The 124423-nt window shown below is 48.9% G+C and overlaps 1 long non-coding RNA gene across 4 annotated transcripts; it reads left to right on the top strand.

Annotated features, from left to right (window-relative positions):
- Nucleotides 1-55212: 55212 nt before the first annotated feature.
- LOC140390058 (uncharacterized) lies at nt 55213-123448 on the top strand. 4 transcript variants are annotated; one of them, XR_011934545.1, is made up of 5 exons: nt 55213-55377; nt 92276-92478; nt 96213-96301; nt 112155-112275; nt 123019-123448. It is a non-coding gene; the product is annotated as an uncharacterized lncRNA (long non-coding RNA). The 4 variants fall into 4 exon arrangements; XR_011934546.1 differs by lacking the exon at nt 55213-55377 and adding an exon at nt 86725-86940; XR_011934548.1 differs by lacking the exon at nt 55213-55377 and adding an exon at nt 87096-87234.
- The last annotated feature ends 975 nt before the right edge of the window (nt 123449-124423 follow it).

Raw genomic sequence — 124423 nt, 5'->3', positions numbered from 1 at the left:
CAGACATTAGAGTTCTCACCCCCTCCGAGGCAGGGGTCCTGGAGGTCGCAGGGTTGGCCAAGGACAGATTTGTCACCAACGTGGAGGTTGGCTTACTGCTCAGAGGTGAGGTTACACCCACCCAGATGACCCAGTACCCGGTGGACCATGATGAGGCGTTACGGAGCATGTCCCTGTCTCAGGTGGATATTGCCGAGGCACTCCGGATCATGTCCCGGTCGTTGGGGAAGGTGTCCCAGTCTCAGGTGGGCATTGCCGGGCTGCTCCAGAGAATGCCTCAGTCACTGAGGAGCATCGCCAAGGACATCGACACTGTGTTGCAGACATTTGGGAGCCACCAGTGCTGGCAGAGCCAGCTGACCTGAATATCATGACATCCACTCCTTGGGAAGTGTGCACACACGTACATGATCTTCATGTGGTGGTCGCACTCAAGCTGAATTTTCAGAGGGTGGGACCCCTTCCTGTGGATGAAGGGCATTCCCCGGCGGCTTTGTGAGCATCAGGCGACATGCATGCCAGCTGCTACCCCCTGGACCTGGAGCATCCCGGCGATGGTGGAGATTCCTGCTGCCCAGACATTCTTTGGGCCTGATCCATGTCAAAGATTATACAGTTCGCTGCCCGGGAAAACAGGGCATCCGTGACCTCACTTGTGGGCTGTAGCTTGTGAGATGCCACACAAGGCCCCGCTCGAGCCCTGGAATAATCCTGAGGTGTAGATATTCAGGGCTGCGGTTACTTTTATTGGCCACCGGGAGCAGGTATCCTCCTCCTCCACGTGACGCCAAGTCCGCATGGACATGACACAAGGGTCCCACCGTCTCCTTGTTGAGGCGGAGCCTCCTGCGGCACATGTTGTCCGTCATCTGTTCAACGATGCCTATACACCATGGGCCGTCACGGGCCTCCCCCTCTGGGTCCCTCCCTGGCCTGTTGGGCGGGTGGGTCCTCAGAGTGTGGGGCGGGGCATTGCACATGGGCCACTGCCTCGAGCCTCTGTCGACACCTCCTCCGGTGTCTGGCCATCTGGCCTGCCAGCAACACCACAAGAGCAGCTACCGCGGGGTCCAAGATATCATCCATTCTGTAAGGATCTGGACAGGGCGTGAGATAGACAACCAGTGTTGTCTTCCTCAACAGGACCCCACAGTTCCCGATTGCTCCCCCCCTCTGACATCCCCCACCCTCCCACCCCCCACATCCCCTGCCATCCAACCTGCCCTGCCCAAGCACCCTCGGCTGCAGTCCAGACCCCACACCCGATAGCCCAGACACCCACGTGTAATGTTACCTGGTCTGGGCGTTTGTCCCCTCCCCGGTGCACACACAAACACTCTGGTTGCCGATGTGTCCCCGGTGCTGAGGCCCAGCCTCTGTGTGTTCGGATGTTGACTGCTGTGTCCATGGTAATGCCTCCCGCAGTGTTCAGGCGCTGTGTCCAGGCATCACAGTCTGATTGGGATGTTAGGCAATAACTCCCACATGCGACATGGCGCGCTTACCCACAGGAATCCATTTGGGATGTGTGAAGTGCTCATTTAACTACGTTTGCCAATTCCCAATTAGCAATAGCCTTCAGCTGCATGGCCAGAGACCTCTGTGGTCAGTGAGAGCTATGGGTGGTCGGTGGGGCTGTCGGAAGGGGAATACACAATCCAAGGGTTGGCTTGGTGGACCCGCGGGCCCTGAGATACCCATCTCCCATTCCCCCTCCTCCACTCCATGGGCAGCCACGCCCTGCCCCACAACCGCCCACCCCCCAAAACGCTGGTGGGCCACCCCAATGCAGATTGGCCCCCCCGGAGGCTTCCCCCACCCACTTCCAAACACCAGGCAGCAATCCCAGTGCCCCGGGCTCATTGCCTGGGAGTGAAGATGGCTGCTCACCTCCTCGGGGTCCCTGCAGCAGCCATTCTGCCAGCTTCATGTCTTTTAAATGGTGTACTCAGAGCCCGGGTGACCATTTACTGTGGAGTGGGTTAGATCACGGGAGGCCGTTAGATAGGGGGTCGCTCCCGTTAATTGTATGGAGATTGGCCTTCAGTGGTTATTATTGGTATCTCAGCATGCTACAGCGGGGTCCTGATTTCGTCAACCGGAGCGGGCCGGTTAGATTGCAAACAAATCAGCACCTGGCACGGTTCTCATTTTTGGCCTCCCGCAAGACCGAACAGCCTCGTTGCACTCTCGCCTAAGTGCAATGCAGCCATTAAATCGTGCCCACAATGTTTTGGCTCAACTATTTCCTGTGGTAGCGAATTCCACAGGCTCACCACTCTCTGGGTGAAGAAATATAAGAACATAAGAACTAGGAGCAGGAGTAAGCCATCTGGCCCCTCGAGCCTGCTCCACCATTCAATGAGATCATGGTTGATCTTTTGAGGACTGAGCTCCACTTTCCGACCCGAACACCATAACCCTTAATCCCTTTATTCTTCAAAAAACTATCTATATTTATCTTAAAACATTTAATGAAAGAGCCTCTACTGTTCACTGGGCAAGGAATTCCAGAGATTCACAACCCTTTGGGTGAAGAAGTTCCTCCTAAACTCAGTCCTAAATCTACTTCCTCTTATTTTGAGGCTATGCCCCCTAGTTCTGCTTTCACCCGCCAGTGGAAACAACCTGCCCGCATCTATCCTGTCTATTCCCTTCATAATCTTATATGTTTCTATAAGATCCCCCCTCATCCTTCTAAATTCCAACGAGTACAGTCCCAGTCTACTCAACCTCTCCTCGTAATCCAACCCCTTCAGCTCTGGGATTAACCTAGTGAATCTCCTCTGCACACCCTCCAGTGCCAGTACGTCCTTTCTCAAGTAAGGAGACCAAAACTGAACACAATACTCCAGGTGTGGCCTCACTAACACCTTATACAATTGCAGCAGAACCTCCCTAGTCTTAAACTCCATCCCTCTAGCAATGAAGGACAAAATTCCATTTGCCTTCTTAATCACCTGTTGCACCTGTAAACCAACTTTTTGCGACTCATGCACTAGCACACCCAGGTCTCTCTGCACAGCAGCATGTTTTAATATTTTATCATTTAAATAATAATCCCTTTTGCTGTTATTCCTACCAAAATGGATAACCTCACATTTGTCAACATTGTATTCCATCTGCCAGACCCTAGCCCATTCACTTAGCCTATCCAAATCCCTCTGCAGACTTCCAGTATCCTCTGCACTTTTTGCTTTACCACTTATCTTAGTGTCGTCTGCAAACTTGGACACATTGTCCTTGGTCCCCAACTCCAAATTATCTATGTAAATTGTGAACAGTTGTGGGCCCAACACTGATCCCTGAGGGACACCACTAGCTACTGATTGCCAACCAGAGAAACGCCCATTAATCCCCACTCTTTGCTTTCTATTAATTAACCAATCCTCTATCCATGCTATTACTTTCCCCGTAATGCCATGCATCTTTATCTTATGCAGCAACCTTTTGTGTGGCAACTTGTCAAAGGCTTTCTGGAAATCCAGATATACCACATCCATTGGCTTCCCGTTATCTACCGCATTGTTAATGTCCTCAAAAAATTCCACTAAATTAGTTAGGCATGACCTGCCCTTTATGAACCCATGCTGCGTCTGCCCAATGGGACAATTTCCATCCAGATGCCTCGCTATTTCTTCCTTGATGATAGATTCCAGCATCTTCCCTACTACCGAAGTTAAGCTCACTGGCCTATAATTACCCGCTTTCTGCCTACCTCCTTTTTTAAACAGTGGTGTCACATTTGCTAATTTCCAATCCGCCGGGACCACCCCAGAGTCTAGTGAATTTTGGTAAATTATCACTAGTGCATTTGCAATTTCCCTAGCCATCTCTTTTAACACGCTGGGATGCATTCCATCAGGTCCAGGAGACTTGTCTACCTTTAGCCCCATTAGCTTGCCCATCACTACCTCCTTGGTGATAACAATCCTCTCAAGGTCCTCACCTGTCATAGCCTCATTTCCATCAGTCACTGGCATGTTATTTGTGTCTTCCACTGTGAAGACCGACCTAAAAAACCTGTTCAGTTCCTCAGCCATTTCCTCATCTCCCATTATTAAATCTCCCTTCTCATCCTCTAAAGGACCAATATTTACCTTAGCCACTCTTTTTTGTTTTATGTATTTGTAGAAACTTTTACTATCTGTTTTTATATTCTGAGCAAGTTTACTCTCATAATCTATCTTTTTCTTCTTTACAGCTTTTTCAGTAGCTTTCTGTTGCCCCCTAAAGATTTCCCAATCCTCTAGTCTCCCACTGATCTTTGCTACTTTGTATGTTTTTTCCTTCAATTTTATACTCTCCCTTATTTCCTTAGATATCCGCGGTCGATTTTCCCTCTTTTTACCGTCCTTCCTTTTTGTTGGTATAAACCTTTGCTAAGCACTGTGAAAAATCACTTGGAAAGTTCTCCACTGTTCCTCAACTGTTTCACCATAAAGTCTTTGCTCCCAGTCTACCTTAGCTAGTTCTTCTCTCATCCCATTGTAATCTCCTTTGTTTAAGCACAAAACACTAGTGCTTGATTTTACCTTCTCACCCTCCATCTGTATTTTAAATTCCACCATATTGTGATCGCTCCTTCCGAGAGGATCCCTAACTATGAGATCCTGAATCCATCCTGTCTCATTACACAGGACCAGATCTAGGACCGCTTGTTCCCTTGTAGGTTCCATTACATACTGTTCTAGGAAACTATCGCGGATACATTCTATAAACTCCTCCTCAAGGCTGCCTTGACCGACCTGGTTAAACCAATCGACATGTAGATTAAAATCCCCCATGATAACTGCTGTACCATTTCTACATGCATCAGTTATTTATTTGTTTATTGCCTGCCCCACCATAATGTTACTATTTGGTGGCCTCTCGATTACTCCTATCAGTGACTTTTCCGCCTTACTATTCCTGATTTCCACCCAAATGGATTCAACCTTATCATCCATAGCACCGATGTCATCCCTTACTGTTGCCCGGATGTCATCCTTAAATAACAGAGCTACACCACCTCCCTTACCATCCACTCTGTCCTTCCGAAAAGTTTGATACCCTCGGATATTTAACTCCCAGTCATGACCATCCTTTAACCTTGGTTCAGTAATGGCCACTAAATCATAGTCATTCACGATGATTTGCGCCATCAACGCATTTATCTTATTCCGAATACTACGAGCATTCAGGTAAAGTACACTTATGTTGGCTTTTATACCTCTGTTCTGAATCTTAACACCTCGATCAGTAACCTCTCCTAAGTTATATTTCCTCTTTACCTTTCTCCTAATTTTCCTTGTCGTTGAACCCATATCTTCATGTAGCAACCTGCTGCGTCGCTGACCATTAATGTTTTCACTTCCCGTTTTATTTCTTTTAGTATTCCTGGTCCTATTCACTGAGCTCCCCTCAGTCACTGTACTTTGTACTGTCGCCCTTTTTGATTTTTGACTATGGCTTCTCTGCCTTACACTTTCCCCCTTACTGCCTTTTATTTCTGTCCCTGTTTTACTACCTTCTAACTTCCTGCATCGGTTCCCATCCCCCTGCTACATTAGTTTAAACTCTCCCCAACAGCTCTAGCAAACACCCCCCCCAGAACATCGGTTCCAGTCCTGCCCAGGTGCAGACCGACCGGTTTGTACTGGTCCCACCTCCCCCAGAACCGGTTCCACTGTCCCAGGAATTTGAATCCCTCCCTCTTGCACCATCTCTCGAGCCACGCATTCATCCTCTCTATCCTGCCATTCCTACTCTGACTAGCCCGTGGCACTGGTAGCAATCCTGAGATTACTACCTTTGAGGTCCGACTTTTTATTTTAACTCCTAGCTCCTTAAATTCAGCTTGTAGGCCCTCGTCCCGTTTTTTACCTATATCGTTGGTGCCTATGTGCACCACGACAGCTGGCTGTTCACCCTCACCCCCCAGAATGTCCTGCAGCCGCTCCGAGACATCCTTGACCCTTGCACCAGGGAGGCATCATACCATCCTGGAGACTTGATTGCGCCCGCAGAACCGCCTGTCTATTCCCCTTACAATTGAGTCCCCTATCACTATAGCCCTGCCATTCTTCTTCCTGCCCAGCTGCGCAGCAGAGCCAGCCACGGTGCCATGAACCTGGCTGCTGCTGCCTTCCCCTGGTGAGCCATCTCACTCAACAGTATCCAAAGCGGTATATCTGTTTTGCAGGGAGATGACCGCAGAGGACAGCTGCACTGCCTTCCTACTCTTGCTCTGTCTTTTGGTCACCCATTTTCTTTCTCCCTCAGTACCTTTCACCTGCGGTGTGACCAACTCGCTAAACGTGCTATCCACGACGTCCTCAGCATCGCGGATGCTCCAAAGTGAGTCCATCCGCAGCTCCAGAGCCGTCAAGTGGTCTAACAGGAGCTGCAACTGGACACACTACTTGCACGTGAAGGAGCCAGGGACAGTGGACGTGTCCCTGAGCTCCCACATCGCACACGAGGAGCATGACACGGGTCTGAGATCTCCTGCCATGTCTTAAACCTTCGGTTAACTTCAACAACTACAATTTCAACAAAAAAAACAACAAAGAAAAAATAAATAAATATACCAATAAAAAGAAACAGAAAAACAGGAACACTGCTTACCAGTCACTTACCAGGGATAAAAAGCACTTCCTCCCCACCCAGCTTCGAATTCCCACCTAGATTCAAATTCCCAAACTCTCTCTTAGCTGTGTCTCACTCCTGGCTCTGTCTTCTCTGGCTCACTGGGAGAATATTTCCTCATCACTGTCCTAAATGGTCTACCCCGTTTCCTCAGACAGTGACCCCTGGTTCTGGACGCATCCACTGTCGGGAACATCCTTCCTGCATCTACCCTGTCCAGTCCTGTTTGAATTTTATAGGTTTCTATGAGATTCCCCCCTCATTCTTCTGAACTCCAGTGAATTCAATCCTAACTGATTCAATCTCTCCTCGTAAGTCAGTCCCGTCGTCCCAGGAATCAGTCTGTTAAACCTTCGCTGCACTCCCTCTAGAGCAAGAACATCCTTCCTCAGATAAGGAGACCAAAACGGCACACAATATTCAAGGTGTGGCCTCATTGCAGCAAGACATCCCTGCTTCTGTACTCGAATCCTCTTGCAATGAAGGCTAGCATACAATTTGCCTTCTTTACCGCCTGTTGTATCTGCTTGCCTACCTTCAGTGACTGGTGTACAAGGACACCCAGGTCTTGTTGCACATTCCCCTCTCCTAATTTATGGCCATTCAGATAATATTCTGTGTTCTCATTTTTGCAACCAAAGAGAATTTATCAAAATTATACTGAATCTGCCATTCATTTGCCGAGTCACTCAACTTGTCCAAATCACACTGAAGGATATCTGCATCCTCCTCACAGCTCACTCTCCCACCCAACTTGGTGTCATTTTCAAATTTGGAGATATTCCATTTTGTTCTCTCATCCACATCATTAATATATATTGTGAATAGCTGGGGGTCACAGCAACGATCCCAGAGGTACCCCACGAGTCACTGCCTGCCATTTTGAAAAAGACCCATTAATTCCTACTCTTTGTTTTCTGTCTGGTAACCAGTTTTCTATCCATCTCAATACACTACACTTAACCCATACCCTTTAATCTTACACACTAATCCCTTATGTGGGACTTTGTCGAAAGCCTTCTGAAAGTCCAGATATACTACATTCACTCGTCAACTCTACTAGATTTGTCATGCATGATTTTCCCTTCATAAATCAATGCTGACCATGTCCAATCCTGCCACTGTTTTCTAAATGCTCAGGAATAAAATCTAGATGGATTCTAGAATTTTCCTCACCACTGACGTCAGGCTTACTGGTTTATTATTCCCTGTTTTCTCTCTATCTCCCTTTTTAAATATTGGAGTGACATTAGGTACCCTCCAATCTGCAGGAACTGTACCAGAGTCTATAGAATCCCGGAAGGTGACCACCACTGCATCCACTATTTCTAGAGCCACTTCCTTAAGTACTCTGGGATGTCGATTATCAGGCCCTGGGGATTTATCAGCCTTCAGTCCCATCAATTTCCTCAACACCATTTCTCTACTAATATTGATCTCCTTTAGTTCCTCCCTGTCACTAAACCCTGCATTCCCCAGCATTTCTGGTATTGTATTTGTATCCACATATGTGAAAACAGAACCAAAGTATGTGTTTGGTTGCTCAGCCATTTCTTTATCCCCTATTCTACATTCCCCTGTTTCCGAGTGTAAGGGACCTACATTTGGCTTCGCCAATCTTTTTCTCTTCATGTACCTATAGCCACTTTTACAGTCAATTTTTATGCTCCCTGCAAGCTTACTCCCGTATTCTATTTTCCCCTTCTTAATCAATCCTTTGGTCCTTCTTTGCTAAATTCTAAACTGCTCCCAATCGTCAGGTCTGTTGTTTTCCTTTGCCAATTTGCATGCTTCTTCTTTGGATCGAATACTATCTCTAATTTCCCTTAGAAGCCATGGATTGGTCGGATATCCCAATTGTTGCAGTTCCCCTATGCGTTCCGTGAATGTTTGCCATTACCTATCCACTGTCACCCCTTTAAGTAACATTCCCCAATCGATCAAAGCCAACTCAAGTCTCATATTATTGTAGCTTCCTTTATTAAGATGGAGTACCTTCCACCCACCTGCCCCAACCCTCCACCCACCTGCCCCAACCTGCCTCCCATCTGCCCCAAACCTGCACCAACCTGTCCCAAACTGCCACCCACCTGCTCCAACCTGCCACCCACCTGCTCCAACCTGCTTCGCACTTGCCTCAACGTGCCAACCTATGCCCCAACCTGCCACCCACCTGAATCAACCTGCCACCCACTGCCCCAACCTGCCATCCACCTGCTCCAACCTGCCAGCCACCTGCCCCAACCTGCCACCCACCTGAATCAACCTGCCACCCATTGCCCCAACCTGCCACCCACCTGTTCCAACCTGCCACCCATCTGCCCCAACCTGCCATCCACCTGCTGCAACCTGCCAGCCACCTGCCCCAACCTGCCACCCACCTGAATCAACCTGCCACCCACTGCCCCAACCTGCCACCCACCTGTTCAAACCTGCCACCCATCTGCCTCAGCCTGTCACCCACCTGCCTCAATCTGCCACCCCTGCTCCATCCTGCCACCCCTATAAGTCTCGACATGTGCAGGCCACGTTGGCCTGGTTATGTTTTGGTCCGGCACAAATTCCCACTAGCGGGGCGGATGTTTGGATGATGGTAGGGGAACATTCCAATTTGAATCCCTCTAATGATTTGGTAAAGGGTTTCGTGAGGGCCTGCCAGTCTCCCACCATGACGGTCAGGATCACAAGTTCTTGCCGTCATTTCCTGCTGTCGGGAAACAGATTTTTTTCATTTGTGCCATATTCTCCGCTTACATCCACACGGAACCCCGCCAATGATAGACGGAGAGAGGGGATGATTTGCTGACGTCCTTGGGGTGGGACCTGAGCGTTTGACTCAGAGGTCACATTGGGTCTGAGTCACAGCTGGAGCACAATGGGAATAGAAAGTCATGAATAGTGAGGAGGATAGCCGCAGATTTCATGAGGGCACACACAGACTGGTAATTTGGGGAGAAACGTGCAGATGCCGATAGGTTTGATGTGATGCGTCTTGGGGGAAACAATGCAGAGAGGCAATATAATTCAATGGTTCCTAAACAGTCCTTCCAGGTGAAGCGATGATTTAATTCTACTTTTGTTAATTTAGCCAATTGTATTCGCTGCTCACAATGCATTCTCCTCTCCACTGGGGAGACCAAACACAGCCTGGGTGAGCACTTTGCAGAACACCTCCATTCACTCGCCATTTCAATTCACCATCTTGCTCTCATGCTCACCTTTCTGTCCTCGGCCTGCTACAATGTTCCAGTGAAGCCCAATGCAAGCGGGAGGAACAGCAGCTCAACTTCTGATTTGACACAATACAGCACTCAGGATCAACGTCGAGTTCAACAACTTCAGGTGATGAACTCTGTCTGCCATTTTGTGTTTTCTTTTCCCCTAGTGCCAGTCTAGATCTTGTTCTCATGTTTTGCTTTCAGACAGCACTGACCTTTATTCTGCTATTAACATCTACTTTGGACCAATGTTTTGTTCCTTTCATATTGCCATTTCTACTCACTTTGCATTGTGTTCTTTGATATCTTTGTCATTTAATCTCCCCTCACCTCTAACCTATCCCTGATTTTTCCTTTTGTTTGGTCTGACCCTCCCCTTTGTTATAACATCATAAAAGAAAGGCTGGATAGGCTTGGACTTTTTTCCCTGGAGCATAGGAGGCTCAGGGGTGATCTTATAGAGGTCTATAAAATAATGAGGAGCATAGATAAAGTAGACATCTTTTCCCAAAGTTAGAGGAGTCTAGAACTTAAGGTAAGAGGGGAGAGATACAAAAGAAACCAGAGGGGGAATTTCTTCACACAGTGGTTGGTGAGCATCTGGACCGGGCTGCCAGAGGTAGGGATAGAGGCAAGTACGATTTTGTCTTTAAAAAGCAGTTAGACAGGTTGGGTTTGGAGGGATATGGACCAAATGCAGGCAAATGGGACTAGCTTAGTGATAGAAACTGGATGGCATGGACATGCTGGGCCTGTTTCTGTGCTGTTAACATCTATGACCCTATGACTACAAAACCCATCATGTTTCTGCTATAATAAGATCAAAACTGAGTTTTTCCAGCACTTTCCATTTTTATCTTAGCCCTTCATCATCTGCGGTATTTTGCTTAAATTATAATCAAGATGGTACTATTCCGGGGTGGGTTCATTTTCAGGGAAACCTGGGGTGCCTATTCGCAAATCTTTGACGTGAAAGAGCAAGTTGATAAGGCAATTATGAAAGCGTGAGAGACATTTGGCTTTATAAATGAAATACTGGGGCGAAATTCTCCGTTATCGGTGGAAAGTCCGCCGATCGGCGCAAAAAACGGCGCAAATCCGACTTGCGTCACGTCGGAAAAATGGGTCGATAGTCTCCGGCCCGAAATGGGCTAGCAGCGACGTAACGGGATCCGCGCTTGCGCAGTGGTTCACGCCATGCAGCGTCATACGCGCTGCACGGCGTGACGGCTCATAAGGCCGCGCTGCTCCCCCCCCACCCGACCAGAACACCCGACCGCAACACCCGACTGGATGGCTGGCCGTCGCTCAGCCCCGAGGTTCGAGTCACGCGATGTGGAGGCGCTCCTGGACGCGGTGGAGCAGAGGAGGGATGCCCTGTATCCCGGGCACGGCCGCAGAGTTGCCCCACGCCACAGCCGGCGTCTGTGGAGGGAAGTGGCAGAGGCCGTCACCGCTGTGGCCCTGACACCATGGACAGGCACCCAGTGCCACAAGAAGGTGAACAACCTCGTCAGAGCAGGCAGGGTGAGCCTCCCCCATATCCCCCCTCCCCAATATCCCCCCTCCCCCATATCCCCCATCCCCCATATCCCCCTCCCCATATCCCCCCTCCCCCATATCCCCCCTCCCCCATATCCCCCATGTCCGCCCCCCCCATATCCCCCCAACCCCATATCCCCCCCTCCCCCATATCCCCCCTCCCCCATATCCCCCATATCCCCCTCCCCCATATCCCTCCTCCCCCATATCCCCCCTCCCCCATATCCCCCCTCCCCCATATCCCCCTCCCCATATCCCCCCTCCCCCATATCCCCCCACCCCATATCCCCCCTCCCCCTCTCCCCCATATCCCCCCTCCCCCATATCCCCCCTCCCCATATCCCCCCTCCCCCATATCCCCCATATCCCCCATATCCCCCCTCCCCCATATCCCCCCTCCCCCATATCCCCCCTCCCACATATCCCCCATATCCCCCCTCCCCCATATCCCCCCTCCCCATATCCCCCCTCCCCCATATCCCCCCTCCCCCATATCCCCCATATCCCCCCTCCCCCATATCCCCCTCCCCATATCCCCCATCCCCCACATCCCGCCTCCCCCATATCCCCCCTCCCCCATATCCCCCCTCCCCCATATCCCCCCTCCCCCATATCCCCCCTCCCCCATATCCCCCATCCCCAATATACCCCCTCCCCCATATCCCCCTCCCCCATATCCCCCCTCCCCCATATTCCCCCTCCCCCATATCCCCCCTCCCCCATATCCCCCCTCCCCATATCCCCCCTCCCCCATATCCCCCCTCCCCCATATCCCCCATATCCCACCTACCCCATATCCCCCCTCCCCCATATCCCCCCTCCCCCATATCCCCCATATCCCCCCTCCCCCATATCCCCCCCCATATCTCCTCTCCCCCATATCCCCCCTCCCCCATATCCCCCCTCCCCCATATCCCCCATATCCTCCCTCCCCCATAACCCCCCTCCCCCATATCCCCAAGTGAATCCAGCCCTAACCTTAACCTCTGCAATGCACGCGCAACCGATGGCGTGCATTCATATACCTGCCTAACACTGTTGCCTTTTACCCCTGCCCCCCCCCCCACAGGAGAAGCGCGCACACAACAATAGGGAGCATGTGAGGACTGGAGGAGGGCCCGCTGATGAGAGGCCACTGACCGTACACGAGGAAAGGGCCCTGGAACATGGCTGGCGGACCTGAGGACCGGGAGGTTGCTGATGCAGAGGTCGGGGGCGTACTAGCGAGTGAGCCACCGACAGCCCGTCCCCATATCCCCCCTCCCCTATATCCCCCTCCCCCGTATCACCTGATCACTGCCTGATGTCTAACCATGCATGCTTCATTGTGTATCGCAGGACCAAACGTCCAGGCACCCATCCCCGCAGATGCAGACCGCCCGCAGGATGGTACACTCACTGGTGCGCACAACACAGCCGTCCCGGTACAGCAGGTGGAGGTAGGAGTAGCAGAGGGACCGGGCGGTCGGAGGAGCCCAGCCCAAGCGAACATCTGCTGCACAGATGGATCCCGGGTTCCTGCAGTTACCACACCCACACATAGATCCGATGCAACCACCGACCCGGAGACGAGCGAAGAGGGTGACGGGCGGCTTGCGGCGGCTGCGGTCGCAGGTGGAGGAGTCCACCCGCGTCCAGGAGCTGGGAGTGGTCCCGGTCATGCGTGCCACCCAGGCCGACACCGCACGGGTGGCGTCCGCGGTGGAGGCAATGGGTGCGACGGTGTCAGACATGGGGAACGGTTTGCGAGGCCTGGGGCCTTCCGTGCAGACGGCGTCTGTGGCCCAGGAAATGGCTGCCCTCTCACAGGAGGCCATGAGCCAGTGCCAGCGCCAGATGGCAGAGGCGCTCAACGCCATAGCCCAGTCTCAGCAGGCCATGGCCCAGTCTCTGCAGGCCATGGCCCAGTCTCTGAAGGCCATCGCTGAGGGCATCGGCGCCAGTGGCCATGTGCGAGCCGGCGTCACACTGTCACAGACAGGGTTTGCCAACCCCCTGGGCTCCATGGCTGCAAACCTGCAGACCCCTGTCGATACCAGCACGGGCCTCCAGGACTGGCAGCGCCAGATGTCGGGGTGGCGTCGGATGGCCAGTCCGTTCGCATCCCCCACCCATGTAGAGGCCTGGGGGCCATCGGGCACCCCGAGGGAGGAGGAGGTGGTGTGGTCCGTCCCGGCTCCCTCTGTAGGGGAGGTCTCGGTACACCGCGACACCTCGGACTCCCCCCCTTCCGTCCCAGGTGCATCGGGTGGGCAACGGGCAGGACAGGCTGGCAGCTCGCCATCCCAGTCGCCCGGGCCGCAGCCTGGCCCATCTAGGCCAGGACGCCCCAGGAAACGGCCGCCAAAGGGATCCAGTGTCAGAGGGCAGGAATCACAGGAGTCCACCTCCAGTTCTGCTGTACCATCTGGGGAACCACGTAGACGTAGTCAAAGGGCCCATAAGGCCAAACAATTAGATACTGAGTAAGTTGGCATGGGTGCAGGGCACAGATGAGTTTTAGGGGCTAAGGCACGTGCATGAACTCCTTTGGTTATTAAAGTCAATGTTACACCTACCGAAGCTGCCTTTGTGCCCTGTCCAAAGTGTGCGGAGGTGTCATGTACGTTGAGCGCAAGTGTGTGTGTGAGGGGTGGTCTTACCTCAGCCCCAGGTGAGTCTGCCCCCTTCCCCCTGGGCCGCCATCAACATCCCCCGGGCAGAGGACGGGACCGTGCGCTGCAGTGTCACAGCCGCATGCAGGGATGGTCCGGGTGGATGGTGGTACTGTGGCCATGGGTCAGACATAGTCCAACGATGTAGAGCCAGGAGCTCATCGCAGGGCGGGTTGTCATCATCCTCCATGGCCTGCGATAGACATGCGTCCACCCGCAACTGTGTGAGCCCGGCCCGTTGTGCCGCAGGTGGGTCGGCAATGGGGGGGGGGGTGGTGTGCATGCGGGTGGGGTGGGTGGGGTTGGGGAGGGGGGTGAGGGTGCTGGGTGGGTGGATGGGTGGGGGATGTGGGTGGTCGGCTGTTGCCATGGTGTGCGGTCTGTGGCCATACTACCCGATTCCCACGCCCATCTAGTCAGTGAAGCGGGCGTCTATCAGTCTGTCCCGTGCCCGCTGGGCCAGCCGGTAACGGTGGACAGCCACCCGCCTGTGTCTACCCCGTCTGCCCTGACCATTGCCCCCATCCCCCTCATCTGGGGAGGACTGGGCCTCTTCCTGCTGCTCCTCCACTCCGCCCTCCTCTGCCTGCGGCACATCGCCCCTCTGCTGGGCTATGTTGTGCAGGACGCAGCACACCACAATGATGCGGCCGACCCTATCTGACCGATACTGGAGGGCGCCCCCAGAGAGGTCCAGGCACCTGAAACGCATCTTCAGCACGCCAAAGCACCTCTCGATCACTCCCCTTGTTGCTACATGGGCATCATTGTAGCGGTTCTCCGCCTCATTGCGTGGCCTCCGTATAGGCGTCATCAGCCACGATCGCAATGGGTAGCCCCTGTCGCCCAGCAACCAGCCCCTCAGCCGGGGATGGCGTCCCTCGTACATGCCGAGGATGGATGACTGCGACAACACGAATGAGTCGTGTACACTGCCTGGGTGACGGGCGCAGACGTGCAGGATCATCATGCGGTGGTCGCAGACCACCTGTACGTTCATCGAATAGGTCCCCTTCCTATTAGTGAACACGGCCCTGTTATCTGCAGGTGGCCGCACGGCGACGTGCATCCCATCGATCGCGCCCTGGACCATGGGGAACCCGGCCACGGCAGAGAAGCCCACGGCCCGGGCATCTTGGCTGGCCCGGTCCACGGGGAAGCGGATGTAGCGGTGCGCCATGGCATATAGGGCATTTGTCACTGCCCGGATGCACCGGTGCACCGATGTCTGCGATATGCCGGACAGGTCCCCACTCGGTGCCTGGAATGACCCCGTTGCATAAAAGTTCAGGGCCACCGTAACCTTGACGGACACAGGGAGAGGGTGTCCCCGCCAGTGCCACGCGGTGACAGGTGTGCCAGCAGGTGGCAGATGTGTGCCACGGTTTCCCGGCTCATCCGGAGTCTCCTCCTGCATTCCCGGTCCGTGTGGTCCTGGTATGACTGCCGGGGCCGGTACACACGGGGCGCCCTCGGGTGCCTCCGTTGCCGTGGGGCCGCGACGTCCTCCTCCCCCTCCTCGTCCTGTCGGTCAGGTGTCCCTCCAGCCTGGGCGGCTACCGCCTGCCCCTCTGCGGCAGCCTGCGCCGCCTCTCTGGCACGCTCCTCCTCCTCCTCATCCAGGGCAATATGGACATGAGCGGCTGCCACCACGGCGGCCAACATCGCTGGATGATCTGAAAACATGACGGCCTGGTGGGGGGGAGGGGAACGACGACATGTCATCATTGACCATATCCCCTCCTCCCCCCAGCCAGGTGGCATGGACCGCATGGGTCCAACTGTTGGAGACTGGCACCTGGCCAGGTGGACCAACTCACTTGCCCTCCCATCCCCCTCCTCGGCACGGACCCCCCCCCAACCTCCACCCCGGCACGGCACGGACCCCCCACAACCTCCACCCCGGCACGGCACGGACCCCCCCCTAACCTCCACCCCGGCACGGCACGGACCCCCCCCCCCACAACCTCCACCCCGGCATGGACCCCCCCCCCAACCTCCACCCCAGCACAGACCCCCCCCAACCTCCACCCCGGCACGGACCCCCCCCAACCTCCAGCCCAGCACGGACCCCCCCCCAACCTCCACCACAGCACGGACCCCCCCCAACCTCCACCCCGGCACGGCACGGACCCCCCCAACCTCCACCCCGGCACGGCACGGACCCCCCCCAACCTCCACCCCAGCACGGACCCCCCCCCCCAACCTCCACCCCGGCACGGACCCCCCCCCAACCTCCACCCCGGCACGGACCCCCCCCCAACCTCCACCCCGGCACGGACCCCCTCCCGGCACTCCCCCGGAGCCCAGCCTACTCTAACCACCCTCCCCCCCCGCCGCACACACACACACACAACCCGAGACACACCTCTCCTCACGCATTCAGACTGCGGCCACGCCATTGCCTGCCCAGAGCCAACCCCCCAGGCCGTCACTCACCTCCACGCTGGTCGGCGTGAGCCTGGAGCACCGGGTCACGCCGATGAAAAGGAGGTTTAATTTACGTCTACGTGAACGGTCATCACGTCGACGGGACTTCGGCCCATCCGGAAGGGAGAATATCGGCAGGCCGAAAATCGGCTGCCTTGCGCAGACCCGTGACATTCTCCGCGGCAGCGGCGACATTAACGCCCCGCCGACTTTTCTCCCTTCGGAGACTTCGGCAACCGGCGGGGGCGGGATTCACGATGGCCAACGGCCATTCTCCGACCCTCTGGGGGGTCGGAGAATGACGCCCCTGATTTTTCCAATTCAGGGGCAATTTATCATGGCCAATCCCACCTACCTTCCACATCATAGAATTTACAGTGCAGAAGGAGGCCATTCGGCCCATCGAGTCTGCACCGGCTCTTGGAAAGAGCACAAGGTCCACACCTCCACCCTATCCCCATAACCCACCCAACACTAAGGGCAGTTTTGGACACTTAAGGGCAATTTAGCATGGCCAATCCACCATACCTGCACATCTTTGGACTGTGGGAGGAAACCGGAGCACCCGGAGGAAACCCACGCAGACACGAGAAGAACGTGCAGACTCCGCACAGACAGTGACCCAAGCCGGAATCGAACCTGGGACCCTGGAGCTGTGAAGCAATTGTACTATCCACAATGCTACCGTGCTGCCTATCTTTGGGTTGTGGGGGCGAAACCAATGCAGACATGGGAGAATGTGCAAATTCCACACGGACAGTGACCCAGAGTCGGGACTGAACCTGGGGCCATGAATTTGGCCCACAAAGCTCTTCATCGAAGAACACACGGTAACAAGAACACAGCACCAGGTTCCATTCAGCCTGGGGTGTGCCTGTGCAGAGTTTGCACGTACTCCCGTGTCTGCGTAGGCGTTCGTCTGGAGCTCCGGTTTCCTCCAACAGTCCAAAGCCGTGCAGGTTAGATTGATTGGCTGCGCTAAATTGCACCTCAGCTTGCCTGTGTGTGAGTGTTGCGATGCTTGATGTGGTGTAATGCCCCATCAGCTAAACATCCCTGGCAACCTGTTCCAGAAATAATTCTGGTGCTGTGAGGCAGCAGTGCTAACTACTGTGCCACAGTTCCACCCTATTAATGTCCTTTAGTGAAGGAAATCTGCCATCCTTACCTGGTCTGGCCTACATCTGACCCACAGCGATCACTGAATGCCGTGAGGCAGCTGTGCTAACCACTGCGCTACCATGCTGTCCTCATTCTGTACAGTTCTGAGCACCACACTTTATGAAGGCTGTTAACACCTTGGAAAATGTATAGATGAGGTTTCTAACAATGATACAAGGAATAAGGGACTTCAGCTTTGGAGAGAGATTGTAGAAGGTGGGATTGTTCTCCTTAGGGCAAAGAACGCTAAGGGAGACCTCATAGAAGTATTCAAAATTTGGGGGAATTTTGATAGGAAAGTAGGGAGAAATTTTTTTCTCTAGCATGGGGGCCAGTAACCAGAGGTCGTATACTCAGAATATTTGGCAAAAGCCAATTGGGAGAGACATTTTTACACTGAGGATTGATATGATGTAGAATGTACTACCTGATAGGGCGTTGGAAGCATGTTCCATTGGAACCTTTAAAAGACAATACGACATGGATTAGACAGTGGGTAATACTTTGGGGATATTGGTTCAAATCCCACCACGGCAGGTGGTGAAATTTAAATCCAATGGATAAATCTGGAATTGAAAGCTCGTCTCGGTAATGGTGGCATGTAGTGCATGAAACTATCATTGATTGTTGTTAAAGCCCATCTGGTTCTCGAATGTCCTTTCTCTCTCTCTCAAACATTCCGCATCCTGACTGTGCATAGGTCAGGTCTTTGTCTGTTCCTGTAGCGAACAGGTCGCCAGGGATGTTTAGCTGATGGGGCATTACACCACATCAAGCATCGCAACACTCACACACAGGCAAGCTGAGGTGCAATTTAGCGCAGCCAATCAATCTAACCTGCACGGCTTTGGACTGTTGGAGGAAACCGGAGCACCAGACGAAAGCCGACGCAGTCACGGGAGAACGTGCAAACTCTGCACAGGCAGGCCCCAGGCTGAATGGAACCAAGATCTCTGGTGCTGTGAGGCAGCAGTGCTAACTACTGTGCCACAGTTCCACCCTATTAATGTCCTTTAGTGAAGGAAATCTGCCATCCTTACCTGGTCTGGCCTACATCTGACCCACAGCGATATGGTTGACTATTAATTGAACTCTGAAATGGGCAATAATTCAAGGGCAATTAGGGATGGGCAATGGATGTTGGCCTTGCCCGTGACACCTGCGTCCCAAGGAAGAATAAAGAAAAAAAATCTGATTACTACTGTGAAGTATCCCGTGTGTTCTTCGATGAAGAGCTTTGTGGGCCAAATTCATGGCCCACACAGTTACGGGACACAAAATCAGAGAGGCAGGAAACCATGCGGATCGATCTCCATGCTCGCAATGTTGTTGACTGAAACACCGCACTGGTTAATCGTGAAATGTGCATCTGCATGATTAGCAGCAGCGGGTGAGTGAGAATGGGGAAGTTCCACATTCTCGGCGAGGGTTGGCACCTGCAAAGTGCAAACGCCGGAGCTTGCTACGACACTTACAGATTGCAAAGCATCTTGGCAGCTCTCCTTTTATTAGTGATAAAGCTGGAAACAGCCTGGGAAATGTCCAGATCCAACTGCGGCATCACAAATCACATTACAGTGAGACAGTAGAAACCTCCCCCCACCACCCCAGGAAAAGATAGCATTAAACTGACAGGAGGAGTAACAAACTGGCGGTGGAGGAAACCAGCTGAAAACGTTTACCACTGAGGAAGCAGCTGTACAAGGGAGGACACACAGAAAGACTCAGTTTCCCACTTTCTTTTCCCTGTGAGGAGCCCCACCCACTTGCAGCCTGTGTAGTCAGTAAACAACAACTAGACTGCGTGGGATCATGGATCACCAGGAGTATGCAGGCCAAATCATGTTTTACCGACATTGCATTCACGTTGTGCAATCACGGAGGTAAAAAATTAGGTAACCCCACCCAGAGGAGAGTGTGCTCTGAAAATTTTGCTGCTACATTGAAAAGTCAACGTGAGCTGTGGGCTGGGGTTGGGACAGCCTCCCAAGTCTCCCAATCGGAAGAGAAAACTGTTTCCAACTTTAAAAATACCTCAAGTGTTCAGGTCCCACTCTGTTACAGATTTGGCTCTGTGGGAAAATAAACAAATTGCATTGATAGAGAGCCTGTTACATCCTCAAGACATCCCCAAACACTTCACAGCTAAGACTTAATTGAAGAGGAGCAGCTTCACTACTGAATGTATATTGTCGCTCACCAACTAGTGGGGAGGAAATGGAATAACAAATTGGCGGCAAACTGCAGAAATGTGCAAAGATCACAGTGTCTTTATGACGCAGGACTGGAATTATCCGAGTGCAGATTGGATTAGTAGCGATGTACACAGCTAAGAGGAAGCAAAGAGGGCGGCACGGTAGCATAGTGGATAGCACAGTTGCTTTGCAGCTCGAGGGTCCCAGGTTCGATTCCCGGCTTGGGTCACTGTCTGTGTGGAGTTTGCACGTTCTCCCCGTGTCTGTGTGGGTTTCCTCCGGGTGCTCCGGTTTCCTCCCACAGGCCAAAGATGTGCAGGTTAGGTGGATTGGTCACGCTAAATTGCCCTTAGTGTCCAAAAAGGTTAGGTGGGGCTACAGGGTTACGGGGATAGAGTGCAGGTGTGGGCCACCTCCCAGGCAATCATCAATAACTGCGATTAGGTATGGTGCAGTGGTTAGCACTGCTGCCTCACTGCACCGAGAAGCCAGATTAGATTCCGGCCCCCAGTCACTGCTGTGAGGAGTTTGCACATTCTCCCTGTGTCTGCTTGTATCTCACCCCCACAACCCAAAGATGTGCAGGGTAGTTGAATTGGCCATGCCAAATTGCCCCTTTAAAAATAAGAAGTTGCGATTGTCATTTTGCACACTTGGCATGTCTGCAGTGCTCATTACAGACAACAGAACCACTTCCAGTAAGGAGTTGTCGGGGTTTTTTTTAATACAATAATCTTTATTGTTACAAGTAGGTTTACATTAACACTGCAAAGACATTACTGTGAAAAGCCCCTAGTTGCCATTTCATTAATGTGCAGTTGGTGTGTGACCATCAAAGGCATATCCTGAATGTTTGTTGATTGTTCCCCGGGAGTTGCCATGACTCCTACATCCTCAGTCACTCTCAGTTGCCTGGGATCTTCGAGAGGCACCTGCAGGGATGGTTGCTGGGGCATAAGGGTCACCACTCAAATGCTGCCTCGCGCCTACTGTCCGTCGACCTCAGACTCCAGCCAAGGAAAGTTGCAACATTGCTCACGCCGCCACACGCTCCCTCAAAGAGCAGACCGTAGGACTGCTGAATATATAATTCAGATGCCTGGACTGCTAAGGTAGCTGTCAGCATTGCGCACCGGAGATGGTTTGCCACAGGATCGCAGTTTGCTGTGCCCTTCACAATCTGACCATGTGAGGCCCTGTCAGAGAGTGAACTGGAGGACATGCCCTCCTCGGAAGATGAAGATAAGGAGGCACAGGTAGCCCAGGGGGATGCGGCGGAACAACATGAACGTGTGAATGTCATGGAGAAGGAGACACTTGAGAGCTGTGCCCCTAATAGCTGACCAGTTCCAAGAGAAGTAAATTGAATTCCAATCATCAGGAGACATCTCCTCTAGCCCTCCAAGCCACTAACTGACTTCTGAGGGAATTGCCAAACCATCATTGAGAGGACGGGTCACTTGGGCTTTAAGTGTTCAATACTCACTGGGGCTGGATCTTAGCTGTGGTCATCGATGACCTGGTAATGTGCTCACTCTGTCATCTTAAAGTTCACCAAGGAAGAATGGTGATGTGAATCGAGGTCAGACATTTCCCACGCCCTGTAGGATGCAAACACTGCTGTGAAGGAAATGCGGCCAGCATCGGGCTCCCATCATAAAGTGCAGGTCTTCATTTGGGACACTATCAGTTAGGATACACAGATGCGCACAGAGTCACATTGGTGATGAGCCATACTCAGCCATTGCTATTCCTTTGAGGACTAAGGACTGAGAACTCTCCCATCATACACTCCGAATAACGAATTACTCACCTCTCCCTGAGAACACAGACGGCACACTGAGGAAGACATCACCTGAATGTTAACATTAAAAAGGGACACTCTGAGTGTGAGAAAGGTCAGAATAAGAGGATTGCGAGGGCAGCATGGTGGCCCAGTGGTTAGCACTGCTGCCTCATGGCACCGAGGTCCCAGGTTCGATCCCAGCTCTGGGTCACTGTCTGTGTGGAGTTTGCACATTCTCCCTACATTTGCATGGGTCTCACTTCCACAACCAAAGGATGTGCAGGTTAGATGAATCGGCCACGCTAAATTGCCCCTTAATAGGAAAAAATTAATTGGGTTCTCTAAATGTATTTTAAAAAAGAATAATTATAGGAAGGATGTGAAAGCATTGGAAAGGGTGCAGAGGAGATTTACCAGAATGTTGCCTGGTATGGAGGGAAGATCTTATGAGGAAAGGCTGAGGGACTTGAGGCTGTTTTCATTAGAGAGAAGAGGGTTAAAAGGTGACTTAATTGAGGCATACAAGATGATCAGAGGAGTGGATAGGGTGGACAGTGAGAGCCTTTTTCCTTGGATGGTGGTGTCCAGCACGAGGGGACATAGCTTTAAATTGAGGGGAGATAGATATAGGACAGATGTCAGAGGTAGGTTCTTTACTCAGAGAGTAGTAAGGGCGTGGAATGCCCTGCCTGCAACATTAGTGGACTCACCAACATTAAGGGCATTTAAATGGTCATTGGATAGACATGTGGACGATAAGGGAATAGTGTAGATGGGCTTTAGAGTGGTTTCACAGGTCGGCACAACATCGAGGGCCGAAGGGCCTGTACTGCGCTGTAACGTTCTATGTTCTATGTTCTATGTAATAAGAGGATTGCAAAGATCCAAACCAAAATCTTTTCATCTGACCATTACATTCATATACCCATTGAAATGGTTTTCAAAAGGTGCAATTGCAAATTATTCCCAATGATATAGAGCACCCATCATGACCCTGAGGTGATAGCAAAAGTTTTTAATTTTCCTAATCCTGCCACTAGACCTTGGTACAACCCCAACATCTGCAGCAGTGGCAGAGGCGGCCTGCTGACTGCTACAACTTGATCCCTGTTGTCATAACCCACCCAAGTCTGACAAAGTGGTCGCCACCTTCAATTTCATGGACTCACTGCTGGTCAGCACTTTGTGTGTCCGCAACTGGACGCAGATGGACCCCATTCTTGCCAAGGTCTAATATCTAGTGTTATATGGGGGCCTTCCCCTCAAAGTTGTCTGAACTGAGTGTGGAAGTTGATGTTCTATTGTGGGGCACACGGATTGTTATCTCAGTGAAGGGTCAAGGGCTCGTCTTGTAAGACCTTCACAATGGGCACCCGGGGTGTCCAAACTGAAGATGTTGGCGTGGAGTTATGTCCAGTGACCGAGCCTAAATACCGACATTGAGAAGATGACTCAACAGTGTTCGATCTGTCAGGAGCACCAGAAGCTCGCTCCAGCTAAGCCCCTTCACCCTTGGGAGTAGCCAGGTCACCCTTGGACTCGAGTGCACGCCGACTTTGCTGGTACGTTCCTGGGCTCGATGTTTGTTCTTTTCATAGACGCTCATTCCAAGTAGTTTGAGGTCCACAAAATGAGGACCATCTCCTTCCGTGCAATCATTGAGCTGTTGCATAAATCTTTCTCAACTCACAGCATTCCTTAGGTCCTCGCCATAGACAATGGTTCTTCATTCACAAGTGAGGAGTTCTCAGCGTTCCTGAAGGCCAACAGGATTCGACATGTGCGTACTGCCCCATACCACCCGGCGTTGAACAGGTTGGCAGAGTGAGCCGTGCAGACATTTAAACGGGGGCTCTGGAAGCAGACTTTGGGTTCGATGGGTACAAGGCTGGCTTGTTTCCTATTCTCCTATTGGACTGTGCCACACACGGTGACAGGGGTAGACCCAGCTGAGATGTTCATGGGGCGACGTCCTAGTACCTGCCTTGGCTTGCTGTTTCCTTATATCGGCGTGAAGGTGCACCATAACCAGGCGCTGCAAGGGCATTGCCCTATTCAATATTGACCACCCCAGCATTTCACACCTGGTGACGTGACTTTCCTCCGCAACTTCGCAGATGGTGCTCACTGGCTCTCGGGGTTGTCTTCCGTTGGACAGGACCAGTCTCCTACCAAATTTGAGTTTGCAGCCAGCTGATGAAAAGGCTTCTGGCTCACCTTCGGTTGCAGAGACCGCTCCTTTGTAAGTAAGGTTCCTTATGTGCGACTTGTCCTGGATCGTCCTGACCCGAGACCGGACCAGCCCGAGGATGTCTCAATGCCGACATGTGGGATGTCGTCTCGTCGGATTCTGTGTGGAGATTGCACATTCTCCCCGTGTTTGTGTGGGTTTCGCCCCCACAACCCAAAGATGTGCAGTGTAGGTGGATTGGACATGCTAAATTGCCCCTTAATTGGAAAAATGAATTGGAATCCGCCTTCTGAACTCTCTGATGCTGATTCCACTGTGCAGCTGCCTCCAGCCGACCGGCCACCACGATATTCCTGTGGGAAAAGGCGTTACCCTTCGCAGCATACATCACCAGACCCGGCGCCCTGGATAAACGACACTCCACCTGCATCAAAGAGAGTCCGGCGTCCTCCTCCTTATCACCCTCGTCCACGGCCGTCGGATGTTCCTTCGGACTTGAGGGGGAAGGATGTCAAAACTCGTACGGGTCTTACAGGCTGGGAATGATTGTCTTCTCCGTGTCCCTTGCTGAGTATGATCTCCCTCATTAAGGGGACGGGAAATCTCAACCTATATTGTATATAAGGTCGGCCATTTCAGCACCGACCTGTTAAGACCCGGTCGGGGGGGTGCATCAAGGTGGCACAGTGGTTAGCACTGCTGTCTCACGGCACCAAGGTCCCAGGTTCAATCCCGGCTCTGGGTCACTGTCCGTGTGGAGTTTGCACATTCTCCCCGTGTTTGCGTGGGTTTCATCCCCACAACTCAAAGATGTGCAGTGTAGGTGGATTGGCCACGCTAAATTGCCCCTAAATTGGAAAAATGAATTGGGCACTCTAAATTTTATTTTTTTTAACAAGAGAAAAAAAAAGACCCAGTTGGGCTTTAACGGGAGCTGTGTATCATAGCCTTGTAAATAAACCTATCTTTCTTTGATACAATTCGGTGTGGACTCTCCGTGACATCCTAAAACCTGTGATGACCTTGTTGGACGCCCTCTGGTGGCCCGAGTCCTGGATGGATGCAGACTCATTAGGGTCTCCTGCTCAGGGGCAGAAGCATCCTCAGCGGCTTGCGCTGCTGTAGTTGGCGCAGGCAGAAGAGGCTCTGAGCGACTACACACCCTTGGAGTGTCCTGAATGGAAGGCCCTAGGGTGTCCTACTGACGCCCATTCTCCCTGTGGATGTCAGAATGCCCGGAATGACCCCTGTAGGAGATGGAGCACCTAAAGAGAGGTCAAGGTGCCTCATCTCCATGTGGCTCACATCTTGATGATGCCCACCAGAGTGTCTGGCCATGGAGTGCACGGCCAAGCACAAATCTGTGCTGTTGGACAGAGGTCTCCATGGTGGTCACCAGCCTTCCCATTCTGGCCCTGAGGTGCTTGCATGCCGGAGCCACGACTTCGGACAGAACACAGACGCACTCGTGCATAATTATCTCTGGTCTGCTGAGAGACTCTCGAATCTCTGCCCGATATTCCGATGCCTCCCTTTGCATCTCCACCAGTGAGCTGGCAGCTGCTTCCAGAGGCTCATCACCTGACTGGGACTGAGCGGGTGGCTAGTCTCCAGCAGCCCTCCGAGTGCCGGAGAGCTGTGCTGTCCCTGCCTCCATCTGCTGTGGGGACAGTCAGTGAGGTATTCTCAGAGGGTGACCCCGAGTCTGACCTCGAGCTATGGCCCATCGAGGTGTGTGACTCTGCGCTGGTGGAGGGTGCGACTGATTTTTCTACCGGAGCCCCCTCATCCTTAGACGGGCTCCAGGGGCTCGGAGCGCTGCTCAGCTGGCCAGCTAACTGCGTCCTGTTGATAAGGTACAAAAGGACAGTTTTTGTGGATGAGCTGAAGCTGATTCTGAGCGCATGGCACTCAGTGTGAATTGCAGGATTGGGTGAAGTGATGGAGCTGGGATCCGTACCAGTTTGCTGGGAGAGGGCAAGCTCTGCGTCACCACAGGAGCGATCCTAGTCCTCCCAGCGAGCTCTGTAGCAGCCTCCTCAAACTCACTGAGGGTGGTGATCTCTCCCTGGTCTGGGCTCACTCTCGCTTGTTGTGCGTGAGTTTGGCCTGTATGGAGACCAACCAAAGAGATGTGATCAGAGGGGATGGAGCAGAAGTTGATGTGAAATGCATGTCCCCTGTGTGTGGTGTGCCTTACCCAGAAGGGACAGAGACAGGAGTGTGAGCAACAAGACAGATGGGATGGTGATGTTGGCAAAGTCTTGTCAAGAGTAAGTGTTGATATGTGTCCCTCGGAAATGTGTGAGATCCGTGAAGAGAATAACCATTAGAGTACATGCTGAGAGTTTGATAGTGGAGGGAGCTGAGAGGGGTCTTACCCTAGTGGAGTGGATGAAATCAGTCATCCACTTCCTGCACTGTGGGCAGGTGTCAGCCATGCCGACGGCCTTCCAGGCCCGAGAGGTGAGGTTGATGTGCTTCTTTGAGCCATTGCTGGGGTACAGCACGTGCTGGTGGGCCCGCACTACCCGAATAAGGGCACTGGCACTGAAGGTTGGTCCTTTCCTTCTTCTTGAGGCTGCCAGCCTTCTCCCCTGGGCTACTGTGAAGACAGGTGGGCTAGAGAAAGTGATCTAAGTGTGCTTGACCGCTGTTTAAATATGGTGCTGGGACCTCTGAACCCGCCAGCTGATGGCAGGCGGATGAATCAATGGCCAGCCGGCCAGGAGGCTCAGAGGGGAACTCACCTGTGTATAATTAATAATATAATAATAATCGCTTATTGTCACAAGTAGGCTTCAATGAAGTTACTGTGAAAAGCACCTGAGGTTCCAAATGAGGTTCCAAACTGAATCTGGCTTGGGTTTCCGCCATTCTGGCCAATGGGACAGGTATCGTCGGAGCCACCTGCCACTGTACGTGGTCTCAAAATGGGAGAATCCCCCCTTAGTAACCAAAGGGCACAGATTTAAGATGATTGAAAAGAGGAGCAATGGTGACATGCAGAAATATTCTTTTACACAGCAAGTTGCCCCGATCTGCAATGCGTTGCGTGAAAGGGTTGTGGAAGCAGATGTGATAGTAACTTTCAGAAGAATATTGGATAGATAGATCATAGAATTTACAGTGCAGAGGGAGGTCATTCAGCCCATCGAGTCTGCACCGGCCCTTGGAAAGAGCACCCTACGCCCACACCTCCGCTCTAACCCTGTAACCCAGTAACCCCACCTAACCTTTTGGACACTAAGGGACAAGTTACATGGCCAATCCACCTAACCTGCACGCAGACACGGGGAGAATGTGCAAACTCCACACGGACAGTGACCCGGAGCCGGGATAGAACCCGAGTCCTCAGTGCCATGAGGCAGCAGTGCTAACCACTGTGCCACTGAATTTGTCAGCTATATTCAGGAGAAATCCCCAACACCGCAGCGACTTGCATTTATATAGTGTCTTTAACATAGTGTAAAATTGCAAGGCACTTCACATGAGCATAATCAAAGTTAGACACCGAGCAATGTGAGGACATATTAGGATGGATGGCTCACAATTTGGCCAAGGAAATTAGTTTTAAGATGTGTTTTGAAGGAGAGAAGAGAGATAAAGAGGCAGAAAGGATTAGGGACCAAATTCCAAAGCTTAGGGCTTTGAACAGCTGTTGGCACAGTCACCAATGGAACAAAGGAAATCAGGGTTCACAAGAGGGCAGAATTAGAGGAACGCAGTGTTCTCAGAGGGCTGGAGCAGTTACAGAAATAGAGAGGGGCGAGAAACCCAAGAATTTTACAGTGTCTTAAATTAAAATATACTGTAGTGTAAGCGTCTGGCCTATAAAGGGTTAATGTGGGACTGGGTACAGCATCTCCCACAGTGTGATGCAAAGGAATATATGACCCGAGCCTAAGGGGTAGTCTTGGACTAGACAAAGATGTGTGTAGAGGCAAGCATGGAGACAGCTCCTAGCTTAGACCTTATCCTGTATATTATATATATATATATATATATATAATCACTAGTAGTTACTTTTAAATTACATAAGGCTCAGAACCTCTTCATGAGACCCATCAAATTACGCAAAACATCTTACACATATACTACGAGTTATACTGGTATAGATATTTTCAGTGTATATGGTGGGTGCATTCTTTTTGTAGTTATGACAACAAAATTCCAATCATCTCTTCTTAAATTGATGGTTATTAGGAATGTTCCTGCTAAACTGCTCACATGCAAGACTATGTAACAGCCTGGAAGGTAGATGCAAGCAAAACTTTGAAGAACTTTAAAGATATCTTACACTGAAAAAGAAACTGGCTGCACAGAGCAACAAAATCCTCCAGAAAATGTTGGTAATTAAGTTCCAAAAATTGCAATAGTCCTGGCAGCTGGAGACAGAGGAACAGTGGTTGGCTATTTAACCCTTGGTCTGCCACTTATGGTTAATCTGTGACCTTACTCCACATACCTGTCTTATTTACCCATATCCCTTTATATTTTCGGATTACAAAAATCTATCAACGTGAGGTTTAAAATTAACAATTTATGTGGCATTAACTTTCATTTTACAGAGAAGATTTTCAAGTCTTGTGTGTAGAAGTGTTTCCTAACTTCAGTCCTGGCTCTAGGATTTTGGTTATGTCCACAGCCTGAGACCAACAATCTATCCTCTATGTATCTTAACAGCTGTCCATACTTTCTTGAAAACTTTAGAACATTTTAAATTCCAGAGAATCCAACCTTAGTTTGTGTAAGCTAACACTGAAAATCAACAATACGAAGCAAACTCTAATAGTTTCTGATAAAACTAGTATTGGCCTGCCTCTGATGTTGCAATAGAGAGGGTTACAAGTGTTCTTTTCATATTTTCACACTCTTCCCTTTGTGAACAATGTGAAGTAATGGAAGGATTTGCAGGCTGGTTAACAGTACAGGCCTCCCATCTTCATACTAGTCTATGGGTTGGTTCATCTGAAGCAGGGTCCAAGCGTCCTTTCTGACTCAGGAGCAGGAATCCCACCACAAAACCAATGACTCACTCTGGGTGCAAAGTAGTTATGTGTAAATGCCTGCGATGGTGCTGGCAGCTCTCCCTCAATGCATTAAGAAACCTCAATCTAGCGTGGCCCAGCCCAGGATGATAATTGCATCCTCATACAATACGCTCAGTGTAATTCTAAGATAACCCTTTTGGCGTATTCATCTGCTCCAAATAACCTCAGGATATTCATTTGGACTGTGTCTGCTATCCGGAACTATGTTGAGACAGCTGACAGCTGGTCAAATTTGGGCCCTGGAGCGATACCATCGGGTGTACAGGCAGAGCAATATTTGTGTGAGTATGGAGCACCAGCTGCCCAGGAACTGCAGGGGCAGACTGGCCCTCAATCGTGCAGCAAATAGCATGTGCTGCTTGACCATACAGCTTTACCCCTGTGCCTCAAAGATTTGAAGAACTACAGAGGGAACAGGTGCTGGAATGGAAAAGATGCTGCACATTTTCCACAAGATCTCAGTTGCAGGCGGTGAAGCTGGCCATCGAGCGGATTTTGGCAGTCCTTTCATTTTCACAAGCCTCGACCAATTTCACTCATCTGCTCTGGAGCAAAGGTAGGGTTCAGCCAGCAGTAATGTGGGGTGCTAAGGAGATACGAAGTGAAAAATATAATGTTTATGGCTCAAGTGGTACTATTTGTATTGATTTTTACATGTGGCAGCATGGTGGCACAGTGGTTAGCACTGTTGCCCCACAGCACCAGGGACCCGGGTTCATTCCGGCCTTTCTCCCCGTGTCTGCGTGGGTTTCCTCAGGGTGCTCCGGTTTCCTCCCACAGCCCAAACATGTGCAGGTTAGGTGCATTGGCCGTGCTAAGTTACCCTTTAGTGTCCAGTTTAGGTTTTGACTGATGGGAATAGGGCGGGGTCGATGGGGGAATGTAAATGGGTAGAGTGCTCATTTGAAGGTTCGGTACAGGCCCAATGTGCTGAATGGCCTCATTATGCACTGTAGGGATTCTATGATTCTATGTGGAAGTGACCTAGACTTGAGCTACGTCATATATACACATGACCTGGGCTTGATCCAATTCACACACGCAAATGGCTTGCTCAATCCGAGTCACATATACCTTTCATCTAGATTGATCCATGCAAAGCGTATTAATACATCATCGCAATTTTAGCCAGTTTATGGACATGACTCTGTGCAATGTTGCAATAGGATCAGGCCGACTAGGCAGCCACCTGAACAGTTTGTCTTTAATGTTCTTTTGTGGAATGTCGGCATAGCTGGCTATTTATTGGCCATCGCTTATTGCCCGTGAGAAGGTGGTGGTGAGCCGCCTTCATGAAGACCTGCATTCCATGTGGTGCAGGTACATCCACAGTGCTGTTAGGAAGGGTGTTCCAGCATTGTGATCCCGTGACAGTGAAGGAACAGCAACATATTTCCAAGTCAGGATGGTGAGTGATTTGGAGGGGAACTGGTGGTGTTCCCATGCAACAGCTGCCTTTGTCCTTCTAGGTGGTAGATGTCAGAGGCCCACACAACACATGGTTTCTGGATATTCAAGGAAGCCAATTCATCTATCTATTCCCTCTCCCCAGCACTGTCTTTAAGGTTGTTCCTGCTAAACTTTGTGCTGTGACTGCTGGGTTAAGGAGCTTGCAGAGATACTTAAGCTCAACAAGCAGTGAGCTTTCTCAGAAAGTTGTAGCGACCAATATGCTGTTGAGCAAAGTCCATCATCTCAACTAAGATCAAATCAGCATAGGCTGGGCGATGGCGTGTGGCATCCACTTGGGTTGGGCTCATTTTACCAACTCTTGGAATGAATTGGGGGTCCAATAAGATGGCGAGGGAAGATGGGGATGGGGAAGGTGGTGTGACTGATGTCTTTCATCGTGCAATGTTACCCACATTGGGGAAGGTGGATGATCGCCCTCCCACCCAGAGACCAATTGAGCCACTTAAGGCACCACTTGTGGGCCTCCTACTCCCACTGCTAGAATTTTACCTGCAGTGGATGAACCATCCACCCTTTGGGAAGACCGCCAGCTAACCCCTTGCAGCCTCCCAGGTGGCTTGGAGATGGGGGAAGGTGGGTGCTTTTATTGGGACATGCTTTGGCCCAGAGACCTCCATACCACACACTACCTGGCTGGGAGAGCAGCCCACTTTCTTGGCGTCCTCTTCTTCCGGGTGTAGTACCAGTATTGACCAGTGCTCCAGGTGGTGCTGCTGAGACTGTTAAGTTTCCAGCCCTCTGATTGGCCAGCAGCTCCTGGAGGCAGGCAGCCTTCCTCTAAAGGGCCCGACAGAAATAGTTAGTTGCCCAACCTGCAAAACAGCTGAAGCAGGGTCACCCGTGGCTTTCTGACCCATCACCGGCAATACCTGACACACTGATTCAGCCCTTTGTGAGGAAATTAGGAAGGGGGGGGGGGGGGGTTGTTAAAAAAACAAAGTTTAAAATTGATGTTACTTTATTGGGTTAGAACAATCAAATATGAAGTGCAACTGATAATCAAAATAAGTAGGTAACACAGAATAATTTGCAATGGTTGCATAGATTCACTGAATATAAGAGAATAAGCTGGTTAGACCAAGGTGGAGATCTCATCCTCTCCAACCAGCAAAATAAAGCAGAATCTCTGCAAAATTGCTGAGAAGTCAGACAAACAGGTTAGCTTAGATAATATTGCCTGACATGAATGAAATGTAATTCTATGACACTTTTCAAAGTGATTTATAGCCAGTGAGGTACTTCTTTGAAGTGTAGTTCAGAGCTGGACATGCAACTCCAATCCATGCAACAACCTTAGACTTATAATCAACACAAAGGAAACTGAAGTAATTTACCAGCCTGCGCCAGGAATGCCCTATCTACAGTCCCTTCCCAGAACCTGTCAGCAATGATAAGTTCACTTGTCTCAATGGCATGCTCTCTCAATCTGTCTATATCGATGAAGAAACATACGCAAAAGTTGCCAAAGCAACTGTACCCGTCGACAGGTTTGGGACAGCAGTCTGGAATCAAAGAACATTATGGCTGCGTACCAAACTGAAATCTACAGAGCAATTGTCCTGCCCACTGTGCATTACGCATGCAAGCATTGGACTGCATCATACCAAGAAAATAAAACACTTTCATTTGAGTTGCTTTTGGACGCTTCTGAAGATCAACATAAAATGAGGTGTTCACCTGAGCTGGCATGACAAGCATCCCGACCATTTTGAAACAGTTACAACCTAGTGGGTCCCCAACTATGTGGACAAGGCCCGTCCGCTGATTAAATCCACCATTTTTCCCCTGATGGCTGAGGCCTGACCGGCCTTCAATCGCATCAAGGCAGATATTGCCAAAGCCACGCTGTGGACGAGTCCATCCCATTCCAAGTGGAGAGTGATGTGTCGGACTTTGCTCTGGTCGCTACACTCAACCAGGCGGGCAGGCCCGGGGCTTTCTTCTCCCGTATCCTCCATGCCTCCGAAATTCAACACTCCTCCTTCGAAAAGGAAGCCCAAGCCATCGTAGAAGCTGTGAGACACTGGAGGCATTACCTGGCCGGCAGGCGATTCACTCTCCTCACTGACCAACGGTCCGTTGCCTTCATGTTCAATAACACACAGCGGGGTGTGGTAGTCACCACTGTTGTATTATATTGTACATATGGGTATTACGCTAAGGCCCCTGTACGACATGGAACGGGGTAGATCCCTGCCTGTTGGCTCCACCCAGGAGGCAGAGTATAAATGTGTGTGCTCTCCGAACAGCAGCCATTTCGTAAGCTGCTGTAGGAGGCCACACATCTCTGTGTAATAAAGCCTCGATTACATTCTACTCTCGTCTCATCGTAATTGATAGTGCATCAATTTATTACACAGAGATTTTTCAGAGATGGACCTCCGCATCAAGCCGGATCGCCTGCAGCCGCATCCTCAAGCAGACAACGGCAAAAAGGACTTCCAACATTGGCTAGCTTGCTTTGAAGCATTCATCGGATCTGCGCCAGACCCAATCTCAGAAGCACAGAAGCTCCAGATTCTGTATACACGGCTGAGCTCCAATGTTTTTCCCCTCGTCCAGGATGCACCTACCTACACAGAGGCCAGGGCGCTACTGAAGGAGAATTACGTTCAGCAGACCAACAAGATCTACGCCAGGCACCTCCTATCCATGTGGCACCAACTTCCCGGTGAGTCTGTGGAAGATTTCTGGCATGCCCTGCTCGCCCTGGTGAGAGACTGTGACTGCCAAGCCGTTTCGGCCACTGAATATTCGAACCTGCTAATGAGAGACGCGTTTGTTACGGGAATAGGGTCTGACTACATCCGCCAGCGCCTCTTAGAAAGGGCCACGCTTGACCTTGCGGTGACCAAGAAACTAGCGCTCTCGCTCACGGTCGCCTCACACAACGTACAGGCTTATGCCCCCGACCGCACGGCCCACCCCCCCTGTGCATTGTGGACCGCGCCAGCTCATCGTGGACCCAATCAGCGACCGCCCTCAGCCAACCCCATGCCTGCTGGCTCCGCCCAGGAGGCGGAGTATAAATGTATGTGCTCTCCGAACAGCAGCTATTTCGTAAGCTGCTGTAGGAGGCCACACATCTCTGTGTAATAAAGCCTCGATTACATTCTACTCTCGTCTCGTCATAATTGATAGTGCATCACGGGGCAAGATCAAGAATTACAAGATTCTGAGGTGGAGGATCAAGCTCTCCACCTACAGCTATGATATCTTGTATCGATCCAGGAAGCTCATTGAGCCCCCAGATGCCCTCTCCCACGGTACATGTGCCAGCGCACAGGTAGACCGACTCCGGGCCCTCCACAACGACCTCTGTCACCCAGAGCCACCCGTTTTTTCCACTTCATCAAGGCTCGCAAACTGCCTTACTCCATCGAGGAGGTCAGGTCCATGACCAGGGACTGCCAGGTCTGTGCGGAGTGCAAACCGCACTTCTATCGGCCAGACAGAGCACATCTGGTAAAGGCCTCCCGCCCCTTTGAGCGCCTCAGCATGGACTCCAAAGGGCCCCTCCCCTCCACTGACCGTAACGTGTACTTCCTCAACATCGTTGACGAGTGACTTCCGGTTGCGGCTATTCGGAGCTAAGCCGCACATTCGACGGCTCCCGCTAAAACGGACTTTTGGGCTCTCCAGAGGAGCCCCAACGGAACCTTTTCAATGACTTTCAGTATGGGAAGGTGATAGCAAGGTCCACCCCCTATAGTATATGGATTGGACCAGGAGCGGAGCGGTCAAAAAAGCGTTTTTGGAGCAGCGAAAAGTGCGAGGGAGAAAAAACAAGATGGCGGCGGGCGGAGATCAAGCGGCATGGGTGCAGGAGCAGCAGGAGTTTCTCAAGCGCTGCTTTGAGGAGCTGAAGAAAGAGGTGCTGGCGCCAATGCTGACGGCGATCGAGGGGTTAGTGGAGACCCAGAAGGCCCAAGGGGCGGCGATCCGGGAGGTGCGGGAAAAAACCACGGAGAACGAGGATGAGATCTTGGGCCTGGCGGTGAAGATGGAGACACACGAGGCGCTGCACAAGAGGTGGGCGGAAAGATTCGAGGACCTGGAGAACAGGTCGAGGAGGAAGAATCTTCGGATTCTGGGTCTCCCTGAAGGAGTGGAGGGGGCCGATGCCGGGGCATATGTGAGCCCGATGCTCAACTCGCTGATGGGTGCGGGGGCCTTTCCGAGTCCCCTGGAGCTAGAAGGGGCTCATCGGGTCCTGGCGAGGAGACCCAAGGCCAACGATCCGCCAAGGGCGGTAGTGGTGAGGTTTCACCGTGTCGTGGACAGAGAGTGTGTTTTGAGATGGGCCAAGAAAGAGCGGAGCAGCAGGTGGGAGAATACGGAGATCCGAATCTATCAGGACTGGAGTGCAGAGGTGGCAAAGAAGAGAGCGGGTTTTAATCGGGCCAAGGCGGTGCTCCATCGGAAGGGGGTGAGGTTCGGAATGCTGCAGCCAGCGCGATTGTGGGTCACGTTTCAGGATCGGCACCGCTACTTCGAAACGCCTGAGGAGGCTTGGACCTTTATACAAACGGAAAAGTTGGACTCAAACTGAGGGTTTGTGGTTGTGGGGGGGATGTCGGTTGTATACAGGGTTTTAACTATGCGTAGGGAATGTTCCACGAGTTGGGTGATGGATGGGGAAGGGGGAAGAGATCTGATGGGGAGACTGTGGGGAATGTGGGCGCCGGTGCTGGAGGGAGGGGCGGCCCTGGGATGGGGGAATTGAGATAAGGCCGCAACAGGGTGGGCCCGGGGTGGGGCCGACTCAGGAAAGCTCTGGCTTTTTCCCGCGCTAGGGAAGGATGGAGGGGGGAGGGTGGAGGAACGCACACTGATTAATGGGGAGGGGAGATTCCCACACCGGGGGGGGGGGGGGGTCAATGGGATGGCGGGGGAGTCCGGGGTCAGCAGGAGTCAGCTGACTTACGGGAGTGTTATGGGGGGAGCAAAAGAGCTAGATACAGATCTAGCGGGGGGCAGGGGGGGGGGGGAATAGGGTTGCTGCTGCATTGGCCGATGGGGAACTGGAAACAGAAGAGGTGGTCGGGGCGGGGGGCCCCCGTCTGGGGCACTGGAGAGTGCGGGAGGGGCGGGCACGGGACTGGCCTAGAAAAGGAGATGGCTAGTCGGCAGGCAGGGGGGTGGGAAGCCCCCGAATCCGGCTGATAACTTGGAATGTGAGGGGCCTGAATGGGCCGGTTAAGAGGGCCCGAGTGTTCGCGCACTTAAAGGGACTGAAAGCAGACCAGGTCAGGTTAAGAAAGGGATGTGTATGACAGGTATTCCATTCGGGGCTGGATGCGAAGAACAGAGGGGTGGCAATACTGGTGGGGAAGCGGGTGTCGTTTGAGGCCAAGAATCTTGTAGTGGACAATGGAGATCGATACGTGATGGTGAGCGGTAGGTTGCAGGGGGTGTGGGTGGTACTGGTAAACGTATACGCCCCGAACTGAGATGATGCTGGATTTATGAAGCGCATGTTGGGGCGGATTTCGGATCTGGAGGCAGGAAGCTTGATAATGGGGGGGGGACTTCAACACGGTGTTGGACCCAGCATTAGATCGCTCCAGATCTAGGACGGGGAAGAGGCCGGCTGCGGCCAAGGTGCTTAGGGGGTTTATGGACCAGATGGGGGGAGTAGATCTGTGGAGATTTGTTGGGCCCCTGGCCAGGGAATTTTCTTTTTTCTCTCACGTACACAGAGCCTACTCCCGGATAGATTTTTTTGTTTTGAGGGGCGCTGATCCCGAACGTGGAGGGAATGGAGTACTCGGCCATAGCTATCTCAGACCATGCCCCACACTGAGTGGAGCTGGAATTGGGAGAGGAGAGGGACCAGCGCCCGCTGTGGCGTCTGGATGTGGGATTACTGGTGGATGAGGAGGTGTGCGGGAGGGTGGGGGGGTGCATTGAATGGTATTTGGAGGCCAATGACAACGGAGAGGTGCAGGTGGGGGTAGTATGGGAGGCGCTGAAGGCGGTGGTCAGAGGAGAGTTCATCTCCATCAGGGCTCACGGGGAGAAGAGAGGGCAGGGAAAGGGGGAGATCCTAAGGATAGACAGGAGATATGCAGAGGCCCCCGAGGAGGGACTACTTAGGGAGCGGCGAAGTCTCCAGACGGAATTCGACCTGTTGACCACAGGGAAGGCAGAGGCACAGTGGAGGAAAGCACAGGGGGTGACGTACGAGGATGGGGAGAAGGTGAGCCGGATGCTGGCACATCAGCTCCGTAAGAGGATGGCAGCGAGGGAGATAGGTGGAGTTAAGGATAGCGGGGGAATACGGTGCGGAGTGCGGTGAGAGTAAATGAGGCATTTAAGGACTTTTATGAGGAGCTGTACAGATCTCAGCCCCCAGCGGGGGAAGAGGGGATGTGACGATTTCTAGATCAACTGAGGTTCCCGAGGGTGGAGGAGCAGGAGGTGGCTGGTTTGGGGGTGCCAATTGGGTTGGAGGAGCTGGTTAAAGGACTGGGGAGCATGCAGGCGGGGAAGGCCCCGGGGCCAGATGGGTTCCCGGTTGAGTTTTACAGGAAGTATACGGACCTGTTAGGCCCGTTGCTAGTGAGGACTTTCAATGAGGCAAGGGAGGGGGTGGGAGGGGGGGGGGGGGGCCTTGCCCCCGACAATGTCCGGGGTGCTGATCTCTCTTATCCTGAAGCGGGACAAGGACCCACTGCAATGTGGGTCGTATAGACTGATCTCGCTCCTCAATGTGGATGCTAAGTTGCTGGCAAAAGTACTGGCTACGAGAATTGAGGACTGTGTCCCGGGGGTGATTCATGTGGACCAGACGGGATTTGTAAAGGGCAGCCAGCTAAACACCAATGTGCGGAGGCTCCTCAATGTGATTATGATGCCCTCGGTGGAGGGAGAGGCGGAGATACTTGCAGCTATGGACGCAGAGAAGGCCTTTGACCGGGTGGAGTGGGAGTATCTCTGGGAAGTGTTGCGGAGGTTTGGGTTTGGGGAGGGGTTTATCAGGTGGGTTAAGCTCCTATATAGAGCTCCGGTGGCGGGTGTGGCTACGAATCGATGGAGGTCGGAGTATTTTCGGCTGTATCGAGGGACGAGACAGGGGTGCCCCCTGTCCCCCCTGTTGTTTGCATTAGCAATTGAGCCTTTGGCTATGGCATTAAGGGGGTCCAGGAAATGGAGGGGGGTGGTCCAAGGGGGAGAGGAGCATCGGGTGTCGCTGTATGCCGACGATCTGTTGCTGTATGTGGCAGATCCAGTGGAGGGGATGGTGGAGGCCATGCGGATCCTAAGGGAGTTTGGGGACTTCTTGGGCTATAAGCTCAATGTAGGGAAAAGTGAGCTCTTTGTGGTGCATCCAGGGGACCAGGGAAGAGGGATAGACGACCTACCGTTGAGGAGGGCGGAAAGGAGCTTTCGGTACTTGGGGATCCAGGTAGCTAGGAGCTGGGGGGCCCTGCACAAACTTAATTTGACGCGGCTGGTGGAGCAGATGGAGGAGGACTTTAAAAGATGGGATGTGTTGCCACTCTCGCTAGCGGGCAGGGTACAGTCGATTAAAATGATGGTCCTCCCGAGGTTTCTTTTTGTGTTCCAGTGCCTTCCTATTATGATTACCAAGGCCTTTTTTAAGCGGGTAGGTAGGAGCATCATGGGTTTTGTGTGGGCAAACAAGACCCCGAGGGTAAGGAGGGGGTTTCTGGAGCGTAGTAGGGACAGGGAGGGCTGGCGTTGCCGAATCTGGGTGGCTATTATTGGGCAGCCAATGTGGCGATGATCCGTAAGTGGGTAATAGAGGGAGAGGGGGAGGCATGGAAGAGGCTGGAGATGGCGTCCTGCAAAGGAACGAGCCTGAGGGCGCTGGTGACGGCACCGCTGCCGCTCTCGCCGACAAGGTACACCACGTGTCCGGTGGTGGCGGCAACGCAAAAGATTTGGGGGCAGTGGAGACGACACAGGGGTGAGATGGGAGCCTCGGTGTGGTCCCCGATCCAGGAGAACCATTGGTTCGTCCCAGGACGGATGGACGGGGGGTTTCGGAGCTGGCATTGGGCAGGGATCAGAAGAATGGGGGACCTGTTTATAGATGGGACGTTTGCGAGCCTAGGGGCGCTGGAGGAGAAGTTTGGGTTACCCCCGTGAAATGCGTTCAGGTATATGCAAGTGAGGGCATTTGTGAGGCGGCAGGTGAGGGGATTGCCGTTGCTCCCGGCACAAGGGATTCAGGACAGGGTGATTTCGGGTGTATGGGTCGGAGAAGGCAAGGTTTCGGCGATATATCAGGAGATGAAGGAAGAGGAGGAGGCTTCGGTAGAGGAGCTGAAGGGCAAGTGGGAGGAGGAGTTGGGGGAGGAGATCGAAGAAGGTCTGTGGGCTGATGCCCTGAGTAGGGTTAATTCCTTTTCCTCATGTGCCAGGCTCAGCCTGATACAGTTTAAGGTTATTCACAGAGCGCATATGACGGGGGCGAGGCTGAGTAGGTTCTTTGGGATGGAGGACAGATGCGGGAGGTGCTCGGGAAGCCCGGCGAATCACGCCCACATGTTCTGGTCGTGCCCGGCACTGGATGGGTTCTGGAGGGGTTTCGCGAAAACTATGTCCAAGGTGGTGAAAGTCCAGGTCAAGCCAAGTTGGGGGCTGGCATTATTTGGGGTGGCGGACGAGCCGGGAGTGCAGGAGGCGAAAGAGGCCGGCATTCTGGCCTTTGCGTCCCTGGTAGCCCGGCGGAGGATCTTGCTCATGTGGAAGGACATGAAGCACCCCAGTGTGGAAGCCTGGATAAATGACATGGCAGGGTTCATTAAGCTGGAGAGGATAAAGTTTGCCTTGAGAGGGTCTGCGCAGGAGTTCTTCAGGCGGTGGCAACCGTTCCTAGACTATCTCATGGAGCGTTAGAGGAAGGTCGGTCAGCAGCAGCAGCAACTCAGGAAGGGAGGGGGGGGGAGGGGACGGGAGCGGAGTGTCTCTTTCAGGGAGGGGGGTAGTTGGGTGGGCGGGGGAGGTTTTATTTCCCTAGGGGTACTTGTAAAAAGCATATGGGAGGGTTATTATGTGCGGGAGAAACCCATTGTATAAGTTCTGTAGTATGTTTGATTGATATGTTTATGTTTTGTTCTGTTCTTTTCTCTTTCTCTTTTCTGTTATGGGGGGGGGGGTTTAATGGGGTGAAAATTTTTGTTGGAAAAAATTTGAATAAACATATTTTTTTTTAAAAACATCGTTGATGAGTACTCAAGATTCCTCTACGCCATCCCCTGCTCTGACATGACCTCTGCCTCCGTTATCAAGGCCGTGCACAGTCTTTTCACCCTGTTCGGTTTCCACGCCTAAATCCACAGTGATCCTGGCTCCTCCTTTATGCGCAACGAGTTGCATCAGTTCCTGCTCAGCAAAGGCATCGCCTCCAGCAGGACGACCAGCTATAACCCCGGGGGAAATGGACAGGTGGAGAGGGGGAACGCGACGGTCTGGAAGGCCATCATTCTGGCCCTACAGTTGTAAAGTCTCCCAGTCTCCCGCTGGTAGGAGGTCCTCCCCGATGCGCTCCACTCCATCCGGTCGCTCATGTGTACAGCTGAAACAGGCGGCAGGATACGGTCTCCCTTCGGGATTTGGCACCTGGAGGTTCCCCGGCGACCATCACCACCACCCCCAACCCTACAGCGTCTTCCCCCACACCTGCCCACCTCCCTCATGGGTTGACACCCACAGGTCCACCGACAACAAGCACCACCACATCCGCCCATACACCGCCCCCCCCCCCCCCCAACCCCCCCCCCTCCTTCGCCGACTCAACATCTGGGTGAAGAAGAAGAAGACAGCACTGCTGCTCCTGGATGCGCAGGTCTCGACGCCGGCGCCCACACCATGGCCGGGATTGAGGCGATCACGGCGGAAGGTCAAGGCCCCTGACAGACTTGACCTTTAAGACCACTTCACTCCCACCGGACTCATTTTTTTAAACAGGGGGTGAATGTGGTAAACCACATTAATGCATTATATGTATTGTATTGTATTGTGCATGCTTGTGCATGCCTGGGCTTGTCCAGGCTGGCTCTGCCTGTGGCTCCTCCCCTCGGGCTTATGTATAAAGGTGGCAAGTCTCCACCTCCGACCCAGGTCGGGTCCAGAGGCAGGAGGCTTGCTGTTTAGTGTATTAAAGCCTCAATTACGTTCATCACTCGTCGTGTGTTATCGATGGTGAATCAATATATACATGACATAGATGAGAACGTGGTGGGTAAGATAAGTAAGTTTGCAGAGGACACCAAGATTGATAGGGTGGTTAACAGTGAAGATGTGGGCCGTAGGTTACAGGAAGATACAAATGGCTTGGTCAGCCGGGCAGAGCAGTGGCAGATGGTATTAACCCTGATAAGTGCAAGGTGATGTGGTTTGGAAGAGGAAACAGGACAAGGGAGTATGAAATGAATGGCAGGACACTAGGAAGCTCAGAGGAAGAGATAGATCTTGGGGTACTTGTTCACAGATCCCTGAAGGCGGCAGAGCAGGTGAATAAGGTAATTAAGAAGGGATATGGGATACTTGCCTTTATCAGTTGTAGCATAAAATAAAGAGCAAGGAGGTTATGTTGTAGCTGTACAGAACATTTGTTAGGACACAGCTGGAGAACTCTGTGCAGTTTTGGTCACCTCACTATAGGAAGGAGATGATTGCACTGGAGGGGGTACAGAGGAGATTCACCAGGATGTTGCCTGGGATGGAGCATCTGAGCTATAAGGAGAGACTGCATGGGCATGGATTGTTTTATTTGGAGCAGAGAAGGATGAGGGGGATATAATTTAGGTATTGAACCTTATGAGGGGTTTGGACAGGGTAATTAGGAAGCAGCTGTTCCCATTGTTTGAGGGGTCAATCACAAGGGGGCATAGTTTTCGGTTGAGGGGCAGGAGATTCCGAGGGATTTGAGAAAATCGTTTTTCACCCTGAGGGTGGTGAGAATCTGGAATGCACTTCCTGGGAAGGCAGTGGAGGCTGGAAACCTTATAACCTTTAAAAAGCACTTGGATGAACACTTGAAGCACATTCAAGGATATGATAAGTGGGATTAGCACAAGATATGGGGTGGTTATTGTCCATGCAGACTTGATGGGCTGAAGGGGCTTTTCTGTGATGAACAACTCTATGACTATGTCTCTAAGTTTGATTCGAATGTAATTAACAAGTTCTGGGCACCCTGTTGTAGGAAGTGCATTGAAGTACTCTAAACATTGAATTTGGTACTCTAAATTTATAAACATAAAAACACAGTTGAGCTCACTCTGGCTTGCTTCCTTTACTGTAGCATGATGTGTCTCTATTTTACCAATATTCTGTGTCCCCTCCCTCTGCCAAACTAGTTGAAACTCCTCCCAACAGTGTGAGAATCCTTCCTGTTTATTCCCTGTTTGTTCCCTTATTTCCCCTTTCTCTTATTTTGCTGTTATTATTTTGATCCATGGATGATTAATGGACATGTCACTTTAAGGCAAGCAACCTGCATCTTTAATTCAAGTAAGAGAATCCAGAAAGCTGTACTTGTTTACACTGGAGGTTGGCACCAGTGAGGGATGGGTTGGGACTCAGTTTGATTCATTTGGCTGGTGGTCAAAGAATTGGCCCAAAAGGATGTGGGCTGCCCGATGACATGTGATGAATGAATCTAATCCTACTGGGATACCTTTCATTATCCCAAGGTTTCAGTTTGACTGTGTTTCTAAACTGGCAGAGAGCCTGGATGAATCTATTTACAGGAGAACCATTACAGGCAGTGCAGACAAAGTCTAAGACTCTGTTAACTCTCTCCATGAAGTCTGATGTAAACCGACTATTTCGCTGTCCGAAAGACCTGTGAGTACTGCATTTACTAAACTTCAGAGAACCTAAATGAAAGAATTAATTTGCAGAGAAGACTATTCCAGTATATAAACAAATACTTTCATCTGCAAGCTTACTGTGAAGAAAGGTGTGCTAAAAACCATGATCTGAAACAAAGACTCTTTTCCCTTTCACTTATGGTTTTTACCCCTTTCCCCCTCCTCTGTGTTTGTCTGTCTTTTGTGTTTGAGTGGAGGGTGGGGAAAGTTAATGTGGTGTAGCCACTTAAAATGGCCAACTCACGATTCAAAATGGCGAACGGCAAAGGCTGATGGGAAAGTCAGCCAATAGGACAAAAACGAGGAGCTGCAGGTTGGCTGTATATTTACCTCTGGAAAGGCCAGACAAGATCGATACCAGCAACCATCAGCATAACAAAACAACAGCCATCTGCATACTAATGAGCAATCTCCGGGAACAATGAGCAACATTTAGTCACACAAAGCAAAACCAGACTCTTCGGCGCCAGCAGAAGCCTACACAAAAGGAGGTGAACGAGCACCTCAAGACCTCTCATCGAACAGGGAACCGCTCCAGCATTGGAGAAAATCGAACCAAGCGATTGGGACAAAGTCCAATCACTTGGGACCAGGTACAGGGGCCGCCCCGAAAGGGGAACAGGGAAGCTGGGAAGCCCCTGGGGACTATAAGAATTGAGCCCCAAGTTCAAATCGCTCTCTTCTCTTTCTCTCCACCTCTTCGAGCTTTTCGTCCTTCCCGGGTCACCCAGCAACAACGAACCAACATTGACCGTGACCGGTGCAGTGACTGCAGTGAAGATCGAACTCGTAAGTCTTAATTCAACGCTCGCTACGAGATAGGCGCTCCTAGCTACCAATCTGTACCAACTTCGAATCCCGCAGGCTCAGAACCCGAACGAAAGGCCATTTGTTTCCCTGACCTGGTGGGCCAGTTCCAAGTTAAGTATAGGCCTGTTAGTTGTAGAAGTAGCTTAAATGTAGAATTTGTGCATGAGTAGCGATTACTGTGTATAATAAATGTGCTTTCATTTAAACCTTACTAATCGGTGTATTGGATTATTGATCATTACTCGGACTTGAACCACATGGCGGTATCATAAAGATACCTGGCGACTCAAGAGCAAAGGTAATAAAACAGAGCAATTGAACTAAGGCAAAGTTAGCAACAGTGGGAATTATGTGTATATATATATTTTTTTTAAAAATAAAAAATAATCCTTATTGTCACAAGTAGGCTTACATTAACACTGCAATGAAGTTACTGTGAAACCGTCCCCAGAAACAATCCCAGAGATCCCAGAATCTAAAACCTCCCCGCTGCGTCAACTCTGGAGCCACGCATTCACCTGCCCTATTCTATTTCTGTACTCGCTAACATGTGGCACAGAGAGTAATCCAGAGATTGCAACCTTAGAGTTCCTGGGCTGGATTCTCCACACCCCGACCCCGAAATTGCGGCCATGCCAGGGCGGAGAATCCATTTCTCCGAATGGAACGGAACTGGCCCCGAAAAGCGGCGTACCGCCGCCTAGCACCTACCTGGGGCAATTGCTGGAGGCCCGCTCCACCATTCTCCGCCCCAGACCGGCCGAAGTCCCGACCGTGTGTATCTAATGTGGATATTAGCGTGGCGGCTGAGAACTCAGTCCATGGCCGCCCTGGTCCAGGGCGGGCCGATCGGAGGGCAGGGGGGGGGCCTTATACATGGCCGGGTAATGTTTGTGCGGGCTGTCAGGGTCGGGCGCGCAGCCAATCGGGGCGTTTATTTTCAGGGTACAGCCCCGCGGTCCGAGTCCGCCATGGAGCACGGCGCGGCCGCTGGAGACTGCCACCATGCGCATGCGTGGCCTTCGACCCAGAAGTGCGGGGGCCCGTATCTGCAGCAAAACCTCCTAGATTTACGCCGGGTCCCTGTTAGCCCCCTACAGGGCTGGAAATATGTGGCCCTTTCATGCCAGATTTTTTGGCGTGAAAGTCCACAGTTCTGAAGCATCGTGGGGATATAGTCCCAATAGCGGAGAATCCAGCCTCCTGCTTTTTAATCTGCCCAACTCCCTGAATTCTTGATGCAAGACCTCATCCTGCACTCTACCTGTATTGTTAGTACCAACATGCACCATGACCTCTGACTTTTCACCCTCCCCCTTTAGGGTGCACTGCAGACGTTCACTTGTGTTGATCATTACTTTCTTCCTCTTGTAACTTGTGTGTAAGTACTACTGCCTATATTTTAATGGTTTTCCTTGTTTGCAATCACATTTTCAAGGAAAATCATGTTTCCCTGACTTTTCTTCCATTATGTTCACTGGTCTGTAGGCTACAAAGTAGAAAAGAAGATCAGTGTTCTGCTTCTGATCACCGCCCCCTGACGCCTGCTGGGCACGGATAGCACAGTTTATGCTTGGCTATCGTGCCCTCGACAGCTTATAGATTCACCGGTGAATGCTGAGGGAATGTGTGGGATGTTGATGCCTGTGGAACCAGAACCAGTCCCGGAGTGAACCGGTGCCTTTATCTAACACCGGCATAAAAGTGAATTGCCACAAGGAGGCAATTCTGCGACCTGGCATTCTCAGCGGCAAGGTGGAGTTCTCCTATGACGGAGCAGGAGCCTGTGTTGCAAGACCACGCCTGTCGGCAAGTGGCCAAGTGTAAGCTAGATAAATGGGTGAGGAAGAACGGAATATGCTAATCGGGGCAGAAGCGGGGTGGGAGGCTTGTACAGGGCATAAACACTGATGTGGACCTCTTTCTTTGCTGCGAAATCCATGTAATATCTTCATTAACGCTATCTACTTGGAACTGAAAACTTCCTCTTTATTCTCCGGTGCTGCTGTCCCAGTGGCTTAGTCTGAAGGAGCGTCAGAGACCTTCATTGATCTCAAAAAGGGTCAGTTTCCCCACTCCAGGCTTGCAAGAGACTTCAGCCCAGGGCTCCGGTGCCGCATTGAGAAGCACAAATGGTGGCTGTTAAAGATGGTGACCCCTCTCCCTGACCCCGGAGCTCCTGAATCCTCAGTGTTTCTCAGGAACAAAGGGTCCTATTGTGGGTGCATAAGCAACAGATCACTGCACTTATGTCTTTGCTGCGGACATGCCCCCAAATAAATTCTAATTTATGCACTGATGTGAAGTAAATCCGTTCAGGGTCAGGAGGGCACCAGTATATCATTTAACTCCGTTCTGGCTGTATTGAGTTGTGCAAATCTTTTCCTAACTTTTGTGAGATTTTCGGTCTTTTGTCCTGCAAAGTGGAGGGACTCCCAATGCAAAGAATGCAATGTGATTTTTGCTTTCCAGCTCACTATCAGTTTCAGGAACTCTCAGTTATGCTAGAGGCCACACAGAAGCTCAACATTTCATCTGAATGTTCAATCCTTAGAAGCTGCTATGTATTTCCAGTTTGTTCTGTTCTCATTCTGAGTATCATGGGCAGCCTAGAAAAAGTCCTGTTCGACTGCCTGAGGGGATCATTGAGGAATTTTCCAGAGTTTCTTTTCCCTTGTTGACCTGGGTACATTCTCCATTTGCTTTTAGTTTCTCACAGGCGATTGATTACATGACTGGGTGGGCTATGGATGGGAGGGCGTGTTGAGCCTACGGCCATCTTGAGCACGACTGACCCACAGGGCCCTTCCTACCCATCAATATTGGATGCTCTTGCCATTCACACACTCCCAAGTCAAACAAGCCGCAGCTCAGACACAGGGTAACGCTCATCCAGCACTCTCAAATAAAAATGTAATTGCCTGAATTTTGGGTCGGTAATGGAGGCCGGGGATGGTGAATTGTGGGTGTCCCATACCTGTCAGCATGTCAGTTTCGGGACATCATTCCTGGTGTCAGCAATGTTTTTTCCAAATAAATTTAGAGAACCCATTTATTTTTTCCTAATTAAGGGGCAATTTACCGTGGCTAATTGACCTACCCTGCACATCTTTTAGGGTTGTTTAAACTGCTGCTTAAACACCCTCCAATTTTCATCTACATTACCGGTAAACCAAAGCTGTTGAGGTTGCTTGATACCTTCCATTCCAGGCTTCGAAGTTTTACCTACCACGCGTTGAGCATAAGATGCCAGTAGCTTGCAAGGTTAGTCGCAAAGATTTGTTTCCTTTCTTATCCTGCAGAGCTATATTCAGTGGTTCGAATTTTCTTGTACAGAATCTTCAAGTTCTGGTTACATCATCAATCCTGGTACTATGTCATGTTCTGTTGGCTGGCCGATGTGAATGATGAACTGCAGAACATGTAGTTTAAAATAATTGATTATAGAACAAACTACGTGGTAAGATAATCCGGATAAATAAACTAACAAACAATGAACACTAAACAATTCTTCTGGAACAACTGCAAATACATCTACCTCCCAGCACGACCAACTCCCAACTCCCAGATCACTCGGTGATGTGATGGGATTACAATGCCACCTAGTGGTCAGAAGTTGTGCATAATTTTATGTACAAACTTACATTTCGCATATCATCACAGGCTGAACAATGGTAACACTCACAATCCAGAGTCACAAAAAAATGGGAGTTGAAGAGGTGCTTGTGCCTCAAACCATGATTGAAATTGTACAATCTATCTTCAGGATCTGCAGTGCAGAGGACAGCTAGGAAATGATTTGAAGTCATTCTCCAGGGCAGAAAGGAAATGCCAGCCATCCAACTATTGCCATATCTCCTTATCGCCACATTCCCATCCCATTCCTGCGGCCCTTATTTCCTTCATAACCTCCAAATGGTTGGCCCAAGTCCTTTCTTTCAGGCTCGTGCCTCATTCTAATGTGTTAATTGGAGTCCAGTAGGCACACAGGATGCTGATGGGATGTTTAGGTACCGATAGGCAGAGTGTATATAGGTTGGCTCCATCCACTGGTATCGGGTGTCTAGCAGGCTTACAGAGACTGCTGTACATCGCACTGAAACAAGCTGCATTTTATTTGCTTAAATGCTATTCCTGACCCCGCTAAAATCTCCCATCCCATTGCCACCCCCACCAACTGACCCCAAACCACATGATACTCCCCGCCCTCACCCCACACCCTAAAATATGATTGCCTAATCTCCCTGGGGAGCATTTCCAGGTTCCCTGTTACGACTAACCATCGCACCCACCTCTGACCGCTAAGTTACCAACTGCACTCACAACTTTCTGGGATTAAGAAAGTGAAGCTCAGAACTCTCAGGGAGCTGGTGTTACGCGGACTTCAAGTCGACTGTAGAGAAGACTCGATACTGCGCAATCTCATTGACCATGTCAGATATGCAGAGGAGGGGGTACACATCGAGCTGCGTGTACCGGTTAAAGGTCTGGCTGTAATCGATGACCATCCGCTGCTTCTCCCCAGTCTTGACGGCCACCACTTGTTACTAGCCTCAATGATCCCCTCTCACAGGAGTCGCTGGACCTCTGACCTGATGAAGGCCCTGTCCCGGGCACTGTAGCATCTGCTTCTGGTAGCGACGGGCTTACAGTCCGGGGTGAGGTTTGCAAAGAGGGAGGGTAGGGCGACCTTAAGGGTCGCAAGGCTACAGACAGTGAGGGGGGGGGGGGGGGGGGGGCAGGGGTCCGTCGAACTTTAAGCTAAGGCTCTGGAGGTGGCACTGGAAGTCGAGCCCCAGTAATAGGGCAGCGCAGAGATGGGGGAGGACGTAGAGCCTAAAGTTAGTGTACTCTACGCCTTGTACAGTGAGGGTCGCGACACAGTACCCCCGGATTTCTACTGCGTGGGATCTGGAAGCCAGGGAGATTTTCTGGGTCGCGGGTAGAATGAGGAGGGAGCAGCGCCTTACCGTATCTGGGTGTATGAAGCTGTCCGTGCTCCCGGAGTCAAAAAGGCAGGCCGTCTCGTGCCCGTTGATCCGGACCGTCATTGTGGACTTCGCGAGGTGGTGCGGCCGAGACTGGTCGAGTGTGACGGAGGCGAGTGTCGGAAGGCGGTCGGTAGGCCGGTCAGAGGTAGCGGCGGCCAGCATACGGTCGGGTAAGCTGCGCTCCCAGGAGACTGTGGAGTGGTCCCAAGATGGCGGTCCCCATGAGTCGCGTGTGGCGTGTGTCAGCGGCGATGGCGTCCAAGATGTGTATTGTCCTTTTAACAGCGTTACTGCTTCCGCGTTCGAGGGGGCGTCCCTGATGAGGGGAAAGACTCTTGGGCTCACCCATGCGTGGAGGACCTGCTTCTTCTGGAGGTCTGTGAGGTCTTCATTGAAGGATGTGAGGTATGCCTCGAAGCAGCTTAGCCAGTTCAAACATTTCTGTAGCGTCGGCTGCCTGTGGGTCCAGCTCCAAGCGATCAGGCTTGAGTGATGAGTTCATCTTTAGGAGTTTAGTGTATTAAATTGATCCACCATCAATAACACACGACGAGTGATGAACGTAACTGAGGCTTTAAGTTAAAAAAAATAAATTTAATTCAAAAAAATATACTTTATTCATAAAATTTATCATAAGCATTACAGAACATTTCGAATTGTCTTGACTGTACATTTCCGGCAGAGTTACACATTGCCTTGACTTTCTTCCATTCAATTTTGATAATATTATACACATATCACTCTTTACGTTTCATTTCCTTCTTAGATATTTACATTGTCATGTTTATTTTTATACATTTGAGTGTTGGTGGCCCAGACCGAGGGGGGTTTACACTGTTACCCGCCCCTCGGTGTACATTTGCTGGAAAGACCTTACACAGTGGTCTTTCCCCATTGCGCCTTGGCGGCAGCTGCCCCAAGCTTGAGTGCGTCCCTCAGCACGTAGTCCTGGACCTTGGAATGTGCCAGTCTGCAACACTCGGTCGAGGACAATTCTTTGCACTGGAAGATCAGCAAGTTTCGAGCAGACCAAAGAGCGTCTTTCACCGAGTTGATGACCTTCCAGCAGCAGTTGATATTCGTCTCGGCGTGTGTCCCTGGAAACAGTCCGTAGAGCACAGAGTCCTGTGTCACAGAGCTGTTCGGGATGAACCTTGACAAATACCACTGCATCTCTCTCCAGACCTTCTTTGCAAAGGCACATTCCACAAGGAGGTGTGTGACTGCCTCATTTCCCCCACAGCCACTCCGAGGGCAGTGTGCATTGGCGCAGAGCCTTCAGGTGTGCATGAAGAATCTGACAGGGAGGGCCCTTCTCACCACCAGCCAAGCTAGGTCTTGGTGCTTGTTTTAAAGTTCTGGTGACGAGGCGTTCTGCCAGATGACTCTGGCAGTCTGCTCAGGGAACCATCCAACGTCCTCCACGGTCTCCTTTTCCCTGAGGGCCTCGAGGACATTACGTGCTGACCACTGCTTCATTGCCTTGTGGTCAAAGGTGTTTTTCTTCAAAAGCTTTTCCACGAAGGACACGTGGTACGGCACGGTCCAACTACTTGGAGCGGCAATGAGGCCAGGCCCATCCTTCGTAACACCGGGGACAGGTAGAACCTCAGTATGTAGTGACACTTGGTGTTTGCATACTGGGGGTCCACGCACAGCTTGATGCAGCTGGACACAAAGGTGGCCAACAGGATGAGGGAGGCGTTGGGTACGTTTCGCCCTCCCTTCTCCAGAGGTTTGTACATGGTGTCCCTTCGGACACGGTCCATCTTGGATCTCCAGATGAATTTGAAGATGGCCCGGGTGACTGCTGTGGCGTAGGGTCGAGTTATGGGCCAGACCTGCGCCACGTACAGTAGCACCGAGAGTACCTCACACCTGATGACCAGGGTTTTGCCCGCAATGGAGAGGGAGCGTTGCTCCCACCAGCCCAGTTTCTGCCTTACATTTGCTATGCGCTCCTCCCAGTTTTTGGTGCACGTCCCAGCAGCTCCGAACCATATCCCCAGCATCTTCAGGTAATCTGACCTGACAGTGAAGGGGACAAAGGACCGGTCGGCCCAGTTCCCAAAGAACATGGCCTCGCTCTTGCCACGGTTTACCTTGGCTCCCGAGGCCAGTTCAAACTGGTCGCAGGCGGTCAAGAGCCTGTGTACAGACGCAGGCTCTGAGCAGAAGACGGCAACGTCGTCCATGTACAGGGAGGCCTTGACTTGCATGCCTCCACTGCCTGGGATCGTCACTCCTCTTATACCCGGATCCTTCCTGGTGGACTCGGCAAAAGGTTCTATGCAGCACACAAAAAGGGCAGAGGAGAGAGTGCAGCCCTGCCTGACTCCGGATTTGATCTGGAACTTTTCTGATTCCCACCCATTGATTGACACTGCGCTATAGATGTTTGTGTAGAGCAGTTTAATCCAATTGCGAATTCCCTCCCCAAACCCCATTTTGGAGAGCACATCCATCATGTAGGTGTGCAATATTCTGTCAAAAGCCTTCTCCTGGTCAAGGCTGATGAGGCAGGTGTCCACCCTCCTGTCCTGCACGTAGGGGATCGTATCCCTGAGTAGCGCGAGGCTATCAGAGATCTTCCTGCCGGGTACAGCACAGGTCTGGTCAGGGTGGATCACCGACTCCAGAGCAGACTTGACCCGATTGGCGATGACCTTGGCTAGAATTTTGTAATCCACACTCAACAGTGAAATGGGTCGCCAATTTCGAATTTCTTCCCTTTCCCCCTTTTGCTTGTAGATGAGGGTGATGATGCCTTTCCTCATGGACTCTGACATGCTGCCTTCCAGAAGCATACTCTCGTACACTTCCAGCAGGTCTGGGCCCATCCAGTCGCACAGAGCCGAATACAACTCAACCGGTAAGCTGTCGCTTCCGAGTTTTACTCGTCTCGAAGGACTTGACGTCCTTTGTCAGCTCATCCAGAGTTTGTGGTTTGTCCAGGTTTTCCATCTCGCTGTCGCCTATGACCTCCGTGATAGTCGACAGGAAGGTCTGGGAAACAGTGCTATCTGTTGGCTTCAGGTCATACAGTCCGGCATAAAAGGATTGGCTGATCCTCAGGATGTCAGACTGCGTTGACTTTACAGAGCCATCTTCTTCCTTCAGGCTGCTGATCACAGAGGTCTCTCTGTGCACCTTTTGGAAGAAGAAGCGTGAGCACTTTTCATCCTGCTCCACGGAGCGGACTCTGGAACGGAAGATAACCTTGGAGGCCTCCGAGGTGTAGAGCGAGGCTTGCTGGCTCTTCACCTCTTGGAGATCCTCCTTGACATCAACGCCCATCGACTGCAGCTGGAGCAAATTCTGCATACTTTTCTGGATCCTGGACATGACCCCTCGTCTCTCTCTCACCTTTTGAACACCCTTGAGGATGAAAAACCTCTTGATATTCCTCCTTGATTGCTTCCCACCAGAGATGTGGGGCCTCAAAGAGGGGTTTCACGGTTCTCCAACCTTTGTAATCCCTCCTGAGTTCCTCGAGGTTCTCAGGGATCAGCAGTTTTACATTTAGCTTCCATGTCCCCCTGCCTACCCCCTGGTTTTCCTGCAGGTGGCAGTCGGCCAGTAGGAGGCAGTGGTCAGAGAAGAACACCGGCCTTACGTCGGTGGACCTGACCGTGAAAGCACAGGACACAAAGAAGAAGTCTATCCTGGAGCGTACGGACCCGTCTGGCCGTGACCATGTGTATCTACGCTGCGCTCCGTCTGCAGGGTTGCTGCAGACGTCGAGCAGCTTGGCGTCTTTTACCGTTTCCATCAGGAGTCTGGACGTAGCGTCTAGTTTGCTGTCGGCTCTGCCGGATCGTCCAGCCGCATCGATGATGCAGTTGAAGTCACCGCCCAGGATGACCGGCTTGGAGGTGGCCAACAGCAGTGGGAGTTGCTGAAGGACTGCCAGCCGCTCACTTTTTACGGCCGGGGCGTACACATTAATAAGTCTGAGAGGGGTGTTTTTGTATTTAATGTCTGCTACGAGGAGGCGCCCGCCCACCACCTCCTTAACGTCGGAGATGGTGAAGTTGCCTCCCCGCAGCAGAATACCCAGGCCGGAGGAGCGACAGTCGTTTCCTCCTGACCAGATGGATGGCCTGTGGGACCACCAGCTCGACCAGCGCTTGTAGTTGCTGAGGTGCGGAATTCCGCACTCCTGCAGGAACAGTAGTTCAGCTTTCACATTTGCTAAATAGTTGAGTGTGGCTACACACCGCGAAGTATCTTTGATGTTTCACACATTTATGGATGCAACTTTAAAACCCATTATAAAAAGGTAGATTTACCAGTCTCAAGAGTCCAGAGTCTATACAGTTGGCTGTTCCAGCTGTTGGATTTTCCCCAGCATGCCGGTGGTGCTCGCAAACTTTAGCACAGTTGCAGGGCTGAGAAAACTGTTCTGGTCCGCACTGGCCCCGTGAACTTGATGCAGATGCATTGGGGGGTGTGGTGTAGCCATGGCGTTCGTTGTGGCAGTCAGTAGGTGTTGGGGTTGCAGGCCGGTCTTCGCCTGGGTTGTTGCTGCTTGTTACTTTCGGGGGTTGGTCTGTGACCTTGTTTTCGATGTCCGGCGTTTGGTGGCCGTTGGTCATATTGCTGTTCCCATGAGCCAGAGGTTGATTGTCTCGGCGGGTTTTATTTTCTTCCAGGTCTGTGGTCTGGGGGGTCTGTGCCTCCCGTTCCAAAGTGGTGCTTTGCCTCTTTATTTGAGGCCGATTCTTGTCTTGTTTTTCCTCATCGGAGGAGGTGTTGGCGCTAAGTCCGCTGGCTGAAAGGTGTCGTGTTTTGCCACTCCCCATCGGAGGGTTCTTCAGTTTGTTTTTTTGTTTTCTCTTTCGTTTGTCCCTGTTCACTGTTTCCCAGGGCTCTTTATTCTTTGTCCCATCCTCTTCCATTGAGTGTTCCTCGTCAGATGAGGTTGGGGTTGAGTTGTCCGGTCGTGCTGGGGCCTCCTCTTTTTGTTGAGGGCCCTTCTGTTGCTTTTCCGCATTCTGTGCCGTGGTGTCTTTTTCGGTGGTGCGTGTATGAACGTCCACTCTGGTCGCCTTTTTAACTTCGCTGCTGATGATCTGTGCATATGTTGCCCCGCGTTTCGGGCAGGCCCTGTAAAGATGGCCGGCCTCCCCACACAGGTTGCAGCACTTGTCTTCTTTGCAGTCCTTAGTCATGTGTCCCTCCTGCCTGCAGTTTTTGCAGAAGGTCACACTGCAGTTTGCGGCAACATGCCCCGTTTTGCCACAGGTGCGGCATACTCGTGGCTGTCCCACATAGTAGAGGTAGCCACGATTTCCTCCAATGGCGAAACTGGAGGGGGGATGCAGGATGGTTCCGTTGCCGTCTGTTCTCAGAGTCACCTTGATCAGGTGCTCACTTGTCCAGATGCCAAAGGTGTCTTTCAATTGCACGCTGTCACTTTTCAGCTCAGCTTACCTGGCGAGGAACGTGAGCACATCAGACACGGGGATGTGGGGGTTGTACGTGTGCAGTGTAACAACCCGGTTTTGCTGCGATGGTAGCGTAAACAGAGGCTCCGCAGTCAGGATAGACAGGGGACTCTGGTTACCTTTTTCTTTGAAGACGTTCAGGAATTTGATGCACGCTGCGACACTCTTGAAGATGACATCAAAATATCCATTGTTGGGGAAGTTTTGCAAGCAGAAGATATCTGTTGCTTTAAACCCACAACACTCGAGCAGCACCCGTTCACGAAGAATTTCCAGTCCACGGGTGACTCTCCTTCCGCTTTCTTCACTGTGACTCGGACAGTGTTTCGCACTCCCCAGCCTGGTGGTCGGGATGCAGCTTCTCGGCCTTTTGGCTAAGATCAAGTGCAGTATCGTTTGATCGAGGGAAGCTGAGGATTTCGATGTCGATCTTGGATTGGAGAACTCGGAGGGATTGAAGTCGTCAAAGAGGAAACGTTTAGAGTGCGGATGCTATTGGTGGATCTACATGCTGGCCTAAACCTCTGGTTTAGGCCTAACGCCGATACAGTTCAGACTCAACTGAGGCTTTAATACACTAAACAGCAAGCCTCCTGCCTCTGGACCCAAACTGGGTCGGCGGCGGAGACTTGCCACTTTTATACATAAGCCCGAGGGGAGGAGCCACAGGCGGAGCCAGCCTTTACAAGCCCAGGCATGTACAAGCATGCACAATACAATACACATAATGCAATAACGTGGTTTACCACACTTACATATATATATATATATATATATATAAATATAAGGGACACAGCACTGATCCCTGTGGTACTCTGCTGGACACCAACCTCCAGTTACCTACTTCTGGCTGCACTTCAGCCCCCTCCTCCTGATCTCTAGCCACCTGGTGCGGATAGGGAGCGGGCAGACTGGGGGATCCTCAGACCTTTCCTGTACCCTGACCATTAACAGGTCCAGGCTGTGCACGATCGAAGCTGGCCCACATTCAGGCTGCCTGCCTCTCTTCCGTGGTAATGTCTGCGCCTGCTCAAACCTGCTCCTAGGCCTGACCAAACTTGCTGTCAACAGGGCTTTGACAAAGAGTCATCCAGACTCGAAATGTTAGCTCCCTTCTCTCTCTACAGATGCTGTCAGGCCTGCTGAGATTGCCCAGTATTTTCTGTTTTTCTTGCCAACAGCAGGTCCAGGCAGCGGACGATCGAGGGGGTAGTCTGCTCCGACTGTCTTCCCCTTTACCACCCTTGAAGCCTTCCGTGCCCGATCGGCACCGCGAGGGCTGAGATGCCTTATTAACCCCTTTAATCACATTTTGGTTTGAAGTTTCATTTGTGATTCCTTTGTTTGTTTTAGCCAGTTTCCCTTTAAGGGACTGTCTCTCTCATTTGTCCCTCAGTTTAGTTGATTTAGTTTACTTGGTTATTTGTGTTCAATGAAAATAGTTGGCGAGGGGGCATGCAATGCCCGCTGGTGCCCTTGAGGCTTTCTGCGAAACAGCGGGCACTGAGGAGACTGAAGTACATTGCTAATAAAGATTGCACAGTCATAATTTGGCACGTTTTAAAATGAATTTTGATCATCATTTGAAACTGGTGCTTGTGCCCTAATAAACGTGGCATTTGTGGTTTGCTTACGGATGAAAAGGGTCGGATGGTTCTGGCTGGTTGCACGCTTGAATTGAGAAAAGCACTTTGGAGATGAGCCCTAAAGGGACGGGAAGAATGTTACTTTCCTTTGTCCTTTTCGAGCACGTGGTGGGGAGGCTTTTGGTAAAAAAAAGTGAATGAAAAACTGTAGAGCTTTGTTACTTTCTCATCCACTCCTGGTGTGTCAATATCGAGCACAGGCTTTCCTGCTGCAGGAACTGAGGTCTGGATTAAAGAAATATACCAAGGTTTAACAAATTGGGCAGAAGCCAGTGCCTCTAATCTCCAAGAACTGTGAGTAAACATCTCCGCAAAGTGCTGGGACTGGAGTGTGAGGGCGCTGATTTGTAACCCTATCTTTTGAAGCATCATTGTATGTTTGTTTTTAAAGTTTCCAACTTGTTAGCGATGTTGCCCCATTCTACAGGTTTGGTGGGATATGGATCACAGTTAGTGGACGATACGAAGGATTCACTGCATTAAAAAAAAAGTATTGTAATATTTTGGAGTAAATGGTTTCAATCATTCGAAAAAACCCTTAAGAGTCAGAATTTCGTTTTATTTTTCCAACATTAATTCTTTTAAGCACAGTCAATCCAAGAATACTTTTGTTTTTGTATATTTAAAAATACAGATAGCTGGGAAATTCGAGTTTGTAATGAGAGTATAAGGAAACAAAAGCCGTTGCAAGCACGGGAAATAAAATCAAACGATGCTGCAAAACGCACAGCAGGTTTCGATTTCCATGGAGCAAAAACATGACTAAAGGGCTGCGTTAGGTGTATTGTGGGGGCAAAGTGTCTGAAAATTTGCCTCGGTGCTTTCTGTGAAGTGAATTGTTCGGTGGAAAGAGAAGTTCAGCCGCTGACAGAAACAAAGCCCCCAATAGGCCAGTCAGCATTTGAAAATTAAGTTTTTTTTTTTAAAAAATCGCTCACTCATTCTGTCCTTTCCCAAATGCTTTCTTTATATTTCATGCCTGGGGAAATACTCAGGGGTTTATCTCGTCCACTGTGATGCTTTATAAAATCCTGCACGATTTTTTCATCTCGGCTCCTTTTCATGTATTTGGAGGGTTTGAAGAGAGGGGGTGGGGGGGGTATAAACACTTTGGCAGTTGGTTAAAGGCAGCAGTGCATTACTGAATCAAAGCTTTCACCCCCCTGCAGTTCTGTTTAACGCGGAGGGGCTTCCCAACTCCCTGGAGTGGCAGGTCTGTGCAACTGTTACAAAAAGGGATAGCTGCAAACTCATAGTCAGTCAAATCTCAATCTCATACAGCACCCAGGGAGGCAATTTGGCCCCATTTTGCTTCTTCCGAATCTTTGGGAGAGTGACTCCAATAAATCTTATTTCCCCTTGCTCTTTGTCCATGTCTCTGTAGATTGTTCCATTTCAAGTTATCCAGTTCCCTCTTGAAGGTTACTACCAAATCTGTTTCCACTATTCTCACAGGCAGTGCATTTCAGATTATTGTAAATCAAGAGTAAAAAAATTAACTCATCCCTGGGCTGGATTTTTTTTTTAACCAATTATCTTCAATCGTCCTCTGGTTCTTCTCCCAGTGGAAACAGCAACTGCTCCATAATTTTCAACAAGTGTTTTAAATCTCCCTTCAACCCTTTTCTGCTATAAGGAGAACAATCCATCCCCGCTTCTCTAACTATTGAATTCCTTTTGAAAGTTACTGTTGAATTTTATTCATCCATCTGTTCAGGCACTGCACTTCAGAAATCTGGATTGAAACAGAAGGTGCTGGGTCTACATATCAGCTTCTCGAGGATCTGGAATGCTAGATTGACAATTTTGGGTTAGCATAGATTATCATAGAATTTACAGTGCAGAAGGATACCATTTGGCCCATTGTGTCTGCATCGGCTCTTGGAAAGAGCACCCTACCCAAGGTCAACACCTCCACCCTATCCCCATAACCCAGTAACCCCACCCAACACGAAGGGCAATTTTGGATACTAAGGGCAATTCATCATGGCCAATCCACCTAACCTGCACATCTTTGGACTTATATTGGAAGGGTCTTATATTGGAATGTAAAGGTTTTAACAGTGAAGCATGATCGCCAGTTTGAGCTTTTTTGTGTTTGCAATAGAGCTTTGGTAACTCAGCACTTGTCCCATTGCAAGCTTACCCTTCCCAGTTTTATACGTTGGATAAACTCTTTCATTCTTAATTGTGCCAAGCAGAATTTCTGAATTTTGTTCTTTAGTTTTCTTGCTGCAAATGCCTGCTGGTGTATTGTCACAATTTGGAGATCATTTTTTACCCCACAATGTTAAGAGGATTGAGGGTTGTGGGGCATTTGTTTTAAAACCTTTTCAAAGGGTCAGTAAAGACTGATTGAAGTCAGTCATGAGGAGAGATAAAGAATGCTTAATCTTGCAGGTCCAAATGGGATCTGGTTTGTCTGGGGTGGGGGTAGTGGATTAATTAAAGAGTGCGATGACTTGAGGCAAATGATGAATGCTACTATAAAATATGTATGAAGCATTAAATTTGAGTGAAGTAAACTTACAAACTGTCTCCCCTCAAGCAACAACGTTGCCCTACTTTTAAAAAATTTTAGAGAACCCAATTCATTTTTTTTCCAAATAAGTGGCAATGTAGCATAGCCAATCCACTTACCCTGCACTTCTTTGGGTTGTGGGGCTGAAACCCATGCAGGCACAGGAAGAATGTGCACGCACTTCAAGCAACAACTTGCATTAATGTATGTTGCGCCATTAATGTCGGGAAAATTGGCAAAGAGGCTTCATAGGAAGTTAAATCAGATAAAAAGGAACACCAATCCAAAAGGAAAGATCTTGAGAGAGGTGCAAAAAAATGCTTGGTCGAAGACGTGGGTTTTCGGAAAGGTGTCAAAGGGAGGCAAAGTGGTATAGAGATTTAGGGAGACAATTCTAGAGCTTGGGGATTAAATGCTGAAGGTATGGCTGCCAATAGGAAGAGTGCAGACCGATTAAATATTTTGAATAATTAGGTGGAGTCAGAGGGAGAAAAATGTTGAAGATCGAATATTGTTGATTGTTGTGGTTGGACAGGTAGGCTACTGGAAGAATGAACTTTAATGGTGACTTGCTTTTTCCTAATCCTGAGTGATGCTTCCATTGTTACAGAAAATGGCCTGCTATTAAATCAGCTATTTCTCTTTATTCCTCTTCCTGGTCCGAATCCACTGCTAATACTTGTGACTTCTAACAAATCGGGATATTTGTGAAGCAGATCTGGTTGGGACATGGCTTTCGCTCACCATGTCTTCCTTGTATCAGGCAGTGTGGACCTTGTGTCTGCAGACAGCCTGCCTCCATCTTCCACCATTACTACATTGAACCGTGCCCTTGTTATCAATCCTTGTATAAAGTAGGACAGGCTTGATGCCTGATCAGGTTTGTCCGGGTTGACCATCTGCATACAGATTGTGGGTGGGAATTGGTTATTGAGGTGCTGTTTTTGCAAGGCCATCGTCCATTTAAACAGCTTCACGCACTCTACAGATTCCAAACTACAAACTGTCAGGGTTGAAGGAGGTGTGTGTTTAGAATATTTTCTTTGTTCTCCTGGGAATGTAGTTTTATTACTTGTCCGCCCTCACTTCTTCCTTTCGACCATTGGTGCCATAACTCCAGCTGCCTTGGCCCAAAGCTCTGGAATTCTCTCTCTAAATCTCTTCGCCTCCTTCATCCTTTTAGAAGTGCTTCTTCAAACTTGCCATTCATTACCTGTCCTCCTATCTCCTTATGGTTCAGTGCCAAATTTTATTTTGATTCTGTTGCTGTGAAGCATTTTGAGATATTTTTTGATGTCAAAGGACTGTATCAGTGCGGTGGCTTCAGTCCTGTTATGGTACGGAATGAAAAAGCATCAGCTATGGTGTTGCCTAATCTACATTTGCAATCCAATGTGTGTGGACATTGACAATGAACAGTTTTAGCCAGCGCTGAGCAGTTATCAGTCAATTTTTATTATTTATCATGGCTCTTATAGTGTAGGACACTGGAATCATAGAATCCCTAGAGTGCAGAAGGAGGTCATTCGACCCATCGAGTCTGCACCCACGCCCTGAAAGAGCATCCCACCCAGACCCACTCTTCCGGCCTATCCGCTCACCCCACCTAACCTACATATCCTTGGATACTAAGGGGCAATGTAGCTTGGCCAATCCACTTAATCTGCACATCTTTCGCCTGGGAGGAAATCGGAGCACCCGGAGGAAACCCATGCAGACACTGGCAGAAAGTGCAAACTCCACACAGACAGTCACCCAAGGCCGGAATTGAACCCAGGTCCCTGGCGCAGTGAGGCAGCAGTGCTAAGCACTGTCACTGCCACTCCAGTTTAGTTTTTAAAAAAAATTTAGAGTACCCAATTCATCTTTTTCCAATTAAGGGGCAATTTAACGTGGCCAATCCACCTAGCTTGCACATTTTTGGGGTGTGGGGGCGAAACACGAGGAGAATGTGCAAACTCCACAAGGACAGTGACCCAGAGCCGGGATCGAATCTGGGACCTCGGCGCCGTGAGGCCACAGTGCTAACCCACTGCGCCACCGTGCTGCCCTCACTCCAGTTTAGTTAAAGAACATATTGTGTGGTTAGCTTCCATCTTTTTTGCTCACACCGATATAATGAATGGTTTTTCTTTCTAATCCTTGTTTCTGGATTTGAACTTCCACTTGTCTTTTCAAGTGGATTTCAAACATCACAGAAAAGTAGGAGGAGACGTTCCGGAGTCCTGGTCAGCATTCTTCCCTTAAGTCGCAACCAAGAAAAACTTGAATTAGCTGGTCATTTATCTCATTTTCCCTTTGTTGCACTTTTTCTGTGTGTAAGATAAGTGACGTGTTTACTCATGTAACTTCATTGATCACTTTTAAAAATTGTTTTCATCGGGCCTGAATTACTTAAGACGTCTAGGCCTCCATTTTTTTCTCTGCCAAAGCGTGGTCCTCGAAACATTAGCTGTATTATTTATTCCTGAGCCGTTTCTCTTTAAATATAAAGGTGTTTGTCAATTCTTTGTGAAATTATATCAGTTCTAAGAACATTGTCATCTAAGACACCATTCCTCTCCTTGGACCTGGTGGGTCTCTGCAAGTGCAAGTGACTACTCTGTATACACAACTGCGGCACACCCATTCAAATTTAGTCCCCACCTTCCTTTCATTTGTCCCCACCCCCCCACCCCCAATCGTACCACCTTTGTATCCCCTGAGTAGAGTAGGTTAAAGGGTTCCCTTGTCTAGATCCGGGCTCTGAGATGCAGCTTCCTCTTCCAGTGGGATAGTGTTGTATCCCTCCCATTGACATGCAATGCCCGAAGATCAGTAACCGTGCCAATGAAGCCTGCATCCTGCCCCCTTTGTGATGCTGCAAAAATCTCAGCTTCGTAATACACTGGTGTCCTTTGTTGCCTGGAGATGTGTGACGGTGGCTGAATGCTCACTTTGGCACTGGGTCTATGCTGCTTCATGCTTCAGAACGGAATCTACACTGGAGTTCATCTCTGTGTAAACCTAGCAGTGTAGATGTGACGGGAGCAAATCCATCATTAGGCTGCCTCAGAGAGTGCCATTTCAATGGCCCTTGCAAATTTAAGGAACCTTTGAGGAGTTACTAGGTGTCATGGTCACTGTGAGATATTATTTTACCTTCTGTCCACTTCAAGACTGAACAATACCCAGCAGTACAATTAGAGATTTCTGCCCTTCCAACTGTGAGCATTCTGAACTGTAAAACAGCAGGGTGAAGTACTGGTGGTGTGTGCCACTGATCTATAATGGGGTGAGGTCTGGGGCCCAGTCGAAGTGGTGAATTAACATCACTCAGGAAACGTGTTGCTTTCTGTGCGCGAAACGAGCCTGGTGACGTGATCTCGGCTCACCCTTGGGCTAGGTGGTCTATTTCCCATGGAATTGGAATCTGGCATGAGGCGGAAAAGAATTGCAGAGGGGAAATAAAACTACACTGCTCCCAGGTTTTGAATTGCAATTTCTTTGGGGAGGGAATGCTGATTTGTGTCCTTGTTGACTTATATTGGCTGTCTGACTCTCCACCCTCCACCTCCAGCTTCAAATTTAACATTTGCAATTGTGTATTTTAAAAATCTTTAGGAGCCTCAACCTTTCGGTGTATCTCTTTCTCTCACATTAATCTTGTCCATCCCTCCTACAGCCCTCTGAGATCTCTGCTTTCCTTCAATTCTAGCCTCTTATTGATTTCCCCATTCTACTGCTAGCAGCTTTCAACCATTGCGGCACGAAGCTCTAGAATTCCTTGCCTAAACCCCTCTCTAAAACCTACCACTTGGTGATCAACATTTGTCCTATTAACACCTCTTTTGACTTGGGTGTCATGTTTTGCCTGGGTGGGAGGGTGGCGCAGTGGTTAGCCTGCTGCCTCACGGTGCTGAGGACCCGGGTTCGATCCCGGCCCCGGGTCACTGTCCCTGTGGAGTTTTCACATTCTCCCCGTGTCTGCGTGGGTCTCACTCCTGCAACCCAAAGATGTGCAGAGTAGGTGAACTGGCCACACTAAATTGCTCCATAATTGTGGAAAAAAAAGAATTGGGTACTTTAAATTTTGGAAAAAGTTTTGCCTACGATGCTCCTCGGATGGAGGGCCTTGGGATGTTTGACTGTATTAAAGGTGCTGTAAAAATGAAAGTTTTTTTTTTCCCCCCCAAATTCTCCACTAGGACCATTTCCGATAAAGCTGTCGCTCTCCTGGTAATTTGTGCCTCGGTATCTATACTTTACTCTGGTTACTCCTGTGTGGAGTCCCTGGTGACCTTTCCCTCGGCGTAAGTGCAAGTTGTTGAAGGCAGTTGTTTTCTGAGGCGAGGAATTCGATTGAATTTAAATTTTGTGTAGGTGGTTTCAGTCTTGGTGTGCTCGGCCGGGCACATTGTGGGTGGAGAGTGGAGGAAAGAAAAGAAAGAGCTGCTGTGCATTTCAAGAGCATTTCAGCTTCTTCAACTATTCCTGGCTACAGAAGGACAAAAGGCCCCGTGAGTCATCCAGCAAGGTTTGATATGGTCGGATTGTCTTTGTGGACTGAAATAGGAGCAGAGTGGCAAAAAGAAAAAAAAATTCAGTCGGCATCGAAAAGGGAATCCGTTGGAACATTGGGTGCTTAGAAAAAACTAGATGCAACAGTACACCATAACGAGCATGTTGTAACACCTCAGTGAAAGTTGTGAGCAGGCAGCCAAACATTAATTGGGCAACAATTTGGTCAACATTAATCTTAGTGCATCTCTGAAAATCACAGGCGCTATCTGCACCCAGTACATGCATGTTGCCTGTGAAATCATTTGGCCTATTGTGTATTTGTGTCAATCACTCACGACGTTATGGCTGTCTGTTAGGCTCCTTGTATGATTGTTTTCGTTCATCATCTCAAATGAATCTTGCTATGTAATCAACAGTACATAAAAATCTGAGGAAGAGGAGGAGGCCTTTTCAGCCCCTTGGGCCTGCCGCGCCATCCATGTAGATTGGATGAGTGCACCATGACACCATTTACCCACCATTGCTTCCTGTCCCCGTGATTTGGCTAAGATGAGCATGAGGTCAGGTGCAATGCCTGGATCCGGTATGTCTCTCTTGTGGGACCATGAATTGGATTCAATCTGAATTGTTTTTTGGAGCAGGCAAGGAGCTGGATTAGGAGTTTGCCCTGTCCACACTTTGAGCTCTGACTTTGTAACTCTGATAAAGGAATAATCCTGTAATTTAACAAGAATATACAGGGGCGGGTTTGCTCATTTGGCTGGATAGGTGCCAGCGTGGGTTCAATTCCTGTGCTGGCTGAGGTTATTCAACCGCCTTCTCAACCTTGCCCCTCGCCTGAGGTGTGGTGATCCTCGGGTTAAATCACCACCAGTCAGCTCTCCCCCCTCAAAGGGGAAAACAGCCCCTGGTCATATGGGACTGTGGCGACTTTACCTTTACAGATCAGAGTCTTGAAAATTGCAAATGTTCCCGGAGGAGAGGGAAATATCCCGTACCTGGACAGCACAGCGCCAGGGACCCGGGTTCGATTCCCGGCTTGGGTCACTTTCTGTGCGGAGTCTGCACATTCTCCCCATGCCTGCATGGGTTTCCTCTGGATGCTCCGGTTTCCTCCCACAAATCCTGAAAGACGTCCATGATAGGTGAATTGGACGTTCTGAATTCTTCCTCCGTGTACCCGAATAGTTGCCGGAGTGTGGCGACTGGAGGATTTTCACAGTAAATTCATTGCAGTGTTAATGTAAGCCTACTTGTGACACTAATAAAGATTATTATTATAGAAATTCCTGTGGTGATATTAGGGATGATTGTCGTTGGTCTGCTTAGTTAGCTGAGTTACTACTTCCTTTCAAATAAACACTTGTGTTTAAATAGAAGGGAAATAAAGACTTTTGTTTGTTTAACTCTATGGTTTCTTTTTTTTGTAAATTTTTCCAATTAAAGGGCAATTTAGCGTGGCCAATCCACCTACCCAGCACATCTTTGGGCCATGCAGGCACGGGGAGAATGTGCAAATTCCAAGGAAATAAAGACTTGCATGTGTGCAGCACCACTCACTATCTCAGGACATTGTTTCATAACCAATGAAGTACTTTTAAAGTGTACTGTAGTTAACAGCAGCCAATTTGCACACAGCAAAGTCCCACAAAGAGCAATGTGCTAATTGCCCAGATAATCCGTTTTTAGATAAAGATAACTAAACTTGGATAAGATGTGGGATTTTTATTCTTCAGAGAGCAGACAAGGCCTTAGTTTAACATCCTGACTCACAAGGTGGCACCTCCGAGTGTAGGTTAGATTTTCCGCTCAAGTTCGCAGAGTCTGACTTGAACCCACAGATTTCTGGCTCGGATGCGGGAGTGAGCGACAAGTAACACCAAGGTGGCCCGTTCGAAATTGGGAGCTCACTGTGTGGGAGATCAAGGTGCACGGAGCACTCTATCCCATGGGGAAGACACTGAGATTGCAGTCATGACAAAAGGTTGGTGCATAACCCCCCCCCCCCCCCCCGGGTTAAAGGTTAGCCGAAGCTTAAAGATGTCCTGGGAAAGCAGCACCAAAGCTTTGTCAATGTGATACTTTTCAATTCTTCCATTGACCTGTAATGGTTGAATTTAAAGGGGCATTGTCCTTGCACTTTGGTGAACATTTGGGGCAACATCAGTTTCCCAGAAAGCTAAGAAAATGTATTCTGCTTAAATGGCATGCTGGCCTCTGGGGTTAAGTCCAGCAGTGCAGCCTCTGCTGCAGCAGGAGCCCTTGCAATCATTTATAATGGTCGGTTGTCAGGGTCGTATCTAAGTGGGGGAGGGGGCTTAATTTCCAAACCAGCCTTTACTTACGAGTTGTTTACGTAACCATTCGGGACAAACTTGATAGAAACGCCATGCAAAAGAAAAATCATCTTTTCGTGTGACGTTGTTCCATTTCTTGTTTTCTAAACCCCTCCCCCAAGAACATTTTATTGCTCGACCAGACATGGGAGACCATTGCAGAAAGCTAGCACAACCCCTTGTCCGTTTCAAACATTCCCAGTTCAGATAAAGGTTCCTCATGCAAATTATATGATTCCAGTTGATTTAATCAAGGGTCCTTCCAGTGAGAAGAGAGGGGAGACCAGCCTGGTCCTTTTGTCCTGGGTTTCAATCGAGAGGCCGGATGTGGAAGAGCAACATGTTTGCTAATGTACCTTGGGTCAGCACAAATGTTGGGCAGCCTAGGGTCAGACATTTTTAACCATCGCGGGTGTGGTTTAGCAGGAAAATGGAATCCTCGTAACTCCTCAACCCTGAAATACTGTGATTGGTTTGAGATAATAAATTGGATTAAACAATCACCATTGTGTTGAATGCGGGTAAGTGAAATTCTCTTCGAATGTGAATGTCTACATTACCGTATTTGGTTTCTGGTTTGCAATGAGTGAAAGATTGAGCTTTGATGAATGGTTATCCATTTATATATTCCGTCTGATTCAAAAACATTTCTCAGCAGTTGGCTCAGAGTGTTCCATTTATTGCAGTTATGCAGATAAACATGGTGACCGATTTGGGAGAAGCAAGACCCCACAAAGTGCAAGTGAGATAAATGGTCAGTTAACGTGCTTAGAATGTTGACTCAGATGGGTGGAGACTTTCTTGTATTTCTTGGAACAGTGTCGCCGGGTCCTTAGTAACACCCTAAATATTATGCCCTGCCCGTGGCAGTGCAGCACCCCCTCGGTAGTGCACTGGGGTCTCAGCGTAGATTATGCCCACCAGTCTCTGGAGTGAGATTTGAACCCACAACATTCTGACTTTGGGGTGAAAATGCCACTCTTTGCGGCAAGCAGGCAAGAATTGATTGGGCTCCACTGCACAGTAATAATAATCTTTCATTGTCACAAGTATGAAGTTACTGTGAAAAGCCCCTAGTCGCCACATTCCGGCGCCAGTTTGGGTAAGCTGGTACGGGAATTGAACCTGCATTACTGGCCTTGTTCTGCATTCTAAACCAGCTATCTAGTCCACTGAGCTAAACCGGCCCTTAGTGAAAGCTAACTAACTTTCCATGGTTAGTTCATTAAGTGCAGAGTAATCAAATACTATCTGGTATATTTGAAAGTTTGTGATTTTTTTTTTTTAAGTGAATGTTTATCAACACCAGAAAAAGAAAGAACTTGCATTTATATATAATGTCCATTCTAAGCTCAGGATATCCAAAAGATTTACTTTTCAAGTGCAGCCAACATTTGAAATGCAGCGGCCAACTTGTGCACAGTAATCTCCCATATTCGGCAATGTGATATTGAGCAGATAATCTCGGTTAGATATGTGCATTGAGGGTTAAGCCAGGACAGGACAACGGCAAACTCCCCTGCTGCTGTACAAATAATAATCGGGGATCTTTTACACCCACCTGATCGGGCCTCATCTGCAGGAATTGAAAAGGTTTGTGACTGGCAAATGGAACACTTTTTTTTAGAAAAAGAAACTGGACGGAATTTTCAACCACCATCCCCCCCTCGCTGCGGCGTGTATTTTGGCGACGGAGGAGGCTTGTCATTGGTCGTCGGCGGGATCTTCCGGTTCCGCCAATGCCTACACCATTTTCTGTGGCTCACCTGTCCGGCTGCCAGGGAACCCGCTGCAGTGGGTTGTGGTGGGGGGGGGGGTTGCCTTCGATGGGACCCGTTGGCAGGAATGGCCTGAAAAATCCCAACCACCGCCTCTAGTACCTTTTTTATTGACTATTCCCAGTTGGCCTTCTTGCTTTTGCTGTTAAACACTCAAATGCTGTGAGCCACCACAGTGGGAAAAGGGATCAACTTTCGTACTGTCAGTCTTGGTTGGACTTGAGATTTGAATGTCAAGAAGCACCTCTTACCTACTTTATTGTAATGAGCATGCACCCAACATTGATAATCTTCATTGTCACAAGTAGGCTTATATTAACACTGCAATGAAGATACTGTGAAAAGCCCCTAGTCGCCACATTCCGGCGCCTGTTCGGGTACACTGAGGGAGAATTCAGAATATCCAAATTACCGAACAGCACGTCTTTTGGGACTTGTGGGTGGAAACCAGAGCACCCGGAGGAAACCCACGCAGACACAGGGAGAACATGCAGACTCTGCACCGACAGTGACCCCAGCCGGGAATCGAACCTGGGACCCTGGCGCTGTGAAGCATCACTGTGCTACCGTGCTGCCCACCAGCCAGGAGCTTATTCTGGTCCAGTCCTAGGGAAAAAGCAAGGGCAAATTTGGAGCATTTCCTGATGAAATGTGCTCTTTTTTTTGTTTGCATTCATTCCTACACAGGAACATTACTTCCCTCCCCAGTATACCACAACCGGAGACATGAATAAGTTTCCTGTTTAAGGGATTTTGCCTGTATTTTGTGGATTACCCTTCATTATGCCATCAATTGAAATAAGACCCATAGGTTCGTAGTGATATTCCACTTCTTTATTCGCGACATAGGATTCTAGGAATGTTAAGTGTCTTGAGAGATCAAATAACATTATTTGGTCCATTAATCTGTTAGAGCTGTTAGGCAGCAGGCTTGCATACGATGCTTTAACGTGCCGCTTTTTCGATCCAAGATCTCCAATATGACAGATTCCTTTGGCCATTTAATAACAGCTTGCGTTTATTAGTGCTTTTAAGTATGAAAAAACTGGTGAAGGGGTGTGTGTTGACTGGCATGGGTAATTTAAATAGATATAAAAGGGGTAAACAATATTTGTTAACAAGATCAAATACACCATCAGATGGGGCGGCACGGTGGTGCAGTGGTTAACACTGTTGCCTCTCGACGACGAGGACCCAGGTTCGATCCCAGCCCCGGGTCACTGTCCGTGTGGAGCTTGCACGTTCTCCCTGTGTCTGCATGGGTTTCACCCCCACTACCCAAAAAAGATGTGCAGGGTAGGTGGATTGGCCACGCTAAAATGCCCCTTAATTGGGGCAAAAAAGAATTGGGTACTCTAAATTTATATTTAAAAAATTACGCCACCAGATTTTTCACTGGGAGACTAAATGGCTGCATGCCTATCTGCTGTGGTCAGTGTGGCTGCTGGAGTCACACCTCGCTCCAGAGATCTGAGTCTTTGTTGTCTTTCAAATGAGGATGTAAGAGGCTCTTTCTGCCCTCTCAGAGGGACATCAAAGATCCCATGGCATTATTTTGAAGAGCGGGGCAATTCTCCCCAGTGCACTGGCCAATCTATCGACCAGTGTCACTGAAACAGCTCATTGTGCCGTTGCACAATGTAGTTGCTGCGTTCTCCCTGCATCCCAAGTGACCACAAATTCAAGAGAGCCTCGTTGGCTGTAACATGCTTTGAGATGTTGTGAAAGGTGCTATGTAAATGCAAGTTCCTTCGCTTGCGCATATCATTGTGGAATGCGATTGAACAGTTGGGGAAAGGAGTTGCTCAGTTGACTTGTGGAACCTCGATTTGCCCTGTGACGCTCGGAGTCGCAGGCAGCTTGAAATTGTGACCCCCCTGACCTCTCTCAAATGTGGCCAGGCTGCATTCAGCCTCGAACAAAAGGAGCAGAAGATCAATTGGACCCCAACAAAAGCACCACACAGAAGGCCGAGTGACCCTTCAGGTTTTATCTGCAATTCTAATCAGAGTGGAGCTGCCCTTTCAGATGCCCTCAGCCATTTGTAAAAGAAAAATAAACCTCCTTTGATATCTTCCATTTGTGCCAATGAAGGTACATTTTTTTAAAAAATAAATAAATTTAGAGTACCCAATTCATTTATTCCAATTAAGGGGCAATTTAGCGCTTTCAATCCACCTACTTTGCACATCTTTGGGTTGTGGGGGGGCGAAACCCACGCAAACATGGGAGAATGTGCAAACTCCACACGAACAGTGACCCAGAGCCGGGATCGAACCTGGGACCTTGGCGCTGTGAGGCAGCAGTGCTACCACTGCGCCACCGTGCTGCCCTAAAGGCACATTTATAATAGAAAAATGCAAGGTTTGTGGAACAGTCATTCGGAGAAATGCGTTGGGCTGTTCAAGCTAGGATTTAAATATTTCATTCACAAAATGCCTCCATCAATGACCTTCTGGGCAAAGACACCTGCTGCAAGAATTCTGTGATTCTGTATTGCTAAGCCCTGTATTCCAGATCAACCCAACTTTGAACATTGTTTTGGAGTGGCCTGGGGTAGAAGTTGAGGTACTGGTATTGGATTCAGTGCAACGAGGGGCAAGGTTTTCCTGCCTCTGATCATGCCCGCTAGAAAGAACAAAGAAAAGTACAGCCCAGGAACAGGCCCTTTGGCCCTCCAAGCCTGTGCCGACCATGCTGCCCGTCTCAACTAAAATCTTCTACACTTCTGGGGTCCATATCACTCGATTCCCATCCTATTCATGTATTTGTCAAGATGCCCCTTAAATGTCACTATCGTCCCTGCTTCCACCACCTCCTACGGCAGCGAGTTCCAGGCACCCACTATCCTCTGTGTAAAAAAAACGTGCCTCATACATCTCCTCTAAACCTTGCCCCTCGCACGTTAAACCTATGCCCCCTAGTAATTGACCTTTCTACCCTTGGAAAAAGCCTCTGACTATCCACTCTGTCTATGCCCCTCATAATTTTGTAGACCTCTATCAGGTCGCCCCTCAACCTCCGTCGTTCCAGTGAGAACAAACCGAGTTTATTCAACTTCTCCTCGTAGCTAATGCCCTCCATACCAGGCAACATCCTGGTAAATCTCTTCTGCACCCTCTCTAAAGCCTCCACATCCTTCTGGTAGAGTGGCGACCAGAATTGAACACATACACAAGTGTGGCCTAACTAAGATTCTATACAGCTGCAACATGACTTGCCAATTCTTATACTCAATGCCTCGGCCAATGAAGGCAAGCATGCCGTATTCCTTCTTGACTATCTTCTCCACCTGTTTTGCCCCTTTCAGTGACCTGTGGACCTGTACTCCTAGATCTCTTTGTCAGTACTCTTGAGGGTTCTACCATTCACTGTATATCCCCTACCTGCATTAGACCTTCCAAAATGCATTACCTCACATTTGTCCGGATTTAACTCCATCTGCCATCTCTCCGCCCAAGTCTCCAAACGATCAAAATCCTGCTGTATCCTCAGACAGTCCTCATTGCTATCCGCAATTCCACTAATCTTTGTGTCGTCTGCAAACTTACTAATCAGACCAGTTACATTTTCCTCCAAATCATTTATATATACTACAAACGGCAAAGGTCCCAGCACTGATCCCTGTGGAACACCACTAGTCACAGCCCCCCAATCAGAAAAGCACCCTTCCATTGCTACTCTCTGCCTTCTATGACCTAGCCAGTTCTGTATCCATCATGCCAGCTCACCCCTGATCCTGTGTGACTTCATTTTTTGTACCACTGCCCTACCTGCATCAATCATCTTTGTGACTTGCTCGAAAAACTCTATCAAGTTAGTGAGACACGACCTCCCCTTCACAAAACCGTGCTGCCTCTCGCTAATACATCCATTTGCTTCCAACTGGGAGTAGATCCTGTCTCGAAGAATTCTCTCCAATAATTTCCTTACCACTGACGTAAGGCTCACCGGCCTGTAGTTCCTTGGATTATCCTTGCTACCCTTCTTAAACAAAGGAACAACACTGGCTATTCTCCAGTCCTCCTGAAGACAGTGAGGATCCAAAAATTTCTGTCACGGCCTCAGCAATTTCCTCTCCAGCCTCCTTCAGTATTCTGGGGTAGATCCCATCAGGCCCTGGGGACTTATCTACCTTAATATTTTTCAAGACGCCAAACACCTCGTCTTTTTGGATCTCAATGTGACCCAGGCTATCTACACACCCTTCTATGACTCAACATCCACCAATTCCTTCTCTTTGGTGAATACTGATGCAAAGTATTCATTTAGTACCTCGCCCATTTCCTCTGGCTCCACACATAGATTCCCTTGCTTATCCTTCAGTGGGCCAACCCTTTCCCTGGCTACCCTCTTGCTTTTTATGTACGTGTAAAAAGCCTTGGGATTTTCCTTGACCCTATTTGTCAATGACTCTTTGTGACCCCTTCTAGCCCTCCTGACTCCTTGCTTAAGTTCCTTCCCACTTTCCTTATATTCCACACAGGCTTCGTCTGTTTCCAGCCTTCTAGCCCTGACAAATGCATCCTTTTACTTTTTGACGAGGCCTACAATATCTCTCGTTATCCAAGGTTCCCGAAATTTGCCGTATTTATCCTTCTTCCGCACAGGAACATGCCGGTCCTGAATTCCTTTCAACTGACATTTGAAAGCTTCCCACATGTCAGATGTTGATCGCCGAGGTTACTGAGCACACGCAAAGGAACACATTACCGGCAGGAGCCATCTCCGCCACGCCAGACCCTGCAGCCCAACAGCCTGCGGATTGCTTGCTGTTTAGGCTTGCACATGATCCACTTGAGTGAGATGGAAAGAACACGCGTGTGTTTCTGGAATGCCTTACAGCCAATTTGGTAACTTTGAAGTGTTGTTGTAAATTAGGAAATATGACTGGTGGTTTTCGCAGAGCAGACTCCCACCAGCAGAAATGAAATAAATGAACTGAGCATCCATTAGTCTTGGAGTCAAGACACTGGGAGACCTTCCCTCTTTTTCAAATTGTGTCAAAGGGATCTTTTATATCCACGTGAGGGAGCAGTGAGTGCCTCGGTTTAATGTCTTATCTGGAAGACAGCTGACGGGATTCTCCGGATGCCGACAGTTAAATCGCATTCGGCGATTGGCCGGAGAATCCCTGTTTGCTTTGGAATCGGGGCGGCACCGCTTTCGTGATGTTCAGCCCCCTCCAAAGCGGCGTACTCTTTCCTGAGGCCCTTACCCGATGATCCGCCCCCGACCGGCCGAGTTCCCGGCGGCATGGGTCCCTCATTTTTTGTCAGGAACTCAGTCCAGCACTGCCGCAGTCGGGGGAGAGCTGATCTGCGGCAGGGGGGACTTTGGCAGGGGCTGGGGGTAATGTTTGGGGTGGTCCGGGAGTCGCGAGCCTGGCCAAAAGGAGGGCACTATTTGGCAAGCTGCGGGTGGCGCCATGTTGCATGGTGCGAGGTTCAAAATATCTTGAGCCTTGAGTCTGCAGAAGTCGTTTCTCCTTTTAACTTTAGGGTATAATTCAGTGTCATCCCTAGCATCTCTTAATTGTACGTGTGAAATTTTCATGCAGTATCTTGACTTGGAGTAAGTGCAGCACAATTCTAGATTGTCACCTTCCAAACTGGGGTTGTTTACAAAGGGGACTTGTAAAAGGGTATGCCACGGCTAACATGGATTGCCCATCTCTAGTTGCCCAGCGGTGGTGTTTGAGGGGCACCCTCTTTAGCCACTGTTGTCATTCTGATGGGTGCTCCCATAGGGCCTCTGGATGGAAGCATTCCTGGATTTTGTCCTGGTGCTGAAACGGAAGGGCAGCGATATACCCTAGCCAGGACAGTGTATGACATGGAGGGGAACTTTGAGCTGACGCTGTTCCCAAGACCTTAGCTTTTCTTGACCGAACTTGGGGGTGAAAGGTCATGCGGGAGATGCTGTCGAAGTAAGTAATGGAAGAGTAGGACTGGGAGTAATTTGGGGGAGGTGTATCCCACTAGAAATACATTGACATAAAAATAAAGTCATCGTTAATTCATGTGTCCTGATTTTCTGCTGCCTTGCGCCATTGACATCGCCAAGTGTTCATGGGGTAGTAATAATAATCTTTATTATTGTACGCTTACATTAACACTGCAATGAAGTTGCTGTGAAAATGCTCTGGTCGCCACACTCTAACGCGCCTGTTCGGGTATCCTGAAGGAGAATTCCGAACGTCCAAATCACAACAAGCACGTCTTTCATGACTTGTGGGAGGAAACTAGAGCACCCGGAGGAACCCCACGCAGACATGGGGAGAACGTGCAGACTCCGCACAACCAGTGACCCAAGCCGGGAATCAAACCCGGGTCGCTGGCGCTGTGAAGCAACAGTGCTAACCACTGTGCCACCCATGTCTCAGTTGGCTTGGCTTCCGGTGACTGTCCGGTGAGATTCCATTCTGGTCTACAAGTGTACTTCATGACTTAGGATAGTTAAAATGGGTTTGGCTAAGGTAGTGATTCAGGCCAGCCATTCGAGCCTCATTATGCAGTCCCAAAAAAAATGCAGCAAGTTGTGGCAAGACATCAGCTCATGGCCCTAGGAACAGAAAAGCAGCTTTGTTCTGGCTTCGGGTACCCCTGGCCCAAGCCCCTGCCCTACAACTAACAGTTAAATTTGGAGTTGTTTTAAACGTGTCAGGTTATGACATAGGCATTAATTCACAGAGCCACTGCATTGGTCAAGAGAGGAGCTTGATGGGTTATTCAGGGTCGGCTATTAAAGGGTGCCAAAGTATGGATGTCCAGGTGAGGATGGATTCTGGTTTATGTGCAAGTGCCTCTCCGACAATCTGAGAACATACACTTCCCTGGCCATGCACAAAGATTAGCTATTTGGACAAAATTCTGGATTGCTGTAAGTGCTGAATGAATAGTAACCTGGCACCTCTGGAACAAGCGTCTTCTGTGATTCCTCAGAGTCATAAGGTTGTGGGTTAGTACCCCACTGCAGGAATTAAGCAGCACCCTTAATTAAATGCTGCATTACAGAGGGAGTAGCAGAGGCGCAATTGTTTTGGATCAATTTTTAAAAATGCATTCAGGCAAAGCAGCCATTGTTGGCTGGGCCAGCAATTGCCGATCCCTGAGGGCCTTCCTAGGCCATTTAAAATGCAACCATATTGCTATGGATGAGTCACATGTAGGCCAGACCAGGTAAGCACAGCAGATTTCCTTCCCCAAAAGTGGACCGGATGGGATTTTATGACAATCGGCAATGGTTTCAAGGTCATCACTAGACTTCTATTTCCAGGTTTAAAAATTTTTTTTAATTCCGATTTCACCTTCTGCCGTGGTGGGATTCGAACCCAGAAAATTAACCTGGGCCTCTGGATTGTGAGTCCAGTGGCAAGACCATTGCGCCACCGCCTATATGAGGTTCCGTCTGCCCTTTTAGATGGATGTAAAAGACCCCATGCCAGTAAAGGATGGAAGTTCTGGCCAATATTCATCCTTCAACCAACAAGATCATTCATCTCATTGCTGCCTGGGTGTGGACTCAAAGAAAGTAAACTAGATGTAGAAAGAGCTAGAGACCAGAAGCATTGAGCAGACATTTTAAAACAGTGAGTAAAACCTGTTGCACTGATAGATACTCACATCAACTCTGCATAGATCTGAGATATAAAATATACAACACTGTTTATGGGATCTTGTCGTCAGCACTGAGATTGCCATATTTCCTCCAAAGCCGCAACTATACTTCAGAAGTAATTCAGCGGATATATATTATTGGGGAACTGGGCATGCACAAGCACTGCACACTTCAAGTGAGGAGAGGATGAATGATTGCATCTCAATTTCTTTATACCCAAGATCAGTGAGCATCATTTCAGAGAAAATATAATTTAGAAAAAAAAAAGGATGGAAATTGGTAGTCGGGGGGGATGGCTGGTGAGGAGCAGTGAATTATCTAAAGACAGCCTTGCAAATAGTTAGTTAGATGGATGTAAAGAGTAGCGCTTTTAAGCCAGTTAGCCACTCTTAAAATCAGTGCTGTGATGTTCTGATCACATAAACATAATCTCTCCAAATCAATAGATATTGATCTTTGTTGCAAAAAGAATTAATTAATTTAACCTTCCTCTCCCTCTTTTATCTTCATCTCGTCCATCAGTCTTCTGATCGGTTTGGGGCTTTGGACAAGCGACCAATATATTTGGAATATAACAGGATTCTCTTTTGATTCTTGATCTGTTTCTCCTGCTTCCCCAGTCCCATTCTATTTTCCACATTCTTCTGCTACCATTGCGTTCCAGGTAGGGTACATCTTCCCAGGTACCAACTCCCTTCTGATTCCTTGTCCAAGTAATCACTTGTCAAGTGTGCATTCAGACAGTGTGATCAAGGCATTTTGCTCTGTCCTTGTTGGTCGTAGAATAAAGTCCCATCATGCCTTTGCGGGCTCTTTCCGGGAGCTCTCCAGTTAAACCCATTCTCCAACCCTTTTCTAATAGCTCTGCAATTCTCCCTCCTTGTAGCATTTATCCAATTCCCATTTGAAAAATATCATTTAATCTACTTCCACTCTCCTTTCAGGCATTGTATTCTGGATCATAACACGCAGAGTAAAATAAAAAAATCTTGGGGTGGATTCTCCAATGCCTGACGCCACGATTGGGATTCCCAATCGGGAGGAGAATGGAGCGTCTCCCGGAAAACAGGTTTGGAGCAGGGCATTTCTGCTGTGAATTAGAGGAAGTGAAACCACTCCGCTCCTTTTGATGTGGCAAGGAGCTGTCAATCATAACAAGAGTGTTTATAAGCATCAAAGCAGCATACTTGAGATGCATTCAAGCGTGAAGTGAAATATAGATAATCCAACTCTCTGGTCTAATAAAACTGTTAATCACTGGCTAGTGAAATATATTACTGTGTGAAATTGAATGGAATTTGTTTATTTCAAAAACTGACAAGGGATTTGAAGCCCTTTCAAGTGTACTTGGCTTTGGGAGGAAGCCTCTGACACTTGTAACAGCTGCTTCTTTAATCACTTTTGTCTGAGGCAGTAGATGTTAGGGAAGGATAAGTGAAAAAATACAGTGATCTTTCATTTTACTGCCTGGACTGCTCTTCCGTGGGGGTCTCTGATGGGGGGGGACTGATTGAGAGGGTCATGGGGAGGATCTGTGGGGAGGGGTTTGGGTCACCCTCATGTGGGCATACTGTGGGGGAGGGGGTGACCTGTTATTCCCGTTGAGTGGGGTGAATGCCTCAACTTGTCGTTTTGGGGAGGGGGAGGGGGGGGCGCTGCTGCCGGATCTCAGGGTCAGGCATCAGTGCTGCCAGCTGAAAATGCCAGCCCAATACCGGGATTCCGACAGAATCCCATGAGCTCTCCTCCATACATAAATATGTACGATAAAGGAGAGCGAGAGAGCCGCATTCCTAACACCAGCAGAGACCAGTCCCGATTCCCCGCTAAGCTCCAGAACGGAGAAACCCGGTCCTCATCTCACCTCTTCCTATTTTACCATTGTGTTAAATCTGTGTCCGTTGGCTGCTAATCCTTCTGAGAGTGGAAACTGTTTCTCCTTCTTGACTCTGTCAAAACCCGTCATGATTTTGAACACTTCTATCAAATTTCACCTTAACTCTGCCCTCCGAACACCTGGCATCATTTGACTAATTTTCCACTGCATCTCTTTCGAAGGCCCTTTCTGGGCTAATCATAGAATTGTAGAATCCCTGCAGTGCAGAAGGAGGTGGTTCGGCCCATCGAGTCTGCACCGACCCCCTGAAACAGCACCTCACTTAAGCCCATGCCTCCACCCTATCCCAGTAACCCACTAACCCCACCTAACTTTTTGGACACGAAGGGGAAATGTAGCATGACCAAAGTCTGCACATCTTTGGACTGATAACAACTGTTTTTTTTCAAAGCGGGCATGTCCAAAATAAGGATGTTGTGATGTTAGATGATCTCTTCCGAAATGGTCTTCCGATCATCCCCAACTCTGCTGCCCATGTCTTAAATGTGCCAAGTCCCGTACGCATCAGCCTTGTGCTCACTGACCTACATTGGTTCCTGTCAAGCAACACCTCTTTTTAAAATATAAATTCTCAGTCTTGTTTTTGAATCCCTCCATGGCCTACTGCTCTCAATCTCTGTCATCTCCTCCAGCTCTACAACCCTCCGATATCTAAGCTGCTCTAATTCTGGCCTCTTGCTCGCCTCTGATTTTAATCACTCCGCTATCAGCGATGGTGCTATCAGCTGCCTAGGCCCCAAGCTCTGGAATATATAGTCTCCATACCCCCATCTTCTTCTCTCTATCTCACATTCCTCATTTTAAAACCTTCCTTAAAACCTACCTCATTGACCAAGCTTTTGGTCACCTGCCCCAATAACTCCTAATGTGCCTCAGTGCCATATTTTGTTTTATTATGATCTTGTGAAGCACCTTTAAATGTTTTTATTACATTGAGGCACTAAATAAATACTTGTTGTGGTTCTGCATGGGTCGGTGCTCAGCTGTCCTCATTCGAGATCCATTTGAATAGAATTCCTACAGTGCAGGTGAAGGTTGTTTGGCCCATCGAGTTTGCACTGACCCACCGAAAGAGCACCCTACCGAGGCCCACTCTCCCACTCTGTCCCCCATAACCCCAGCTAATCTACACATCTCTGGACACCAAAGGGTAATTTAGCCTAACCTGCACATCTTTGGACTGTGGGAGGAAACCCACACACACGTGCAAACTCCAAACAGACAGTCACCCAAGGCCAGAATTGAACCCGGAACACTGGCGCTGAGAGGCAGCAGTGCTAGCCACTGCCAACACCGTGGCTTTGCATTTGGTTTTGAGAGGAACTTTCCTTCACACAAACTCTGCAGTTGAGGCGACGGACCAGCCAGTTCTGCAGAGTACTCCCTGGTCTCTATCGAGTTGACTGTGGCTGACTTCAACCAGGCTTGATGTAGGGGACTTGATTGACTTCTGGGTTAAGAAGGAGCAAGTTAGCCTCTCCCGGAACTTTGGCTTGTGGGACGACGCATAAGATGCATAAGCTGTGGCTCAGTTTGCGGCACACTTGCATCTGAGTTACCAAAGTTCTGGGTTTAAATCCCACTCCAGGACTTGAGCACAAAAATCAAGGCTGACACTTTGATACAGTTGTGAGGGAGTGCTACAGTCTCAGGGATCCTCTTCTGATGACATAACAAACCAAGGCACCACCTGCCTGCTTTCCTGGGTGTAAAAGATCCAATGGCACTAATGTGAAGGAGAGGAGTGTCCTGACAACATATACCCTTCAATCAGCATCACAAAAACAGATTAACTGGTCATTATTACATTGTTTAATTTTGACAGCACGATTCCTACATTAAAACATTGACTTTTTATAATTTCTTGGGAGGCGAGGCCAGCATTTGCTGCTCATCCCTAATTGCCCTTGAACTGAGCGGCTTGCTAGGAGAGGGCAGTTAAGGGTCAACCACATTGCTGTGGATCTGGAGTCATGCGTAGACCAGACCAGGCAAGGATGGCAGATTTCCTTCCCTATTAATGAGCCAGATGGGTTTTAACGACAGTAGTTTCATGGTGGCCGTTACTGCAGCAGCTATCGTTGTGGGGTTTGAGCCTGCGCGCCCCCCACTAGGCATGGGGTTGCCAACCCCCCAGGATTGGCCTGGAGTGTCCAGGAATTGAAGACCAATTTCCAAGACACTGCTGTGTACATACTGGAGAAAAAATCATTGAGATATTAAGAAATATTTCTTTTTTGTAATTTTCTTTGAACAATTCTCTTTACCAGACATAAAAATTGTGAACACGGAGGGAAAAACAGACTGGTGGCAGTCGAGGATCATCCAATTGGGTGACGAGTCTCTTTGCTTTCCAGTTGGTGTAGGAAGGTAGTGAGTCAGAAGGATGAATGTTGGAATGTGGGAGGAAGTCCTATGACAAAATCTCCAGGAGTACATTTAATCACAATTGACAGCCCTACCAGAGCATTATACTGGGCCTCTGGATTACTAGGCCAATGACATTACCACTATGCCACCCTCTCCCCATACTGTGCTTCAAAAGTATTTCATTGGCTGTAAAATGCTTCGGGTTCTGAAAAATGTCATGTAAGTGCAAGTCTTTCCTTTTTTACTTTCTATATCTTCAGAGTCCTGTCTGGCAGATCTCCTTTGGGGTTGTCTGTGGTGATCTGATGCACAGTTTAACATTCATAGTGCATTATTGGAGTGTGGAAGGTGATACCAAACGTGAATGTGATACATACAGAATAATGTATATAGATGCATGCGTTTAGCGATGTAATGTTGCAGCTGTTTGACTGTGGTAGTTTTGTTTTATTTTGGGGCGGGGGGGGGCAACTAATTTTGTGGGGCCAGCTTCAAATGTTTAACGAGGAGTAGGGGACTACTCTGTCCTAACCAACATTGCCCCCTCAACACCACCTATAACAGACTCAGCGCTCATTCTACATTTTTAGCATTTCAGCAATGTTTCAACATGAGTATTGTCAGCAAACGTAGGCAACCGGTGGTTACATAGAAACGTAGAAAATAGGAACAGGAGGAGGCCATTCGGCCTGTCGAGCCAGCTCCGCCATTCATTATTCAATAGCCTAATCCCGCTTCCCCCCCCCCCCCCCCCCCACCCCCCAAAGCCTTTGACCGCCTCTCCCCAAGTGCTATATCTAACTGTTTCTTGAAAACATACAATGTTTTGGCCTCAACTACTTTCTGTGGTAACGAATGCCACAATCCGAGCACTCTCTGGATGAAGAAATTTCTCTTCATCTCTGTCCTAAATGGTCTACCTCGTATCCTCAGACTGTGACCCCTGGTTCTGGACACACCCAGAATCAGGAACATCCTTCCTGCATCTCCCCTGTCTAGTCCTGTTAGAATTTTATACGTTTCTATGAGACCCCCCCCCCCCCCCCCCCCCCCCCCCCATTCTTCTTAACTCCGGTGAATTCGATCTCTCCTCTTACGTCAGTCCCGTCGCCCCAGGAATCAGTCTGGTAAACATTTGCTGTGCTCCCTCTAGAGCAAGAACATCCTTCCTCAGATAATGAGACCAAAACGGCACACAATACTCCAGATTACATATCGATAAAGACCCCTGGACGCCAAGTAGTCGAGTAAACTTAAGTTTATGCACAGTCAAAAGAAGCGGCCCGTTACAGTGGCGTATACACACAGTATAAGTCCCAGTCGGGACTACCAATGTGCTGGCGGTCCCTGTCCGGGCCGGCTTTTATACAGGTTAATCATGAGCCCCAGCTGGACGGGCCTCCACCCGCAACCAGGGAAGCTCGTATTCCACGAGTCCCAGGGGGACTAGGGTATCCCCGTGGATGAGGGTTATTACAATATCAAAAGTTTTTCATTGACAATAAATGGGGTGAGCTGAAAATGTGACGTGGGAGTGACGGAGGGGAGGGGCAGGGTGGGTGGTGTTCTGTAAACTCAAGCTTGCTTGGTTTTTTTTCAACGACTGACATAGAGAGACTACAGGGTTATTTTATAAGTCAGTGCTCCCAGCAGCAGCATAAAAACAAATGGACGTGTATCTGCTGCCATTTTCCAACCATCTGCAGCCAGGGAATTGTATGTCCATCCTTCTCCTTTTCCACTGTGTTATCAATGGGCAGTCACCAATTTGCTTGTATTTTAAATGAGAATTAGGTCAGTATTTGAAAAGAAAAGATAGGAGGGCATGGTGGGGAAATGGATTAGCGTTGTTTGAATTTAATGAGCTACCACCAGCTCAGTGGGCTGGAGGCCTATTTTTCTTCCTAAATTCCATGATCGCCAATTTCCCTTGATGAATATTAAATAGGAACAACACCGATGCAAGTGATGGGTTTTACTTTGAAGCTCAGGTGAAATGCAATGATAATGATTTAAAAATTTAAATGGCAAAATAGCTGAGAACAAATGTTTTTCCTTGAGTACAGTGGGAAGGGCATTGCAGTTCCTGAATGTTCAGAGTTCATAATTGGCCGACCAGTTTTGTCATGGAGAGGGAGCTTCTGCCTCTGTGCTCTGCAGGAGTATGCAAAGATGACATTTTAAGGTAAAACTTGTCCTGGAAATGCTAATTTGGGACGGTGTCTTGCCAAAAACACTGGTGGCTCTCCAGCATTTGGTGAGACCCATTTGACATTCCAGTGCAGCAATATTGAGATTTTACCACTAGGTGGCCACTTGAAGAGAAGCATTCTGGGCTCAGGAACATGCATTCAAAATGCGGCCAAAAGGTTGAGTGTGTCAACCTGCAAAATCTTTCCAATGCGACAATGGCTGGTGGTAAGGTAAGAGTGGGAGAGACTACTGGTCAGCAACACTTGATGTGGAGTGTTGAATCTCATGCAATAAGACCATGGCAACAGACCAGCAGAAAATGGATTCCAATTGTAATTCTGTTCCCGCATCTGTGATACACTAAGGCAGACTTTTGTCTTTTTCCATAGCTAGTAATTCCTGGAACAGGTCGCTGGTCTGTTGCCAGACCTGGACATACCCGAAGCCCCCATGGCCAGCAGCACGGCTCTGCGCCCCCCCCCCCCCCCCCCCGGTGGCCACCACGTCGGGTTCACAAAAACTGGGAGCACACGTCCCCAGCGCCATCAGGGTCGGAGCATCGGGGGAGGCCCTTCAGGTAACTATTTTGGAGTGGGCGTAGCATCGGAAAATGGGCGCCGTCCCCAATTCGGTCGTAAACAATGATTCTCCGCCCAATTGCCAATTACGGTATCGCCGTCGGACAACCGAGAATCCCGCACCCTATTTTCACGGGTGGGAGAATCCAGAACAAGTTGGCGGAACTTTAAAATTAAAAGTGGGTCATTCAGGGTTGATGTCCGGAAGCACCTCTTCACACAGAGGAAAGGAACTCTTTACCCACCCCCCCCCCCCCATAAAGGCTTTTGAGATGGCAGATGGAGGAGGTCAACTGAAATTGATAGATTTATTAGGGCGGGGTAGTAAAGGTTATGAAACCAAGGTGGCTAAATGGAATTCTGATACAGATCAGCCATGACCTAACTGAATGTTGGAACAGGCTGGAGGGGCTGAATGGCCTGCTCCTGCTCCTATGCAAGTTGCAAGTGGCCATTATAAAATGGCGATTCTTTGCATTTACACTGATTCAAATGTAAAGTAAATTGAAAATTGGGCACATTTTATTCAGAGGGCAATATTTTTCTTCATAATGAAATAAACAAAAGCCAATATCATTACAATGAAAGTTTCTGCTGAAGTGCAACGAGACCTGGGTGTCATGGTGGAACAGTCGCTGAAGGTTGGCATGCAGGTACAGCAGGCGGTGAGGAAAGCTAATGGCATGCTGGCCTTCATAGTGAGAGGATTTGCGTATAGGAGTAGGGATGTCTTGCTGCAATTAATAAGGCCTTGGTGAGGCCACACCTTGAGTATTGTGTGCAGTTTTGGTCTCCTAGTTTGAGGAAGGACATTCTTGCTATTGAGGGTGTAGAACAAAGGTTCACTAGACTAATTCCCGGGATGGCAGGACTGACATATGAAGAAAGACTGGATCGGCAGGGCTTGTAATCACTGGAATTCTTATCATCATCTTTATTAGTGTCACAGGTAGACTTACATTAACACTGCAATGAAGTTACTGTGAAAATTCCCCTAGCTGCCACACTCCTGTGCCTGTTCAGGTACACTGAGGGAGAATTCAGAATGTCCAATTCACCTAACAAGCACGTCTTTTGGGACTTGTGGGAGGAAACTACAGCACCCGGAGAATGTGCAGACTCCGCACAGACAGTGACCCAAGCCGGGAATCGAACCTGGCGCTGTGAAGCAACAGTGCTATTCACTGTGCTACTGTGCCACCATTAGAAGAATAAGAGGGGATCTCATAGACACATATAAATTCCTGGTGGGACTGGATAGGCTAGATGCAGGAAGAATGTTCCCGATGTTGGGGACGTCCAGAACTAGGGGGTTACAGCCTAAGAATAAGGGGTGTCGATGGTAGCCATGATGTGGAGATGCCGGCGTTGGACTGGGGTGAGCACAATACGAAGTCTTACAACACCAGGTTAAAGTCCAACAGGTTTGTTTCGATGTCATCGAAACAAACCTGTTGGACTTTAACCTGGTGTTGTAAGACTTCGTACTAAGAATAAGGGGTAAGCCATTCAGGACTGAGATGAGGACGAATTTCTCTCAGAGAGTTGTGGAATTCACGACCACAGAAAACTGTTGGGGCCAGTTCGTTGGATATAGTCAAGAGGGAGCTGGACTTGGCTTATTTTGATGAATCATGTTAAAAGACGCTCAACAATACTTTGGTATCAATACTGATAAAGTTCCAAACTTGTGTAATTTGGTGTCCAGCTCCTTTCAATTATTTATACACTCTCACTATTGTTCATTTCGATCTATTTTTAACGCCTCCTTTGATTTCCTATATCTTTGCTCTCATGAAGATAGAGTTCTCGTGTCCATTTTGGTGGCCAACGTTTTATCACTAGGATTTTAGTGAAGCACACTACTAGCTGGATGGGATTTCAACTATGATGAAACTATCTTTCAGAGGGTCAGTGCAGACTCGATGGGCTGAATGGCCTCCTTCTGCACGGTAGTAATTCTATGATTCTATCAGCAGTTCATCGAGAGACCGTTGTCCTTCATACCAGGTGGATGATTAGAGTTGGAAATATTGGATGAAATGAAACTAGAGGGAAATGGGTAACCACAGAATCACTAGTGCAGAAGGAGGCCATTCAGACCATCAATTTTGCACCGATCCTCTGAAAAAGCACCCACCCTACCTCTGTAACCCCACCTAGCCTTTTTGGACACGAGGGCTATTTAGCATAGTCAATATACCTAACCTGCACATTTGTGGACTGAGGGGAAACCGGAGCAGCCGGAGGAAACCCACACAGACATGAGAAGAATGTTCCAACTTCACACAGACGGTCACCCAAGGCTGGAATTGAACCCGGGTTCTTGGTGCTGTGAGGCAGCAGTGCTAACCACTGTGCCACCTGTAACGATTTAAAGGCTATCCTGGTACAAGCCTTTGAGGTAGTGGTGGGGCATTTCCCTCCCTCTCGCCTCTCCGAATCTAGAAGGTGCAGGGTTCAATCTCCATCTCAGAGTCACAGCTCGGAATCTAACATCAAGCAGAATACTCCTGTCTGGTGGATGTAACTCTTCTTCCCATGCAGTGATGCTTATTGGAATGGTAGAAAAGTTCTCCTTGTTTCCTTCCCCAGCTAATAGAGACTGAATTACCTGCCTTCAGCTGTGGTGCATAGGATGGATGGCAGCCCGAGCCCCATCCCTGATCGATGAGCTGAAAGTCTCCTGTTAGCTGGTTGTAATTGTAAATAGGTTTGGACAGTGTCCATCCAGTTTCTACTGGGCAGGTGTTTGACAGATTTATAAAAAGCTGCCCCCTAGGGCGGCATGGCGGCGCAGTGGTTAGCACTGCTGCCTCACGATGCTGAGGACCCAGGTTCAATCCCATCCCCGGGTCACTGACCGTGTGGAGTTAGCACATTCTCCCCGTGTCTGCGTGGGTTTCCTCCGGGTGCCTCGGTTTCCTCCCACATGTCCCGAAAGACGTGCTGTTAGGTAATGTGGACATTCTGAATTATCCCTCAGTGTACCCGAACAGTTGCCGGAATGTGGCGACTATGCGCTTTTCACAGTAAGTTTCCACAGTAACTTCATTGCAGTGTTAATGTAAACCTACTTGTGACATTAAAGATTATTATTTTAAAAGATTCAAATTCCACCATCTGCTGTGGTCTCCAGAGCATTGCACTGGGTCTCTCGGATTACTAGTCCACGGACAGCACCACTGCACTGCCTTCCCTATTGTCTCCATGAGATGGGATTCCCAAAGAGGAGCAGGTTTCTTTTTAAAATAAATTTCGAGTACCCAATTATTTTTTTTCCAATTAACGGGCAGTTTATTTATTTTTTAAATTTCGAGTACCCGATTTTTTTTTTCTCCCAATTAAGGAGCAATTTAGCATGGCCAATCCACCAAACTTGCACATCTTTGGATTGTGGGGGTGAAACCCACGCAGACATGGGGAGAATGTGCAAACTCCACAGTGATCCAGGGCCGGGATTCGAACCCGGGCCCTCAGTGCTGCAGTCCCAGTGCTAACCACTGTGCCACCGTGCTGCCACTTAAGGGGCAATTTAATGTGGCCAATCCACCTACACTGCACACAGCGTACAGATTCCACACAGACAGTGAGCCAAGCTGGGAATTGAACCTGGGACCCTGGCGCTGTGAAGCAACAGTGCTAGCCACTGAGCTACTCTGCCACTCATCTGATAAAAATCTGGAATTTAAAGTCTAAATGATGACTGTGAAACCATTGTTGATTTTCTTAGAAACTCATCTGGTTCACTGATGGCCTTATGGGAAGGAAATCTGCCGTCCTTACCTGCTCTGGCCTGCACATGTTCCACCACAATGTGGTTGACTATTAATGCCCCCTCAAGGGCAATTAAGAATGGGCAAAAATGCTGGCCCAGCCAGCGACACCCACACATCCCATGAAAGAACATTTAAAAAAAACACCTGGTTTGGTAAACTTGTGCTGTTTACATCGGAATGCCAGAAACTTTCACTCCACATCATGTGGCCTCAGAGGGAGGAAAGTGTGGACAAACCACCTCCCCTGCACATCTTTGGGTTATGGGGTGAGACCCACACAGACACGGGGTGGAGAATGTGCAAACTCCACATGGACATTGACCCAGGTCTGGGATTGTGTTGGGAGAGCTAGTTGCATTAGTCCTAGATGTGCCCGTTTATAATGAAGGTGGTAACAGCAGCCCTGCCAGCACTCTTGTTCACAAGGAATGTATTTGTGGGCCCAAGACTGATCCCTGAAGTTAAGGGCAGGGAGCTCTCCTAGAAATGGACAGTAAGAGTTCAAATGGCCTCCTTCAGCTGGTGCAACTTGCACGCTTCGGAACACAGCAAAGGAAGTCGGCCATTCGGCCCTCGTACCTGTTCTGCCCTTCAGTTGGACCACTGTTGATCTGTACCTGGTACCTTTTGGTCCAGAAGACTACCCATCTCAGTCTTTGAAGCTCCAATCCTTCCAGCCTTTTGGGAGAGAGTTCCAGATTTCCACCACCTTTCTGAGAAAGTGGCGCCTTTTCTAATTCCACTGCTGGCTTTAGATTCTACCCCCTTTTGTTCTGCATTCCCACACGGCGGGAAACGGGTGTTCTTCTGAACTCGAGGCAAAACGAACCAAGTTTTAACCCGTGGTATCCTTGGAAGTAAATAAAGAGGCCCGAAAACGATTCCCACCCTGTTTCTCATCTCGCTGCGGAAAAGCTTCCGACAGTAGCTATCTTTCTATTTCAACACGCCGAAAACTTTTTCAGGGTTCTAAATTTGTTGCAATCTTATTTTCCTCTTGCAGTGACTCACGTTGGAAAAAGGTGGTCCTTTGTTCCAATGTTATGTTTACTGACGAGATAAGGAAGCGGGCATTTCAGATAGCGCGTCTTTATGTGTAAATTACATGTTATTAATGTGTTTCCTAAATCCCATGTATGTGATTTCTCATTAGTGTTTGGACCATTATCCCCCCCCCCCCCCCCCCAAAAAAAAACATGCATTTCTTGTTGGGGCTCTCCATCTTGTAAAACACGTCGGCTGAGAGGAGCTGTAAACATTTTCTTTTCAGAAGGAGTATTCCCCCCCCCCCATATCCTTGTTACACTTCAATGCTGGGAGTGTTTTTTCCCCCTCTCCTTGTTTCAGCAGGAGTTCCAGTACAAACAGGGCGAGTCTCTGTCTCTGTCGTGTCGGTGGAAGCAATTATATTTTTTTTAAAGCCTAAATCAAAACGCAGCATTTAACGAGGGCGGGGAGGAATTAAGTGCTTTTAAGATGTCAGCGGGGCTCCTCAAGCCCGTGGCTGTCTCTTTAGGGGGGGGATTCCAGTTTAAATTCGCAAAGGAGGCAGAGTGTTGAGATTTTCGTAGTTTGCCCGGAGTGATTCCGAACGGGCTGGAGAGTAAATCGCCTTAAAAGGCAGATGCAAATAAACACTGGCAATATTTTAATAACTTTTCTTTTCCCTGTTGGAAACGAACGAATGCAGAAAAAGTTGTTTGTTCTCTATCCAAGCCATCCATCCGATTCTCCGTCGAGCGGACAGAGTAACTTTTATGTTTTTATTTGTGGAGTATTGCGAGGAGGGGAGGGAGCTAATCTCAAGTGTCTTTTTGAAAAGAGCTTTTGGGCTTGCAGCTCTTCTGGGGAGATTTTTTTAAAAAGAGGAACATGCAACTCCCAATCTTTTTCCCGTGCACGGGGAGGTCGGGAAGGCTTTTATCAAGAAACCATGAAATTAAATGGGAACCGACCGGATACTTTCCCCCCCCCTCTCTTCTCTCTGTTTGCATACTGATTGGTAAGCCCCGTGACATCACTGCTTCCCTCCCTCCTCTCCTCCCTCCTCTCCTCCCTCCCCTCTTTTACTATTTTGCAGCCACAATCTCTTGTGTCTTAATTTCCATGTGGCTTGAGCATTTTCCCCCAGTCTCACTCTCTCTCCCTGGGTTACGTTCTGCATCAGAGAAAATTTGACGATGAGACGAATTTTTAAAAAAACTCGGAAGGAAGCCTTGAATCGGATGTTGAGGAACACGAGGGGGAAACGGTCGGAGTGGGTTGTTAAAAACAAAAAGGCGGTGAGGAAAGTCTGAATACCCCATCTCTCCCTCTATGTGGACTGAGGGAGGGAGGGGGGGGGGGGGGGGTTATGAATGGAGGCGCCCGGCAGGGATAGAACGTTGCGGTAGCCGAGGTTCCAGCGCTCGATACATTGTTGCCGTCCCGCGTTCCATTTTGGAACGTCCGGACATTGTAACTTCCGCGGGTTGTAAGTTTCGGGCTGATCGCGGCAGAGGCGCAAACACGTGGGAAGAAGGGGGTACCGCTGCGTTCTTTCGCCGTTGTGTTGCCTTCGATCTCTTGCGCCGTGGGTGGGTTTCAGTTTTTATCTGTTGCAGAGAATGGGTTGCATGATTTTGTATTCAAAGCTGTTCATTTAAATATATATATATATATATTTCCCCCCCCCACCTTCCCAACAAAACAAGATTGTGCACGCTGTGGGTGGGGAGGGATGGGAGGACTCTGGCAGCTTTTGGCTGAAGTGCGCCACTTTTGTTAAGTTCAGTTGCAGCAGGCCTTTCTTCCGGCTTATGGCCTTTTCCATGCTCTTTCCCCCCACCCCCACCTCTTCCACCTCCCTTCTCTCTCTCCTTCCGAAGAGTTAAACAAAGGCAGAAGAAAGTGCAGCACCCAAAAAAGTGGGGAAGAGGGCTGGAAAAGGGAGGGAAGCTTGAAATCGAAAGGCGACAGGAAACCAGCCAGCATGGTGGGGCTTAGAATCTGGGCGTTTTACTTGTAAATCCCACCCTTCCCTCCCTCCAGGACTTAACCGTCCGGTTCAAATCACAACAGACTCGCGCCTTTCTGCACAGACCCCAGTCCTTTGGGTGCATTGCACTGGACGCTGAAGTTTAGCGCCGAATCTTCTCGTTTTGTCGCCCACGAATTGTAACCCCCCACCCCATCAATTTTTTGTTATTGCGACTTCCGCGAGTAAGCGTGAGACAAATCCGGCCAATTTTAAACGTGCTTGTTTTTTTTTCATTCGGAAACCGCTCTTTCCTTTCCCCGTATGTTTCATTTAGTCTTTTTTTTTTCTCTCAATTGTGCGATTTTCACGATACTCATTTTGAGTGGAGGGGGTTCTCTGGATGACTTGTTTAAATGAGCAGTGAACAAACACCCAGTTTGCCCGCCCGGATGGTTTGCTATCTGCACCTCTCCCCATGCACCATTTGGCTTCCATTCGGTTCCTCGACTGGCTTGCATTTGACCCGATTCTCCCCATGTTCGACTGACCCCCTCCCCCCCATCCTGGTCTTCCTCAAACATATCCAGGTGTGTGCACACTTTCCAGCTGAGGCACCCAGTATGATTGGTGTTTTCGCTTACAGCAGCACCCTGAGGCCCACTGGGCCCTTTAGTGCTGAGATCAGAGGGCTCAATCCTCGAGTGTTTCCATAGAATCCCTACAATGCAGGAAACCATGCGGCCCACGGAGTCTGCAGCAACCCCCTGGTGGACCTAGGCCCACGCCCCCTTCCCTATCCCTGTAACCCCTGTGCATTGATCCTGCACATCTTTGGACACTAGAGGGCAATTTAGCATGACCAATCCACCCTTTCTGCTCTTGTGGCTCATTTTTCCCACTTGAGGAAGATAGAATCTTCACTCTGCCACACCTGCCCAGTGTGGCATGTTTTCAGGGCAATGGCGACACCTTCCAAGCACATGGCCACTGCCGTCTAGAAGGACGAGGGCAGCAGATACATGGGAAACACCGTCACCTGCAAGTTCCCCTCCAAGTCGCTCACCATCCTGACTTGCAAATATCAAACTAATTGTTCACTGTCACTGGGTCAAAATCCAGGAACTCTCTCCCTAACAGCACTGTGGGTGTACCTACAGTGCATGTTCATTTCCTGGACTGCAGCGGTTCACCACCACCGCAAGGACAATTACAGATGGGCAATAAGTGCTGGCTTAGCCAACGACGCCCAGATCCGCCGATGAATAAAAAGAAAATGAACTGTAAAGCCTTTGGTGTAGAAAATGAGTAGCCAGTGTGACTTGAGAAGTCGTGAGGTGTGATGGAGAGTATGATTGATTGGGTCGGGGAGGGCAGGACAGAGTGTATTGGAGCCCACAATTGGAGGAAGAGAGTGCAGAAGGTCGAGGAGGTTGTTGAGCTAAAGTAGATTAAAACCATTTCAGGGTTCGTGCATAAGGCTGAGAATATATGTTGGCATGAGAGCAATGCTTCAATGGGACTTTTGGGTATTTGGAGGGGAGGATGATGAATTTTGAATGAGCTGGAGTTTGAGGGGACAGTATTGGAGCAAATAAGTCTGGATGACAAGTGTGTGGGTTAGGTTCAAGCTGCAGGGGTTTGCGGGGGGGGAGGGATGTGAAGGTGTGCACAGTTGATGCTGGCCAGGGTATGGCATTTGAAGAGATTTCAATCCCACCTTTTATAGGTGTTAACTTCTGGCTCATTTCCTGCCTTTGAGTTCAAAGTGCTCTGTTCCTCTGTCAAACCTGGTTCATTTTTAGCAGTAAACAGATTAGTCCCTGCCCCATAGCATTGGAGAAGTGCCACACTTTTAGATGATGGTAGCATAGTGGCTAGCACTATGGCTTTACAGCACCAGGGTTCCAGGTTCGATTCCCGCTTGGGTCACTGCGGAGTCTGCACGTTCTCCCCGTGTCTGTGTGGGTTTCCTCCGGGGGCTCCGGTTTCCTCCCACAGTCCAAAGATGCGCAGGTTAGATGGATTGGCCATGCTAAATTGCCCTTGGGTTAGATGGGGTTGCAGGGCTACGGGGATAGGATGGAGTTGGGCTTAAGTAGGGTGCTCTTTCCAAGAGCTGGCGCAGACTCGATGGGCAGAATGGCCTCCTGCACTGTAAATTCTATGACTGGAGACCATCGTGCTTCAGAGTGGGGGAGCCCGCGATGGTCAGTCACTTGTGGTACATGGTCTTGTGGCGTGACTCGGCAGGAATGCGCAGCCCTATCCCAGTGCGGTTGGCCAGATTGCGAGTATTGGGAGTGTGGCTGCGCTTTACTTATTTTTGAGTAGCTAGCACTATTAGTTTCAGATCCTTTCAACGCCCTCGGTCCTGCTTGCCACAGAACTGCTTTGTTAAGGGTGAAATCCCTTTTATGTCCATCACCCGCTCTGAAACTCCCAAAAGTGCCATAATTCATTTTGAAATGTAGTCACTGTTGTAGTGCTGGGCGGCACGGTAGCTCGGTGGTTAGCAAAGTTGCTTCACAGCGCCTGGGTCCCAGGTTCGATTCCCGGGTTGGGTCACTGTCTGTCCGGAGTCTGCACGTTCTCCCCATGTCTGCGTGGGTTTCCTCCCATAAGTCCTGAAAGACATGCTTGTTAGGTGAATTGGGCATTCAGAATTCTCCCTTGCTGTACCTGAACAGGCGCCGGAGTGTGGTGACTAGGTGATTTTCATTGCAGTGTTAATGTAAGCCTACTTGTGACAATAATAAAAATTATTATTGTTAACGAGCTGGTCCTGAGTAAGCCAGTGATCAGACCACTTGGGCCTGTACTCCTGGGCTAACTGCTTGTGATGTGCCTGTCTGCAATATCCAACTTTACTAGGGCCCACTTCCAAATGTTCCCTAGTTTTGCTGTACTTCTGTCAGCTGTGGATTGGCGAGGGGAGGGGGGTGGGGGAGGAGGTAGAGTGAGAGGGAGATACCTCTTCGAGGTGGCAAGCCCAGACTCTGGTGCAACCTTGTCTTACTTCGCCATCCTGTCATTTCCACGGGGTAATGCTGCATTGCACTGTGCAGAGCCAGGTGAGTGACTGGTGCGATTGAAGGTGAATTATTCCTGTCCTGAGTAATGAATTCTTACATTGGATGGGACTGTGTAGTTTTCAGTGCGGTTCATCCTTCATGTTACCCGCAGCGTTCCGCTCACAGCTTGGGGTTCAGGCTGTGTCACCGGTGAACAATTTATTTAGAAATCTCGGGCAAGCTTGTGTGACCACACGTTACAGTATAATTGTCAGAATGAGAAAAGCCAACTGGTTGCCTCTGATCTATGAACGTAAGGAATGCTAAACCTGCCCAGCAATCTTAATGGCTGCAACAACCGAGTGAATTTGTGACGGGAGATTACGTGAAAGATAATGAGCCATTGAAAGAGCCGTTATTGCTCTTGAGTGTACAGGACAGCCCAAAATTATTTTGTACCGGTTCATTTAATAGAATCCCTGCAGAAGGTGGCCATTCGGCCCATCGAGTCTGCACTGACCCTCTGAAAGAGCACTCCTCCAACCTATCCCAAAAAACACTTAACCTAACCTACAAATCCTTTTTGGACGTGAAGGGGTAATATAACATGGCCAATCCACCTATCTGCACATCTTTGGACTGTGGGAGGAAACGAGCACCCGGAGAAAACCCACGCAGACACGGGGAGAAAGTATAAGGAAACTCCACACAGACAGTGACCTGAAGGCCTGAATTGAACCTGGGTCCCTGGTGCTGTGAGGCAGCAATGCTAACTACTGTGCCACCGTCCCTTCTTGTCTGTGGTCCTTTAGCTCTTTTGTGGTATAGCCTGACTTGACTGCATCACGGAAGCTGGGTATCTCTGGGCCAATTTGAAGTTATCCCCGCCTGCTCTTCCTGACCCATCTCTTTACCCCCCCCCCCCCCCCCCCCCCCCCCCAAATTAACACCAGCAGAATGGTCCAAACAGGAATGGAATCCCAGCATTAACCCTGTGGCTTGCAGCATGAGCCCATAATTCCTGCGGGAATGTGGATTGCGCCTTGCTTTGACATTCCACTGAGGATAGTGGTCAAGAATAGAATCAATGCTGCTGCTGTATTTTCCATGCCCCCCCCCCCCCCCACAACAACATCAATTCAACGAGGCCAGTTGTAACTAACTCTACCCAAGCAAATAGAAATTGAGCGAACTGTCTAGAATTAGGTTGTCCTGAGGTGAGTTTGAATGATCAATTGTATTTATCCCTGACCAGCATGACAAAACAGATTACCCGGTCGCTGTTTATGGGATCTTGCTGTGCATGACTTGGATGCTGCACTTCCTACGGCGCAACAGTGACTAAACTTCAAACGCATTTAATTGGCTGTAAGCCTCTTTGGGAAGACTGAAGGACGCTAGATAAATGCAAGACTCCTCAACCCCCCCCCCCCTGCTGTAAGAGGGTGTATCTTTGTTTTAAAGATAAAACAATTAAACCTATTGGAAGTTTATTCATGGAAAAATAAACCTTTCTTCCTTCTGAGTAGGTTTATTCCTCCCTGATCGGATAGTCATGCATGTCTGGCACCTCTGCAAGTCAGTGAGGTTGGGTAGGGGGCATGGACATTCGCTAGCATCTTAACACGTTAACTTCTCTCCACACAGACCCCTTTGGAAACTTCACAAGTTGATTTCCCTAAAAGAATAATGGAACTATCCAATAATCTAAAGACCGTGATCGTGATGTAAGAAACCACAGAATGGGCCATCATGAAGAGTGTCATGTGAATTGGAACTGGGGAGAAGATCAGTGATTCTTCCCATCGTGTGGAAGCTTCCCTTTTGCGCAAGTCTGGGAAGTTCTGACGGTAAGAACAGTGAAAGCGAGAGTTTGATACCTGGGGGCGTGGAAGGTGTTCGCTGGGCCATCGACAATTAGAAAATGAACGTTGGCCTCTGGGCAGAATTGAGAGATTAACCTGAGTGAGACACTATCTGATCCTTCTCTCTCTTTCCTCCAATCTTTTGGTCACCAAAATGTAACTCCAAACCATATTCTCCTGTAGGCTGATGTGGCTCTTCATAAAACCTGGTGAAGACGTACTGCATTGAGTCATATTATAACAGGATGCTGCTTTTTCATTCCTCCTCCCCGCAATGCTAAGTGACATTTTCTGTTGTGTTGATTGGATGCAGAAAGGTACCAAATCCGGTAACCTGCTAAGCAGACAATAGAGAGCTAGATGCCAATCCAAAGGGGAGATGTATGCCTCACTGGATTGTCTTTCCAAGGCAAAGGATCTGCCTCCCAGGCAAAGGATCCAGATGCGGAGCTCCCAAGATTGAAAATAGTGAGGGTGGGGAGCAGTTTCTATATGACACCAAGTTTGTTTTAAAAGCCTGTAGAGGGGGTTAAAAAAACCAAGAGAACTGTGGTGCCACAGTTTTGAAGGATAGGGTGTCTGAATATGCTCAAATGCAATCCATGCAGGTTGTTATTAGCCCCGGCCTAATGTTTAATCTTTAAGAATTTTCTCTGCTCTAATCCTTTCCCTTCCTACCATCAAGCTGGTGTAACGTAGAAAATAGGAGCAGGAGGAGACCATTTGGCCCTACGAATCTGCTCCGGCATTCATTATGATCATGGCTGATCATCCAACTCAATAGTCTAATCACTCCCCCCGCCCCATCCATTTCCTTTGTTTCACTTTGCCTGAAGTGCTGTATCTAAAAGTGCCAATAGCCCTGCAATCTCTAGTCCAGGCATCTGTGACTTGTGTATGGGGTCCACTGACAGTGGGAGGTCCATTGCAAGCTCAATAGCCACCCTGAACAGGAGCTCTTTCTCAATCTTCACTTTGCCTTCCTGAGTCCAAGGGCAGCAATGCCAATTGTGCCTCTGCATCCTGGTGGTTAACTGAGAACTTTTTTGATTTGCAACAACAAAATGGCCGGGCCTGCGAGTGGCCCTCGGATCTGAGGGGTTGCTGAGGTGTTCTTGGTCTGCTGTTCAAGTGGCTGGAGTGACCAGCAGCTTGGGTTACTTGATCACGAGCAGTCAGCATGTTTGGCCTCGTCAGAGTGAATACTGTGCCCCTTCTCTCCCGGACTTGAATTAATGATCCCTTGCCACTCCCTCTTGAACCTGAGTATTTGTCTTTTTCATGTTTCGGTTTTGTGCTACACCCTGGTATCCGTAAGAACTGACTTGGAAATGCCCTATATCAATCCCAGTCAAATCCTTTGAACAAAGAAGCGATGATGAAGAGCTGGGTTTGGCCTGGAATGTTGGGAAATGAGAGGGCAGCATGATTACCTCCTATTGCTTAACCCCACCCCTTCCCTTTTGGCACTGAGCACTCTACCCACAATAAGACATGTGGCAACCTTAAGGTTAAGGCTGGGCACATTGAGTCCTTATTTTCTTCTTTGGAGACCTTGGCTGAATGTGTAGTAATCAAGTGCTAAAGAAGACTGACTAAATGTGCTAGTTTCTGAGGTTTGTTTATTACTGTGGCAACAGTGAAGGACTGTTGAATCGTATTGTTAGTTTTTTGTTTGGGGCCCACGTTGAGTGATTTGATATGGTGTTTCCCATTCTATTCTGGGGGTGCCAACAGCCTCCAAGAATCTGCCCATGTGGCAGTCCTGCCGGGGAGGGGACCCATGACCACAGTGCATATGGGTGGCACAGTAGCACAGTGCTTAGCACTGTTGCTTCACAGCGGCAGGGGCCCGGGTTCGATTCCCGGCTGCCTGCACGTTCTCCCCGTGTCTGCGGGGTTTCCTCCGGGTGCTCTGGTTTTCTCCCACAAGTCCCAAAAGACGTGCTTGTTGGGTGAATTGGACATTCTAAATTCTCTCTCCGTGTACCCTAACTGGCACGGTAGTGTGGCGACTTGGGGATTTTCACAGTAACTTCATTGCAGTGTTAATGTAAGCCTACTTGTGACACTAATAAAGATTATTATGTTGTGTTCACATAGAACATTACAGCACAGTACAGGCCCTTCGGCCCTCGATGTTTTGCGCCGACCTGTGAACCCACTCTAAAGCCCATCTACACTATTCCCTTATCGTCCATATGTCTATCCAATGACCATTTGAATGCCCTTAAGCGTTGGCGAGTCCACTACTGTTGCAGGCAGGGCATTCCACGCCCTTACTACTCTCTGAGTAAAGAACCTACCTCTGACATTTGTCTTATATCTATCTCCCCTCAATTTAAAGCAATGTCCCCTCATGCTAGACATCACCATCCGAGGAAAAAGGCTCTCACTGTCCACCCTATCCAATCCTCTGATCATCTTGTGTGCCTCAATTAAGTCACCTCTTAACCTTCTTCTCTCTCACGAAAACAGCCTCAAGTCCCTCAGCCTTTCCTCATAAGTTCTTCCCTCCATACCAGGCAACATTCTGGTAAATCTCCTCTGCACCCTTTCCAATGCTTCCACGTCCTGGTTCCCTCAGCTTAGAAACAATTGTAACTGCCCCTACTGTGTCGTATCTCCCCACCTCACATTGCCACTCAACACCCCTACCAGCAAGCATCTCTGAAAATGTTATCTGAACAAAAACATTTAACTTGCATGATTAAATCGAGGTAAGCTGTTCTGGGTAGTTTAATTTTGCTTGGATTTCAACTCCATGTGACAATCTGGCCAGTGCAGCATATCTTCTACTCGTCATTGGGCAGTATTATTATTTTGTGAGTATTTCTGTATCTTGGCAGGCCAATGGGTTGTGACCATGTCATTGAATCCGTCACTTTTTATGGTCTCTCCTAAAATATTGGTTTGTACATTCTGTCTCTTGACTCTCATGACCCCATCTTATGGCTTGTGAGTATGTTACTTTAAATTTTCTCTGCAATATTTTGCCAGTAGACCATGGTGGCTGAGGCCTATCTGAAACAATGTGTTCAAATCAGCATATTCTAGCTCATGGAATGAATAAGGCCTAGTTTGAGCAATTTGAAGTGTAGTGTGTGGGCTGTAAAGGTGGAGTTTGTTCTGGCCTATTGGCGATTCTTTCCCCCCCCCCCGCCCCTTCTTCCTCCCTCTCCTGAAGCGATTGGCTTCTCCATGGGGAGACCTGTCTGCTGGTGCACATGGTTTTGCTGTGAGTTGTGTCAGTGGTCGTCTAGAGGGCAGATACTACCTGGCATGAAATAAAAATGTGCGTTTATATAATGCTGTGAAGGCCCCCTTTACAGCCAGTGAAATGTAGCCTGTTGTATTGCAGGATATGCAGCAATCCGTTTGTGCACAGCAAGATTCCACAAAAAGCAGTTGGCCAGATGATCTGTTTTAATGTTTTATTGACGGTATATATTTGAGGGAAAATATGGCCTTGGTTTAGCCTCTGAAACCCAGCACTCTTTCAGCGCAAAAATGTCCAAATGTTGTGCTCGGGCCTTTTTGGAGTGCGATTTGAAACCCCCAACCCTGACTCAGAGGCGAGCTGTGAAAGCGAGCCACTATGTCTGGGTGCTCGTTGATATTTAGGCCTCACTTGGCTCTTGCTCCAACCTTGGTGACTGAATTGAAAGTCATGACTGAATGCTGCAGAGGAATTACGATAAATTGCTTTCTTATTTCAGGATACCTCCCAGAATGTGATGAGCATCATTGACAAGTCTGCGAGGGAGAAGTGGAGTGAATATAAAATGGCTGCTGTTGGGTAGACGAGGTGAGTGCTGCTTTCGTCTTTGCATTCAGCAGGTGTATCCCATTTTGCAGCCCCCATATTTGGGCACTTAAGTGCTTTGCTGACTTGTTGATATCCTCCGCCCGGCCTTGCATGGTGTGCCTCATTGGGATGTCAACCCAATAAGTCCCATCAGGGCAGTCCTTAACGCCTGGGGAACCTGGACCTGTTTTGCACTTAGAAGGAGCATGCCTGCAAACCAGCACTCCCGGTGAGTGGCAGCTTTTGCAGGGAGCATGTTTTGGGAAGTCGGTCAGGAAGCCTATGGTTCCCCCATCCATTCACTTCAGTAGAAAGAGGCGAGAGTCCCAGGGATTTCCCAACAGGCACTCCTTATGAGTGCAAATCTCTTGGCATCTCAAGTCACTCCTATTTTTCCTCTTTGAGAAATTTGCCCTCATTAAACGTCTGACTTTTCAAAATTTGGCAAGTACCTTTTGCCTCGGCAGACCTATCCTCAGTCCAAATACAGCTTTATATACAGGTGTGCCCTCTCCCTGACCTGCTGAGTACAATTCTACATGTACTATAAAGGCGCTGAAAGTGGGCAATATCTCTTATGCCCGTGATTTATCTCCGCAGCTAAATGTGCAATCTCCCTCAATTGAGAGTCATGGGCTGGGACTTTCCGTTGCGAGGCTGCCTCGCTACCACTGCTAGCGAGGACGGAGAATTTGCACTCAGCCAAATCTCCATTCACTGCAGCAGGAATGGAGAATCCTGCTGGCGTGAAGGAAGAGAATACAGCCCTTGTTATACTGTGGACATTTGGATTGAGATTGTCCTTGTAAAATCACCTCTCTCTAATGACCTTCTTGAGATCTGGGTGTAAATGTCACTTTGGCAGCTTCTGTGCCTGAGAGAGAGGAGGGGACTCTGGTCGTTGGCTGTTTTATTGAAAGTTGGGCCTCCAGTGGCTTAACATGTTCACCCAAAGACTCGCTGGGCCATAAGAGAGCAGGGAGGTTTGAGGTTTGGTCCTCAATCTGTTTCGCCACAAATCCACGTTGACTCTGACCAGCTCCCATTTGTCATAATGCTCAGCCAGTGATCAATTCCAGTCACTTCTCCACAACTGACAGATGGGTCTCCACTCTCTCTGTGCTCTCTCCCTTTCCTTTCCCCCTCCCCCAACCCTCTTAGTAAGTAATGGAGTGAGATTTGCAATTTTTCAATCTAAAAGTAAATTACTGAATCTGCAGAGCTTTGCGGGGGGGGGGGGAAGAGGATCAGACTAATGCACCTGCATATTCCTCCGCATTTACCTTCCATTCTCGGGCGACAAACCACCAAATCTTCAAGTTTTGTCTCTCAAGTCCCATTATTTTCCCTATTCCAATATTTATAAAAAAAACTAATGTTCTCTCCTTGACTTATTTTTAGATTCTCATGTCCTGCTTGCATTTTACCCTCTTGCTCCACAGTGAACAGAGTTTTCTGTTTCCTTAGTTGTCCAGCTCCCAGTTGACAGTGTTAAGGAGCTGCAGCACTTGACACTTCTAAGAAGTGCCGAGTACACAAGAGGCTGAACTGAATGGTGTGTGTTGTGTAAATATTTCTGTTGTAGAGCAGTTCAAGGCTGCCTACTGGCACTCTGCCAGTATTCAATGAGTTCAGCTGTTTACAGGTGTGCTCGCTGCAGCAGAGAGAGAGAGAAGACTGGGGGGGGGGGGGACCTCTTGAAGTGTGGGGAAAAAAGAATGGCTAATGCCATGCTCTGGTACTTGACCTCGTGGGTTGGGGAACAGGGTCACGGAGTTGAGGCCTGTAGTTTTGTCTGAGTGAGCTCAATCCTTGGTTGAACTGATGGAACAAGTGCAGAGGGTTGTGCCATTCAGTCTTGATTGTTGGGCATTTTCATTAATTTTGGAAAAATGCGCACATGATAGATTTATTCAATTCAAATGAGAGTTGTCCCAAGATGCTTTACAGCCAGTGAAGTTGTTTTTTGACTAATGTTGTAATGTAGGAAATGCAGTAGCCAATCAATGCACACAGCAGGCTCCCACAAACAGCAATATGACCAGTTAATCGGTTTTAGCAATGTTGGTTGAGGAATAAATATCGGACAGGACACTCCTCTGACCTCCTTCAAAAAAGTGCCATGTCCACCTGCGAGGCCACACACAAACTAGTTTAAAAAAAAAAAAAAAAATGTTTTATCCCACCCTAAGTTACAAAGTCAATGCGCAGAGTGGACAGGGCAAACCCTTGATCCGTCTGATTGCTCACTCGAAAACCCAATTCAAATTGAACCCAATTCAAGGTCTCCGCAACAGAGACATACAAGATCTAAGCTGATGAGAAAAGACATCGCACCTCCTCTTGGGCTTGATCTGACACTTGATCGAAGCCAAAAGGCCGAGAAAGCAATTCAGAAACTTGGGTGAACACGTCATCTGAAAAACAGCACCTCCGACAGTGCAGCACGCCCTCAGTACGACACCGTGGAGTGCCAGCTGAGATCGACACTGGAATGCCAGGTGCATTGTGCTCCGGCCTCTGGACAGGGTACTGCCACGTGTTTAGGCAGAGGCACGATTGCTTCCCACTGAGCCGGAAGATTAGACTTACCTTCGATTTTGGTGGGGGGCGCGTGCCTGGCTGGCTGACGTACAGTCGCCTCCCACGATCAGCGAGAGTGGAGAGTTCTAACTGGTAGATGGACTGCACTTTGAGGAAGAGCCAACTTGTGAAGATATAGATGTGGGGGCTGGAGAAACAACTCCTTTGTCACCTTCACCCATTATTCAATTAACAAACCACGTTGATGCAATGCTCTGTGGAGCTGACTTGCAGCACTGTGGAGAAGAAGAAATGATTGTTTTTGTGGGAGGTTCAGGAGTGTAGGAGCTGAAAAGGATTGACAAACAGGATTTTAATCAGTCACAAACCAATTTGGGGATTGATGTGGGTTGGCCGATCAGTGTGAATCCACACCCCATTCCTTGCAAATCTGCTTTTCTGCAGTTGTGGCGCCAGAAGTTGAGGGTCGTCCCGACTTGTGTGAATTCAGGACGTCCCTGGAAACGTTGCCGCAGTAACCCACGTCGCGCTTGTTATCTGCTGCTGGAGGCTGCTTATCCCAAGCTGATTGTAACCAGTCATTTCATCCTCCATTCTGGGTGATCTAGGAATCCCTGGGTTTCCTTTAATCTATTCTGTTAACTGCTCTCTTAATAAATTCAATTCAGGGTTAGCACACCAGAGCGATGAGATGTATGTGTTTAATCGAGAGAACAAAAGTTCCTTTTTAGCGGCGTTGTGTCATACATTGAGGCCAGGTGTTAAGCGGAGTCGCCCCCAGGGGTCAGTGCAGGGTCCCTGTTGCTTCTAATGTGCAAGGACAACCTGAATAAGTTTGTCACATTTTCTGATGACCTCGCAACACTATTAATGACAACAGAGAATTGAAGGGTGGATTGACCCCTCCCCTCCCCCAGTAGGAAGAGCAAGACAGTATTGTTAAAAATACATTTTAGACTAAACCAATTCTTTTTGGTTCCAATTAAGGGGCAATTTAGTGTGGCCAATCCACCTCCCTGCACATCTTTTTGGGTTGTGGGGGTGAGACCCATGCAGACACAGGGAGAATGTGCAAACTCCTCATGGGCAGTGACCCGGGATCGAACCTGGGTCCTGGGTGCTGTGAGGCAGCAGTGCTAACCACCCATTACCCTGAGCAAGACCGAGTAAATGGCTTGGGTTGTTGTAAATTTTAGGGTCAAAGTATTTTATGTGGAATAGAAATGTGGGGTGTAAATCTGAAATAAGTTTAATTAGCACAGCACCACTTCAGGAAGGTTTTGAATGGTAATCGATGACAGCAGCTTGCATTGATGTAGTGCCTTTAACTTGCATAGAATTAAACAAAAATGGGTTGTGGGGTGGTGTTGGTTTGCACTGCTGCCTTACAGCGCCAGGGAACCAGGTTCAATTCCAGCTTTGGGTGACTGGAGTTTGCACTTTCTCCCCGTTTCTGCGTGGGATTCCTCTGGGTGCTCTGGTTTCTTCCCACAGTCCCTTAATTGGAAAAAAATAATTGACACTGAGCTAAAGAAGATGGTGAGATAGGTGACAAAAAGGTCGGTTTGAAGGATAGGAAGCGAGTGACAGGGCGTTAGGCAGGAGATTACAAGAGGGGGCGGAATTCCAGGATTTTGACCCAGCTTCATTGATGGAAAGGCAATATATTTCCAAATCAGGATGGTTAGTGACTTGGAGGGGAACTTGTTCCCGTGTATCTGCTGCCCTTGTCCTTCTACGTTGTAGAGGCCGTGGATTTGGAAGGTGCTGTCAAAGGAGCCTTGGTGAGTTCCATGGTAACATTAGGCTGACTGATGCCTCTGAGGGGCAGGAGTAATGGCTTTCAGGGTATAGAATGTCAAACAAATTTATAGCAAGTGCCCCGTACATAACCCCACCCTTTCATGACCTCGGGATGTCCCGAAGCTCTTAATTGCTCATCAAGTACTTTGTGAGGTTGAGTCAATAATGTACGAAACACGGGCAGCAAATTTACACCCAGCACGTTTGCTCCAAACGCCAATGAGATAAATGGCTAGATCCTTTGTTTTTAGTTGTGTTGATCGAGGTGTAAATGTTGGCCAGGACACCAGGGGAGAACTTGCCAACAATTTGCATTATTGCAATGGGATCCACCCTTTCCACTGAGAGGGCTGATGGCCTCGGTTTAACATTTCAACAAAAAAATAGTGGCATTCTTCCAGCGGAGCGGGCAGAGAGGGGAGCGATTTTTGGAGGGGAGAGCTCGAAGGTAAGCAGAGTTTTTGATTTTTAACTTACTTTTTGGAGCAGGAAACCGGAAGTCGGCCGTGGGGAGACCTGGGAAAGGTTGTATTACCCAGTAAATTTGAAAGGTGAGGAAACCCGAGACACTACACGTGTAGTGTCTCCCACCCTCCCTCCTCCTCTAACCTAAAAAAAAGACTCAGTGCTGTGAGCAGGTAAGCTATTTACTTTTTTTTTTCTTTTTTACTAGGAGACTAAGTAGAGGTGATGACAGTAGAGCTAGGGCAGTGGAATGTTCCTCCTGCAGAATGTTCGAGGTAAGGGAGACCACCGGTGTCCTTGCTGACTTCACCTGCGGGAAGTGCAGCCATCTCCAGCTCCTCACAGACCGTGTTAGGGAGCTGGATGAACTGAGGATCATTTGGGAAGCTGAGGGGGTGATAGATAGAAGCTACAGGGACATAGTTACACCTGAGAACAAAGGTAGCTGGGTAACACTTAGAGGTGGGAAGAGGAGGAAGCAGTCATTGCAGGGATCCCCTGTGGTTGTTCCCCTCAACAATAAGTATACAGCTTTGGATACTGCTGGGGGGGATTACCTAGCAGGGGTAGGCTGCAGTGACCGGATCTCTGGCACGAGGTCCGGCTCTGCGGCTCAGAAGGGAAGGGGGAGATTAGGAGAGCACTAGTTATAGGGGACTCAATAGTTAGAGGTACAGACAGGCGGTTCTGTGGGCACGGGCGAGACTTGGATGGTTTGTTGCCTCCTGGGTGCCAGGGTCCATGACGTCTTTGATCGTTTCTTCAGGATCCTTAAGGGGGAGGGGGAGCAGCCAGAAGTCGTGGTGCACATTGGTACCAACGACGTAGGTAGGAAAAGGGGTGTGGATGTAATAAACGAGTTTGGGGAGTTAGGCTGGAAGTTGAAAGCCAGGACAGACAGAGTTGTCATCTCTGGTTTATTGCCGGTGCCACGTGATAGTGAGGCTAAGAATAGGGAGAGTGCGCAGTTGAACATGTGGCTGCAGGAATGGTGTAGGAGGGAGGGCTTCAGGTATTTGGATAATTGGAGCGCATTCTGGGGAAGGTGGGACCTGTACAAGCAGGACGGGTTGCATCTGAACCAGAGGGGCACCAATATCCTGGGAGGGAGGTTTTCTAGTACTCTTCGGGAGGGTTTAAACTAATTTGGCAGGGGAATGGGAACCGGATTTGTAGTCCAGCAACTAAGGTAGCCGATGTTCAGGACGCCAAAGCGTGTAGTGAGGCAGTGGGGAAGGTAACACTGACAAAGGAGAGTACTTGCAGGCACGGAGATGGGTTGAAGTGTGTATACTTCAACGCAAGAAGCATCAGGAATAAGGTGGGTGAACTTAAGGCATGGATCGGTACTTGGGACTACGATGTGGTGGCCATCATGGAAACTTGGATAGAAGAGGGGCAGAAAGAGGTTCCTGGTTATAGATGTTTCAATAAGATTAGGGAGGGTGTTAAAAGAGGTGGGGGGTGGCATTGTTAATAAGAGATAGTATAACAGCTGCAGAAAGGCAGTTCGAGGAAGATATGCCTACTGTGGTAGTATGGGTTGAAGTCAGAAATAGGAAAGGAACAGTCACCTTGTTGGGAGTTTTCTATAGGCCCCCAATAGCAGCAGAGATGTGGAGGAGCAGATTGGGAAACAGATTTTGGAAAGGTGCAGAAGTCACAGGGTAGTAGTCATGGGTGACTTCAACTTCCCAAATATTGAGTGGAAACGCTTTAGATCAAATAGTTTGGATGGGGTGGTGTTTGTGCAGTGTGTCCAGGAAGCTTTTCCAACAAAATATGTAGATTGTCCGATCAGAGGGGAGGCCATATTGGATTTGGTACTTGGTAATGAACCAGGGCAAGTGATAGAGGAAGAAGGATATTTATGTAAGGCTGAGGAAACCAGGTTCAGACAGGGCGCTGGAGGGACACAAGATAGCCAGGAGGGAACTGAAGAAAGGGATTAGGAGAGCTAAGAGAAGGCATGAAAAATCTTTGGCGGGGAAAACCCCAAGGCCTTTTACACATGTGAGAAATATGAGAATGACTAGAGCGAGGGTAGGTCCGATCAAGGACAGTAGAGGGAGATTGTGTATTGAGTCTGAAGAGATAGGAGAGGTCTTGAACGAATACTTTTCTTCAGTATTTACGAATGAGATGGGCCATATTGTTGGAGAGGACCGTGTGAAACAGACTGGTAAGCTCGAGGAGATACTTGTTAGGAAGGAAGATGTGTTGGGCATTTTGAAAAAGTTGAGGATAGACAAGTCCCCCGGGCCTGACGGGATATATCCAAAGATTCTATGGGAAGCAAGAGATGAAATTGCAGAGCCGTTGGCAATGATCTTTTTGTCCTCAATGTCAACAGGGATGGTACCAGGGGAATGGAGAGTGGCGAATGTCGTGCCCCTGTTCAAAAAAGGGAATAGGGATAACCCTGGGAATTACAGGCCAGTTAGTCTTATTTCGGTGGTAGGCAAAGTAATGGAAAGGGTACTGAGGGGTAGGATTTCTGAGCATCTGGAAAGACACTGCTTGATTAGGGATAGTCAGCACGTATTTTGAGGGGTAGGTCTTGCCTCTCAAGTCTTATTGAATTCTTTGAGGAGCTTTGAAGTCACCAAGCACGTGGATGAAGGTAAAGCAGTGGATGTAGTGTACATGGATTTTAGTAAGGCATTTGATAAGGTTCCCCATGGTAGGCTTATGCAGAAAGTAAGGAGGCATGGGATAGTGGGAAATTTGGCCAGTTGGATAACGAACTGGCGAACCGATAGAAGTCAGCGTGGTGGTGGATGGCAAATATTCAGACTGGAGCCCAGTTACCAGTTGCGTACCGCTGGGATCAGCTCTGGGTCCTCTGCGGTTTGTGACTTGGATGAGGGAGTTGAAGGGTGGGTCAGTAAATTTGCAGATGATATGAAGATTGGTGGGGTTGTAGATAGTGAGGAGGGCTGTTGTAGGCTGCAAAGAGACATAGATAGGATGCAGAGCTGGGCTGAGAAGTGGCAGATGGAGTTTAACCCTGAAAAGTGTGAGGTTGTCCATTTTGGATGGACAAATATGAATGCGAAATACAGGGTTAACGGTAGAGTTCTTGGCAATGTGGAGGAGCAGAGAGATCTTGGGGTCTATGTTCATAGATCTTTGAAAGTTGCCACTCAAATGGATAGAGCTGTGCAGAAGGCCTATGGTGTGCTCGTGTTCATTAGCAGAGGGATTGAATTTAAGAGCCGTGAGGTGATGATGCAGCTGTACAAAACCTTGGTACGGCCACATTTGGAGTACTGTGTGCAGTTCTGGTCTCCTAATTTTAGGAAGGATGTGGCAGCTTTGGAAAACGTGCAAAGGAGATTTACCAGGATGTTGCCTGGAATGGAGAGTAGGTCTTATGAGGAAATGTTGAGGGTGCTAGGCCTTTTCTCATTAGAACGGAGAAGGATGAGGGGTGACTTGATAGAGGTTTACAAGATGATCAGGGGAATAGATAGAGTAGACCGTCAGAGACTTTCCTCGGGTGGAACAGACCATTACAAGGGGACATAAATTTAAGGTGAATGGTGGAAGATATAGGGGGGATGTCAGAGGTAGGTTCTTTACCCAGAGAGTAGTGGGGACATGGAATGCACTGCCTGTGGAAGTAGTTGAGTCGGAAACATTAGGGACCTTCAAGCGGCTATTGGATAGGTACATGGATTACGGTAGAATGCTGGGGTGTAGATTGATTTGTTCTTAATCTAGGACAAAAGTTCGGCACAATATCGTGGGTCGAAGGGCCTGTTCTGTGCTGTATTTTCTATGTTCTATCTCCAATAGTGCAGCACTCCCTCAGTACTGCACTAAAGTGCAACCTTGATTTGTATTCGGCTTCCTGGAATATGACTTCTGACCCGACAGGGAATGGAGCCAACTGTGTCCCAGCAGCACACTTTTCCACACCCTTGTTGAGGTTAACCATGCTGTGGCCCCACCATTGATCAGTTAGGATAATATTCTGGACTGCAATGGTTTCAGTAACAGCACTTTTTATGGGTGCTGCAGCTCAGGCCAACTAGGGACATAGATATCAAAACACACAATGGTCAGCTGAGCGTCTCTGCTGGTTCTCCGTCAGAGCTACTCAGCTGGTCCCATTGTGTGTTTTGCCAGCAGCCTTTCAAAGCTTTCCGTCTTCAGGTGCTTATCCAATTCTTATTTTGAAATCCAGGATTGGATTGAATCTGCCTCCAACTGGTGCGTTCCAGACCCTAATCACTCATCGCATAAAATTATTTTTCTCCAATAGCTTCTGGTTCTTTTCACCTTAAATCGGTGTCCTCTGGTTACCAACCCTTTGTCAAAGGGAGCATTTTTCTCCCTATCCTCTCTGTCCAGGCTACTAGTGATTTTGAGCACTTCATTCCATTCTCTCCTCAGTCTTCTGTGGGGAGAATAAGCCCGAGCTTCATCAGCCTCCGAAATCCCTCATCCCTGGAATTATTCTCGGGAATCTTTTCAGCACTCTCGCGAAAGCCTTTACGGCCTTCCTAAAGCACCTGGAATTGGGCACAATATTCCAGTGGAGGTTGAACAACTGTTTTGTAAAGATTCGTCAAAACTTCCTTGCTTTTGTACTCTATGGTTCTGTGTATAAAGTCCAGGATCCCGGCTGCCTTATTAACCTCTTTCTCAATCCGCAGTGCCACATTAAGAGATTTGAGCACATACACCCTCGGTTACACCATCCGCTTTAGTACCCTTTATTTTATATTGCCAATCCTTTGTTCTTCCCACCAAAGCGCATCACGTCGCACACATGAGACATATTCTGAGATGGGAAGAAGGGTAATGGGGAAGGAGGCAATTTTAGGATTGTTTGCCCCCATCATGGGTTCTGTGTCTCGCATAGTAAGTGTGTTGCCCCCTGTGGCGCTGAGCCACTCTGGACAGGTTGGACGTGAGTATCAATCCGTGGTCAAGTAAAACCCCAGTCAATTGCACCAGTCCTGTCAGCTTTCCATTAACCTCTGGCACTGTGTGAGGTCGAGCACCAAACCTGGTCAAGCGGCTCACTCTCATTTGTTGCTGTTGTAAGTGACGGTGCCTTTGGGAGAGGAGGAGAGGCCATTGGGGGGGGGGGGCTGGCCGACTTGCTGTTACCATGCTAGCTGAAGCGCGGATGGGCATCTCTATTTTGCGCATGTGATGAGAGGGAGAGGGCAGTGTTTGCAGTCGTGATGAATCGGCAGAGTCTGTCTGAACATAGAATTTACAGTGCAGAAGGAGGCCATTCAGCCCATCTGCACCAGCCCTTTGGAAAGAGTGCCCCACTTAAATCCCAAACCTCCACCCTATCCCCGTAACCGCACTAATCTTTTGGGACACTAAGGGCAATTTAGCATGGCCAATTCACCTAACCTGCACATCTTTGGGACGTGGGAAGAAACCGGAGTACCTGGAGGAAATCCACGCAGACACAGGGAGAAGGTGCAGACTCTGCACAGACAGTGACCCAAGGTGACTGCAAACTGGACTGGCAAACTGCTGTCTTCTCTCCCCCCAGCCCCAACCGATTCTGGAGCTTGTGGTGGAAATCTTTGGAGAAAATAAGATCCCAAGCCTAGCTGTTTGAGGAAATGTGTGCTATCTGATTCTTTATCCAGAGCAGAGGCTTGACACGTTGTCACATATTAGTGCGAGGGCTGTGATGAAATGTGAATATGCCAGGATAATTATGTGGGGGGGGGGGGGGGTGAACTGTTGGAAGAAAAGTTAATTCCGGTTTTTAAAACTGGAATGTTCGCTATTGGGGATGGTACTACCAGGAAAGGTCAAAAACTGGTTATTTGGGAATGCGGGAGATATGAGAAAGGTCATTGTCATAATGTAGAGCGGAGTGCAAGTTTATAATCGAAGATTGCAGTGCGGTGTAACAAAATTTCCGCAGGGTGTCCACTCGATACAGTGGAAAATACAGTTGTGAATTCTGCCCTCCCGAGCAGTGTGGGTATTGTAACACTGGGGTGACACACTCCTGAATGTGTTTGTGGAAAAACTTCTGTGACCATATAGGAGTTGACCCCATGCTGCATCAAAATGGCCGCCTAATCTGGTGATTGTGAGCCGCCATTTTGATTTTAAGGATTTTGCTAGCCTTCAGTCTCATGCAGTTGCCGACTACATCTGTTGGCGATTACAATGTGCGAATGAGTCACAAAGATGAGAAGACCGTACGGGTTGTATGGCAGTTCACTTTTAATGATAAATTCTACTGTAAGTAATTATTCTGGACGCACGGTAATGGTAGCTGTGAGGCAATGCAGTTTAAAAAAAAAAAAAAAGATCCATTGATGTTATCCTCGTATCTTTCTATTTTTCCACAGTAAGGGTCCGTTTGAGGCTGCCTGTACGGGACCTGCTGGGTCTTGTGGACCGAGGACTGATTAGCACTAATGTTATGGAGCATAAGTACACCATCCTCAATCTGTGCATACAAATGATTGTCGACTGAGTGGGGGACGCTTTTGCTCTTTGACCGGATCTCGGTCAGTGTTAATCACCACACTGTAAGAATTGGTGGAGCAGTTTCCCAGTTCCGCTCTGAGGAACCCAACTTAAATGCACCCAGTTTTCCAGGATGGAAATTAGCTTGTTTGCTTGAACGCTTTAATACAAAAAGAAGGCAAACAATCAGCCAGTCAACAGTTCCCAGCCAGGAGTTTCCTCATGTCCTGGCCACTTGTTTAGTGGGGAGAGGGGAATGTCCTGGTCGGTAAGCGGTTTGCTGTGAAAGTCCATTGATAAACTGGCCTGTGCAGAGGCAGCTGTGGATGCTCTGCGCTGTTGAGCTGGGTTTAATCAGAGCTAACACTGCTGAGTGACCTTGTGGCCAATGTGCTTTTATCTCTTCTGTCTGCTTTTCTTGCTCGGCACAGTTGGTTCTGTTCAGGGCCACCTTCAGGGCTGATTGGCAGATAGAGGTTTGCTCCTGCCTTCCTTGCCCCAACCTCCTCCCTGAGTGTCCACTGTCCCAAGTCCTAGGAAAGCTCTGTTGAGTGGGTGTGGGTATTTTTCTTTTCTCTCTCCCATTCATTCATTCATGGCGCATCTATTTTTGTTTCAAACACGATCGCGTAAATCTCTTTATACTCTTGGGGCAGCACAGTGGATAGCACTGTGGCTTCACAGCGCCAGGGTCCCAGGTTCGATTCCCGGCTTGGGTCACTGTCTGTGCAGAGTCTGCATGTTCTCCCCGTGTCTGCGTGGGTTTCCTCCGGGTGCTCCGGTTTCCTCCCACAGTCCAAAGACATGTAGGTTAGGTGGATTGGCCATGCTAAATTGACCTTGGTGTCCAAAAAAGTTAGGAGGGGTTATTGGGTTACGGGGATAGGGTGGAAGTGAGGGTTTAAGTGGGTCGGTGCAGACTCGAGCGCCGAATGGCCTCCTGCACTGTGTTCTCTATATGTGCTCCACCAGTAATATACAGGTTTGTGGTACTGAAGGTGCACAAGCATATCAGGGACTGCTCTCCCTCTGTGATCTGTCCCATTACGGGGTGGCCAGTGACCAGGAGGTGAGAATGAGCTTGACCTATCGGGGTATGCAGCAATGACACATCATCGCTAAAGGCGGCAGAGGGTGTTGGAAACCTGGCTCCAGTTGCAAGCTCAATGAGCCTAGGTTTCCCCCCCCCCCGGAACAGCCGTGAATCTTGCCAACATGGCTGCCTTGGTGGGGTCACCAGCTTTCTCTTGTTCCTACCTCCATGCTTGGTGTAGGGCAGTGATGGCAAGTGAGGGGGCCGCATGACCTCACGATAGATTAAATACATTTAATACACGCCGAATATTTCAAAACTAGTTAGAGAAAATGCTTAATCATTTATAAATAGAATTGTCATCAATTTCAAATGGTAGAAGCAAAATAAATATTTACGCTTTGGACGCAGAGGGAACGCACGGCTCTCACAGTCAATGTTGTGAACAATCAGCACTTACCTCGCTCCACTTCGCCCTCGCGTTACGTGTGTATCACTTCAGTCATACCGGTCAGAAAAATACTCCGCGGATGGAAATCAGCGGAATGGGGCAACCCTGCGGCGTGGGCAGCAATCAACAAAATGTCTCGTTGGCCGCGTGTGGCCTTCAGTCGCAGGTTGCCCACTGCTGGAGTTGTGCGCAAAGGAGTTGACCGTCAGTGGTGTGCAAAAAAATCTTTTTTACTCCTAATCGTTGAGCTATATGTGTCGCTGGCATTGCCAGTATTCGTTACACATGCCCAATTGCCCTTGAATTGAGTGGATTGTTCAGCCATTTCGAAGGCCAGCCTCGATAAGAATGGCGAATTTCCTTTCCCTAAAAACATCTTGAACCGGATGGGTTACAACATTTGATAGTTTCATGGTCACCATTTCTGAGACCAGCTTTCCACCGAATCCCTGCAGTGCAGGAGAAGGCCATTCGGCCCATCAAGTCTGCACCGAGCCACCAAAAATAGCTCCCTACCAAGGCCACTCCCTCAACCTATCCCCTGACCTTCACATCTTTGGACTGTGGGAGGAAACCCACGCAGACACTGGGAGAACCTGCAAACTCTACACAGTCGCCCCAGGCTGGAATCGAACTCTGGTCTCTGGCAGCAGTGATATCTACTGTGCCACCGTGCTGCCCAAAATATTATTGATTCCAGCAGATGACGTGATGGGATTTTTCATAGAATTTACAGTGCAGAAGGAAGCCATTCGGCCCATCGAGTCTGCACTGGCTCTTGGAAAGAGCACCCTACCCAAGGTCAACACCTCCACCCTATCCCCATAACCCAGTAACCCCACCCAACACTAAGGGCAATTTTGGACACTAAGGGCAATTTTAGCATGGCCAATCCACCTAACCTGCACATCTTTGGACTGTGGGAGGAAACCGGAGCACCCGGAGGAAACCCACGCACACACGGGGAGGATGTGCAGATTCCGCACAGACAGTGACCCAAGCCGGAATCGAACCTGGGACCCTGGAGCTGTGAAGCGATTGTGCTATCCACAATGCTACCGTGCTGCCCAATTTGAACCATGTCCCTAAAACACTAGCCTGGGCCGCTGGCTTACTAGTCGAGAGACATTACCTCCGTGCCCCTAGTGTGCGGTGTTTTCAGTGCACCAAGTTTTCTTCAACGATATCTTCCGAATTCATAACCTGTTGCTACCTTGAAGAACGAGGGGAGCAGGTACATAACCTACAAGTTCCCCTCCAAGTTATCCAACCTCCTGACTTGGAACAATATCACCATTCCTTTACTTTCCCTGGGTCAAAATCCTGGAATACCCTCCCTCACTGTGGGTGTACCTACATGACATTTTCTGCAATGGTTGAAGAGGGCAGTTCGCATCTCATGAACAAATGAAAAAAAAAAAATCCTCAAAAGGTTTGCATGTGCACAGAAGCTTATCTTCGACTTTGCGTGTTCAGCCATCATGTCCTTCCACTCCAGGGTGACGGCAGTGGTAACTGTCAATGGTGTTCGTTAGGGGTCAGAGGCCTGCTGAAGGCCGACTCTTCAGCCCTGGGGCTCAGTTTTCTCCTGCTCAGCGGACTCCGGTTCATTGTCTGCAAGTGAGAATGTTTCCGCAATTGAAACCGAGATTAAAGTGATTAAAATTGTTAATCATGGTTTGGGTTTTATTACAATTACTCGAGCCCTGTTGATCACTAATCTGTTCCACCCGTGTTGGTGTTTGATTAATCTGAGCCGTAACACTTTGGGAGCTCCAGTGTTCTTCTTCCCATAATCCCAGAGGATCTTTTACATCCAATCCGGTTTAACACTTTGCCAAAACCTCCGACAGTGCAGCTCTCCCTCCGTTAACTGAGCTGTTGGCACAAATTATGTGCTTGGGACTTGAGGAACCAGTGAATTTCTCCCTCTTGAGGTTAGAAGGGTAGTACTGAGTCGAAGTGACTTGTGGTTGAAAGTGGAGGGGAGGTTTTGTCTTCCAGGCCTTTTTCATAGCAGTTTGCATTCCATTTGTGACTCTTCTGACCAATTTTACACCAGGGTTGCAAAAAGACTAACATCAGATTAAGTTCATATCCAGGATCCCAGTACATTCTGTACATATCAGATTGCCAATACCTGCGATGTGGTTCCGGACTCTGAACAGCTCTCTTTAAATCTCCAGACCCACAAAATTCCAGCAAGACATCATTGTGTGTTAGAAATTTAATGGTTAAAAATAGGACTCTGCATCCAGACTTCCAAGGGGCAGGTTGTCGAGGCTCGGGGAACCTTGTAGTTTCCATGTTGCCAGTAGGGAGGTTTCTGGTTTTGAGATGTGTTAAAAGGATCCCAAGCATGTCTAGGTTAAACTAGCTGGTTGCTGAGACTACATCGCTAAACGCCTGCATTCTTACAAATGCCATCGCTGGGCTGTTTCACCATTTATGATTGGTGCAAGGACATACATTTTACCACCGCGGGGCAAATGTGTTGTGCTGTGCGCTTTGTTTCATCGCCTGACCTCGGCCCACTGATCATATCCCTGTGGTAAACGACACAAGTCAAGTTGGAAAGAGCAAGAGTTGAGCACCTGCATCCTGCTGACGGATTTTTTTTTTCTCCTTCCGCGGTTCAAAGGGGCCACGTGCTGCGCATCCACCATTGAGCCATGTTGCAATATGAGCGGGTGGTGAGGGTGAACTGGAAGCAGTTTGGGTTTTAGAGGCCTAATGATGTGGCTTGGAATCTCCTGTGGCTGTGTAAGTGTGTGTATGTGTCCTGTTCTGTGATGTATGTGTCCTGTTCTGTGATGTGCACAATGTATTAATGTGGAATGTCCTGTAGTTGGGAGTTGAGTGTGCTCTTTTGCAAAACAAAGCCGGGGTTCCCACTGGATTTGCCGAGACCGGCTTGGGAATTGGTTAATGGGAATTATACACTCATTTCTTGTAAGTGTTTGTGCGTTCTGAGTGAATGCTCCAGTGTTTGGATATTGCAGGAGTATTAGCAGCAAATATTGAGAAGTGACTGCAGTGTGTATCAGTGCTGGTGGTTCATTTTAAACACTGCCTGCTTTTGTTCACAGGGTTTGGAAGCAATATCGGACAAGCCCTCCAGATCACCAACTCCAATATCTTCTACAGGACCATCCATGCGTATTTTAAAAACTGAAACTGGTGCATGGCCCATTTATCCCGTTGTCAAATGTAAGTATTGATGAGCGAGTAACTTCCGTCATTCCTCCCCCTCCTCTTTGTCACCTTCCTCCGTTCTGCTCCACTCACTCTATTCTTCCTTGCACCTTTTCTCCTCTTCCTCCCTGCTGCTGAGTTGGCTCCTTGCAGCTCGGTTGCTTGAGCTAGCTTGAGAGCTCCTGGGCTGACGACAAGATGGGGCTTCTCGGGCAGAAGCATCTCGCCAGTAACACAGAATGTGCATGAGAATAGGGCCAGACTGCGATGCCCTCACACGTGCCCACGCAAGGATTAACCTGCTTCCCAGGTGCCCATTTGGGGAGCAAGTCCCAGAATCCTTCAAAGCCAAATATTAACCTGATTGATTGGCAAAAAAGCAGCAACGGTGTCCTGAGGAAAAACATAGTTATTGAACGCGAATCGGTAGGATCTGGCAATTTTGTGACGGTAGATTTACTTGAAGCTTTCAAAAGAGAATTGGATAATTACCTGAAGAGAAAAATAAAATCAGCGCAGCAGGGAAAAGGCTGAGGAGTGGAGAGCAGGTGCACAACGCAAACAGGCGCTCATGGCTGCCTCCTGTGTTGTATCCATTCTGTGGTTCTAAATGAGTCATTGATTTGCTTCCAACTCGCTGGCCCCTCTCGACCAGGGAGAAAAAGATGGTGCTCCTCTTCTGCAGTGTTGCCCCATCTCGTCTCAACCCCTGCAGTCCACTAACAGTCGCCACCCAGTCCCCCGCCCCCCCCACAAGTTGGGGGTTCAGATCCCACTCCTGAGACTTTGAGCACGCAATCCAGACTGATGTACCAATGAAGGTCTGTGGGAGTGCTGCTCCACTGCCGGTATCTCCTTTCAGGTGAAACGTGAAAACTGAACCGGCATCCATCCTGTTGATGGACATAAAAAATAGTCACTTCATGCTATTCAAAGAAAAGCAAGGGTTATGTGGCTTGCCAAATGTCTATCCCTGAACCGGCATCACCAAAGCCGATTTTATCCACTCGTTTCTTGTACAAGAAACTGGAGTGGGAGGAGGCCATTCGGCCCCTCGAGCCCCTTCGGGGAACTGTAGCTGATCTCTTGTCTCGACTTCACTTTCTTACCCTATCCTCAAATCTCTTGATTCCCTTTCGTCCAAAAATATATCCGCCTCGGCCTTGAATGTGCTCATCGAATGACCGTCCACAGCTTTCTGGGGCACAGGACTTCAAGATGACGGCCTTTCAAGTGAAGAAACCTCTCCTCAACACAGCCTTAATGGTCAGCATCTTCTCCTGTGACCATGCCCCAGTTGCAGATTACCCAGCCAGGGAAATAGCCTCTTGGCATCCACCTGCTTCCATCACTGTTTCAATGGAGGGTCACCTCTCATTCTTCCAAACGCCAGAGAGTAGGCCCATTCTCTTGGGATGAAAGGGTTGTCCCATCTGATTGCTGTTTTTGGGAGCTTGTGCACAAAATGGTTGCTGTTTCCCCTAAATTATAACAGTGACTGCACTTCAAAAAGTACTTTGGTTATAAAGTGCTTTGGGGTGTATTTTTCAATAGCATTTTTCTGATCCAAATGTAAAGGGGACTAAAACCCTTGAATCTGAATGTTTGCATCTAAAGAACCATGTTCATTTGAGGTCCCACAGCTTGTCCTCCCCTGAGACTGGGGACATTATCTGAACTCCTTACCCTGATTGATTTGAGAATAGCCAATCATATTTTTGGGTGGGTTGTGAATGAGGTGGGGTTTCTTTCTCTTGTTGAATCCTTGACGGTCTGTTGTTAAATGTCTCCTTTTAATGGCCATCTGTAAGCCCCTTCTATAGAGCCTTAATCACTGAAGACCCCTACCTGAGGGAGGGGGCAGTGACCCTGAAGGCTCCATTGAATTTTGACGGGGCCCAGGAATGCACGCTGCATTAATCTGTGTGACAACGGTGATTGATGCTGCCCGAGTAGCCTTTGTTGTGGTCAGGGTGGCGAGGTTACTGAGGGGCCGGGGGTGGGGGTGGCGGTCAGGTACACAATGGAGAATGGGATCAATCGAGCCCGCCCCTCTCCTTTCCGTTTTCCAAGCGTGAGAACCATGGCAGAGCTCAACGCTGAGCTTAAGCGAGCTGGGGGAAGCTCTTGTCCCAATTGGCACTCTACCGATGCAGTCAGTGAGGGATAGTTTCACCAGGCAGGCCTGGGATCGGCATATCCTAAGAAGGGTCGTGACCTCTCGTGCGGGGGTGGGGGAGGAGGTTATCTGTACTCCCTGCAGATGTTTTATCTGCAGGACAGATGGGTACTTAGGCTGATTGAACAGCCAGCTGCACAGAGGAATCTTTTAACAGCTTACTGACCAAACTGAATAGTTAATGTGAATATTTTTCTTTCTTTCTCTCTTCCCCCATAGATGCGTACGGTCTGCGCATCTTAAATTTCTCTTCGACACTCTTTTTTCCCTCCCATAATCCCTCTCCTTTCAACAGGTTTCCACAGACTGTGATTGTTTTTAAAAAATGTACTTAAGCAAAAAGATCAAACCTCTTTGGAAGCTTGAAGTCCTTTGCCTGTTTCAAATCAAGAAAGAGACTTCCATATATCAACTTTCATAATTTCTGGACACTCCAAGGTGTTTCATTCACATCCAGTGTCAGTACTTTTGAAGTGTAGTCACTGTTGAAACATTGGGAAAATTGGGCAGCTGATTTTTACACAGCAGTGTGATAATGAGTAGAATCCTCCATTTTCCGGATGTTGGTTCAGGGGGTACATATTGGCCACAGAGGGTGGGAGAACGGCCTTGTTCCCCTCATCAACCTGACTGGGCTTTGTTTTCACATCTAACTCCAAACGGCGAGGCCTCTGACAGTTGAGCATTCCCTCAGCCCTGCCCCGCCCTGCGCTGAGATTATATATCCCAGTAGTCCGGAGTGGGTGAACACCCAACCTCTTGAGGCGAGAGTGATACCCACTCCGGCGCAGAAATGACAAAGTTGAAGATCGCTCTGGGCCTCAAAATCTGTTGAGGCAGGAGGTTGCGTGGTTAATTTTGATTTTACTGGCCCAGCTCCCCACCCCCGATAGGATCCATCAGGTGTGTACCTGCAGGTTGTTAGTGGCAACATTAACCTATTCATTTTCAAATAGCCGGGTGAGGAATTTCAAATGCGTATTCCGAGCTTGTGCACTCTTGTACAAGTTAGTCCCTCCTGTTATTAGGACCGTTCACTGAGAGCTTTATTTATCTGACTTTGACGTCCTACAAAGATGGCTGTAGATCCGTCTCGTATAAATAAGGTCGGTTTTCTTATCCATCTCCGTTAGAGTGGCACCGCGGACCCTACAACTGGTCACCGTGTCCCACCCGGTTGTTAAATATAATGAATTGGCTGCGGTTTCTGCACCTGATCGTGGCCCAGTGCCTGCGACTGATTGTTAACCTACTTGAATTTGAATTTACACGAGGATGAATCAAACTTCGCCTTAGTTGAATTGCATGAAAACATTCCTGTCTAGGCAACTAGTTGGATGTGGAGGGCCATGGGTGGATGGAAGCAGGGAACAGGATTACATTAAAATACTTTGTGTATGAAGCACTGATACTTTTGGGTATTTCATCTGGAATCATTAAATGAAGAATCTGGCAGCCCCAGAACAATGGTTGGGTTCAAGCTATGATATTTTTGGAGTCTGCACCATGTTTGTTTCCAATATGGAAGTATTTTTTAAAAATTGCTTAATGGTCGCTTTCATTTAGTGTGTCTTGCTGACCTTTCCCCTCTTTCGTCCCCCTACCTCCTGTCCCAGTGTAGTATATCACGGTGTTTTTTCTGCAAATGTATTGAAAGGCCTGTGATTTACTGGAAGGTTCGGTGGGCCTCTGGAGGAATGTGTTACCGTGGAAACTATTGTGCGGCCATCTGTCCGAGTAGTGCCAAAGTGCTGACAGTGCAGGTAGTGATGAGGCCTTCTACTGCAGTGTAAGCACTTAACGTACTCCTTGTGTACACCATCTTCCCTGAAGCTGCAAGCTCCCGGTGATCGTGTGTGTGTGTGCATAGAGTATCCTGTATTCTCTTACTCTTCCTCCTGCCCCATGTCTCCATCTTTGTCACTCACCATCATCAGGGATGCTGATTTTTTTTTCTCTAGGCCGCTGCAGAAGGTAATGAATGCTGAGGTAACGTAGTGATTACGGCACTGGGCTTGTAAGCCACATATGTTGGCTAATAATCCTGAGAGCCTTGAAGTAACTACCGTGGCGCTTTGACTTCAGTTTACAAAAGAATATCTGGAAGTAAAAAGCTGATAACAGCAAAAGTGACCATGAAACACTGATTTTCGTGAAAACCCAACTGGATCATCAGTGTCCTTGTCGGAAAGGAAACCTTCCATCTTTACCTAAATTGGTTCATGTGTGACTCCAGTTTGACTTTGTTTGACCCTTAATTCCCCTCCAAGTGGCCTAGCAAATAACCTCTTGTTAGGTCAATTGGGTGGATAATGAAGCTTGCTTTAGCTAGTGATGCCCACATCATGAATGTGGTTTTATTTTTTTTTACAAAAGCAAGCCATGTCATTAAAGCAAATTTATTTTCCTCGATTGCTGGGTATCCTTGATCCGGTCCCTATCCCAGTTACTCTCCCTGGTACACTTGGATAATAGAGCCGGTAGTTGCGCTGGCAGTAAACGCAGAGAGTGTGCGGGACTGATTCTCTGTGGGCTTGCAAAGCAGTGCAGACTTAGCTCTCGCTGAATGGTTGTGGAGGTATGGGACAGCTTTAGGTGACCTTGTCCACCGGAGTCGCAGGGTAACTCTGGGACAGTGGCTCCATTTGAGAATCAACGAGCAAAGAAACAAGGGAGCAGGAATAGGCCATTTGGCCCTTCGAGCCTGCTCTGTCATTCAATATGATCATGGCTGATCCTCGATCCTGATGACACATTCCTGCTTTCTCCCCATCTTTGATAGCATTAAAATCTAAAAAATTATCCAGCTCTACATTAAATACATTAATTGACTTGCCTCTGCAGCCTTCTGTGGTAGAGAATTCCACAGGTTCAGTACCCTTTTGAGTGAAGACATTTTTCCTTATTAGTCCTAAATGGTCCGCCCCACATCCTGAGACTTTGGCCCCTGGTTCTAAATTCCTCAACCATGGCAAACATCTTCCCTGCATCTAGTCTGTCCAGCCCTGTGAATTTTCTATGTTTCAATTCCATCTCCTCTCACCCTTCTAAACTCCAGTGAATACAGGCCCAGGCAAGCCAATCTCTCATAGGCGAGTCCCGCCAACCCTGGTATTAGCCAGGTGAACCTCCGCTGCACCCCCTCTATGGCAAGTACATCCTTTCTTTGGTATGGGGACCAAAATGTAAGGCGTGGTCTCACCAAGGCCCTGTATAACTGCAGTATGACACCCCTACCTCCTGAATTCATTCTCTTGCAATGAAGCGATATAGGTTGCAGGCTGGCACGGGTGTTGAGCTCCCCCTGGAGTCGTCAACTGCCTTCTGAATGCCCAACCTTCGCCACCTTGACTTAGTGAAAACCTGCATACAACACTGTGGCTATTAACTTCCTGCCTGTTTCTGGGTTCTCCTCCACTTCCCAGACTTGTGGCTGACCACTTGCTGGCAGCAGTTGGTTTCCTGTGAGACCTGGGCGGGGGGGGGGGGGGGGGGGGTTCGGAAAGCATTGGTCTGCTTTTCTTTACAGTTTCACTCTTGTTTTTCCTTATGTCGCCTTCGTGCTCCCCCTGCTGTTCCCACCTCTTCACTACATCCCTTCTGTCGAATAGGCAGGAATGTGAAAGCTGGTTGAATAAATCTTTGAATAATGGAGGTGAAACCCCTCTTCAGTCATTCGCTGCTTGTGCTTCAACTGTTGGCTGATTGAACACACTGGCCCAAAGTCAATGTTTTAGTTTTGGGTTGACGCCCCTGTGTGAGGCAGTTCCACAGCTGAGATAGTCTGCTTTGATAAGGGTTCAAAAAAGAAATTGGGGGGGGGTGGAGTGGTTTGCATTGCTGCCTCGGCGGCGAGAACCCCGGGTTCGATCCCGGCTCTGGGTCACTGTCCGTGTGGAGTTTGCACATTCTCCCCGTGTTTGCGTGGGTTTCAGCCCCACAACCCAAAGATGTGCAGGGTAGGTGGATTGACCATGCTAAATTGCCCCTTAATTGGGAAGAAAGAATTGGGTACTCTAAACAAATGTTAAAAGATGGGAAAGATGCAGTTTTAGAAATTAATACCACATAAGGAATTCAGGCCAAGCTGTTCCATCGTTCTTGAGGGAAACGGAGATGCTGAAGAAAACTATCAATGTGAGGCGGCTGAGTGTCCCGAAGTAGAGAATGGATAGAGATGTTTGGTGAGAAGATTAGCTGAGATCGTCCAAGGAGGGACAGGTTTGTGATGATAATGTGTTTATATAATGTCTGTTGTTCAAATACAGATTTTTCACATTTCATGATTCCTGTAAGTGCAAACCAAATTGTGAATCCATAACTGCCTCATGGAGGTTGTAACTTGTAATTTTGTTTTTAAGCAGACTGGTACAGGCTTGGGCCTACTGGAAATAACATTTATTTTCTTCTTTTTTGGGCTGTTTTGAGTTGCTGGGGGGGGGTGGGGGGGGCGCTACAGATGCTTTATTCTGGGTCTGGAGTGCCAAAGTGCAAATAGTGGTAGGTAGTGCAGAGTTAATCCTAGCTACACTATTTACACTTCAAGCATTCTTGTGCCCAATTGCTGACCGGAAATAAAGGAAAAATGCCTTTCAACCTGGCCTCCTTTTTGGATGCAGCCTCCGGCTATGGTATGATGCACTGCTCTATTGGGATAGGTTGTGTTTCTTTTTAAACCAATAAAAATATACAGTAACAGCCTTCAAACCAGCTGATTCTTTTCTGAAGGATTCCCAACCATTGGGTAGGTGTTGCCTTTCCTGTGGTATTACTTTGGGGCATCAGCTATGCTCCATTCTCTCCCCACCCACTCAAGTTGGCTGTATTTCACGTGATGGGAGCATCAGTTGGAAATCTGTCGGAGAGAGGTCACTGTGTGGCTGCTGTGCGAAATGGGAAAAGATCACCCTGATGCAGTTGGAGGTACTTTGCACACAAGTTTAAGTGGCATGGATTCAGAATGATGGGACAGCGTGGAGGGAGCTTTAGTCCCGTACCAGCCTCCCCGAACAGGCGCCGGAATGTGGCGACTAGGGGCTTTTCACAGTAACTTCATTGAAGCCTACTCGTGACAAGTGATTTTCATTTCAGTCTGGATGTTACCTGTGTACCTGACCTGCGAGTGTTTGGTGACACGGGATGACGTCAATGGGCAATGTGTTATTTCACCACACTTGACGGTCCTCAGTGGAGATGGAGGTTTTAATTCGACTTTATTTGACAGGGAGGACGAACAGAAATCTAAAGCAGACTGCCGAACGTTGAATTCTGGAACCTTTGGCCATGCTCTTGGCTGGCCTAGTATAATTGCCTTATGTTGTTTTCTCCTTCCATAGAGTGTCTTGATAGTAAATCCTGCTTGTGTGCAGATCTAAATCATTGTTTTCCTTCCATTAGCGACCCATCGTTTTGTTTTGGATGTCCCGCTGATTGCAGAGAAGCTGCTGGGGCAACAGCAAGTTCCGCAGCTGTAGGCCTTGCCCTGTTGTGTTTGCTTCATCCCCCTTGCCATCCCTCGCCAGAAGTGATCAACATCTGGCTTTTTGAGGGAGCACTGCTGGGGGGGGGGGGGGGGGGCGGACAAGGAGGAGGTTTGATGCCTGGTGCAAGACAAAAAACCCTCAGTAACAACAACGACTCCTCTTGCCATCTTGAAATGCAGGAGGGCTGTGTTCACGCAGCCCAAAAGTGCTTGTAGTGCAGGTAGTGGTATTGAAACCTACTGCAGAACAATCACTTTCAGCGCTACCTGAATACATGCGCCTGGACCACCTCGGGTTAAGAAGGACTGACTGAAATCCAGATGTCTTTGTGCGATGGCTGGACGGCGGGCCTGGTCAGTTAGGCATTTGGTCTGAGTCCTAACCTTGGATAAACTCATGTCAGCTGGTTTTATGGTTCTATTTCAGCCAGCTCTTTGGGGTTTTTTTTTTTGGGGGGGGGGGGGGGGGTTGAAAGGAAGTTGAGGTACAGATCACGTGTGATCCAACTGAATTCTGGAACAATCCCAAGGGCTTGAATGGCCTGTTCTATGTTCCTAATTATGTGAGCCAAGAGGATTGGGAATGGCTGCTCTTCATCCTGACGATTGTTACATCATAGGTTTTGATCTCTTAGCAATAGCGGTATGGATGAATATCTCCCAGAACTTTAAACTTTAAACTTCCTTTGTGGATCTCTGAAGCCAAACGGTTTGGCTAACCTTTACCCTATTGCCTGTTCCCTGGTTTAACACCCCCTTTACTCACGAATTGCTTAGGCGGCAATGTCTAAAAGAAAACGGGGCTTCTTGCCCCAATGTGACGAGCAAAATTCCCATTTCATTGCTGAGCTCCGTGTCTTGAGCTACTGCTCTTAAAGGAGGGGGAGTCCATCAAGTTTCATTTTCGATTGAAATCTTGACACGCAACCATCATAGCCGTTACAGCACAGAAGGAGTCCACTTGCTCCATGCTGGTCTCTGTAGAGCAGTCCCATGCTCTATCCCTGTAGCTACAGCACAGAAGGAGTCCACTTGCTCCATGCTGGGCTCTGTAGAGCAGTCCCATGCTCTATCCCTGTAGCCCAGCAAATTAATTTGCCTCCAATCCCCATCCAATTTCCTTTTGAAATCATTGATTGACTACTTTCTACCACCCTCGCAAGCAGCGAGTTCTAGACCACTCACTTGAGTTTAAAATAAATAATTCTTGTCACACCCTGTATCTCTTTCCCAATAGCGCAACTCCGTGCCACACAGTCCTTGGACCGTCAGCTAACGGGGGCAGCTTTTCATTGCACCCGAGGCCAGAGGTGCAAGTTTGTGATTTGCTTTGGATCAATGTGGGATGGGGAGGTGCTGGAGGAGAATTGGGTGTGGGTGGAATGTTTGGACAATGGACCTCTGGCGTTAAGAGCTGGCTTCGGTGCTGGATGGTGCCGACTCGCGGTTAGTTTTGCTGGCTTTGCAGTCAGTTGGTGATCCTCATTGCTGTGCAAATCCACGCAAAACTGACCGCGTCGGCAATGGCGACAATCTCTCACGTACCTGGCTGGGTGACTATGGATCCAATCCTGCGCAAAATCGGGCAGACCCGACCTGCATGGAATCCTGGAGGATGAAGGTTGGACCAGACGTGGCTTGAGAACAGAAACCAGTGATGTGACTTGTACATTTAATGATCAGCCCTAGTCTCTGACAGTCATCCAGACTCGAAACGTTTGCTCGCTTCTCTCCACATTCTGTCGGACTTACTGTGATTGCCCAGTATTTTCTGTTTTTGTTTAAGATTCCGCAGTAATTTTCTTTTATATTTCTGTAACAAACAGCCTGTCTGTGCAGTGAAACTTTTTTTACTGTGATCCTAGGAGGGTTAGAATGGCGAAGGGGAATGTGTGTGAATATCCTCCTTCATTACTGTGTGGGGGCATTGAGCAAGCAATGGGCATTTAAATCTGTCCTGGCTATTCCACAGTGACCATCGAAGGCACTGCAACAGAATTGATGCTGATGTGGTCTGAAAGGTGGTTTGGGTGTGGTGGCACTGCCGATCTACAAGGCAGTTCTCTGCTCGACTCCACAGTAAAACCTCCCTCATGTCTGGTAATGAATCCTGAATTGCACTGAGGCAGCTTCGAGTCTATGGCTCTCGCCACTTGTTCGATGGATAAGAAGGTGCGAGCCGCTGGGCTATGTTTTAAAGGCTTGACACGGCTGAGGGTTCTGCCATACTGAGATCACGGAAGACATGCGCAAAGCTGAGAGGATGCTGGGAAGCTGATCCCCTGTTTTGTGAAGGTTGGGACGGGCAGCAGTATTTACAGTTGGATTGATATTGCACTTGTCCCGGCCTACACAGGTCAAGAGGTAACGATGTCATGTGGGCCTTGGGCGCCATGCCTAATGCAAGCACTATTCGGAGAGTTCATCAACTAGGCTGTTTCAGCTGATTTAAAACAATGGAGTGTTCTCTTCCCCTGTCTTTCCTTTACCCGCTCTGTCTTCCTTCCCCTTCTCTACTGCCCTCTGTTCCCCTTTCCCATATCAAAGACTAGCCAGTGTTGAGAGGCGGAGACTGGAGCAATTGCTGGGTTTCCCGTGAAGCATTGCACTTGTCTCGGTCCGACAGTGCTGGTACAACACCACTGCTCAGTCGCACTCCTTCCATCACCATTGGGGGCATTGTGCCGACAACCCAGGCGTGTGGCCATACAGATCACCTGATGTTCCATTACAATTCCAGGCTGGGCTGGGTGCATCTCAATCAAGTGGAAGTGGGGAGGCGGTGAACTGCAGTTGTATGCTGTGTGTCCCCAGAAACATTCCCAGTGCTGGTGTCTCGTGCCGTCTCCTGGTACCGTTTATGGTTACGTGAACATAATTGGGGATGGCTGTAAACCCTCATCCTGTGGTTGAATGGTGGTTAGTTGCCTGTGTTGAGTGTTTTCACGAGGGCTCAGGCTGTGATGCTAGTTGTAGGCATCCACCACATTGGGACAGATCCTCCAAAAAGGAATGGGAGACTATTTTGGGGAAAGAATTCAAGGCAATCCTCATCCCCGCCCCCACATTATTAAATGGGTAATTTGTGCTTTTCCAGGCAACTGAGGCCGAGTTTGCCCATTTCTGTCACCCTGTATCTCGCCAATCTACCTCCGAACTTGTCTTTGGAGCCAAATGCTGAAGGACACTACTGCGCCAGCCATGCAACATGCCAGTTAGTCTGATAGATGTGTGCACCTCCTAGGTATCGTATCCTTTTGGACAGCGAGATGAGACTTTGTGTCGTTTGAATTCTCCACTGGCCTCCCCGGATCCAGAGGTGATGAGCCAGTGGTCATTCCTAACTGCTGGTTTATGATTTAATTTGATTCATGAAAGAGTGCCACATACTTAAATCAATGTTAATTTTTCTAACCTCACTGGCACCTGTTGCTGCTTTCTTCCCTGTTACTGTCTGTATCGAGAGTCTGGCCAAAGATCTGCGATTGTACATTTGAAGGATGATCATTAAACATTTAATTACTGGATGAATTCTGTGTGCGCTTCTGCATTGAAAAGAATCACTGAGCTGAGCGTATGAAAATTAAGATGTATCTGCTGATTTGGCCCCTCATTTATGTAATGAGATTCTCCGAGAGATTGGCTGAATGAGCAGGATATTAAAGAGCTGTAACAGCATACTAAATGTGGCGAGGCTGCATGAGCACCTGGAGGGGGAACTTCCATTTGCTTCCAATATAACCTGAGTAGGCCATTCGTCCCCTTGCAGCTGGTCTGCCAGTCAGTAACATCACCGGTGAACTTTTACAACTGGATTTTGGTGCTGTATCCCTTAATGCCAAAAAATGTATGAATCTCTGACTGAACATACCCCAGGTCGGAGAGTTTTTTTATGGAGGGGAGGGAATATTTTTATTAACCTTTTTAACTATTTTAATTCAAAACCTACAAAAACACAGAATAACAAACAGTAGAAATCACCTCCATATCCACCTGTTTCTCTCCCACCCCCACACCTTCTGCGGTAAACCCGTTCCACCGACCCTCTGATGGTAAACTTGACCACCTTGAGGTGTAAAAACTCCCAAGTGACCCCGAGGCGCTTGGCGGTGTAATCGGCCTCCAGCCCATGAGGATCCACCTCATTGTTGCCAGTGAGGCAAAGGCCAGGATGTTCTCCCGTCCGGAATTCCGGCACCAACGCAAGCTCAGAAATCGGCTCCAATGGACACCCGATGTTTAGGATTCCGACGTCGTCTCAAAAAAGAACCTCCGGAAGTCCGCCAGCTTTGAGCACGACCAGCATGATGGGCCGAGCCTCCCAGACACCGATCGCATCTATCCTTTGCCGCTTCAGAAAATCGACCTCGTCTTCGGATGGTGTTCGCCCTCTGCGCCTCACTCCAAACCTCTTCCAAGAGCGGACCCAGCTCCTCTGTCCACTTTGACTTCACACCGTCAACAGAGCCCGTTTCCTCACCATCATCCGCTGGCACATACCC

Source organism: Scyliorhinus torazame, chromosome 14, assembly GCF_047496885.1.
Source record: "Scyliorhinus torazame isolate Kashiwa2021f chromosome 14, sScyTor2.1, whole genome shotgun sequence".
NCBI lineage: Eukaryota > Metazoa > Chordata > Chondrichthyes > Carcharhiniformes > Scyliorhinidae > Scyliorhinus > Scyliorhinus torazame.
Note: the sequence above shows the minus strand (reverse complement) of the source record. Positions and strands in the feature narration are given on the sequence as shown.